Below are 144,179 nucleotides of genomic sequence, written 5' to 3'. Positions count from 1 at the left end.
TCACAAAGCCCTGATCTCAATGTTTTGGAGTGGCCATCACAATGTGCTGATCTCCATGTTTTGGAGTGGCCATCATAAAACCCCGATCTCAATGTTTTGGAGTGGCCATCATAAAACCCCGATCTCAATGTTTTGGAGTGGCCCTCAGAAAGCCCTGATCTCAATGTTTTGGAGCGGCCATCACAACGTGCTGATCTCAATGTTTTGGAGTGGCCCTCAGAAAGCCCTGATCTCAATGTTTTGGAGCGGCCATCACAACGTGCTGATCTCAATGTTTTGGAGTGGCCATCATAAAACCCTGATCTTAATGTTTTGGAGTGGCCATCACAATGCACTGATCCCAATGTTTTGGAGTGGCCATCAGAAAGCCCTGATCTCAATGTTTTGGAGTGGCCATCAGAAAGCTCTGATCTCAATGTTTTGGAGTGGCCATCAGAAAGCCCTGATCTCAATGTTTTGGAGTGGCCATCACAACGTGCTGATCTCAATGTTTTGGATTGGCCACCATAAAACCCTGATCTCAATTCTATTAAAAATGTATGGGCAAAGCTGAAAAGGCCGGTGCGAGCGGCGGCCTCCAAACATGGCTCAGCTACACCAGATCTGTCAGGAGGAATCAGCCCAAATTCCACCAACTATTGTGAGAAGCTTCTGGAAGGATCTAAAACGTATCCCCCAAGTCACACAGTGTAAGGGCGATGCCATCAAATATTAGTGACCAGGAGGGCACGTATCTTCAGCTGTATCTTCCACAGCGTGTGTAGGATTATTTTTGCCAACACTGTTTTTCAGATTGAAAAAAAAAAAGACACAGAAAGAAGCTGTGTGTGAACATCGCCTTGGAGGGGTTAGTGATGGCGGAGATCCGGGGGAGGGGGATCCGATCCTGGTTGTCCCATGCTGGGTCTTATCTCCTCTCATGATGGTATCTCTCGGGGGGTGGGCTCTTCCCGCAGGTGGAGGGGTGACATTTCTAAACCTTATTGTTCTAATTCACATTCTGGACCTTTTGAGTTCTGGGCGGTCAAACCAGTTTAACTGGGAGCTGCCCCGTATAGATCTGCGGGGGGGCGAGGAGCGCAAAAAAGTGTAGAGGCTGCAAGTCACAGGTGTGTATCCATAGTGCCCCCATAATAACAGCGATATCCTCAGTGCCCCCATAATAACAGCGATATCCACAGTGCCCCCATAATAACAGCGATATCCTCAGTGCCCCCATAATAACAGCCATATCCACAGTGTCCCATAATAACAGTGACATCCACAGTGCCCCCATAATAACAGCGATATCCTCAGTGCCCCCATAATAACAGCGACATCCACAGTGCCCCCATAATAACAGCGATATCCACAGTGCCCCTCCTTGACATCTGCTTCCCAGTGAATTGTGGTAGACATGTTAGAAGACGACCTGTTGCCCTGAGGAATAAGACGTCTCAGGACGAGGTCACAGTCACTGAGAACATGTAACCCTAACTGTAAGTAACAAGTGACAACACAGCCGAGACCCCCGAGTACTGCGCCTCCAGCCCTGACCCCACAAGTGACCTCCGCCGGCTTTCTGGGGTCCTTGTTGTTATTTCAGAAGCTTCTTGGGTGGTGTCATCCACCTCTACAACAGACGTCTCCAGAAATCTGCAGAAGAGACATCTATCTATCTATCTATCTATCTATCTATCTATCTATCTATCCCTCTATCTATCCATCTATCTATCTATCTATCTATCTATCTATCCCTCTATCTATCCCTCTATCTATCTATCCCTCTATCTATCTATCCCTCTATCTATCTATCCCTCTATCCCTCTATCCATCTATCCCTCTATCTATCCCTCTATCTATCCCTCTATCTATCCCTCTATCTATCTATCCCTCTATCTATCTATCCCTCTATCTATCCCTCTATCTATCTATCCCTCTATCTATCTATCCCTCTATCTATCTATCCATCTATCTATCCCTCTATCTATCCCTCTATCTATCTATCCCTCTATCTATCTATCCCTCTATCTATCTATCCATCTATCTATCCCTCTATCTATCCCTCTATCTATCTATCTATCCCTCTATCTATCTATCCCTCTATCTATCTATCCCTCTATCCATCTATCCCTCTATCTATCCCTCTATCTATCCCTCTATCTATCCCTCTATCTATCCCTCTATCTATCCCTCTATCTATCCCTCTATCTATCTATCCCTCTATCTATCTATCCCTCTATCTATCCCTCTATCTATCTATCCCTCTATCTATCTATCCCTCTATCTATCTATCCATCTATCTATCTATCCATCTATCTATCCATCTATCTATCCCTCTATCTATCCCTCTATCTATCCCTCTATCTATCCCTCTATCTATCCCTCTATCTATCTATCCCTCTATATATCTATCCCTCTATCTATCTATCCCTCTATCCATCTATCCCTCTATCCATCTATCCCTCTATCTATCCCTCTATCTATCCCTCTATCTATCCCTCTATCTATCTATCCCTCTATCTATCCCTCTATCTATCTATCCCTCTATCTATCTATCCCTCTATCTATCTATCCCTCTATCTATCTATCCCTCTATCTATCTATCCCTCTATCTATCCCTCTATCTATCTATCCCTCTATCTATCTATCCCTCTATCCATCTATCCCTCTATCCCTCTATCCATCTATCCCTCTATCTATCCCTCTATCTATCCCTCTATCTATCTATCCCTCTATCTATCTATCCCTCTATCTATCTATCCCTCTATCTATCTATCCATCTATCCATCTATCCATCTATCCATCTATCTATCTATCCATCTATCTATCCATCTATCTATCCATCTATCTATCCATCTATCTATCCATCTATCTATCTATCTATCTATCTATCCCTCTATCTATCCCTCTATCTATCCCTCTATCTATCCCTCTATCTATCCCTCTATCTATCTATCCCTCTATCTATCTATCCCTCTATCTATCTATCCCTCTATCTATCTATCCCTCTATCTATCTATCCCTCTATCTATCTATCCCTCTATCCATCTATCCCTCTATCTATCCCTCTATCTATCCCTCTATCTATCTATCCCTCTATCTATCCCTCTATCTATCTATCCCTCTATCTATCTATCCCTCTATCTATCCCTCTATCTATCCCTCTATCTATCCCTCTATCTATCTATCCCTCTATCTATCTATCCCTCTATCTATCTATCCCTCTATCTATCTATCCCTCTATCTATCTATCCCTCTATCTATCTATCCCTCTATCTATCTATCCCTCTATCTATCCCTCTATCTATCTATCCCTCTATCTATCCCTCTATCTATCCCTCTATCTATCTATCAAATCAAATCAAATAAGCTTTATTGGCAGGACCAAATACAAATTAGTTTTGCCAAAGCAAGTGTACATTAGGGACTGGGGCTGTGGGGATGGTGGGTGGGGACTGTAGGAAGGATGGATGGGGCATATCCAGGGTGGGGTTGGGGGGGCACTTCTAGGATGGGGGCTATGGAAGTCCATGGCTTATGATGGGGCATATCCAGGGTGGGGACTGTAGTAACGGTGGTTGGGGCATATCCATGGTGGGGTCCGGGGGGCCACATCTGGGATGGGGGGCTATGGAAGTCCATGGCTTATCATAGTTCTCTTTCTGGAAGTCTATGACATTCGCTCACATACTGCGCTGCTATCTCCACTGCGCTCTCTTCTTCCCCCAGCAGGATATATATTTTCTCTTCCTCCTTCATGGAGCTGAAATCTGGGAAGAGATGGGAGAGTCTCCTGAAGTGAGTGTCCCTCACTGCTGAGTACTTGGTGCAGTGTAGCAGGAGGTGGGTTTCATCCTCCAGGGCCTCCAGGTCACAGTGTTGGCACAGTCTGTCCTCCCTGGGCTTGTAGCTCTGCTTGTGTCGGCCGGATTCGATGGCTAGACTGTGGGCACTGAGTCTATATCGGCTCAGGGTCCTGCGGTCTCTGGGGTCCGGGAGTTTCTCCAGATATGGGGCCAGTCTGTAGTCTCTCTGTAGTCTCTGGTACGTGGTCAGTTTCAGTGAGGTGTTGATGTCGGTCCTCCAGTCACTGACATACCTCTCCTGGCCCTCGTCTACCATCTTCCTGATTCTGGTTCTTGTCAGGCTGCTGTGATTGGTGATTTTGTCCAGTTGGGTTTGGGAGAGCTGTGCCAGGGGTCCTGGTTCATCTGGCCCACGTATATATATCAGAGCTTTGTGGTGATGGGAGCTTGGATTGCTACTCTGTAGGTGAGCCTGAAATGATAGTGCCCTCTTCAGAGCTGCTAGGTGTAGAGGGAATCTGCCCAGCTCAGCTCGACAGGCGCTGTTGGAGGTGCTTCGATGGACCTGGAGAAGGTGCTTACAGAATTCCAGGTGGAATATTTCTGTTGGGCTGGAATCCCACCTTGACCAATCTGGGTAAGTGTGAGGGCCCCAGACTTCGCTGCCGTACAGGAGGATTGGGGCAATGATGGAATCGAAGATTTTTAGCCAGACCCTCACTGGTGGCTTCAGATGATACAATTTCCTTCGGATGGCATAAAAGGTTTTGCAGGCCTTGTTTTTCAGGGTCTCTATGGCTTGTTTAAAGCTCCCTGACTGGTGAATTTCCAGGCCCAAGTAGGTGTATTTGTCTGTTCCTGTTAGAGTGCAGCCGTTTACGACAAATGAAGGATGCTGGTCAAATCTTCTTTTTCTCTTCTGGAACACCATGATGTTGGTTTTCTTTAGATTGATCGGTAGTGCCCATGTGGAGCTGAATTTCTCCAAGATCTGTAGGTTGTCTCGGAGACCTTTCTCGGTTGGTGACACCAGCAGTAGGTTATCTGCATAGAGCAAGAATTTCACCTGGGCGTCATGGAGTGTGAGACCTGGAGCAGGTGAAGATTCTAGAGCAGTTGCCAGCTCATTGATGTAAATATTGAAGAGCGTTGGACTTAGGCTGCAGCCCTGTCTGACTCCTCGGCTCTGCTGGAAATAAGCCGTTCTTCTACCGTTCACACTCACGCTGCAGAGGTTCTCGGTGTAGGAGCTTTTGATGACATCGTAGGTCTTTCCTCCTATTCCGCTTTCCAGCATTTTTAAGAACAAGCCCGGGTGCTACACTGAGTCAAAGGCCTTTTTAAAGTCTACAAAGCAGGCGTATATCTTCCCATGCTTTGTATTGTGGACGTGGCTCTGAATGAGACTGTGCAGGGTGTAGATGTGGTCCGTGGTGCGGTGGTTTGGCACGAACCCTGCTTGGCTTTTGCTCAGGACATTGTGCTCGGTAAGGAAACTGATGATCCTTTTGTTTAGGATGCTGTTGAACAGTTTTCCCAAGTTACTGCTGACACATATGCCTCTGTAGTTGGCAGGGTCATACCTGTCCCCACTTTTGTGGATCGGTGTAATGAGTCCTTGGTTCCAGGTACGAGGGAAGTAACCACCACTCAGCACAATGTTGAACAGTTTAACCATTGCAGCTTGAATTTCTGGTGGGCTGTACTTCAACATCTCTGGGGGGATTCCATCCAGACCACTAGATTTTTTACACTTTACAGCAAGTTGCAGAGAAAATCACTTCCATAATGTAATTGGTGTGTCCAGTGGGTTTTGGAAGTTTTTGATTTTCTCTTCCATTGCCTTTAGTTTTGATATGTTTTCCTGCTCTTGGCTTAGTCCTTCTTTTGGGATGTCTTTGTAGAGGTCTCTGAAGTACTGGAGCCAGATGTTGCCATTTTGGATATGGGTATCAGTCTTTTTCTTGCTCTTTGTGTCCATGTGGCTCCATATTTCCCAGAAGGAAAAAACCAAGGAGAAAAATTGTATGAAAAATACCCTGAATATAAATAAATAAATTGCAAGTGCTTAATAACAGGGTACTTAGTGTATACATTTTTGCAAAAAGGTAAAAAGCTGTCTCACCTCGTCACTGTGTACCCATCTGAGACAGTCCCTAACCTACTGAAGTTAAAAACATTATCAATACCTGACTTGTGTCATAAGGCTGCAATTCACATGCTTAATGTTGCATGTTTACTGAACATTGTTTCAGCTCAGGTTTTTGTGTTTTTTGTATGTTTTCTTGCTTGGTTGCAACTTGGGGGCGCAGCCCTCCTAATACTGAGACTGAACAGCTGATTGCGTCTCACTTTGCTGTGTATTTTATTTGGGACACAGCTAACCACTTGCCACCATCCATATTGGAGTTCTGACATGACACAAGTCAGGTATTGATAATGTTTTTAACTTCAGTAGGTTAGGGACTGTCTCAGATGGGTACACCGTGACGAGGTGAGACAGCTTTTTACCTTTTTGCAAAAATGTATACACTAAGTACCCTGTTATTAAGCACTTGCAATTTATTTATTTATATTCAGGGTATTTTTCATACAATTTTTCTCCTTGGTTTTTTCTAGTCTTAAGGCTGCAATTCACATGCTTAATGTTGCATGTTTACTGAACATTGTTTCAGCTCAGGTTTTTGTGTTTATTTCCCAGAAGGAGTTGTCTTGGAGGGCGTCTTGGAGTTGGCTAAGTTTGGTAGAGATGTAGCTCTGCTTCTTCCTCCTGAGGATGGTTTTGTACTGCTTTTGTATGGTGTCATAGGCTTCCCTCAGGTCTGGGTTGTTGGGGTCTCTGTGTTTATTGTTTGAGGCTGTTCTCAGGGTCTTTCGAACGGCTTTACACTCTTTGTCAAACCAACCATTGATCTGCTTTTCTTTTGGCCTCTTGTAGTTGACTTGTTTGAGGTCGGACAATTTGGCCATGGTGTGGAATATTTTGTTGAGGTCTTTTGCAGCTTGATTCACTCCTTCTGGGTTTGACTTATACTTGTAGCTGTAGAAGTTGTGGAGCATCTCCTGTAATTCCGGTCTGTTGGGAGCCTCTTTATATTTTATTTCTGACGTCTTGGACCATTTATAGGATGGAGGTCGGTTGTAGAGGCTGCTCTGCTGTGGCTTTTGTGTGGATGGTTTCTCTGTAGATTTCATGTACAGGAGAAGTTGGCTGTGGTCTGACAGGTGCGTTTGTGGGGTGACTATGAAGGCGCTAATATTTTCCGGGTCCATATCTGTAATGGCGTAGTCTACTACGCTCCTTCCTACATGGGAGTTTAGTGTATATCTTCCCAGTGAGTCTCCCTTTGTACGTCCATTAAGAATATGAAGACCTAAACTTTTACATAAGTTCAGGAGCTTTTTGCCACTTTTGTTGACTGTACTGTCATAGCTGTTTCTCTCTGAGTGTGCTGAGTCGTGACTGTCGTTCTCTGCCCCAAATATGTATATCTATCTATCTATCTATCTATCTATCCCTCCATCTATCCCTCCATCTATCCCTCCATCTATCCCTCCATCTATCCCTCCATCTATCCCTCCATCTATCCCTCCATCTATCCCTCCATCTATCCCTCCATCTATCCCTCCATCTATCCCTCCATCTATCCCTCCATCTATCCCTCCATCTATCCCTCCATCTATCCCTCCATCTATCCCTCCATCTATCCCTCCATCTATCCCTCCATCTATCCCTCTATCTATCCCTCTATCTATCTATCTATCCCTCTATCTATCTATCCCTCTATCTATCTATCTATCCCTCTATCTATCTATCTATCCCTCTATCTATCTATCCCTCTATCTATCTATCTATCTATCCCTCTATCTATCTATCCCTCTATCTATCTATCCCTCTATCTATCTATCCCTCTATCTATCCCTCTATCTATCTATCTATCTCTCCCTCTATCTCTCCCTCTATCTCTCCCTCTATCTCTGGTGTCTGTGCACATTGGGCAGTGATTTATGGCGGTGGTGTCAGTGCTCTGTGCCAGGTGACATTAGGCTTATTTTCGGCTTTCGGATGAGGCGACACTCGTTCCTCCGGGGTGATGACAGCTGAGGGAAGTCATAGTGCAAATCCACTTCCTAAAATAAAGCCATAAGGGGGCACATGATACGCCCGGCAGGTGTGGACCCACTGAGTAAACAGCTGCCTCCCCCTATAGAGGAGGGTGCCGGATGGGATCCCATCTTCCAGGACCCTTTGTTTCTATGATTCCATCTTCCAGGACCCCTTGTTTCTGGGATCCTATCTCCCAGGACTTATCAACTAAGACCCATTGTTTATGGGATCCTATCACCTAAGAACCCTTGTTTATGGGATCCTATATCCCAGTGTGTCGCCCTGGGCAAGCCAGGGGACACAGGTCACACACTCCAGGTAGGCACATCAATGCTAACCACAAATCCTTGTTGCCTTCCTCCAGGAGTCTGATGATGCACACCAGGGGGTGGGCCAGGCGGTTGGCTCCGCCCACCGAGGAGCTCACAACTCTGGAGGCAGGAAGTAACCAGGCAGGGCTTGAGTGAAGTTGAAGTCTAGCTGAGGGCTAGTGAGGAGTCAGCTCAGGGAGGAGCAGGAGTGCGGAGCTAAGTGAGAAAGTGAACAGCTAAGTAGAGGAGTTAAGAAAGTGAAAGTAGTAAAGGAGGAAAGCAAGTGAAGTGACAGAAGAGAAAGACAGCCTGAAGGGTCCAGCTTTGTGGAGGGCCAGAACAGCAAGGTCAGCAACAGCGGTGACTGTCTAGAGGGGGACCGTTTGGAAGTTCCTGGAAGGACCCCGTTGGCTGTGTGCCCGGTGGTCTGGAGCAGTGTTCCGAAGGACAGTCAGCACCAGGGCAGGGGCCTCTCGGACCCCGGCAAGGCTAGGAGTCGCCAAATTTGCCGAATCCGTCAGTGACGGGGACGCAGATCCCCCAACAACCAAGTCCCGATTGAAGGCAACAGCCCAACCCGTATTGGAGAGACACCGCCACCGCTACGGCACCAGTTTCTCAGGGCCAGCGCCTGCGGGCAAAGTGTAGAGCTCCCCCGGCCCAGATTGCAGTCGGGGAGCGGGTAACCGGAGGGAATCCACCGCTACCACAAGTCAACCATAGGTGCAAGGAAGAGGGACATCACCGTCACCTACCGGGAGTGCAGGTGCAGCCGTCTGTGGGACCGTCCTACCAGCCGTTTGGTTTACCGTACAAACTGTGTCCGTGTCTCAGGCTGAGTGAGTACCACAGTGCCGCAAGGCACAGCGCTGCCCCGCGTCCCTGCGCCCTCCAGGCCCTACACTTTACATCTCATCACCGGGCCCCGGGATCACCAACCCCTACCCACGGAGGGGCAACACAACACCTGGCTGCTCCGCATCACCATCCCCGGGACCCCCATACTGAGCAGCGGTGGTGCAATCACCACAACCGTGGGTGGCGTCACGAACTATAACAATCCCCACACCCAACAAACCCCCTTTCACTCACGGGCGAGGAGTGTCGCTCGAGAAACCCCGGGATCCGGCCCACAGCTCGAGCCACCACTGAGCAGCTGCCGGACCCGAGCAGAAGGGGTGAGCGCGGTGTGCTGACACCCTCCTCCCCGCCTGCGACACCAGGACCCCTTGTTTCTGGGTTCCATCTCTCAAGACCCCTTGTTTCTTGTTCTATCTCTCAAGACGCCTTGTTTCTGGGATCATATCACCCAGGACCCCTTGGTTCTGGATTCCTATCACCCAGGATCCATTGTTTCTTGGTTCCCATCATGCAGGACCCCTTGTTTCTGGGATTCGTATCACCCAGGATCCCTTGTTTCTGGATTCCTGTCACCCATGATCCCTTGCTTCTGGGTTCCTTTCACTCAGGACCTCTTGTTTCTGGAATCATTGCGCTCAGGACCCCTTGTTTCTGGGATCATATCGCTCAGGACCCCTTGTTTGTGGGTTTCATCTCCCAAGGCTACTTGTTTCTGGGATCATATCACCCAGGACCCCTTGTTTTTGGGTTTCGTATCACCCAGGACCCCTTGCTTCTGGATTCCTATCACCCAGGATCCATTGTTTCTGGGATTCGTATCACCCAGGACCCCTTGTTTCTGGATTCCTATCACCCACGATCCCTTGCTGCTGGGTTCCTTTCACCCAGCATCCCTTGTTTCTGGGATCCTATCACCCAGGACCCCTTGGTTCTGGATTCCTATCACCCAGGATCCATTGTTTCCGGGTTCCCATCATGCAGGATCCCTTGTTTCTGGGATTCGTATCACCCAGGATCCATTGTTTCTGGGTTCCTATCACCCATGATCCCTTGCTTCTGGGTTCCTTTCACCCAGGACCCCTTGTTTCTGGGATCATATCACCCAGGACCCCTTGTTTCTGGGTTGCATCTCCCAAGACTCCTTGTTTCTGGGATCATATCACCCAGGACCCCTTGTTTCTGGGTTGCATCTCCCAAGACTCCTTGTTTCTGGGATCATATCACCCAGGACCCCTTGTTTCTGGGATTCGTATCACCCAGGACCCCTTGTTTCTGGGATTCGTATCACCCAGGACCCCTTGTTTCTGGGATTCGTATCACCCAGAACTCCTTGTTTCTGGGTTCCTATCACCCACGATCCCTTGCTGCTGGGTTCCTTTCACCCAGCATCCCTTGTTTCTGGGATCCTATCACTCAGGACCACTTGTTTCTGGGTTCCATCTCCCAAGACCCCTTGTATCTGGGATCATATTGCTCAGAACTCCTTGTTTCTGGGATTCGTATCACCCAGGACCCCTTGTTTCTGGATTCCTATCACCCACGATCCCTTGCTGCTGGGTTCCTTTCACCCAGCATCCCTTGTTTCTGGGATCCTATCACCCAGGATCACTTCTTTGTGGGTTCCATCTCCCAAGACCCCTTGTTTCTGGGATCATATCACCCAGGACCCCTTGGTTCTGGATTCCTCTCACCCAGGATCCATTGTTTCCGGGTTCTCATCATGCAGGATCCCTTGTTTCTGGGATTCTTATCACCCAGGATCCATTGTTTCTGGGTTCCTTTCACCCATGATCCCTTGCTTCTGGGTTCTTTTCACCCAGGACCCCTTGTTTCTGGGTTTCATATCACCCAGGACCTTTTGTTTCTGGGTTGCATCTCCCAAGACTCCTTGTTTCTGGGATCATATCACCCAGGACCCCTTGTTTCTGGGATTCGTATCACCCAGAACTCCTTGTTTCTGGATTCCTATCACCCACGATCCCTTGCTGCTGGGTTCCTTTTACCCAGCATCCCTTGTTTCTGGGATCCTATAACTCAGGACCACTTGTTTCTGGGTTCCATCTCCCAAGACCCCTTGTTTCTGGGATCATATTGCTCAGAACTCCTTGTTTTTTGGTTTGTTTCACCCAGGACCCCTTGTTTCTGGGTTCCTATCACCCAGGATCCCTTGTTTCTGGGTTTCATATCACCCAGGACCTGTTGTTTCTGGGATCCTATCGCCCAGGACTCCTTTTTTCTGGGATCCCATCTCCCAGGAACCCTTTTCTCCTGAGTGCCACCATATAACCAGGCACCTGTTGAACCTGGTATAGGTTTCTTCACCGCCATCTTCTCTCTGCTGCAGCGACAGCTGTGTGACAACCATATGGCCGCCATTACGGCTCCTGCTGAGGTTGTCACACAGCTTTCCCAGAAATAGGGGAATGACGTGATGGAGGATGAGGCACCATATTTGCTTCTCCATGCCATGTGCGCAGGGTGGGGGGTTTAGTGTGACCCCTCCGGAGGTTCCTCTGTAGATGGTGGCTTTGATCTTGTCTGTGGGGTGATTGTGATCTGTGTGTGTAGGAGGGGACGGGGTCTGTATCTCTCCATTGATCTTAACCCCATCCGTCCTTCCATCATGGAGACCATCCTCTAGAACTGAGACGCCTTTGTTGGTGTAAGGATGGTGGGGGGGGGGGGCGCCCGTGAAGTCCCAGCACATGCCATACATACAGTATACACACACATGGATCCTGGGGGTTTCCGCACATGAGGTCTACAATAACACATCTATCTATACAGAATCAATTACAGGATCTATCTGAACAGAAGGATTACCAGAACAGGAGATCCTGCAGAACAAAGCCCCTAATGCGACAACAGATCAATTAGAATAGAGGATCCACACAAAAAACTGGATTTTTCAGTATAGAGAATCCACCAGATTAAAGTATCTAAAGTAGGATCTACCAAAGATGGGGATTCACACAAAAGAGTGGATCTTTCAGATTAGAGAATCTTCCAAAAATAGAGGATTTGGTAGACGGGATAAGAGAGCGGGGGATCCACACAAAACATCAGATCTATCACAATACAGGATCCACCAGAACTAGTGGAATTAGTAGATGGAAGACTAGAGTGGGCGATCCATACAAAACATCAGATCTATCACAATACGGGATCCACCAGAAATAGAGGATTTAGTAGATGGGATACTAGATCGGGGGATCCACACAAAACATCAGATCTATCACCGTACAGGATCCAGCAGAAATAGAGGATGGGATAGTAGAGCCGGGGATCCACACAAAACAGATTTATCACAGTACATGATCCACCATAAATAGAGGATGGGATACTAGATTGGGGGATCCACAGAAAACATCAGCTCTATCACAGTACAGGATCCACCAGAAATAGAGGATGGGGTAGTAGAGCGGGGGATCCAGACAAAACATCAAATCTATCACAATACAGGATCCACTAGAAATAGAGGATTTAGTAGATTATCTACCAGAGGATGGCATGCCCCAAAAATAGCAGATCTATTAAAATAAAGGATCCACTAAAAATATAAGATCTAGTTTAAAATCTACCAGAGCAGGTGATCCAAATAATATAGTGGCTCTATCAGAATAGAGGATCTTCTAGAACTAGAAGATCCAGTATAAGATCAATCCGAGAGGGGGGATCTACACAATACATCAAATCTATCACAATAGAAAATCCATAGGAAAAGATAGGATAGCTTATAAGATCTACTAGGGCAGATGATCCACACAAAACAGCTGAACTATCACAGTAAAGTATTCACTAGAACTAGGGGATCTAGTATAATATCTACCAGAGCAGGGAATCCACACAAAATAGCAGATCTATCAGCATAGAGAATTTACCAGAAACAGAGGATCTAACAAATGATCTACCAGAAAAAGGGATCCAAACAAAATAGTGGATCTATCAGAATAGAGGATCCACCAGAAATAGAGGATCTAGTAGATGATGTAATGTAGTTAGGGATCCACAAAAAAAAACATCAAGACTGAGGATGTATTAGATCAGATCAAAGCAGCAAAACTAGTAGATGTCGAAGTAAAAATAAAATAATTGATCCATCAGAAACTAACACTGCGATAGTAGATCACAACACGGGAGCCACAGAAAACAACAAAATCAATCAGAATGGTATTTCTATCATGGCAGAAGATCTATGAGAATATTGGATCTCACACAACAGATGATCCATCAGAACAGTGTATCCCAGAGAGCAGATGATCTATCAGGACAAAGGATCCCTGAGAACAGATGATCTATAAGAACAGAGGATCCCAGAGAACAGATGATCTATCAGAACAGAAGATCTCAGAGAGCAGAGGATCTATCAGAACAGAGGATCCCAGAGAGCAGAGGATCTATCAGAATAGAGGATCCCAGAGAACAGAGGATCTATCAGAACAGAGGATCCCAGAGAACAGATGATCTATCAGAACAGAAGATCTCAGAGAGCAGAGGATCTACCAGAACAGAGGATCCCAGAGAGCAGAGGATCTATCAGAATAGAGGATCCCAGAGAACAGAGGATCTATCAGATCAGATGATCATTCAGAACAGAGGATCCCAGAGAACAGAGGATCCCAGAGAACAGATGATCTATCAGAACAGAGGATCCCAGAGAGCAGAGGATCTATCAGAATAGAGGATCCCAGAGAACAGAGGATCTATCAGAATAGAGGATCCCAGAGAACAGAGGATCTATCAGGACAGATGATCATTCAGAACAGAGGATCCCAGAGAACAGATGATCATTCAGAATAGAGGATCCCAGAGAACAGAGGATCTATCAGAAGTTAGGATCCCAGAGATCAGAGGATCTATCAGGACAGATGATTATTCAGAACAGAGGATCCTAGAGAACAAATGATCTATCAGATCAGATGATCTATCAACAGAGGATCCCAGAGAACAGAGGATGCACTTAAAAAGTGGATGTCAGGGAATAGGGAATCTATCTGAACAGTTGCTCAGACAGAACAGAGATGTATCAAAGTAGTAGATCCCACAGAACAGTGAATCAATGAGAACATTGGGTCAAACAAAAAAGGGGATCAATTAGAATAGTTCATCCCACAGAACAGAGATGTATTAAACAAAGGATCAATGAGAACACTGGGTCCCACAGAAGAGGGGATCAATCAGAACAATAGATCCAACAGAATCGACTTATCAGAACAGTGAATCTATCAGAACAAGGAATCTGGTGGATCTTGCAGAAAAAAGACATATAAGCTAAATGTGGGAATCCATCAGAACTGTGGATCCTTTTAGAAGAGACCTATTAAAATTAATGGATCCCCCATAACAGTGGATGTATCACTAAAGTGAGGGAATTGATCAGAACTGTGGATCCAGTAGAAAATTAGATCTATTAGGAACAGTGGATCCCACAGAAAAAGGGGTCTAGCAGAACAGTTCATCTCACAGAAAAAGGGATCTATCAGAAAAGTAGATCCCACAGATCAGAGATACCTCTTTCAGGAGACCACCTCCTTATCCAGACCTGATATTGTGTGTACGGGCCTTTCTCTCCGAGAAGCCCACCCCCTTTGAAGGCCACTTTTCCTGACAATGTTGGGTTGGAGGTCTCACGCCGTTCCTATGGACACCGCTGATGACCAATATGGCCGCCACTCCAGAACCCAGTCGTGTTCCTGAATGGTCCATCCACCGGTCAGGGCTCTGGGGGAGCTGGATGACGTCCCCCGAGGGTGTGGGGCGGCCGGGCTGGCTTGTCTCACGGTGGAGGCCTCTGAATTGGATCCATCTTTCTTTTCGCAGGGCCCCCGCCCCGTCTGTACACATAAATGCCTGGAACGAATCCCCAAATTCAATGTGATGTTTCAATCTGCCTCGTCAGCCGCTGCCGGCGCTAATATGGAGGGAGAAGCCTGGCGCGGCGTTGTGCGCAGACAAGGCCGCCAGTAATTAGCTCCGATAATGACTGTGTCTTACAGCGCGGCCTAGTGATATAAGCTGCTGGAACTAATGGCGGCATATGGGGCCTGCCACCGCGGGAGCGGGCACCGGGGATTACCAGACACAGGCGGCGGGGGGCCGCGCTGACACAACCCACCAGGGGGCAGCAGTCACACCAGAGAAGGAGCTGAGATCTGGGGCCGGACCCCAGACACCGGAGGTCAGGGGGCGTCCATCAGACTTCTCCACCAGGAGACCCCGATATTAACACGGGGAGGGGAGACATAGTAATACGGGGACACAGGATAGGATTAGATACACGGCTCAGCAGACAGTATCACACAGGAGAGGATTAGATACACGGCTCAGCAGACAGTATCACACAGGAGAGGATTAGATACACAGCTCAGCAGACAGTATCACACAGGAGAGGATTAGATACACGGCTCAGCAGACAGTATCACACAGGAGAGGATTAGATACACAGCTCAGCAGACAGTATCACACAGGAGAGGATTAGATACACGGCTCAGCAGACAGTATCACACAGGAGAGGACTAGATACATAGATCAGCAGACAGTATCACACAGGAGAGGATTAGATACACAGCTCAGCAGACAGTATCACACAGGAGAGGATTAGATACACGGCTCAGCAGACAGTATCACACAGGATAGTATTAGATACACAGCTCAGCAGACAGTATCACACAGGAGAGGATTAGATACCCAGCTCAGCAGACAGTATCACACAGGACAGGATTAGATACACAGCTCAGCAGACAATATCACACAGGAGAGGATTAGATACACGGCTCAGCAGACTGTATCACACAGGATAGGATTAGATACACAGCTCAGCAGACAGTATCATACAGGAGAGGATTAGATACACGGCTCAGCAGACAGTATCACACAGGACAGGATTAGATACATAGATCAGCAGACAGTATCACACAGGAGAGGATTAGATACATAGATCAGCAGACATCACACAGGAGAGGATTAGATACACAGCTCAGCAGACTGTATCACACAGGAGAGGATTAGATACACAGCTCAGCAGACCGTATCACACAGGAGAGGATTAGATACACAGCTCAGCAGACAGTATCACACAGGAGAGGATTAGATACACGGCTCAGCAGACTTTATCACACAGGATAGGATTAGATACACAGCTCAGCAGACAGTATCACCCAGGAGAGGATTAGATACACGGCTCAGCAGACAGTATCACCCAGGAGAGGATTAGATACACGGCTCAGCAGACAGTATCACACAGGAGAGGATTAGATACACAGCTCAGCAGACAGTATCACACAGGAGAGGATTAGATACACAGCTCAGCAGACAGTATCACACAGTAGAGGATTAGATACACGGCTCAGCAGACAGTATCACACAGGAGAGGATTAGCTACACGGCTCAGCAGACAGTATCACACAGGATAGGATTAGCTACACGGCTCAGCAGACAGTATCACACAGGGGAGGATTAGATACACAGCTCAGCAGACAGTATCACACAGGAGAGGATTAGATACACAGCTCAGCAGACACTAGTATCACACAGGATAGGATTAGATACACAGCTCAGCAGACAGTATCACACAGGATAGGATTAGATACACAGCTCAGCAGACAGTATCACACAGGAGAGGATTAGATACACAGCTCAGCAGACAGTATCACACAGGAGAGGATTAGATACACGGCTCAGCAGACAGTATCACACAGGAGAGGATTAGATACACAGCTTAGCAGACAGCATCACACAGGAGAGGATTAGATACACAGCTCAGCAGACAGTATCACACAGGATAGGATTAGATACACAGCTCAGCAGACAGTATCACCCTTGGTAGATTAGATACACGGCTGAGCAGACAGTATCACCCTTTGTTGGATTAGATACACAGCTCAGCAGACAGTATCACCCTTTGTTGGATTAGATACACGGCTGAGCAGACAGTATCCCCCTTGGTTGGATTAGATACACAGCTCAGCAGACAGTATCACACAGGAGAGGATTAGATACAAAGCTCAGCAGACAGTATCACACAGGATAGGATTAGATACACAGCTCAGCAGACAGTATCACACAGGATAGGATTAGATACACAGCTCAGCAGACAGTATCACACAGGATGGGATTAGATACACAGCTCAGCAGACAGTATCACACAGGATGGGATTAGATACACAGCTCAGCAGACAGTATCACACAGGACAGGATTAGATACAAAGCTCAGCAGACAGTATCACACAGGAGAGGATTAGATACACAGCTCAGCAGACAGTATCACACAGGATAGGATTAGATACACAGCTCAGCAGACAGTATCACACAGGATAGGATTAGATACACAGCTCAGCAGACAGTATCACCCTTGGTAGATTATATACACGGCTGAGCAGACAGTATCACCCTTTGTTGGATTAGATACACGGCTGAGCAGACAGTATCCCCCTTGGTTGGATTAGATACACAGCTCAGCAGACAGTATCACATGATAGTATTAGATACACAGACAGTATCACCCTTGGTAGATTAGATTTCACGGCTGAGCAGACAGTATCACCCTTTGTTGGATTAGATACACGGCTGAGCAGACAGTATCCCCCTTGGTTGGATTAGATACAGCGCTCGCTCTGGTAGACACATTGTTGTGTTCGGTGGTCAGACGCTGTTGGGGTCATTGGTGGATTTGTCTGCAGACGATGGGAGGATGATGGGAGTTGTACTGAGCGTCACTGGGAAGACAAGCAATAGCTGAGGCGTGAAATCCGTATCTGGTTGTCAGGGAGAGGAATCTCCATAGCAACCAGTGACATGTCCGCCGCTGCATTCCTCTTCCTGGCATCCTCCAGATGAGACACTAAACATGGAGGCCACATTATAGCAGGAGACGGTAGCACGAGTACAGGACGGATGACACCACCCGTTACCGCCGCTCATTCACGGGACACCGCGTCTGACGCCCGTGTCATAGTAATGATGCATCCTGGGAAATAATGGCCTTCACAGGGGCTCACTAATGGGGGCTTTGGCGGTGGAAGGGAAGCGACAACCGCCCTAGGCCTAGATCAGGACCAGAAATTGTCGGTGGTGTTCCCCTTTAACTTTGACAGTATTTTTTGTATAGGAGCCATTTGTGTCAGCTGTCAGTGTTGCTAGGTTACCGCTTTTAGTGTTGCTAGGTAACACTTGTCGAAATTGCGCACATTAAGTCAGCGATCATATTTACCCCATTTTTTCCCGCGTCATCCCTGAGCATCCATTTATGTCACAGAGAAAAATCCCAAAAACGCCATTTTACATCACATTGGCGCAAAAGGTCAATATCCACCATTTTCGCAGCGGCGGCCTACACGTATATTCACACATGAGCCCCATAGACTCCGTATCGCGCCCGTGACCCGGGCCGTCGGCCATTTCATTGTGATGGGGTCTCTCGGTGAAGTCTATGATACAATAAGATGGCCGCTGATCTGATTGGAGCCGGCGCCTCATTCATACATCCTCGTCAGCCGAGGCGCAGTGAATGGAGGCTCGTCGCTCGCCTTTCATGTGCTCGTCCCTGCATTTCTGGGGGATGACGTTATCCACAGGAAAGACAAGAGGGTCTCAGGGGCGGGGGATGGGGGGCCGGTTACCATCCCGCTGTCTCTCCAGTGATGGAATCTCAATTACATTCACATGGAGATTGTGCAAATATTGACCCCCGCCCCATCCCGCAGTGTGAACGTCTGAGCGTGAAGCTTCACATATAGGAAACGTCCCACATTATTCCGCGATTTCGCCTCCATCGGCCTTCCAGCCAGGAATCTCACAGTATGCAAATCGCAAATATGTCATAATAAAACACTTCCCATGGGTCCGTCTTGTATGGACCGAGACGGCGGCTGTCAGAAGGGCGTCCCGAGAGGGTCACTGTCGGATAGACGCTCGAAATGAGATGGTCGGTCTCGGATGGTCACTGGGAGATGGTCATGATATGATGGTCAGGTAGAGATGGTTACTTTGAGATGGCCGGTATGAAATGGTCAGTGGGAGATGACCACTGGGAGATGTTTGGTATGAGATGGTCAGTGGGCAATGGTCGTCATGAGAGGGTCAGTGTGAGATGACCATTTGGAGATGGTCAGTATGAATGGCCGGTCTCGGATGGTCAATGGGAGTTGGTCATTATAAGATGGTCAGGAGTAGATGGTCACTTTGAGATGGCTGATATGAAATGGTCAGTGGAAGATGACCACTGAGAATTGGTCGGTATGAGATGGTCAGTATGAGATGGTCGATATGAGATGGTCAGTGCAAGATGGTCCGTATGAGATGGTCAATGGGAGATCATCAGTATGAGATAATCGGTGGGAGATGGTCAGTGTGTGATGGTCCGTGTGAATTGGCTGATATGAAATGTTCAGTGGAAGATGACCACTGAGAGTTGGTCGGTATGAGATGGTCAGTGTGAGATGGTTAGTATGAGATGATCGGTATGAGATGGTCAGTGGGAGATGGTCGATATGAGATGGTCAGTGCAAGATGGTCAGTGTGTGATGGTCCGTGTGAGATGGTTGGTATGAGATGGTCAGTGGGAGATCATCGGCATGAGATGGTCAGTGGGAGATGGTTGGTATGAGATGGTCAGTGGGAGATGGTTGGTATGAGATGGTCAGTGGGAGATCATCGGCATGAGATGATCGGTATGAGATGGTCAGTGGGAGATGGTTGGTATGGTTAGTGGGAGATGGTCACTGTAAAAAAGTCAGTAAGATATAGTCAGTATGAGATTATCAGAATGAGATGGTTACTTAGAGCTGGTCAGTGGGAGATAGTCATTTGGAGATGATCGGTATAAGATGGTCCATTTGAGATGGTCAGTATGAGGCGGTAATTGTGAAATGATCTGTGGGAGATGACCATTGGATATGGTTGGTATAAGATGGTCAGTGGGAGAAGGTCACTGTGAAAAGGTCAGTGGGAGATGGTTAGTACAAGATGGTCATTTGAAGATGACCAGTATTAGATGGTCAGTGTGAGATGGTACCGTATGAGACGATCAGTATGAGATAGTGTGAGATGTTCAGTGTGAGATGGTCACTTTGAGATGGTTGGTATGAGATTATCAGTATGAGATGGTTATTGTGAGATGGTTGATATGAGATGATCAGTGTGAGATGGTCACTTGGAGATGGTTGGTAAGAGATAGTCAGTGTGAGCAGATGGGTCTGAGATGGTGACTTGGACATAGTCACTGTGACATCCTTGGTATGAGATGGTAATTGAAACACGGTCAGTGTGAAATTGTCACTGTTAGATCGTCAGTATGAGATGGTTGATACATGATTCCTGGTATGAAGTGGTCACTTAGAGATGGTCAGTGGGAGATGGTCACTTGAAGATTGTTGACATGAGATGGTCATTGTGAGATAGTCAGTATGAGATGGTGAATGAGAGATGTTCTGTAGGACATGATCAGTGGGATATGTTTGATATGAGATGGTATGTGTGAAGTCAGTTGGAGATCATCAGTAGTAGATGGTCATTATGAGATGATCACCTGAAGATGTAAGTATTAGATGCTCAGTGTGAGATTATGAATATGAGATGGTCACTTGGAGATAATTGGTATGAGATGTCTACTGTGAGATGATCAGTATGAGCTAGTCAGTGTGAGATGGTTAGTGTGAGAAGGTCACTATGAGATGGTCATTGTAAGATGTTCGGTTGAAGTGGTCACTACTAAATGATTAGTATGAGATTAGTCACTATAAGATGAATGATCTAAGATGGTCAGTCTGAGATGGCCATGAGATGGTTGGTCTGAGATGGTTGTTTTGAAATGGTATATAATGGTCATGGTGAAATGGATGACATGAGATGATCAATTTGAGATGGTGGCTGTCAGAGGGTCATACTAAGATAGTCCTTTTCATATATTCTCTCAAAATGGCTTCTCTAAGATGATAAGTATGAGATAGTCATTTGGAGATGATCATTATGAGATGGTCTGTCTAAAACGGCGCAAGATAATTGGGGTGAGATGGTCACAATGTGACAGTTGCCATTATGGGATATTCATTATGAGATCATCAGTGTGAGATGGACAGTTTTAGATGGTTACTGTACTGATAGTCAGTCAGGTATGAATTGGTTACTCTGAAAGGATTCTTCTACGATGGTCACGCTGAGATGGTTGGTATGGAATAGTGATTGTAGAATCAAGGGTCTGAGATGGTCACAATCAGGTAGGCGTTTCTAGTTGTTTCGAAAAGTTAATTTGGATGTGATTATCTTAAGATGGTCACTTTAAGATGGTCCGACTGAGATGTATACTCTGAGGTAGTAAATTTAACATGGTTCCTCTAAACCAGCCATTCTGAGACGCTGACAATGAGGCGATGGCACTGTCATGGTCAGTCTAAAGCTAGGTCAGTCTCTTTTGAGATGGTCACTATGGGGCAGTTAGTTTTAGACTGTTACGCTATGAAGATTACTCTGAGGCTGTCAAAATTAGATGGTCAAATGTGAGTTGACAGCTCCAAACTGGTTAGTCTGAGACGTTTCTTCTAAGATGGTTCCTCAGTGATGGTCAGTCAGAATTGGTCACTCCATTCCTGAGCTTTTGCCTCCAATACCCTGTATATAAATCTACTCTTGTTAACCAAGTGGGTGTAGTTCTCAAGAAGACGCCCAATAAAAATAAGGACCACACCCACTTGTATACCAAGACTGGATTTATATACAGGGAAGTGATGGCCATATCTCAGGAACAGGGGGGTGCAGGAACAAGAGAAAAACAACGCCGGATTCAGGGGAACAGTGGGATTTTCACCATGTTTATGGCAAGTGACAGGTTTTCTTTAAGTGATGGTTATCTCGCGAATCCTTTAAAAATGAAAATGGTTGCATTGTGATGCTTTGGTGAAGGAATGACTAAGACACTGCTACTTGAGACGGTTCCTCCAGTAAGACAATTGGCTCGAGACAAGTCAAAATGAGATGGTTCTCCTAGATTGTAAGAGACAGTCGGTGAGATATGATGGATCTATACCGAAACGCTTTGTCCTGATGGTTATTCTTGGGGGTCGCACATTAGATTTCGTATATCAGGACGTACACCACTGACTCATTTTCTGAATTCGAGAACATTGGACAAACCAGCTCAGGGGTCTCCGAGGTTGTAGATTATAAAATGTTGGATTAAAGAAATGTCTTTGTATAGTCTTCCAAATCTGGAGACATTCCTTCATCTGCAGGATTTGGCGCCGTTCCTCGCCCCCTCATATTGATCCGTCTTAACATTGAGATGCATTAACTACTTTGTCGCTGGTGGTGGAGGTAATTAAACCCGGCTGCACAGGGGTCAGCCCCGAGAGGTCAAAGATCAGCCTTCATTTAGGATCTCCACCCCTCCTCCCAGTGTGGGCCGGTTACTGTGGTGACACAAGGCAAAATGTCTGACTGGTCAGTGCAGCTGTGTCTGGCCTCTCCGCAGCGCTGCACTGACCCCGGGTCACAGCTGGGTGCGGGGGAGGGGAGGAACGAGAATAATGGCCATCCCCAAAATAAGGGGCCAAAATACTAAGACGCTAATCCACCGCTATGGTTCTGTAGAGTAACCATGACATCACGTGATGACATCATCACGTATAGGGTCACCATTTAGGTGGATTTACCAGAAACACCACATAAGAGCCACCATTACGGAAACCCTTTCACCCAGTCGGTCGTCTAGACATCACATTTTGGCCTTCGGCACAGGTGCTTAGTTCCTTTCCGCTCACTTTTCTTGCTTCCTGTCCACCATCTTGTGCCACGCTTTATGAGACCAAATACCGCCACACATTGCCACGTTTTTACGATGTGTTTTTTTTCCGGTGCGTGGTTCTCACGTGTTTTACCTGAGAAATACGGGGCAAATTGTTTGTAAAACGCATAATTGGTTCTTGCAGCACAACTACCACAAAGTGTGAAACCAGCGAGCTGTCCGCGCCCGAAGCTGAGGCGGTGGAAGCGGGAAAACTGAGCAAGCGGAATGGACACGTATATGTATCTATTTCGGATTGTGACGTTCTGGTTTCGCGGAGACCCTCTATATACAGCCCTCATTTATAAGACTCCCAGATAAGACCCTCGGTCAGGATAAGGCATCGCTGACACCTGAAGGGGTTAATGAGGTCTCCTCCTTGGCATTGATTCCATTCTTCACTATTTCCCACCATCAGCTTTTCCCAGCATCTCAGAAGTGTAAAATCAGTGGTGTAATCGCGTGTTCTGCTCGTCCAGCACAGCAGACAGTGCGACAGCTGAGCACAGCAGGCTGCGGCTGACATGGGGCTGCCAGGGGGCAGGGAGAGCGCGCACACGACCTCTGCTGGACACACACGCAACTACAGCCTTTACATAAATCAATACCATGAGTGAACACCGCCACCTGCTGGTCACTTCTGTATGCACCAAATCTGGACTATACATAATGTGGCATGTATGGCACTGTATATTCCTGCACTAAAAAGGCTCCTATACTCCCTAACAATCTGACATCCTTCCCGTCACATTTATCATGTATGTGGTCACGTGTCCGCACCGAAGAGACTCACATTACCCTGCCGCAAACTGTAAAAAAATACCGTATAGTCAGCAAATAATAGCGCCATACAACCCCATCATGTGTACATACAAAGCCTAAAATAACAGCGCCATACAACCCCAACATATGTACATACAAAGCCTAAAATAACAGCGCCATACAACCCCAACATATGTACATACAAAGCCTAAAATAACAGCGCCATACAACCCCAACATATGTACATACACACCCTGAAATAATAGCGCCATACAACCCCAACATTTGTACATACACACCCTGAAATAACAGCGCCATACAACCCCAACATATGTACATACACACCCTGAAATAATAGCGCCATACAACCCCAACATATGTACATACAGATTCTAAAATAATACCGCCATACAACCCCAACATATGTACATACACACCCTGAAATAATAGCGCCATACAACCCCAACATATGTACATACAGATTCTAAAATAATACCGCCATACAACCCCAACATATGTACATACAAAGCCTAAAATAACAGCGACATACAACCCCAACATATTTACATACAGACCCTGAAATAATAGCGCCATACAACCCCAACATATGGACATACAAAGCCTAAAATAACAGCGCCATACAACCCCAACATATGTACATACAGACCCTAAAATAATAGCGCCATACAACCCCAACATATGTACATACACACCCTGAAATAATAGCGCCATACAACCCCAACATATGTACATACACACCCTGAAATAATAGCGCCATACAACCCAACATATGTACATACACACCCTGAAATAATAGCGCCATACAACCCCAACATATGTACATACACACCCTGAAATAATAGCGCCATACAACCCCAACATATGTACATACAGACCCTAAAATAATAGCGCCATACAACCCCAACATATGTATATACAGACCCTGAAATAATAGCGCCATACAACGCCAACATATGTATATACAGACCCTGAAATAACAGCGCCATACAACCCCAACATATGTACATACACACCCTGAAATAATAGCGCCATACAACCCCAACATATGTACATACAGACCCTGAAATAATAGCGCCATATACCCCCAACATATTTACATACACACCCTAAAATAATACTGCCATACAACGCCAACATATGTATATACAGACCCTGAAATAATAGCGCCATACAACGCCAACATATGTACATACAGACCCTGAAATAACAGCGCCATACAACCCCAACATATTTACATACAGACCCTAAAATAAAACCGCCATACAACCCCAACATATTTACATACAGACCCTGAAATAATAGCGCCATACAACCAACATATTTACATACAGACCCTAAAATAATAGCGCCATACAACCCCAACATATTTACATACAGACCCTAAAATAATAGCGCCATACAACCCCAACATATGTACATACACACCCTGAAATAATAGCGCCATACAACCCCAACATATGTACATACACACCCTGAAATAATAGCGCCATACAACCCCAACATATGTACATACACACCCTGAAATAATAGCGCCATACAACCCCAACATATGTACATACAGACCCTAAAATAATACTGCCATACAACCCCAACATATGTATATACAGACCCTGAAATAATAGCGCCATACAACGCCAACATATGTATATACAGACCCTGAAATAACAGCGCCATACAACCCCAACATATGTACATACACACCCTGAAATAATAGCGCCATACAACCCCAACATATGTACATACAGACCCTGAAATAATAGCGCCATATACCCCCAACATATTTACATACACACCCTAAAATAATACTGCCATACAACGCCAACATATGTATATACAGACCCTGAAATAATAGCGCCATACAACGCCAACATATGTACATACAGACCCTGAAATAACAGCGCCATACAACCCCAACATATTTACATACAGACCCTAAAATAAAACCGCCATACAACCCCAACATATTTACATACAGACCCTGAAATAATAGCGCCATACAACCAACATATTTACATACAGACCCTAAAATAATAGCGCCATACAACCCCAACATATTTACATACAGACCCTAAAATAATAGCGCCATACAACCCCAACATATTTACATACAGACCCTGAAATAACAGCGCCATACAACCCCAACATATGTACATACAGACCCTGAAATAACAGCGCCATACAACCCCAACATATGTACATACACACCCTGAAATAATAGCGCCATACAACCCCAACATATGTACATACAGACCCTGAAATAATAGCGCCATATACCCCCAACATATTTACATACACACCCTAAAATAATACTGCCATACAACGCCAACATATGTATATACAGACCCTGAAATAATAGCGCCATACAACGCCAACATATGTACATACAGACCCTGAAATAACAGCGCCATACAACCCCAACATATTTACATACAGACCCTAAAATAAAACCGCCATACAACCCCAACATATTTACATACAGACCCTGAAATAATAGCGCCATACAACCAACATATTTACATACAGACCCTAAAATAATAGCGCCATACAACCCCAACATATTTACATACAGACCCTGAAATAACAGCGCCATACAACCCCAACATATTTACATACAGACTCTAAAATAATACCGCCATACAACACCAACATATTTACATACAGACCCTGAAATAATACCGCCATACAACCCCAACATATTTATATACAGACCCTAAAATAATAGCGCCATACAACCTCAAAATAATAGTGCAATACAACACAAAATAAAAGTACCACACAACCTGAAAACAACACTGCCATAAAACCTCAAAGTAATAATGGCATTTAACTAAAAAATAATACTGTAATACCAGCTGAAAATAATAGTGCCATGTAATCTAAAAATAATAGTGCCAAGCAACCTCATGCTAATAGTACAATATAACCCAAAATATAAGCACACTACAACCTGAAAACAGTAACATAAACCTTTAAAATAATACTGCCATAAAACATCAAAATAATAGTGCGATACAAGCCCAAAAATAACAGCGAAATTTAACTCTAAAATAATACTGTCATCAACTGTCACCAGCTCAAAATAATAGTGCTATACAATCTAAAAATAATAGTGCTATACTACATACAAATAATAGTGCTATACAATCTAAAAATAATAGTGCTATACTACATACAAATAATAGTGCTATACAATCTAAAAATAATAGTGCTATACTACATACAAATAATAGTGCTATACAATCTAAAAATAATAGTGCTATACTACATACAAATAATAGTGCTATACAATCTAAAAATAATAGTGCTATACTACATACAAATAATAGTGCTATACAATCTAAAAATAATAGTGCTATACTACATACAAATAATAGTGCTATACAATCTAAAAATAATAGTGCCATGCAACCTCACACTAATGGTGCAATACAACACAAAATATCAGCACCATACAGCCCAAAAACAACAGTAACATAAACCTGCAAAATAATACTGCCATAAAACATCAAAATAATACCGCAATACAAGCCCAAAAACAATAGTGCCATTTACCTGTAAAATAATCCTGTCATCAGCTGTCACCAGCTTCAAATAATAGTGCCATACTACCTGTAAATAATAGTGCCATACTACCTGAAAATAATAGTGCCATACTACCTGAAAATAATAGTGCCATACTACCTGAAAATAATAGTGCTGTATAATGTAAAAATAATAGTGCCATGCAACCTCAAACTAATGGTGCAATACAACACAAAATAAAAGTACCATACAAGCCAAAAACAACACTGCCATAACCTCATAAAGTAATATGGCCATAAAACATCAAAAATAGCGCAATATAACTAAAAAAAAAATAGTGCCATTTAACTCTAAAATAATATTGTCATAAACGTCAAAATAATAGCGCAATGCAAGCCCAAAAACAATAGCGTCATATACCTGTAAAATAATACTGTCATCAACTGTTACCAGCTCAAAATAATATTGCCATACTACCTAAAAATAATAGTGCTGTGCAACCTCATCCTAATAGTGCAATGCAACACAAAATTAAAGTATCATACAAGCCATAAACCCACAAAGTAATACTGCCATAAAACATAAAAAATAGTAGCGCAATACAACTCCAAAAACAATTGTGCCATTTAGCTCTAAAATAATATTGTCACTCCAGCTCAAAATAATAGCGCAATGCAACCTAAAAATAATAGTGCCGTCCAACCTCCAACCGCAAAATAAGCGTTACATATAAGCTCTAAATATTAGTGCCATACAATGCCACAAATAGTTGTGCTATACAATCAGGAAATTGTAGGGCCACATAACCCCAAAATAATAATGCCATAATAGTAGCGCCAAACAGATTGTAAAATAATAGTGCTAGTGCCATATAGACAAAGAGTATTACCAATCTTCATATAACACTACAAAAAAAATAATAGTGCATAGTAAACCAACATATAAGTGCCATATAGTTCCCAAATAATACAGCTATACGGTGCCTGCTCACAAGAGATAATGCAGTAGTTTTGTGCAGATAATACCGCCACTCACTGCCACTACCTCTCAAAATAATAGTGTCATACAGTCACATGTCCCGACTTCAGACTAAAGTTGGCCGCACCTACCAAGAGTCCGATGTGTATGGGCGGGGGGAGGGGTGGGGGCGAGGCGGGAGGGGGTCTCGGTCTCACTTTTTTACGAATTAATCGACGAGCCGCCATGTTGTTCTGGATGAAAACTTGGAATCCTTATATATTTTAATATATTTAAAGCATGGTGAAAAAACAGCACGAGATCGTTCCATAGACAGTGCTCTCCAAGGAATGAGAAGAGTCCGAAAAAAGAGACAGGAGGAGAGAAACATGCGGGTGGGGGGGCATAATGGACCGGGCGGGGGGGGGGGATAATGGAGCGGGCGGGGCATGGGACACGCATACATACAGACAGACCGTGTCATATGGGATATGAGAAGGGATGAGAGGGTGATATCTAGAGAAAAAGACCCTGTGGAATCAGAGATGGACGGAGACGGCACAAGACGAGAACAGAAAAGGAACGTCTGATTGTATGGTAACCCCTGAAGCTTCCTTTTTTACTATCACGTCGTCCAAGTGACATCTCACAGTTCTCGTGAACTCGGAACAAAGGTGTCAAAAAAGCACAAATGTAAGAAAAAAATGATAAAAAAAAACAAAAATGGCACTGCTTCTCCCTGGTCTTCTGGGGATGGGGCAGGTCATGGCGGGAAGAGATGAACAGTAATGTCCTCCACCTTGATGAAAGCAGTGAATCAAGCAACAGCATCAATGTACAGGCACTGGGGCAAGCCGGGAAGATGGATGAGGGATGGGACCCCTCCCGATCCAAGCAAAGGTTTATACAGCGTCCTTCCTGACGGACGTTCCTCTGGTCAGTTGACTACACCGCGTTGTACAGTCCACTCCACGCATCAACCGAGACACGGCATTAAGACCACCGAAGGCCGACCCAGATCTTCTTCTTGCGTGTGGTCATGTGTAGACCTTGAATCTTTGATGTCCTTTTATGGAACGTCTTGGCCAAATCTAAGGTTCCGCCAACCGTCCTCACTAAAAACCATCAGCTCCAGGACAATAGATAGAAAAACGTTGAGCGAGAAGGTAGTAAACAGGCAGATGATGGAAACGTCCATACTATATATCTATAGACCGGAGTGTAAAAATAAGAAAGGCGACGCAAGATCTTGGTACGAGATGGATCTCTCCAACTACTCCGTCAGGTGGAGTTCGGGCATGTCATCAACAGCCTGCGAAACCTTTCTAAAGAACTTTCCGAAAATAAATGCCACGATCCGGCGGAATCACTTCCTGACGCTGGTTTTCTTGGACCTTCCCAACCTTAAAATGCAGATTAAAAAGAACAGAACCCCAAAAAAATAACCATCTTCAAAAAATATTAGGAACCAAACTATGGAGGACCACCACTGGAACTGGAAGCGACACTCCACAATGTGCTGCACTCCACCTCACGCCATACAATCCCTGTAGAGAGAACGTGGATGGGGTTTTCGGATGGGAGCCGGCTCTACTGGTTGTGAGTATCAATCCACGACAGAGAAGACAAGAGATGAGGCGCGGGAAATAATACAACCCCCGACATCGGGACATGGAATGAGGTCTTCACAAACCGGAGTGTGAAATATCTCCCAGGATCTTGCTCTCTTTATTTTTCTGCTTTTTTTTCAGCAAATCAATGACTCGGGAAGTCAATGCTTCCGTAGCCAAAGTCTCCGATCGGATGATGGTCGGTGCTGGGAATGGTTTCGGAGGATACGGCTCCTGCTGGTTACTCGATCACCACGCAACGAGGCAGGTGCTGGGAGAAATATTTAAAGAGCTCAGGAGTGGCACCGGGACAGTTGGTAAGTTCCAATTCTTCTAGGTCTTGTAGCTGAACGAGACCCGAAAGGCCGGTGGTGGTGAGGAGAGGACAACCTGGGGGAGATAAGACAGATCATGAGGGTTTTTAAAAGTGGACTTCAGAGAAAGCTTCTCTTGGTATAAGAACCCTATCATCCAGTACACCGAGTATAACAACCCCCCAACATCCAGTACAGTAGCGAAGATATATAAACTCACCGGCCAGAGATAAGAGGCGTAAACTTTTCATTCCCAGGAGATGCTTCAAGCCGAAGTCTTGTACCTGGAACAGAAAGCGATATGGGAGTGATCAGATACATCATGTATTTGGGGTTCATACCACACCATTGATCCATTTTTACCTGGCAGCACCAACGGAGGTACAAACTCCGGAGCGACGACATTGTGGACAGGTAGCTGAGTCCAGTGTCTGTGATCCGTACACACCTGAGGAGAGCAATAGCACATTATATTATATCCGTCCTTCTAAATGGACATAGTCACGGTTTTGTCATCTCGAGAAGGATTCGTTCATGCTCCTTTTTTCTAAGATCAGTCCTGGGGGCGCTATTGCATAGATTCCAATGACAGTTTACCTATCAGAAGTGGTGGAAGGCGGTACTGCAAGTTAGAGTAAATAAGATTTTGGGAGATCAGACAGGAATTGGTGGGGTGGTTTGATGGATTCAGAAGAACTATTATGATGAGAATCCATTCACCGACAATGAAGTCTTTATCTTTGTGAATTTTTGGAAACCTTAAGTTCCTGCTATGGGGTCTCAAGGGACCTCTGAAATGAATGTGACACATGGCTGATGAACGGGGGTGTTTGCAAGGTGTGGCACAGAGGAAGATCACCTTCATTAAGGATCAGAGATAAGCAGGGCATCAATAAACAAGAACTTCGGGACCTTTATTATTAAACATTTATATCCAGCACCCTACAGCGCCCCTCAGTAACTTTGGGACCATTTCAGGGGTTCTTTATGCTAAAATAGCATGAGAATGGCTATCCTTTCCAATTTACCACCCACCTATCCAGAACGAGCTCCTCCAGCTTGTGCAGGTCACATGCAATGTACTCCAATGCTGTGTCCGTCAGTCTGGGGCACCACGACAGGTCCAGTCCTCGTAATCTTCTCAGGTTTTCGGCCACCAGCTCCACCCCATCATCGGTCACTTTGGAGCACCCAGAAAGGCTGAGGACAGTGAGGTTGGGCAGGCTGTGGACCACATTGACCACGCCATGGTTGGTGATCTCCCAGCAGGAGTGGAGGCGTAGCGTATGTGTGGCTCGGCCCTGTTTGGCAGTAAAGTACGCCAGCGCTGTGTCCGTTACATGGTAGGCTTGCAGGTTTAGCTCCCCCAGATTAGGGAGCAGCTGGGAGATGGCCGCTACCGCATCATCCGCCACGTTGATACAGTCACTGACACTCAGAGAAGTGATGCGTCCATGTAAACTGGACCACAAACCGGCCTCTGTGAAGTCATTACACCCAGACAGCTCCAGCCGGACCACCCCCTGCATCTGCTCCAGCATTACCTGAGGGAAAGGGAACATTTCACAGTCATCACCAAAAAAAGAGGAAAATCAAAGCCGTCATATTGTCAAGACACCGGCAACCATGGGGGAAACGGTATTACAATGTGTACGTGTAGACCAGGGCCGTGCAAAGTGCATCCCGTGGGCCACATCTGACTATTTCAGTCCCACCCGCTGACCAAGACAGCCGAAGGGGTGAAACAGTGGACCATGGCCACACCATGCCCTTCCCCGCCGTCCGTCCACCGCCGCTAGTTTCTTGGTATCCCAACTATCTACATCCTCAGGATCCAGATGGCGGTGAATACATCGGTGGAGAATGGTGCTCCTGGCTCCGTCTTCCACTAATCAGTGTGTGGGGGCTCATATTGTATATAGGGGGCTATATGGGGCTCATTCTGTATATAGGGGGCTATGTGCAGACGTTTCGTCTGCACCATGACAAGTATGCACCATGTAAGTATGATGCATTGAATTAGGCCAGAATTGGGCTGGAAGTGACCGGAAGGTAACTGGATACATAGTCACTGTAAACAATGTCTGTGTTCACCTTCACTTTCACCTCTATAATACTTCACTTTCTACTTTCCCCTCTGATCTCTACACCAAGTAATGGCCTGGTCATCTCCCCCTCCATCCTCCCCACCCATCTCTCCCTCCATCCTCCCCACCCATCTCTCCCTCCATCCTCCCCACCCATCTTACCTTCCCCTCAGATATTTTCCTCCACATTTCACCCAGTGTCTCCAGACGCACACGACCACCTCATGGCCTCTCCTGCTCCCACCTACTAACACTCTCTCTGCTTCTCCTCACTGCTGGAGATATCTCACCTAATCCTGGTCCTCCTCATCACATCCCTATTGTCACTTCAAACCCTCATCCACAACCTAACACAAATTTCCGCAACCTCGCAAACCTCATACCCATTCACCCAGGCCCCGCTCCCCCAGTCCCACTAACAGGAGCTCTATGGAACGCTCGCTCTGTCTGCAACAAACTATCCTACATTCATGACCTTTTCATCACTAATAAACTCTCCTTCCTCGGCATCACAGAAACCTGGCTCACCCCCTCTGACACAGCCTCTCCCGGCTCACCCCCTCTGACACTGCCTCTCCTGGCTCACCCCCTCTGACACGGCCTCTCCCGGCTCACCCCCTCTGACATGGCCTCTCCTGGCTCACCCCCTCTGACACTGCCTCTCCCGGCTCACCCCCTCTGACACTGCCTCTCCCGGCTCACCCCCTCTGACACTGCCTCTCCCGGCTCACCCCCTCTGACACGGCCTCTCCCGGCTCACCCCCTCTGACACGGCCTCTCCTGGCTCACCCCCTCTGACACTGCCTCTCCCGGCTCACCCCCTCTGACACTGCCTCTCCCGGCTCACCCCCTCTGACACAGCCTCTCCCGGCTCACCCCCTCTGACACTGCCTCTCCCGGCTCACCCCCTCTGACACTGCCTCTCCCGGCTCACCCCCTCTGACACGGCCTCTCCCGGCTCACCCCCTCTGACACAGCCTCTCCTGGCTCACCCCCTCTGACACTGCCTCTCCCGGCTCACCCCCTCTGACACGGCCTCTCCTGGCTCACCCCCTCTGACACGGCCTCTCCTGGCTCACCCCCTCTGACACAGCCTCTCCTGGCTCACCCCCTCTGACACAGCCTCTCCCGGCTCACCCCCTCTGACACTGCCTCTCCCGGCTCACCCCCTCTGACACTGCCTCTCCCGGCTCACCCCCTCTGACACAGCCTCTCCCGGCTCACCCCCTCTGACACAGCCTCTCCCGGCTCACCCCCTCTGACACAGCCTCTCCCGGCTCACCCCCTCTGACACTGCCTCTCCCGGCTCACCCCCTCTGACACAGTCTCTCCTGGCTCACAGTCTCTCCTGGCTCACCCCCTCTGACACAGCCTCTCCTGGCTCACCCCCTCTGACACAGCCTCTCCTGGCTCACCCCCTCTGACACAGCCTCTCCTGCTGCACTTTCTTATGGTGGTCTCCAACTCTCTCACACCCCCCGCCCCAGTAACAAGCATGGTGGAGGAGTTGGTTTGCTCCTGTCCGACCAATGCTCCTTTACACCAATTCCACTACCACCCACTGTTACTCTCCCATCTTTTGAGGTGCACTGCGTTGGTATCTACGCCCCCTCCAACCTTCAGCTGGCTGTCATTTACCGCCCTCCAGGGCCAGCCACCGCCTTTTTTGACCATTTCACCACCTGGCTACTACACTTCCTTTCCACCAACATCCCCACCATCATCATGGGAGATTTCAACATCCCCATTGACACTTCCCACTCATCTGTCTCCAAACTTCTAACACTCGCTTCCTCCTTCGGCCTCACCCAATGGTCTTCTGCAGCTACTCACAAAGATGGCCACACGCTGGACCTCATCTTCACTCACCTCTGTTCCCTATCTAACCTCTCTAAGGGTGGCTTTACATGCTGCGATATCCGGCCCGATATCGCTAGCATGAGACCCGCCCCCATCGTTTGTGCGCGACGGGCATATCGCTGTCCGTCGCGCACAAAAACGCGCACCTCCATCACATGTACTTACATGGCCTTTGACGTCGCTATGACTAGCGTACCGCCTCCTTTCTAAGGGGGCGGTCCGTTTGGCGTCACAGCAACGTCACTAAGTGGCCGCCCAATGATAGCGGAGGGGCGGAGATGAGCGGGACGTAACATCCCGCCCACCTCCTTCCTTCCGCATTGTGGCCAGAGGCAGTTAAGGAGATGATCCTCGTTACTGCGGCGTCACATGTAGCGATGTGTGCTGCCGCAGGGACGAGGATCAACTTCGCCTCAGCGACAGCAGCGATAATTGGGAGCGGACCCCCATGTCAACGAGGAGCGATTTGGAACTTTTTTGCAACGATCCAAAATCGCTCCTAGGAGTCACACGCAGCAACATCGCTACGGCGGCCGGATGTGCGTCACAAAATCCGTGACCCCAACGAGATCGCTGTAGCGAAATCGTAGCGTGTAAAGCCCGCTTAACTCACCTCTCCCCCTGTCTGACCACAACCTACTCACATTCTCTTCCCTCTCTTCTCCAAGTACGTAACCCTGCCATCACAAAGTTTCACACCCTCGCAGAAATCTCAATCACCTTGATTTACACGCACTTTCTCAGTCCCTTCTCCCTCTCAAAGACATTGCATTTTTACACAATGCAGATGCTGCTGCAACTTTATACAACACTACAATCTCTGCAACTCTCGAATCAGCTGCCCCCCTCACACACACCAAAACCCGCACAATCAACAGGCAACCCTGGCACACGAGGCAGACTAAAGAACTGAGACGGGCTTCCAGAATTGCTGAGCGCAGATGGAAGAAGTCTCATTCCACTGAGCACTTCATTGCATATAAAGAGTCCCTCACCACTTTCAAGTCCACACTCAGTGCTGCAAAACAAGCCTACTTCTCATCCCTCATATCCTCTCTCTCTCTCAACCCTAAACAGCTATTCAACACTTTCAATTCTCTCCTCCGTCCTCCGGCACCACCTCCGTCTCCTCTCCTCCGTCCTCCAGCACCACCTCCCTCTCCTCTCCTCCGTCCTCCAGCACCACCTCCCTCTCCTCTCAGCTGAAGACTTTGCCTTTCTTCAAGCAGAAGATTGACAACATCAGAGCAAGCTTTAGCCCACAATCACCACGGCCCCTCATCGTAGCTACTCAGCCCTCTTCCTCCAAATCCAGCTTCTCCATCATGACAGAAAGCAATCTCTCCACTCTACTCTCAAGATCACATCTAACCACCTGTGCACTGGACCCGCTCCCATCGCACCTCATCCCCAACATCACCGTAGTCCTCATTCCAGCCCTAACCCATCTCTTCAACCTATCACTAACAACTGGTGTATTCCCCTCATGCTTTAAACATGCCTCCTTTACACCCATCCTCAAAAAGCCCTCCCTTGACCCATCCTCTGTGTCAAACTATCGCCCCATATCCCTTCTCCCCTATGCCTCAAAACTACTGGAATAGCATGTCCATCTTGAACTGTCCTCATACCTCTCCTCCTGCTCCCTCTTTGACCAGCTACAATCTGGCTTCTGACCACATCACTCTACTGAAACTGACCTAACCAAAGTCACCAATGATCTACGAACCGCCAAAGCCAAGCGATACTACTCTATCCTCCTCCTGGACCTTTCCTTTGCCTTCGACACAGTAGACCATTCCCACTTACTACAGATTCTCTCATCTCTGGGCATCACAGACTTGGCCCTATCTTGGATCTCCTCATACCTAACCGACCGAACTTTCAGCGTCTCCCATTCTCACACCACTTCCTCATCTCGCCCCCTATCTGTCGGTGTCCCCCAAGGATCAGTTCTTGGACCCCTGCTGTTCTCCATCTACACCTTCGGCCTGGGACAGCTCATAGAGTCTCACGGCTTCCAGTATCATCTCTATGCCGATGACACACAGATCTACCTCTCTGGACCTGACATCACATCCTTATTAACCAGAATCCCACAATGTCTCTCTGCTATTTCATCCTTCTTCTCTGCGCGATTCCTAAAGCTTAACATGGACAAAACAGAGTTCATTGTCTTTCCTCCTCCTCACTCATCTCCTCCAACAAGCCTTTCCATCAAACTCGATGGTTGCTCACTCACCCCAGTCTCACAGGCTCGTTGCCTTGGAGTAACCCTCAACTCTGCTCTATCCTTCAAGCCACACATCCAAGCCCTCTTCACCTCATGCCGATTACAACTCAAAAATATCTCCCGGCTCCGTGCTTTCCTTATCCAAGAATCAGCAAAAACATTAGTGCATGCCCTCATCATCCCCCGCCTCGACTACTGCAACCTCCTGCTGTCTGGTCTCCCTTCCAACACTCTTGCACCCCTCCAATCTATCCTAAACTCTGCGGCCCGCTTAATCCACCTCTCCCCCCCGCTACTCCCCAGCCTCGCCAATCCCTCCACTGGCTTCCCATCGCCCAACGACTCCAGTTCAAAACATTAACCATGACATACAAAGCCATCCACAACCTGTCTCCTCCCTACATCTGTGACCTAGTCTCCCGGTACTTACCTGCACGCAACCTCAGATCCTCACAAGATCTCCTTCTCTGCTCCTCTCTTATCTCCTCTTCCCACAATCGCGTACAAGATTTCTCCCGTGCCTCCCCCACACTCTGGAACGCTCTACCTCAGCACATCAGACTCTCCCCTACCGTGGAAAGCTTCAAGAGGAACCTCAAGACCCACCTCTTCCAACAAGCCTACAACCTACAGTAACCCTCAGTCCAGTAGACCACTGCGCAACCAGCTCTGTCCTCACCTATTGTATCACCACCCATCCCCTGTAGACTGTGAGCCCTCGCGGGCAGGGTCCTCTCTCCTCCTGTAGACTGTGAGCCCTCGCGGGCAGGGTCCTCTCTCCTCCTGTAGACTGAGCCCTCGCGGGCAGGGTCCTCTCTCCTCCTGTAGACTGTGAGCCCTCGTGGGCAGGGTCCTCTCTCCTCCTGTAGACTGTGAGCCCTCGTGGGCAGGGTCCTCTCTCCTCCTATACCAGTCTGTTTTATACTGTTGATGATTGTTGTACGTATACCCTCTTTCACTTGTAAAGCGCCATGGAATAAATGGCGCTATAATAATAAATAATAATAATAATGTGGTTATAATGTATTTAGGAGGCTATGTGAGACCCCATACTGTATATAGGGGCTATTTGGGGCGCATAATGTATATTGGAGGCTATGTGAGGACTCATACTGTATATAGGAGTCTATGTGGGGCTCATACTGTATATAGGAGTCTATGTAGGGTTCATACTGTATATAGGTACTATGTGGGGTTCATACTGTATATAGGGAATTATGTGGGGTTCAATGTATATAGGAGGTGTATATACACACTGTATATAGAGGGGCTATATGGGGCTAATGTATACGGGGCTATACGAGGCTCATAATGTAAATAAGAGGCTATGTGAAGGTCCATACTGTACTTAGTAGGCTACGTGGGTCTAATAATGTATTTAGGGGCTATGTGGGGCTCATAATGTAAATAGGAGGCTATGTGAGGGCCCATAGTGTATTTAGGAGGCTATGTAGGGCTAATAATATTTATAGGAGGCTATGTGGGGGCTCACACTGTATTTAGGAGGCTATGTGAGGCTAATAATGTATATAGGGGCTATGTAGAGCTTAGAATGTATATAGGAAGCTATGTGGTAAGTATACTGTATATAGGGGGCTATGTGTCTGGTGATACTGTATATAGGAGGCTTTGTGGTGGCTTATACTGTATAGAGGGGCTATGTGAGACTTATACTGTATATAAGAGACTATGTTGGGGCTCACACTGTATATAGGGGGCTATGTGGGGATTTACACTGTGTATAGAGGGGCTATGCAGGGACTCATACTGTATATAGTGGCTACCTGAAGGCTTATCTTGTATATAGGGGGAAATGTGGGGGCTCAAACTGAATATAGAGGCAATGTGGGAGCTTACACTGTATATAGAGGGGCAATGTGGGGGCTCACACTGTATATAGAGGGGCAATGTGGGGGCTCACACTGTATATAGAGGGGCAATGTGGGGGCTCACACTGTATATAGAGGGGCAATGTTGGGGCTCACACTGTATATAGAGGGGCAATGTGGGGGCTCACACTGTATATAGAGGGGCAATGTGGGGGCTCACACTGTATATAGAGGGGCAATGTTGGGGCTCACACTGTATATAGAGGGGCAATGTGGGGGCTCACACTGTATATAGAGGGGCTAGGTGAAGGCTTATCCTGTATATAGAGGGGCAATGTGGGGGCTCACACTGTATATAGAGGGGCAATGTGGGGGCTCACACTGTATATAGAGGGGCTAGGTGAAGGCTTATCCTGTATATAGAGGGGCAATGTGGGGGCTCACACTGTATATAGAGGGGCGTTTAGTGAAATGCTGATAATAGCTTCTATTTAAAGGGGTTGTTCACTACTTAGATCCTGCTGAGATAGGATATGCGATAGATCAATGTCAGATGGATGGGGCCTGAGCACCCGGCATCCTAAACCTAGCATTGATTACTAACCCCATAAAAGCCCGGACAACCCCTTTAAGCAGATGGTAAATAGAAAAAACACTACAACAGCTACCAAGAAGCAGCCGAGCCGTAAGGAGCAGGTAACAATGCACAGATCTGGGTCCAGAGAGTGCTGGCTCTGGGGGTCCAGAGAGTGCTGGCTCTGGGGGTCCAGAGAGTGCTGGCTCTGGGGGTCCAGAGAGTGCTGGGTCTCGGGGTCCAGAGAGTGCTGGGTCTGGGGGTCCAGAGAGTGCTGGGTCTGGGGGTCCAGAGAGTGCTGGGTCTGGGGGTCCAGGGTTTACATCAGACCTAGTACAAAATCTGCATGGCGTTGGCAGGATCCTTGTGTGGATCCCTCAGGATTATATTGTGAGCTCCAGTGGATTCAAAGTCTGATGTGAATATGACGATCTCTGTACAGCGCTGCAGTATCTGCTGGTGTTATAGAAGCAACATGAAAGGACTATATTAGTTAGGTTCCGCTATAAAAACACAACACTACTGCAGTACCAGAGAGATCCACCAGGTGGCAGAAAGCCTTCTGTCACACAGTGACTGCAGTCACATATACTGGGAGACATATTGTGCAGGAGCGAGGGTGTAACTACAGTAGGTGCCGGGGCTACAATCGCTCCTGGAGCCTAGGAGGGCCAAAAAGTCCCCATGACCTAAATAAAACAACCAGTGCTATTAAAGACTTGTAATAATTGGAGGTCCCGAGGGAGCATTTGCATTGGCGTCCATGAGCGTCACTGTTACACCACTGTGCAGGAGCATAAAGAGAGGGTGCAACGGCAATGCAATACATGGCACCTGCCATATATTAGCGGACAGCTAACCTCGGCGTGCCTATTATAGGTGCATACAATGACATCATACCCCAGGCCGGGCAAGCCAAAGTCAGCTGCTCGCTCCTACGCCGGCTATAGCAGAGGACGTCACTCGGAGGAAGGTAAGAAGAATCTTTTTTTTTTTTTTTAAAAATGTGTTGGATGGAGGACATTACACCAGGAAAGGGCCCAGGATAGAAGACATAACACCAGGAAAGGGCCCAGGATAGAAGACATTACACCAGGAAAGGCCCCAGGATATAAGACATTACACCAGGAAAGCCCCCAGGATAGAAGACATTACACCTGGAAAGGGCCCAGGATGGAGGACATTACACCAGGAAAGAGTCCAGGATGGAGGACATTACACCAGAAAAGGGCCCAGGATGGAGGACATTACACCAGGAAAGGGCCCAGGATGGAGGACATTACACCAGGAAAGGGCCCAGGATGGAGGACATTACACCGGGAAATGGCCCATGATGGAGGACATTACACCAGGAAAGGGCCCAGGATGGAGGACATTACTCCAGGAAAGGACCCAGGATGGAGGACATTACACCAGGAAAGGGCCCAGGATGGAAGACACTACACCAGGAAAGGGCCCAGGATGGAGGACACTACACCAGGAAAAGGCCCAGGATGGAGGACATTACACCAGGAAAGGGCCCAGGATGGAGGACATTACACCAGGAAAGGGCCCAGGATGGAGGACATTACTCCAGGAAAGGGCCCAGGATGGAGGACATTACTCCAGGAAAGGGCCCAGGATGGAGGACATTACTCCAGGAAAGGGCCCAGGATAGAAGACATTACACCGGGAAATGGCCCAGGATAGACATTACACCAGGAAAGGGCCCAGGATGGAGGACATTACATCGGGAAAGGGCCCAGGATAGAGGACACTACACCAGGAAAGGGCCCAGGATGGAGGACATTACACCAGGAAAGGGCCCAGGATGGAGGACATTACTCCAGGAAAGGGCCCAGGATGGAGGACATTACTCCAGGAAAGGGCCCAGGATGGAGGACATTACTCCAGGAAAGGGCCCAGGATAGAAGACATTACACCGGGAAATGGCCCAAGATAGACATTACACCAGGAAAGGGCCCAGGATGGAGGACATTACATCGGGAAAGGGCCCAGGATAGAGGACACTACACCAGGAAAGGGCCCAGGATGGAAGACACTACACCAGGAAAGGGCCCAGGATGGGGGACACTACACCAGGAAAGGGCACAGGATGGGGGACATTACACCAGGAAAGGGCCCAGGATAGAAGACATTACGCCAGGAAAGGGCCCAGGATGGGGGACATTACACCAGGAAAGGGCCCAGGATGGAGGACATTACTCCAGGAAAGGGCCCAGGATGGAGGACATTACTCCAGGAAAGGGCCCAGGATAGAAGACATTACACCGGGAAAGGGCCTAGGATGGAGGACATTACACCGGGAAAGGGCCCAGGATGGAGGACATTACACCGGGAAAGGGCCCAGGATGGAGGACATTACACCAGGAAAGGGCCCAGGATGGAGGACATTACACCAGGAAAGGGCCCAGGATGGAGGACATTACTCCAGGAAAGGGCCCAGGATGGAGGACATTACTCCAGGAAAGGGCCCAGGATGGAGGACATTACTCCAGGAAAGGGCCCAGGATGGAGGACATTACTCCAGGAAAGGGCCCAGGATAGAAGACATTACACCAGGAAATGGCCCAGGATGGAGGACATTACACCGGGAAAAGGCCCAGGATATAAGACATTACACCAGGAAAGCCCCCAGGATAGAAGACATTACACCTGGAAAGGGCCCAGGATGGAGGACATTACACCAGGAAAGGGCCCAGGATGGAGGACATTACACCAGGAAAGGGCCCAGGATGGAGGACATTACACCAGGAAAGGGCCCAGGATGGAGGACATTACACCAGGAAAGGGCCCAGGATGGAGGACATTATACCAGGAAAGGGCCCAGGATGGAGGACATTACACCAGGAAAGGGCCCAGGATGGAAGACACTACACCAGGAAAGGGCCCAGGATGGGGGACATTACACCAGGAAAGGGCCCAGGATGGGGGACATTACACCAGGAAAGGGCCCAGGATAGAAGACATTACACCAGGAAAGGGCCCAGGATGGAGGACATTATACCAGGAAAGGGCCCAGGATAGAAGACATTACACCGGGAAAGGGCCCAGGATGGAGGACATTACACCGGGAAAGGGCCCAGGATGGAGGACATTACACCGGGAAAGGGCCCAGGATGGAGGACATTACACCGGGAAAGGGCCCAGGATGGAGGACATTACACCAGGAAAGGGCCCATGATGGAGGACATTACACCAGGAAAGGGCCCAGGATGGAGGACATTACTCCAGGAAAGGGCCCAGGATGGAGAACATTACTCCAGGAAAGGGCCCAGGATGGAGGACATTACATCAGGAAAGGGCCCAGGATGGAAGACACTACACCAGGAAAGGGCCCAGGATGGAGGACACTACACCAGAAAAGGGCCCAGGATGGAGGACACTACACCAGGAAAGGGCCCAGGATGGAGGACATTACTCCAGGAAAGGGCCCAGGATGGAGGACATTACTCCAGGAAAGGGCCCAGGATAGAGGACATTACTCCAGGAAAGGGCCCAGGATAGAGGACATTACACCAGGAAAGGGCCCAGGATGGAGGACATTACACCAGGAAAGGGCCCAGGATGGAGGACATTACTCCAGGAAAGGGCCCAGGATGGAGGACATTACTCCAGGAAAGGGCCCAGGATGAAGGACATTACACCAGGAAAGGGCCCAGGATGGAGGACATTACTCCAGGAAAAGGCCCAGGATAGAAGACATTACACCGGGAAATGGCCCAGGATGGAGGACATTACACCGGGAAAGGGCCCAGGATAGACATTACACCGGGAAAGGGCCCAGGATGGAGGACATTACATCGGGAAAGGGCCCAGGATAGAGGACATTACACCAGGAAAGGGCCCAGGATGGAAGACACTACACCAGGAAAGGGCCCAGGATGGGGGACATTACACCAGGAAAGGGCCCAGGATGGGGGACATTACACCAGGAAAGGGCCCAGGATAGAAGACATTACACCAGGAAAGGGCCCAGGATGGGGGACATTACACCAGGAAAGGGCCCAGGATGGAGGACATTACACCAGGAAAAGGCCCAGGATGGAGGACATTACTCCAGGAAAGGGCCCAGGATGGAGGACATTACTCCAGGAAAGGGCCCAGGATGGAGGACATTACTCCAGGAAAGGGCCCAGGATGGAGGACATTACTCCAGGAAAGGGCCCAGGATGGAGGACATTACACCAGGAAAGGGCCCAGGATGGAGGACATTATACCAGGAAAGGGCCCAGGATGGAGGACATTATACCAGGAAAAGGCCCAGGATGGAGGACATTACACCAGGAAAGGGCCCAGGATGGAAGACACTACACCAGGAAAGGGCCCAGGATGGGGGACATTACACCAGGAAAGGGCCCAGGATGGGGGACATTACACCAGGAAAGGGCCCAGGATAGAAGACATTACACCAGGAAAGGGCCCAGGATGGGGGACATTACACCAGGAAAGGGCCCAGGATGGAGGACATTACACCAGGAAAAGGCCCAGGATGGAGGACATTACACCAGGAAAGGCCCCAGGATGGAAGACATTACACCAGGAAAGGGCCCAGGATGGAGGACATTATTCCAGGAAAGGGCCCAGGATGGAGGACATTACTCCAGGAAAGGGCCCAGGATGGAGGACATTACTCCAGGAAAGGGCCCAGGATAGAAGACATTACACCGGGAAAGGGCCCAGGATGGAGGACATTACACCAGGAAAGGGCCCAGGATGGAGGACATTACACCAGGAAAGGGCCCAGGATGGAGGACATTACACCAGGAAAGGGCCCAGGATGAAGGACATTACTCCAGGAAAGGGCCCAGGATGGAGGACATTACTCCAGGAAAGGGCCCAGGATGGAGGACATTACACCAGGAAAGGGCCCAGGATGGAGGACATTACTCCAGGAAAGGGCCCAAGATGGAGGACATTACTCCAGGAAAGGGCCCAGGATGGAGGACATTACACCGGGAAATGGCCCAGGATGGAGGACATTACACCAGGAAAGGGCCCAGGATGGAGGAAATTACACCAGGAAAGGGCCCAGGATGGAAGACACTACACCAGGAAAGGGCCCAGGATGGGGGACATTACACCAGGAAAGGGCCCAGGATGGGGGACATTACACCAGGAAAGGGCCCAGGATAGAAGACATTACACCAGGAAAGGGCCCAGGATGGAGGACATTATACCAGGAAAGGGCCCAGGATGGAGGACATTACACCAGGAAAGGGCCCAGGATAGAAGACATTACACCGGGAAAGGGCCCAGGATGGAGGACATTACACCGGGAAAGGGCCCAGGATGGAGGACATTACACCGGGAAAGGGCCCAGGATGGAGGACATTACACCGGGAAAGGGCCCAGGATGGAGGACATTACACCAGGAAAGGGCCCATGATGGAGGACATTACACCAGGAAAGGGCCCAGGATGGAGGACATTACTCCAGGAAAGGGCCCAGGATGGAGGACATTACTCCAGGAAAGGGCCCAGGATGGAGGACATTACACCAGGAAAGGGCCCAGGATGGAAGACACTACACCAGGAAAGGGCCCAGGATGGAGGACACTACACCAGAAAAGGGCCCAGGATGGAGGACATTAGACCAGGAAAGGGCCCAGGATGGAGGACATTACTCCAGGAAAGGGCCCAGGATGGAGGACATTACTCCAGGAAAGGGCCCAGGATGGAGGACATTACTCCAGGAAAGGGCCCAGGATGGAGGACATTACTCCAGGAAAGGGCCCAGGATGAAGGACATTACACCAGGAAAGGGCCCAGGATGGAGGACATTACTCCAGGAAAAGGCCCAGGATAGAAGACATTACACCAGGAAATGGCCCAGGATGGAGGACATTACACCGGGAAAGGGCCCAGGATAGACATTACACTGGGAAAGGGCCCAGGATGGAGGACATTACATCGGGAAAGGGCCCAGGATGGGGGACATTACACCAGGAAAGGGCCCAGGATGGGGGACATTACACCAGGAAAGGGCCCAGGATAGAAGACATTACACCAGGAAAGGGCCCAGGATGGGGGACATTACACCAGGAAAGGGCCCAGGATGGAGGACATTACACCAGGAAAAGGCCCAGGATGGAGGACATTACTCCAGGAAAGGGCCCAGGATGGAGGACATTACTCCAGGAAAGGGCCCAGGATGGAGGACATTACTCCAGGAAAGGGCCCAGGATGGAGGACATTACTCCAGGAAAGGGCCCAGGATGGAGGACATTACACCAGGAAAGGGCCCAGGATGGAGGACATTATACCAGGAAAGGGCCCAGGATGGAGGACATTATACCAGGAAAAGGCCCAGGATGGAGGACATTACACCAGGAAAGGGCCCAGGATGGAAGACACTACACCAGGAAAGGGCCCAGGATGGGGGACATTACACCAGGAAAGGGCCCAGGATGGGGGACATTACACCAGGAAAAGGCCCAGGATGGAGGACATTACACCAGGAAAGGCCCCAGGATGGAAGACATTACACCAGGAAAGGGCCCAGGATGGAGGACATTATTCCAGGAAAGGGCCCAGGATGGAGGACATTACTCCAGGAAAGGGCCCAGGATGGAGGACATTACTCCAGGAAAGGGCCCAGGATAGAAGACATTCCACCGGGAAAGGGCCCAGGATGGAGGACATTACACCGGGAAAGGGCCCAGGATGGAGGACATTACACCGGGAAAGGGCCCAGGATGGAGGACATTACACCAGGAAAGGGCCCAGGATGGAGGACATTACACCAGGAAAGGGCCCAGGATGGAGGACATTACACCAGGAAAGGGCCCAGGATGGAGGACATTACACCAGGAAAGGGCCCAGGATGAAGGACATTACTCCAGGAAAGGGCCCAGGATGGAGGACATTACTCCAGGAAAGGGCCCAGGATAGAGGACATTACACCAGGAAAAGGCCCAGGATGGAGGACATTACACCAGGAAAGGGCCCAGGATGGAGGACATTACTCCAGGAAAGGGCCCAAGATGGAGGACATTATTCCAGGAAAGGGCCCAGGATGGAGGACATTACTCCAGGAAAGGGCCCAGGATGGAGGACATTACTCCAGGAAAGGGCCCAGGATAGAAGACATTCCACCGGGAAAGGGCCCAGGATGGAGGACATTACACCGGGAAAGGGCCCAGGATGGAGGACATTACACCGGGAAAGGGCCCAGGATGGAGGACATTACACCAGGAAAGGGCCCAGGATGGAGGACATTACACCAGGAAAGGGCCCAGGATGGAAGACACTACACCAGGAAAGGGCCCAGGATGGGGGACATTACACCAGGAAAGGGCCCAGGATGGGGGACATTACACCAGGAAAGGGCCCAGGATAGAAGACATTACACCAGGAAAGGGCCCAGGATGGGGGACATTACACCAGGAAAGGGCCCAGGATGGAGGACATTACACCAGGAAAAGGCCCAGGATGGAGGACATTACACCAGGAAAGGCCCCAGGATGGAAGACATTACACCAGGAAAGGGCCCAGGATGGAGGACATTATTCCAGGAAAGGGCCCAGGATGGAGGACATTACTCCAGGAAAGGGCCCAGGATGGAGGACATTACTCCAGGAAAGGGCCCAGGATAGAAGACATTACACCGGGAAAGGGCCCAGGATGGAGGACATTACACCAGGAAAGGGCCCAGGATGGAGGACATTACACCAGGAAAGGGCCCAGGATGGAGGACATTACACCAGGAAAGGGCCCAGGATGAAGGACATTACTCCAGGAAAGGGCCCAGGATGGAGGACATTACTCCAGGAAAGGGCCCAGGATGGAGGACATTACACCAGGAAAGGGCCCAGGATGGAGGACATTACTCCAGGAAAGGGCCCAAGATGGAGGACATTACTCCAGGAAAGGGCCCAGGATGGAGGACATTACACCGGGAAATGGCCCAGGATGGAGGACATTACACCAGGAAAGGGCCCAGGATGGAGGAAATTACACCAGGAAAGGGCCCAGGATGGAAGACACTACACCAGGAAAGGGCCCAGGATGGGGGACATTACACCAGGAAAGGGCCCAGGATGGGGGACATTACACCAGGAAAGGGCCCAGGATAGAAGACATTACACCAGGAAAGGGCCCAGGATGGAGGACATTATACCAGGAAAGGGCCCAGGATGGAGGACATTACACCAGGAAAGGGCCCAGGATAGAAGACATTACACCGGGAAAGGGCCCAGGATGGAGGACATTACACCGGGAAAGGGCCCAGGATGGAGGACATTACACCGGGAAAGGGCCCAGGATGGAGGACATTACACCGGGAAAGGGCCCAGGATGGAGGACATTACACCAGGAAAGGGCCCATGATGGAGGACATTACACCAGGAAAGGGCCCAGGATGGAGGACATTACTCCAGGAAAGGGCCCAGGATGGAGGACATTACTCCAGGAAAGGGCCCAGGATGGAGGACATTACACCAGGAAAGGGCCCAGGATGGAAGACACTACACCAGGAAAGGGCCCAGGATGGAGGACACTACACCAGAAAAGGGCCCAGGATGGAGGACATTAGACCAGGAAAGGGCCCAGGATGGAGGACATTACTCCAGGAAAGGGCCCAGGATGGAGGACATTACTCCAGGAAAGGGCCCAGGATGGAGGACATTACTCCAGGAAAGGGCCCAGGATGGAGGACATTACTCCAGGAAAGGGCCCAGGATGAAGGACATTACACCAGGAAAGGGCCCAGGATGGAGGACATTACTCCAGGAAAAGGCCCAGGATAGAAGACATTACACCAGGAAATGGCCCAGGATGGAGGACATTACACCGGGAAAGGGCCCAGGATAGACATTACACTGGGAAAGGGCCCAGGATGGAGGACATTACATCGGGAAAGGGCCCAGGATGGGGGACATTACACCAGGAAAGGGCCCAGGATGGGGGACATTACACCAGGAAAGGGCCCAGGATAGAAGACATTACACCAGGAAAGGGCCCAGGATGGGGGACATTACACCAGGAAAGGGCCCAGGATGGAGGACATTACACCAGGAAAAGGCCCAGGATGGAGGACATTACTCCAGGAAAGGGCCCAGGATGGAGGACATTACTCCAGGAAAGGGCCCAGGATGGAGGACATTACTCCAGGAAAGGGCCCAGGATGGAGGACATTACTCCAGGAAAGGGCCCAGGATGGAGGACATTACACCAGGAAAGGGCCCAGGATGGAGGACATTATACCAGGAAAGGGCCCAGGATGGAGGACATTATACCAGGAAAAGGCCCAGGATGGAGGACATTACACCAGGAAAGGGCCCAGGATGGAAGACACTACACCAGGAAAGGGCCCAGGATGGGGGACATTACACCAGGAAAGGGCCCAGGATGGGGGACATTACACCAGGAAAAGGCCCAGGATGGAGGACATTACACCAGGAAAGGCCCCAGGATGGAAGACATTACACCAGGAAAGGGCCCAGGATGGAGGACATTATTCCAGGAAAGGGCCCAGGATGGAGGACATTACTCCAGGAAAGGGCCCAGGATGGAGGACATTACTCCAGGAAAGGGCCCAGGATAGAAGACATTCCACCGGGAAAGGGCCCAGGATGGAGGACATTACACCGGGAAAGGGCCCAGGATGGAGGACATTACACCGGGAAAGGGCCCAGGATGGAGGACATTACACCAGGAAAGGGCCCAGGATGGAGGACATTACACCAGGAAAGGGCCCAGGATGGAGGACATTACACCAGGAAAGGGCCCAGGATGGAGGACATTACACCAGGAAAGGGCCCAGGATGAAGGACATTACTCCAGGAAAGGGCCCAGGATGGAGGACATTACTCCAGGAAAGGGCCCAGGATAGAGGACATTACACCAGGAAAAGGCCCAGGATGGAGGACATTACACCAGGAAAGGGCCCAGGATGGAGGACATTACTCCAGGAAAGGGCCCAAGATGGAGGACATTATTCCAGGAAAGGGCCCAGGATGGAGGACATTACTCCAGGAAAGGGCCCAGGATGGAGGACATTACTCCAGGAAAGGGCCCAGGATAGAAGACATTCCACCGGGAAAGGGCCCAGGATGGAGGACATTACACCGGGAAAGGGCCCAGGATGGAGGACATTACACCGGGAAAGGGCCCAGGATGGAGGACATTACACCAGGAAAGGGCCCAGGATGGAGGACATTACACCAGGAAAGGGCCCAGGATGGAGGACATTACACCAGGAAAGGGCCCAGGATGAAGGACATTACTCCAGGAAAGGGCCCAGGATGGAGGACATTACTCCAGGAAAGGGCCCAGGATAGAGGACATTACACCAGGAAAAGGCCCAGGATGGAGGACATTACACCAGGAAAGGGCCCAGGATGGAGGACATTACTCCAGGAAAGGGCCCAAGATGGAGGACATTACTCCAGGAAAGGGCCCAGGATGGAGGACATTACACCGGGAAATGGCCCAGGATGGAGGACATTACACCGGGAAAGGGCCCAGGATAGACATTACACCGGGAAAGGGCCCAGGATGGAGGACATTACATCGGGAAAGGGCCCAGGATAGAGGACATTACACCAGGAAAGGGCCCAGGATGGAAGACACTACACCAGGAAAGGGCCCAGGATGGGGGACATTACACCAGGAAAGGGCCCAGGATGGGGGACATTACACCAGGAAAGGGCCCAGGATAGAAGACATTACACCAGGAAAGGGTCCAGGATGGGGGACATTACACCAGGAAAGGGCCCAGGATGGGGGACATTACACCAGGAAAGGGCCCAGGATGGAGGACATTACACGAGGAAAAGGCCCAGGATGGAGGATATTACACCAGGAAAGGGCCCAGGATGGAGGACATTACTCCAGGAAAGGGCACAGGATGGAGGACATTACTCCAGGAAAGGGCCCAGGATGGAGGACATTACTCCAGGAAAGGGCCCAGGATAGAAGACATTACACCAGGAAAGGGCCCAGGATGGAGGACATTACACCAGGAAAGGGCCCAGGATAGAGGACATTACACCGGGAAAGGGCCCAGGATGGAGGACATTACACCGGGAAAGGGCCCAGGATGGAGGACATTACACCAGGAAAGGGCCCAGGATAGAAGACATTACACCAGGAAAGGGCCCTGTATGGGGGACATTACACCAGGAAAGGGCCCAGGATGGGGGATATTACACCAGGAAAGGGCCCAGGATAGAAGACATTACACCAGGAAAGGGCCCAGGATGGAGGACATTACACCAGGAAAGGGCCCAGGATAGAGGACATTACACCAGGAAAGGGCACAGGATACAGGACATTACACCTGGAAAGTGCACAGGATACAGGACATTACACCTGGAAAGGGCCCAAGATGGGGGACATTACACCAGGAAAGGGCCCAGGATAGAAGACATTACACCAGGAAAGGGCCCAGGATAGAAGACATTAAACCAGGAAAGGGCCCAGGATGGGGGACATTATACCAGGAAAGGGCCCAGATTGGGGGACATTATACCAAGAGAAGGCCCAGGATGGAAGACATTACACCAGGAAAGGGCCCAGGATGGAGGACATTACACCAGGAAAGGGCCCACGATGGGGACATGACACCATGAAAGGGCCCAAGATGGAGGACATTATACTAAGAAGGGACTCAGAATGGGGGTATTATTTCAGGATAGGAGAGACAGTGAGCCAATAAACGGTGTAGGATGTCAGACATTATACCAGGAAGGGGCTCAGGATGTCAGATATTACACTAGGAAGTCACTGAGGTTGAGAGATATGTCAAAAAGGGACCAGGATGTTGGACATTATACCAGAAAGTGGATCTGAATTGGGAAACATACCAGAAAGGAGCTCAAGAAGGGGAGCATTATACCAAGATAAAGGACACTGAACCTGGAAGGGGTGCAGGATTGGGGACATTATAACAGGAAGGAGCTCAGGATGAGAAACATTATAACATGACAGGGCCTATTATGAGGAATATTATACCAGGAAGGGGATCAGTATGTTAGACATTATACCAGGAAGGGGATCAGGAGGGGGAACATTTTACCAGGAAGGGACCGCCAAGGATGAGGGACATTATGATAGAATGGGGCTCAGGATAGAGGACATTATAAAAGAAAGGGACACGGGATGGAAAACATTACTGGAATGGGCCTAGGATTGGGGATTCTGTTATTGGAAGGGGCCCAGAATGGGTTACATTATACCAGGAAGGGGACAATAATGGGGGAAGGAATACCAAGAAGAGGCCAAGGATGGGGGACTTTATTACAGGAAAGGACCAGGATGTGGGACATCATTTTATAGGCCCATACATGTGACCAACATGCAGGTAGGGACCCAGGTAACCCTTACAGTTGCAGAGGGTGCAACCGCAACTGTGCCTGTGTCAGAGAGGGGCCGGCCAACTCCAGTGCTTATTACAGCTGGATCTGTGTCTGAGGACGCACATGCAGCTGAGATGTATTGTGGTGCAGAGACCCGCCGGTGTCCTCTAATGCAATACATGCCAATGGCTAGTCAGTGACTGGCAGCTAAGGTCAGCGTGACATTTACTGACAGCGCAGGGCAGTGACATCATGTGCCATGCAAAGAAGTCAAAGTCAGCTGCTGGCTCATTCATCAGCTATAGAAGAGGACATCACGCGTTGTAGGAGGGAAGGAAGGTAAGAAAAATCCTTTTTTCTTTTTAAAAAAGTTTAAAAAAAAGTGTAGGAGAAGAACAGGGAACATTATTACTAGAAATGACCCAAGATGGAGGACATTACACCAGAAAGGGGACCAGGATGCGGGACATTATACCAGGATAGGAGACATTAAGCCAGGAAGGAGCGCAGGATTCGTAACATTATACCAGGAAATGGTTTAGGATGGAGGACATTATACCAGGAAGGGGTTTGAAGATGGGGGACATTATACCAGGAAGGGGTTTGAAGATAGGGGACATTATTATAGGATGGGGCTCAGGATAGGGAACACTATTACTGGAATGGGCCCAAGATAGGGAACACGATTACTGGAATGGGCCCAAGATAGGGAACACGATTACTGGAATGGGCCCAAGATAGGGAACACTATTACTGGAATAGGCCCAGGATAGGGAACACGATTACTGGAATGGGCCCAGGATAGGGAACACTATTACTGGAATGGGCCCAGGATAGGGAACACTATTACTGGAATGGGCCCAGGATAAGGAACACTATTAGTGGAATAGGCCCAGGATAGGGAACACTATTACTGGAATGGGCCCAGGATAGGGAACACTATTACTGGAATGGGCCCAGGATAGGGAACACTATTACTGGAATGGGCCCAGGATAAGGAACACTGTTACTGGAATAGGCCCAGGATAGGGAACACGATTACTGGAATGGGCCCAGGATAGGGAACACTATTACTGGAATAGGCCCAGGATAGGGAACACGATTACTGGAATGGGCCCAGGATAGGGAACACTATTACTGGAATAGGCCCAGGATAGGGAACACTATTACTGGAATAGGCCCAGGATAGGGAACACTATTACTGGAATGGGCCCAAGATAGGGAACACTATTACTGGAATGGGCCCAGGATAGGGAACACTATTACTGGAATGGGCCCAAGATAGGGAACACTATTACTGGAATGGGCCCAGGATAGGGAACACTATTACTGGAATGGGCCCAGGATAGGGAACACTATTACTGGAATGGGCCCAGGATAGGGAACACGATTACTGGAATGGGCCCAAGATAGGGAACACTATTACTGGAATGGGCCCAGGATAGGGAACACGATTACTGGAATGGGCCCAAGATAGGGAACACTGTTACTGGAATGGGCCCAGGATAGGGAACACGATTACTGGAATGGGCCCAGGATAGGGAACACTATTACTGGAATGGGCCCAGGATAAGGAACACTATTACTGGAATGGGCCCAGGATAGGGAACACTATTACTGGAATGGGCCCAGGATAAGGAACACTATTACTGGAATGGGCCCAGGATAGGGAACACTATTACTGGAATGGGCCCAGGATAGGGAACACTATTACTGGAATGGGCCCAGGATAGGGAACACTATTACTGGAATGGGCCCAGGATAGGGAACACTATTACTGGAATGGGCCCAGGATAGGGAACACTATTACTGGAATGGGCCCAGGATAAGGAACACTATTACTGGAAGAGGACCATAATGCGAGATAGTATACCAAGATGAAGCCCAAAATGGCGGACTTTATTACAGAAAGGAACCAGGATGTGGGACATCATTATATTGGGGACAAATACATATGTGTTTATAGGATCTAGAACGTTACAAGAGCCCATATATCTGACCATGCACACATGCAGGTGGGGCCCAGGTACGAATTTTCCACTGGGGCCCAATGGACTCTAGTATTATCACGGTATCTATATATGGAAAAAACAGGTAAGTGAAAGAAACAGATAGATGAGATTTACACGGGTAAGAAGTATATATGTGACAAATAGTGTGTGGAGTCTTAGTATTTATATAGTATTATAGCATTTATATTCATGTACATAGGGGCAGTATTATAGTAGTTATATTCTTGTATATAGGGGCAGTATTATAGTAGTTATATTCTTGTACATAGAGGCAGTATTATAGTAGTTATATTCTTGTACATATTGGCAGTACTATAGTAGTTATATTCTTGTACATAGGAGCAGTATTATAGCAGTTATATTCTTGTACATAGGGGCAGTATTATAGTAGTTATATTCTTGTACATAGGGGCAGTATTATAGTAGTTATATTCTTGTATATAGGGGCAGTATTATAGTAGTTATATTCTTGTACATAGAGGCAGTATTATAGTAGTTATATTCTTGTACATATTGGCAGTACTATAGTAGTTATATTCTTGTACATAGGAGCAGTATTATAGCAGTTATATTCTTGTACATAGGGGCAGTATTATAGTAGTTATATTCCTGTACATAGGGGGCAGTATTATAGTAGTTATATTCTTGTACATAGGGGGCAGTATTATAGTAGTTATATTCTTGTACATAGGAGCAGTATTATAGTAGTTATATTCTTGTACATAGGGGGCAGTATTATAGTAGTTATATTCTTGTACATAGGAGCAGTATTATAGTAGTTATAGTCTTGTACATAGGGGGCAGTACTATAGTAGTTATATTCTTGTACATAGGAGCAGTATTATAGTAGTTATATTCTTGTACATAGGGGCAGTATTATAGTAGTTATATTCTTGTACATAGGAGCAGTATTATAGTAGTTATATTCTTGTACATAGGGGCAGTATTATAGCAGTTATATTCTTGTACATAGGGGCAGTATTATAGTAGTTATATTCTTGTACATAGGGGCAGTATTATAGTAGTTATATTCTTGTACATAGGGGCAGTATTATAGTAGTTATATTCTTGTACATAGAGGCAGTATTATAGTAGTTATATTCTTGTACATAGGAGCAGTATTATAGTAGTTATATTCTTGTACATAGGGGCAGTATTATAGTAGTTATATTCTTGTACATAGGGGCAGTATTATAGTAGTTATATTCTTGTACATAGGGGCAGTATTATAGTAGTTATATTCTTGTACATAGGGGCAGTATTATAGTAGTTATATTCTTGTATATAGGGGGCAGTAATATAGTAGTTATATTCTTGTACATAGGGGCAGTATTATAGTAGTTATATTCTTGTACATAGGGGCAGTATTATAGTAGTTATATTCTTGTACATAGGGGCAGTATTATAGTAGTTATATTCTTGTACATAGGGGCAGTATTATAGTAGTTATATTCTTGTACATAGGGGCAGTATTATAGTAGTTATATTCTTGTACATAGGGGCAGTATTATAGTAGTTATATTCTTGTATATAGGAGCAGTATTATAGTAGTTATATTCTTGTACATAGGGGCAGTATTATAGTAGTTATATTCTTGTACATTGGGGCAGTATTATAGTAGTTATATTCTTGTACATAGGGGCAGTATTATAGTAGTTATATTCTTGTACATAGGGGGCAGTATTATAGTAGTTATATTCTTGTATATAGGGGCAGTATTATAGTAGTTATATTCTTGTACATAGAGGCAGTATTATAGTAGTTATATTCTTGTACATAGGGAGCAGTATTATAGTAGTTATATTCTTGTACATAGGGGGCAGTATTATAGTAGTTATATTCTTGTACATAGGGGGCAGTATTATAGTAGTTATATTCTTGTACATAGGGGGCAGTATTATAGTAGTTATATTCTTGTACATAGGGAGCAGTATTATAGTAGTTATATTCTTGTACATAGGGGGCAGTATTATAGTAGTTATATTCTTGTACATAGGGAGCAGTATTATAGTAGTTATATTCTTGTACATAGGGGGCAGTATTATAGTAGTTATATTCTTGTACATAGGGGCAGTATTATAGTAGTTATATTCTTGTATATAGGGGGCAGTATTATAGTAGTTATATTCTTGTACATAGGGAGCAGTATTATAGTAGTTATATTCTTGTACATAGGGGGCAGTATTATAGTAGTTATATTCTTGTACATAGGGAGCAGTATTATAGTAGTTATATTCTTGTACATAGGGGGCAGTATTATAGTAGTTATATTCTTGTACATAGGGGGCAGTATTATAGTAGTTATATTCTTGTACATAGGGAGCAGTATTATAGTAGTTATATTCTTGTACATAGGGGGCAGTATTATAGTAGTTATATTCTTGTACATAGGGAGCAGTATTATAGTAGTTATATTCTTGTACATAGGGGGCAGTATTATAGTAGTTATATTCTTGTACATAGGGAGCAGTATTATAGTAGTTATATTCTTGTACATAGGGGGCAGTATTATAGTAGTTATATTCTTGTACATAGGGGCAGTATTATAGTAGTTATATTCTTGTATATAGGGGGCAGTATTATAGTAGTTATATTCTTGTACATAGGGGGCAGTATTATAGTAGTTATATTCTTGTACATAGGGGGCAGTATTATAGTAGTTATATTCTTGTACATAGGGAGCAGTATTATAGTAGTTATATTCTTGTACATAGGGGCAGTATTATAGTAGTTATATTCTTGTACATAGGGGCAGTATTATAGTAGTTATATTCTTGTACATAGAGGCAGTATTATAGTAGTTATATTCTTGTACATAGGGGGCAGTATTATAGTAGTTATATTCTTGTACATAGGGGCAGTATTATAGTAGTTATATTCTTGTACATAGGGGCAGTATTATAGTAGTTATATTCTTGTACATAGGGGCAGTATTATAGTAGTTATATTCTTGTACATAGGGAGCAGTATTATAGTAGTTATATTCTTGTACATAGGGGGCAGTATTATAGTAGTTATATTCTTGTACATAGGGAGCAGTATTATAGTAGTTATATTCTTGTACATAGGGGGCAGTATTATAGTAGTTATATTCTTGTACATAGGGAGCAGTATTATAGTAGTTATATTCTTGTACATAGGGGGCAGTATTATAGTAGTTATATTCTTGTACATAGGGGCAGTATTATAGTAGTTATATTCTTGTATATAGGGGGCAGTATTATAGTAGTTATATTCTTGTACATAGGGAGCAGTATTATAGTAGTTATATTCTTGTACATAGGGGGCAGTATTATAGTAGTTATATTCTTGTACATAGGGGCAGTATTATAGTAGTTATATTCTTGTATATAGGGGGCAGTATTATAGTAGTTATATTCTTGTACATAGGGGGCAGTATTATAGTAGTTATATTCTTGTACATAGGGGGCAGTATTATAGTAGTTATATTCTTGTACATAGGGAGCAGTATTATAGTAGTTATATTCTTGTACATAGGGGCAGTATTATAGTAGTTATATTCTTGTACATAGGGGCAGTATTATAGTAGTTATATTCTTGTACATAGGGGGCAGTATTATAGTAGTTATATTCTTGTACATAGGGAGCAGTATTATAGTAGTTATATTCTTGTACATAGGGGGCAGTATTATAGTAGTTATATTCTTGTACATTGGGGCAGTATTATAGTAGTTATATTCTTGTACATAGGGGCAGTATTATAGTAGTTATATTCTTGTACATAGGGGGCAGTATTATAGTAGTTATATTCTTGTATATAGGGGCAGTATTATAGTAGTTATATTCTTGTACATAGGGGCAGTATTATAGTAGTTATATTCTTGTACATAGGGAGCAGTATTATAGTAGTTATATTCTTGTACATAGGGGGCAGTATTATAGTAGTTATATTCTTGTACATAGGGAGCAGTATTATAGTAGTTATATTCTTGTACATAGGGGGCAGTATTATAGTAGTTATATTCTTGTACATAGGGAGCAGTATTATAGTAGTTATATTCTTGTACATAGGGGGCAGTATTATAGTAGTTATATTCTTGTACATAGGGGCAGTATTATAGTAGTTATATTCTTGTATATAGGGGGCAGTATTATAGTAGTTATATTCTTGTACATAGGGGCAGTATTATAGTAGTTATATTCTTGTACATAGGAGCAGTATTATAGTAGTTATATTCCTGTACATAGGGGGCAGTATTATAGTAGTTATATTCTTGTACATAGGGGCAGTATTATAGTAGTTATATTCTTGTATATAGGAGCAGTATTATAGTAGTTATATTCTTGTACATAGGGGGCAGTATTATAGTAGTTATATTCTTGTACATAGGGGCAGTATTATAGTAGTTATATTCTTGTACATAGGGGGCAGTATTATAGTAGTTATATTCTTGTACATAGGGGGCAGTATTATAGTAGTTATATTCTTGTATATAGGGGCGGTATTATAGCGGTTATATTCTTGTATATAGGGGCAGTATTATAGTAGTTATATTCTTGTACATAGGGGCAGTATTATAGTAGTTATATTCTTGTACATAGGGGGCAGTATTATAGTAGTTATATTCTTGTATATAGGGGCAGTATTATAGTAGTTATATTCTTGTACATAGGGGCAGTATTATAGTAGTTATATTCTTGTACATAGGGAGCAGTATTATAGTAGTTATATTCTTGTACATAGGGGGCAGTATTATAGTAGTTATATTCTTGTACATAGGGAGCAGTATTATAGTAGTTATATTCTTGTACATAGGGGGCAGTATTATAGTAGTTATATTCTTGTACATAGGGAGCAGTATTATAGTAGTTATATTCTTGTACATAGGGGGCAGTATTATAGTAGTTATATTCTTGTACATAGGGAGCAGTATTATAGTAGTTATATTCTTGTACATAGGGGGCAGTATTATAGTAGTTATATTCTTGTACATAGGGGCAGTATTATAGTAGTTATATTCTTGTATATAGGGGGCAGTATTATAGTAGTTATATTCTTGTACATAGGGGCAGTATTATAGTAGTTATATTCTTGTACATAGGGGGCAGTATTATAGTAGTTATATTCTTGTACATAGGGGGCAGTATTATAGTAGTTATATTCTTGTACATAGGGGCAGTATTATAGTAGTTATATTCTTGTATATAGAGGGCAGTATTATAGTAGTTATATTCCTGTACATAGGGGGCAGTATTATAGTAGTTATATTCTTGTACATAGGGGCAGTATTATAGTAGTTATATTCTTGTATATAGGAGCAGTATTATAGTAGTTATATTCTTGTACATAGGGGGCAGTATTATAGTAGTTATATTCTTGTACATAGGGGCAGTATTATAGTAGTTATATTCTTGTACATAGGGGGCAGTATTATAGTAGTTATATTCTTGTACATAGGGGGCAGTATTATAGTAGTTATATTCTTGTATATAGGGGCGGTATTATAGCGGTTATTTTCCTCTCACCTCCAGGCCGGCGTCGGTGATTGTTGACCGCTTCAGGCTCACGGACTTCACCCCCTTCTTGGACAGAGGATAGTTGTCAATGAACTCGCAGATATCCAGATCGGAGACTCCGACCAAACAGAAGGAATCAAACCCGCGCACAGCGAATCCCTGCAGACTGACGAACTCCTTGTCCCCGGTGGGGAGGATGTTGTACAGTTCCTTGGCGTGCAGGACGGGCATCAGACCCACCCAGAACCGCGGCTGGTACAGCACCCGCCTCCACGTCTTGCAAACCTGCGCAAGAACGCACTTCTCACAGGCCGAGAAGTAGCAGAAAAGTCGGTTCAGGATCTTCTCGTCGAGGGCCAGGTGACAGTCCATGCCCGGGCCCTGGACCCTGTCCAGTGAGGGCCCGCACAGGATTGGCGGGTGCTCCTCCCCGGGGCTGAGGCCCAGCGGGATGCTGAGGGTCGGGGGCGGCGGCAGGATGGGTAACACTGAGGGGGCAACATGCTCTTGGTACTTGGGAAAGGCCTGACTCAGGATGGATGGCACGGAGGGCGGCTGGCACAGGCGGTTCTTCACAGCCGGCGTCCCTTTGGTGATGCTGGCGGACCCCAGGCCGTTGGTGGGACCGGGGATCTTCACCAGCCCGTTCCGCGGCAAACACTGGGCCTTGGTGTCTCCGTTTGTTGTATTCGACATCTTTTCAACTCCCTAGAAAAAATAATAAATAATAATACAGGTTAATTTCTAGAAATCCCCCATAAAACGACCATACAAGTGACTGCCATGCAGGGCTTTACACAGCAGGGGGCGACGATGAGCAGAGGACGGAGGAAACATCATCCCAGACAATTAAAGGGACGTTCCAGAGGAATACATGGACTCTGTACAACCAAATCTACAAAATAACGGAACCACGTTACTCAGATATGACCCCTGCATCTGCGTTACCAATATCAGTCATACATGGAGTTGCCCTTTAAACCCCCCTCAATCACCTTTTGTTTAAATTTTGGTTTTTTTTGTGTTAATTAGATGTAATTTTTAATTTATTTAAATAAAAATATTATTTTAATCCCATATTCCAATCTGATATTAATAAAAAAAATAAAAAAATTGAAATATTGCAATACTCACATTGGCCACCGGGGATTTTTTTTTTTTTTTTAATAACTTTCTGATGTTTCAGGGAATGCACATGCTCATTAGATGCTTCATTACCCTGTGTCATACTGAAGCATCTAATGAGCAAGTGAAAAGGTCAAAGCTGTGTATTGAGGTGTTACTTTTTATTTCCTGCCTCTGATGATAATCAGACTGCTGAAAACGTTTTGTTTTTTTTTAAAACATCTTTTACACAAAAATCTGATTGGAACAGCATCTAATGAGCGAGTGCAGAGGTCATTGTGAAGGGTCAGCTCTGATATCGCCTATTATGATCTGTGGATCCTGTTTTTCAGCTGTGTATAGAGGTGTTACCTGACATTACATGCCTCTGATGATAATGAGTTTGCTGAAAACTGTGTATTTTTTTTTTCTTAAACACCTGTAACACAAAAATTTGATTGATATATTGCAATACCCACATTGGCCACTGAGGCTTTTTTAGGCTCCAACTTCCTGTTGTTTCAGGAAATGCACATGCACATTAGATGCTTCATTAGCCTATGTTTTGAACTGAAGCATCTAATGAGCGGGTGAAGAGATCATTGTGAAGGGTCAGCTCTGACATTGCCTATTGTGGTTGGTGGATCCTGAGTTTCAGCAGTGTATAGAGGTGTTACCTGACACTACCTGTCTCTGATGATAATGAGTTTGCTGAAAATCTCTCTTTTTTCCCTTAAACACATGTAACATAAAAATTTGATTGAAATATTGTAATACCCACATTGGCCACTGGGGCTTTTTTAGGCTCCAACTTTCTGCTGTTTCAGGAAATGCACATGCACATTACATGCTTTTTGCCGTATGTTTTGTACTGAAGCATCTAATGAGCGTGTGCAGAGGTCATTGTGAAAGGTCATCGCCTAGTGTGATTGGTAGATCTTGTTTTTCAGCTGTGTATAAAGTTGTTACTTGTCATTACCTATCTCTGATGATAATGAGCCTGCTGAAAACTCTTATTTTATTTATTAATTTTTTTTTAAAACACCTGTAATATTACAAAAACTTTATTGATTGAAACAGCATCTAATGAGTGAGTGCTGAGGTCATTATGAAGGGTCAGCTCTGACATCACCTATTGTGATTGGTGAATCCTGTTTTTCAGCTATGTATAGAGGTGTTACCTGAACTTAGCTGCCTTTGATGATAATGAAACTGCTGAAAACTCTTATTTTATTTATTTTTTTAAATACATGTAACACAAAAATCGGAATGAACCAGCATCTGAGTGAAATATTGCAATACTCACACTGACCACTGGGACTTTTTTAGGCTCCAACTTCCTACTGTTTCAGGAAAAACACCTGCTCATGAGATGCTTCATTACCCTATGTTTTGTACTGAAGCATCTAAAGAGCGGATGAAGAGATCATTGTGAACGGTCAGCTCTGACATCGCCTATTGTATATTGTATTGTTTATGGATCCTGTGTTTCATCAGTGTATAGAGGTGTTACCTGACATTACCTGCCTCTAATGATAATGAGACTGCTGAAAACTCTTTTTAATTTTTTTTAGAAACTCCTCTAACACAAAAATCTGATTATAATATTGTAATACTCACATTGGCCACTGGGGTGTTTTTAGACTCCAACTTCTTGTTGTTTCAGGAAATGCACATGCACATTAGATGCTTCATTACCCTATGTTTTGTACTGAAGCATCTAATCAGCGGATGCAGAGGTCATTGTGAAGGGTCATTGCATGTCGTGATTGGTAGATCCTGTTTTTCAGCAGTGTATAGTGTTACCTGTCCCTACCTGCCTTTGATGACAATGAGACTGCTGAAAACTTTTATTTTATTTTTTTTTAAATACATGTATTACAAAAACCTTACTGAAACATCATCCAATGAGCGAGTGCAGAGGTCATTGTGAAGGGTCAACTCTGACATCACCTATTATAGCTGTGTATAGAGGTGTTACTTTTCATTACCTGCCTCTGATGATAATGAGACTGCTGAGAACTCTTTTTTTTTTTCCTAATTACCTGTAACACAAAAATCTAATTGAAATGTTTTCTGACTAAAGATTCCCAGAGGATATTTCCGGCAGCAGGGACGCAGATAGACGCTGAAGCTCGATGTCCGCTCTCCATGGTGCTGAAACGTACAGAACTGCTGAGATCTCTAAAACTACTCCCCTATTGTGATGGATCCTGCTGACTTGACCCAAGTGAAACTTTTCCTATTCCAGCAATGCATCCAAAATTTCCTACAATCCCTTCCCGCAACCAAAACATAGCACACTGGATGAATGGGGCGGCCATTGTAAAAGCGGTAGTATAGAATATTAATGGTCAGCGAGAAGACAACAGAGCAGCGAGACGGCCGATCGATACGGCTACCTCCGGACAGGTTAAATAATATATACCTCTGTTATTTCGGGGCGGCTCAACAGACATGTAAACGCTTTTCATACAGGGTCATGAAACAGACCCCTTCCCAAGAGGACTTAAACTATGAACCGCTAGTAATAAAATGTCTATTATATACTAATGGAGGCTCAGTTAAAAAAAATTGTTAGTTAAAGGGATTGTACCGCTAATTTTGCAAAACATCCCTCTTTGTAGAGCTCCCTTAAACGATTAAAATGAGGGGTGTCTTATTTCCGGGAAGCCTCTAGTTCTAATACTATCATATTGTGAATATCCACCTTTTTCTGCAGGTTGGGAGGAAGGGGAGGAGCTACATCACAGCTGACACAGGATTAGAAGGAAGGGGAGGAGCTACATCATTACTGACACCGGTGGTGAAAAGTGGTACTGCACGTGACAGGCGTTACCCGCAATAACATTTGAAGGAAACATCCTCCAGTAACGATGGAGGTGTCGTTTTAATCGGCAGAATGGGGTCTACAAGAAGCGGAAAGATGGGAATATGTAACCAGCAAACATCTGACTATATAGAGAAGATTCCCGCCTCCATTATACAGGAGGGCTCAGGAGATCATGGCTGCGGGGTCCTCACTGCTAATCACAGGGTGACAGACGCAGCGCGGAGAGCGCCCACCTCCCACGTAATTACATGGCAATAGCAATTATCTTATGTTTCCACTGATCCGTGCACATGACCCTTCCCAATCACCGAGCGCAGGATGAGAGGAGCCGAACCCCGAGGAGACGAGAGGCCCGACTCCATGCAAATTACCGCACAATATCAGCCGGGATCATTATACGTGATTATCTACAGCCACACTGTGCTCAGCCGCTGTATCTAAGCCGATCGAGTGGAGCAGGTGTTACTAATCCTATCCTGTGTGATACTGTCTGCTGAGCTGTGTATCTAATCCTCTCCTGTGTGATACTGTCTGCTGAGCTGTGTATCTCATCCTATCCTGTGTGATACTGTCTGCTGAGCTGTGTATCTAATCCTCCCCTGTGTGATAGTCTGCTGAGCTGTGTATCTAATCCTATCCTGTGTGATACTGTCTGCTGAGCCGTGTATCTAATCCTATCCTGTGTGATACTGTCTGCTGAGCTGTGTATCTAATCCTCTCCTGTGTGATACTGTCTGCTGAGCTGTGTATCTAATCCTCTCCTGTGTGATACTGTCTGCTGAGCTGTGTATCTAATCCTCTCCTGTGTGCTACTGTCTGCTGAGCTGTGTATCTAATCCTATCTTGTGTGATATTGTCTGCTGAGCCGTGTATCTCATCCTATCCTGTGTGATACTGTCTGTTGAGCTATGTATCTAATCCTATCCTGTGTTTGGGGTCTTGCTGGACTATTTCTCCCTGACATTGATGTACATGTTCAGCCAACCGCTCTGGATATTAGTGTGGGGGCGATCTCCAGAAAGAAGATAGTGTGAGGAGAGCTGGAAGGGAAGATGGTGGAAGGAGAGCCGGAAGGGAAGATGGTGGAAGGAGAGCCGGAAGGGAAGATGGTGGAAGGAGAGACGGAAGGGAAGATGGTGGAAGGAGAGCCGGAAGGGAAGATGGTGGAAGGAGAGCCGGAAGGGAAGATAGTGGGAGGAAAGGTGTAAGGGAAGATGGTGGAAGGAGAGCCGGAAGGGAAGATGGTGGAAGGAGAGCCGGAAGGGAAGATGGTGGAAGGAGAGCCGGAAGGGAAGATGGTGGAAGGAGAGCCGGAAGGGAAGATGGTGGGAGGAAAGGTGTAAGGGAAGATGGTGGAAGGAGAGCCGGAAGGGAAGATGGTGGGAGGAGAGCCGGAAGGGAAGATGGTGGGAGGAGAGCCGGAAGGGAAGATGGTGGGAGGAGAGCCGGAAGGAAAGATGGTGGGAGGAGAGCCGGAAGGAAAGATGGTAGGAGGAGAACCGCAAGGGAAGATGGTGGGAGGAGAGCGGGAAGGGAAGATGGTGTGAGGAGAGCCGGAAAGGAAGATGGTGTGAGGAGAGCCGGAAAGGAAGATGGTGGGAGGAGAGCCGGAAAGGAAGATGGTGGGAGGAGAGCCGGAAAGGAAGATGGTGGGAGAACCGGAAGGGAAGATGGTGGGGGGAGAACCAGAAAGGAAGATGGTGGGAGGAGAACTGGAAGGGAAGATGGTGGGAGAGCTGGAAGGGAAGATGGTGGGAGGAGAGCGGGAAAGGAAGATGATGTGAGGAGATGCAGAAGGGAATATGGTGGGAGGAGAGCCGGAAAGGAAGATGGTGGGGGGAGAATCGGAATGAAAGATGGTTGGAGGATAACCGTAAGAGAAAATGGTGGGGGGAGAACCGGAATGAAAGATGGTGGGAGGAGAGCGGGAAAGGAAGATGATGTGAGGAGATGCAGAAGGGAATATGGTGGGAGGAGAGCCGGAAAGGAAGATGGTGGGGGGAGAATCGGAATGAAAGATGGTTGGAGGATAACCGTAAGAGAAAATGGTGGGGGGAGAACCGGAATGAAAGATGGTGGGAGGAGAGCGGGAAAGGAAGATGATGTGAGGAGATGCAGAAGGGAATATGGTGGGATGAGAGCCGGAAAGGAAGATGGTGGGGGGAGAACCGGAAAGGAATATGGTGGGAGGAGAGCCGGAAAGGAAGATGGTGGGAGGAGAGCCGGAAAGGAAGATGGTGGGAGGAGAACCGGAAGGGAAAATGGTGGGGGGAGAACCGGAAGGAAAGATGGTGGGAGGAGAACCGGAAGGAAAGATGGTGGGAGGAGAACCGGAAGGAAAGATGGTGGGAGGAGAACCGGAAGGAAAGATGGTGGGAGGAGAACCGGAAGGGAAGATGGTTGGAGGAGAACCGGAATGAAAGATGGTGGGAGGAGAACCGTAAGGAAAGATGGTGGGAGGAGAACCGTAAGGAAAGATGGTGGGAGGAGAACCGGAAGGAAAGATGGTGTGAGGAGAACCGGAAGGAAAGATGGTGGGAGGAGAACCGGAAGGAAAGATGGTGGGAGGAGAACCGGAAGGAAAGATGGTGGGAGGAGAACCGGAAGGGAAGATGGTGGGAGGAGAACCGGAAGGGAAGATGGTGGGAGGAGAACCGGAAGGAAAGATGGTGGGAGGAGAACCGGAAGGAAAGATGGTGGGAGGAGAACCGGAAGGAAAGATGGTGGGAGGAGAACCGGAAGGAAAGATGGTGGGAGGAGAACCGGAAGGGAAGATGGTGGGAGGAGAACCGGAAGGGAAGATGGTGGGAGGAGAACCGGAAGGGAAGATGGTTGGAGGAGAACCGGAATGAAAGATGGTGGGAGGAGAGCGGGAAGGAAAGATGGTGGGAGGAGAACCGGAAGGGAAGATGATGGGAGGAGAACCGGAAGGGAAGATGGTGGGAGGAGAACCGGAGGGAAAGATGGTGGGAGGAGAACCGGAAGGGAAGATGGTGGGAGGAGAACCGGAGGGAAAGATGGTGGGAGGAGAACCGGAATGAAAGATGGTGGGAGGAGAGCGGGAAGGAAAGATGGTGGGAGGAGAACCGGAAGGGAAGATGGTGGGAGGAGAACCGGAGGGAAAGATGGTGGGAGGAGAACCGGAAGGAAAGATGGTGGGAGGAGAACCGGAAGGAAAGATGTGGGAGGAGAACCGGAAGGAAAGATGGTGGGAGGAGAACCGGAAGGAAAGATGGTGGGAGGAGAACCGGAAGGGAAGATGGTGGGAGGAGAACCGGAAGGGAAGATGGTTGGAGGAGAACCGGAATGAAAGATGGTGGGAGGAGAGCGGGAAGGAAAGATGGTGGGAGGAGAACCGGAAGGGAAGATGGTGGGAGGAGAACCGGAATGAAAGATGGTGGGAGGAGAGCGGGAAGGAAAGATGGTGGGAGGAGAACCGGAAGGGAAGATGGTAGGAGGAGAACCGGAGGGAAAGATGGTGGGAGGAGAACCGGAAGGAAAGATGGTTGGAGGAGAACCGGAAGGAAAGATGGTTGGAGGAGAACCGGAATGAAAGATGGTGGGAGGAGAGCGGGAAGGAAAGATGGTTGGAGAGTCGTAAGGGAAGATGAATCAAGCAGAGGAAACGTACAGTGGGAATTGGAGCTGATAATAGGACGGCGGTGAGATGATGCCCTCCTGGATGACTGGCGGGAGCTGGTGCCCATCAATCCCAATGAAAGGCTCATGGTCACATCAGTCACATGCCCCATCATCATTCCCCCCATCCTCTTATAGACCACCAGACATACACATGTCCCACACCGGCTCGGCTTTCCTGCACTTGATCTGTCATATGGTCATGTATGAAGGTCACAAACACGTGGAAAAGTGGGCGCTCAATCCCCAAACATCTCCACACACCAAGGATCAATCAATATCTGTATATAGAATCCCCATGACAACACTTCCTGCCCTGTGCTCATACACATAATGCACGGATCTAATTCATTGCTCACAGACTATTGTGAATAGCGGGTGTTAGCATATGACATTCTTCTCATGGGTAAGACAGGAAGTGTTGTCATAGTGCCATAGTGTGGGTATATTGGTCTCGCCGTGTTCACTCTCCACTTGCTCCTGACTTTTTTTTCTTTTACAGCTTTTCTCACCGTTCCCTAATGCGACAGCTGCAGCGAGAGGCGACGATTCCTACTCTGCATTTTTACATAACGAGCGCAGGGCGGAGCTGTTATTTTATCCACATTAATATAGATTTATCTTGTGAAGTAAATTACGACGTGCCGAAAATGTGCGATTACTGCAGAAAGTCCGTTACCTGTCTAAGAGACACCTGTCCACACACTCAGCCACGGTTACGATTTAGGGACCGAGGAGGATCAAAAAATGCAAAAACCCAAAAAGTAACCAGAGTGGCTGGAACCACTGGGACGAGCCTACGATGACCTGGACGCCTCGACACAGCCGGAGAACTAAGTAATCTCACAGATAGAAATATGAGAAAGCTAATCTGCCTCAGAGCAATCCCCAAAGATATAGAAAGCCCCCCACATGCAAAGACTACGGTGATCTAGGAAAACACAATACAAAGCTAGAAAAACAGGTTCAGCAAAGGTGAGGCCCAAACTATCTGTATAGGAAAGGATACGAAGGAGTACTGTCTGCAGCTGTAAAAACCCTAATAAATACCAGCACGTCTGATATGGAAAAACCATGAGACCAAACGGCCTCTCCTCCACTATATCAGCACTCTGATGTTACTGGGATCCAAAAACACTAATATAGATGAGGGACTGAATTAATACCAAGCATGACAAACACAATACCTTGCAGAATTCATAGAGCTGGGTAGACAGACACTTCCAGCACGGAATGATCCAATTTCACCAGGAACTCCACACAGACAAAATAGGAATCAAGCATAGTATCAAAGCAGAAAAAACAACAAGAAAGTGGAAACAATAAGCAGAGGCACAAGACCACTTATCTGAGAGGAGTTCTGGAAGTGAGCAGGGCTGGTTACAGAATGTTCTTAACACACAGGATATCCATTGAGCACTGGCAAGTAACAGGAGAAAACTACTCAGCTAAATAGCCCAATCTGAAAGACCTGATTGCCAGTCCTCCACAGGTGTGTTGCTTTCATTCCACAAATCAACTGCACCGACAGCACTGACCACAAGAGGGAGCCCCAAACTGGAAAATGTATTCACAACAACCACACTCCAACCTCTCCACCATGGCAAAGACCAAAGAGCTGTCTAAGGACACCAGGGACAAAATTGTAGACCTATACAAGGCTGGGATGGGCTACAGGACAATAGGCAAGCAGCTTGGTGAGATGCCAACAACTGTTGGCACAATTATTAGAAAGTGGAAGAAACATAAGAGGACTGTTAGTCTTACTTGGTCTGCAGTTACATTCAAGATCTCACCTCGTGGAGTAAGGATAAATCCGAGAAAGGTCAGGAATCAACCCAGAACTACACAGAAAGACCTGGTCAATGACCTGAAGAGAGCTAGGACCACAGTCTCAAAGATTACCGTTAGTAACACACTACGCCGTCATGGATTAAAATCTTGCCGGGCACGTAAGCTCCTCCTGTTCACACCAGGACATGTCCAGACCCGTTTGAAATTCGCCAATGACCATCTGGATGATCCAAAGGAGGCAAGGGAGATGAACATGTGGTCAGATGAGACCAAAATAGAACTTTTCGGTATCAACTCCACTCACCAAGTTTGGCGAAGAAGAAGGGTGAGTGAACACCATCCCATCCAACAATGATGTGTGGCGGTGGAAACATCATACATTGGGAGAGCTACAGAACAACAGGCAAGCAGCTTGGTGAGAAGGCAACAACTGTTTGTTGGTACAATTGGGAGAGCTACAGAACAACAGGCAAGCAGCTTGGTGAGAAGGCAACAACTGTTGGTACAATTTTTAGAAAATGGAAGAAACATGAGATGTCTATTAATCTTGCTCGGTCTGCAGCTCCATACAAGATCTCAGCCTCGTGGGGTAAGGAAGATTCAAGAATCAGCCTAGAACTACACTGGAGGATATGGTCAGTGACTTAAAGACAGCTGGGATCACAGTCTGAAAGATTACCTTCAGTAACACACTATGCCGTCATGGATTAAAATCATGCAGGACACACAAGGTTCACCAATGACCATCTGGATGATCCAGAGGAGACATCGGAGAAGGTCCTGTGGTCAGGTGAGACCAAAATAGAACTTTTTGGTATCAACTCCACTCACCATGTTTTGAGGAATAAGAAGGATGCGTACAACCCCAAGTACACCATCCCTACCATGAAGCATGGGGGAGGGAACATCCTACTTTGGGGTGCTTTTCTGCAAATGGGACATGATGACTGCCCCATATAGAAGAGAGGATGGATGGGGTCATGTATTGTAAGATTTTGGCCAATAACCTCCTTTTTATAGAGAGCAGAGGGAAACTTCTGTGCCATTACTGCCCTGTATAGAGTATACATTATGCTGTAGGATAAAGGAACTGACTACATAAAAGGACTCGACAGCGCCACCTGAGGCCATACCTGGTACTGCAAGTATTTCTATCTGTAATGATCCTGCACAAGTAAAGGAAATGTCCCCAAAATCTTCAGGATGAAGAAAACTCTAAACATCTTCTCCATGGTCCTGTGGTTAATTCTCATGTTTTAAAGAGGAAATTTATCAGCGATTTCGGGGTTAAAGGTCGTCTGTTAATTGCTCCCATTTTCCGAGTGCTTTTCCTTTAAGGTTAATTTTTAATGTCGTATTGACTTGTCTTTTTTCCATGTCTCGGATTCTCTCATTTTTTTTTTAGGAGTCAGAAATGATCCGAATGTAAAGGATTAAAATCTATAATTATCGCAGGATTTCAAAATATTTCCATGTATTTTTGAGCTGGAAATAATAATTGGTGAGAATTTAATTACTGCTTCCTGGCAAGAAATAAACATTCTCCAGGGCTTGGACTTTCTGATTATATACAGCAGCCACAATCTCACTGTATACACATTATACACTAAAGCCTGCATACAAAGAGCTCCCCCTAGTGGTGGCTGCAGACAGGATCTTATCATGTATCTCTGTATACAGGGAGCTCCCCCTAGTGGTGGCTACAGACAGGATCTTATCATGTATCTCTGTATACAGGGAGCTCCCCCTAGTGGTGGCTGCAGACAGGATCTTATCATGTATCTCTGTATACAGGGAGCTCCCCCTAGTGGTGGCTGCAGACAGGATCTTATCATGTATCTCTGAATACAGGGAGCTCCCCCTAGTGGTGGCTGCAGACAGGATCTTATCATGTATCTCTGTATACAGGGAGCTCCCCCTAGTGGTGGCTGCAGACAGAATCTTATCATGTATCTCTGTATACAGGGAGCTGCCCCTAGTGGTGGCTGCAGACAGGATCTTATCATGTATCTCTGTATACAGGGAGCTCCCCCTAGTGGTGACTGCAGACAGGATCTTATCATGTATCTCTGTATACAGGGAGCTCCCCCTAGTGGTGGCTGCAGACAGGATCTTATCATGTATCTCTGAATACAGGGAGCTCCCCCTAGTGGTGGCTGCAGACAGGATCTTATCATGTATCTCGGTATACAGGGAGCTCCCCCTAGTGGTGGCTGCAGACAGGATCTTATCATGTATCTCTGTATACAGGGAGCTCCCCCTTGTGGTGACTGCAGACAGGATCTTATGTATCTCTGTATACAGGGAGCTCCCCCTAGTGGTGACTGCAGACAGGATCTTATGTAGCTCTGTATACAGGGAGCTCCCCCTAGTGGTGGCTGTAGACAGGATCTTATCATGTATCTCTATACAGGGAGCTCCCCCTAGTGATGGCTGCAGACAGGATCTTATCATGTATCTCTATACAGGGAGCTCCCCCTAGTGATGGCTGCAGACAGGGTCTTATCATGTATCTCTGTATACAGGGAGCTCCCCCTTGTGGTGACTGCAGACAGGATCTTATCATGTATCTCTGTATACAGGGAGCTCCCCCTTGTGGTGACTGCAGACAGGATCTTATCATGTACAGTTAGGTCCAGAAATATTTGGACAGTGACACAAGTTTTGTTATTTTAGCTGTTTACAAAAACATGTTCAGAAATACAATTCTATATATAATATGGGCTGAAAGTGCACACTCCCAGCTGCAATATGAGAGTTTTCACATCCAAATCGGAGAAAGGGTTTAGGAATCATAGCTCTGTAATGCATAGCCTCCTCTTTTTCAAGGGACCAAAAGTAATTGGACAAGGGACTCTAAGGGCTGCAATTAACTCTGAAGGCGTCTCCCTCGTTAACCTGTAATCAATGAAGTAGTTAAAAGGTCTGGGGTTGATTACAGGTGTGTGGTTTTGCATTTGGAAGCTGTTGCTGTGACCAGACAACATGCGGTCTAAGGAACTCTCAATTGAGGTGAAGCAGAACATCCTGAGGCTGAAAAAAAAGAAAAAATCCATCAGAGAGATAGCAGACATGCTTGGAGTAGCAAAATCAACAGTCGGGTACATTCTGAGAAAAAAGGAATTGACTGGTGAGCTTGGGAACTCAAAAAGGCCTGGGCGTCCACGGATGACAACAGTGGTGGATGATCGCCGCATACTTTCTTTGGTGAAGAAGAACCCGTTCACAACATCAACTGAAGTCCAGAACACTCTCAGTGAAGTAGGTGTATCTGTCTCTAAGTCAACAGTAAAGAGAAGACTCCATGAAAGTAAATACAAAGGGTCACATCTAGATGCAAACCATTCATCAATTCCAAAAATAGACAGGCCAGAGTTACATTTGCTGAAAAACACCTCATGAAGCCAGCTCAGTTCTGGAAAAGTATTCTATGGACAGATGAGACCAAGATCAACCTGTACCAGAATGATGGGAAGAAAAAAGTGTGGAGAAGAAAGGGAACGGCACATGATCCAAGGCACACCACATCCTCTGTAAAACATGGTGGAGGCAACGTGATGGCATGGGCATGCATGGCTTTCAATGGCACTGGGTCACTTGTGTTTATTGATGACATAACAGCAGACAAGAGTAGCCGGATGAATTCTGAAGTGTACCGGGATATACTTTCAGCCCAGATTCAGCCAAATGCTGCAAAGTTGATCGGACGGCGCTTCATAGTACAGATGGACAATGACCCCAAGCATACAGCCAAAGCTACCCAGGAGTTCATGAGTGCTAAAAAGTGGAACATTCTGCAATGGCCAAGTCAATCACCAGATCTTAACCCAATTGAGCATGCATTTCACTTGCTCAAATCCAGACTTAAGACGGAAAGACCCACAAACAAGCAAGACCTGAAGGCTGCGGCTGTAAAGGCCTGGCAAAGCATTAAGAAGGAGGAAACCCAGCGTTTGGTGATGTCCATGGGTTCCAGACTTAAGGCAGTGATTGCCTCCAAAGGATTCGCAACAAAATATTGAAAATAAAAATATTTTGTTTGGGTTTGGTTTATTTGTCCAATTACTTTTGACCTCCTAAAATGTGGAGTGTTTGTAAAGAAATGTGACAATTCCTACAATTTCTATCAGATATTTTTGTTCAAACCTTCAAATTAAACGTTACAATCTGCACTTGAATTCTGTTGTAGAGGTTTCATTTCAAATCCAATGTGGTGGCATGCAGAGCCCAACTCGCCAAAATTGTGTCACTGGCCAAAGATTTCTGGACCTAACTGTATCTCTGTATACAGGGAGCTCCCCCTAGTGGTGGTTGCAGACAGGATCTTATCATGTATCTCTGTATACAGGGAGCTCCACCTAGTGGTGACTGCAGACAGGATCTTATCATGTATCTCTGTATACAGGGAGCTCCCCCTAGTGGTGGCTGCAGACAAGATCTTATCATGTATCTCTGTATACAGGGAGCTCCCCCTAGTGGTGGCTGCAGACAGGATCTTATCATGTATCTCTGTATACAGGGAGCTCCCCCTAGTGGTGGCTGCAGACAGAATCGTATCATGTATCTCTGTATACAGGAGCTCCCCCTAGTGGTGGCTGCAGACAGGATCTTATCATGTATCTCTGTATACAGGGAGCTCCCCCTAGTGGTGGCTGCAGACAAGATCTTATCATGTATCTCTGTATACAGGGAGCTCCCCCTAGTGGTGGCTGCAGACAGGATCTTATCATGTATCTCTGTATACAGGGAGCTCCCCCTAGTGGTGGCTGCAGACAAGATCTTATCATGTATCTCTGTATACAGGGAGCTCCCCCTAGTGGTGACTGCAGACAGGATCTTATCATGTATCTCTGTATACAGGGAGCTCCCCCTAGTGGTGGCTGCAGACAGGATCTTATCATGTATCTCTGTATACAGGGAGCTCCCCCTAGTGGTGGCTGCAGACAGGATCTTATCATGTATCTCTGTATACAGGGAGCTCCCCCTAGTGGACGCTGCAGACAGGATCTTATCATGTATCTCTGTATACAGGGAGCTCCCCCTAGTGGTGGCTGCAGACAGGATCTTATCATGTATCTCTGTATACAGGGAGCTCCCCCTAGTGGAGGCTGCAGACAGGATCTTATCATGTATCTCTGTATACAGAGAGCTCCCCCTAGTGGTGGCTGCAGACAGGATCTTATCATGTATCTCTGTATACAGGGAGCTCCCCCTAGTGGTGGCTGCAGACAGGATCTTATCATGTATCTCTGTATACAGGGAGCTCCACCTAGTGGTGACTGCAGACAGGATCTTATCATGTATCTCTGTATACAGGGAGCTCCCCCTAGTGGTGGCTGCAGACAAGATCTTATCATGTATCTCTGTATACAGGGAGCTCCCCCTAGTGGTGACTGCAGACAGGATCTTATCATGTATCTCTGTATACAGGGAGCTCCCCCTAGTGGTGGCTGCAGACAGGATCTTATCATGTATCTCTGTATACAGGGAGCTCCCCCTAGTGGTGGCTGCAGACAGGAACTTATCATGTATCTCTGTATACAGGGAGCTCCCCCTAGTGGTGGCTGCAGACAAGATCTTATCATGTATCTCTGTATACAGGGAGCTCCCCCTAGTGGTGGCTGCAGACAGGATCTTATCATGTATCTCTGTATACAGGGAGCTCCCCCTAGTGGACGCTGCAGACAGGATCTTATCATGTATCTCTGTATACAGGGAGCTCCCCCTAGTGGTGGCTGCAGACAGGATCTTATCATGTATCTCTGTATACAGGGAGCTCCCCCTAGTGGAGGCTGCAGACAGGATCTTATCATGTATCTCTGTATACAGAGAGCTCCCCCTAGTGGTGGCTGCAGACAGGATCTTATCATGTATCTCTGTATACAGGGAGCTCCCCCTAGTGGTGGCTGCAGACAGGATCTTATCATGTATCTCTGTATACAGGGAGCTCCCCCTAGTGGTGGCTGCAGACAGGATCTTATCATGTATCTCTGTATACAGGGAGCTCCCCCTAGTGGTGGCTGTAGACAGGATCTTATCATGTATCTCTGTATACAGGGAGCTCCCCCTAGTGGTGGCTGCAGACAGGATCTTATCATGTATCTCTGTATACAGGGAGCTCCCCCTAGTGGTGGCTGCAGACAGTATCTTATGTATCTCTGTATACAGGGAGCTCCCCCTAGTGGTGGCTGCAGACAGGATCTTATCATGTATCTCTGTATACAGGGAGCTCCCCCTAGTGGTGGCTGCAGACAGGATCTTATCATGTATCTCTGTATACAGGGAGCTCCCCCTAGTGGTGGCTGCAGACAGGACCTTATCATGTATCTCTGTATACAGGGAGCTCCCCCTAGTGGTGGCTGCAGACAGGATCTTATCATGTATCTCTGTATACAGGGAGCTCCACCTAGTGGTGACTGCAGACAGGATCTTATCATGTATCTCTGTATACAGGGAGCTCCCCCTAGTGGTGGCTGCAGACAAGATCTTATCATGTATCTCTGTATACAGGGAGCTCCCCCTAGTGGTGACTGCAGACAGGATCTTATCATGTATCTCTGTATACAGGGAGCTCCCCCTAGTGGTGGCTGCAGACAGGATCTTATCATGTATCTCTGTATACAGGGAGCTCCCCCTAGTGGTGGCTGCAGACAGGATCTTATCATGTATCTCTGTATACAGGGAGCTCCCCCTAGTGGTGGCTGCAGACAAGATCTTATCATGTATCTCTGTATACAGGGAGCTCCCCCTAGTGGTGGCTGCAGACAGGATCTTATCATGTATCTCTGTATACAGGGAGCTCCCCCTAGTGGACGCTGCAGACAGGATCTTATCATGTATCTCTGTATACAGGGAGCTCCCCCTAGTGGTGGCTGCAGACAGGATCTTATCATGTATCTCTGTATACAGGGAGCTCCCCCTAGTGGTGGCTGCAGACAGGATCTTATCATGTATCTCTGTATACAGGGAGCTCCCCCTAGTGGTGGCTGCAGACAGGATCTTATCATGTATCTCTGTATACAGGGAGCTCCCCCTAGTGGAGGCTGCAGACAGGATCTTATCATGTATCTCTGTATACAGAGAGCTCCCCCTAGTGGTGGCTGCAGACAGGATCTTATCATGTATCTCTGTATACAGGGAGCTCCCCCTAGTGGTGGCTGCAGACAGGATCTTATCATGTATCTCTGTATACAGGGAGCTCCCCCTAGTGGTGGCTGCAGACAGGATCTTATCATGTATCTCTGTATACAGAGAGCTCCCCCTAGTGGTGGCTGCAGACAGGATCTTATCATGTATCTCTGTATACAGGGAGCTTCCTCTAGTGGTGGCTGCAGACAGGATCTTATCATGTATCTCTGTATACAGGGAGCTCCCCCTAGTGGTGGCTGCAGACAGGATCTTATCATGTATCTCTGTATACAGGGAGCTCCCCCTAGTGGTGGCTGCAGACAGGATCTTATCATGTATCTCTGTATACAGGGAGCTCCCCCTAGTGGTGGCTGTAGACAGGATCTTATCATGTATCTCTGTATACAGGGAGCTCCCCCTAGTGGTGGCTGCAGACAGGATCTTATCATGTATCTCTGTATACAGGGAGCTCCCCCTAGTGGTGGCTGCAGACAGGATCTTATCATGTATCTCTGTATACAGGGAGCTCCCCCTAGTGGTGGCTGCAGACAGGATCTTATCATGTATCTCTGTATACAGGGAGCTCCCCCTAGTGGTGGCTGTAGACAGGATCTTATCATGTATCTCTGTATACAGGGAGCTCCCCCTAGTGGTGGCTGCAGACAGGATCTTATCATGTATCTCTGTATACAGGGAGCTCCCCCTAGTGGTGGCTGCAGACAGTATCTTATGTATCTCTGTATACAGGGAGCTCCCCCTAGTGGTGGCTGCAGACAGGATCTTATCATGTATCTCTGTATACAGGGAGCTCCCCCTAGTGGTGGCTGCAGACAGGATCTTATCATGTATCTCTGTATACAGGGAGCTCCCCCTAGTGGTGGCTGCAGACAGGATCTTATCATGTATCTCTGTATACAGGGAGCTCCTCCTAGTGGTGGCTGCAGACAGGATCTTATCATGTATCTCTGTATACAGGGAGCTCCCCCTAGTGGTGGCTGCAGACAGGATCTTATCATGTATCTCTGTATACAGGGAGCTCCCCCTAGTGGTGGCTGCAGACAGGATCTTATCATGTATCTCTGTATACAGGGAGCTCCCCCTAGTGGTGGCTGCAGACAGGATCTTATCATGTATCTCTGTATACAGGGAGCTCCCCCTAGTGGTGGCTGCAGACAGGATCTTATCATGTATCTCTGTATACAGGGAGCTCCCCCTACTGGTGGCTGCAGACAGGATCTTATCATGTATCTCTGTATACAGGGAGCTCCCCCTAGTGGTGACTGCAGACAGGATCTTATCATGTATCTCTGTATACAGGGAGCTCCCCCTAGTGGTGGCTGCAGACAGGATCTTATCATGTATCTCTGTATACAGGGAGCTCCCCCTAGTGGTGGCTGCAGACAGGATCTTATCATGTATCTCTGTATACAGGGAGCTCCCCCTAGTGGTGGCTGCAGACAGGATCTTATCCTGTATCTCTGTATACAGGGAGCTCCCCCTAGTGGTGGCTGCAGACAGGATCTAATCATGTATCTCTGTATACAGGGGGCTCCCTTCATCATTGTAAGGGTCTCTGCTCCATCAGGTCCAGGTGACTCAGGTGTGGGGTTTGCTGCATTATGTATTTGAGGAGATGAAATCTGCTGTAATCTCCTCGGGATCAGGTGATGGAGGTCTGTATTTGATTTTATAAAGAGCAACTAAATTGACCAATTTTTATCTTATCTTCACTTGACCGAAAAATCTCCCGAGCCGTGCCGGACAGCATCTGGGGTCTATAATTTAAGAGGCCAAAGCGCAGGTTGTTGCCTAGCAACCGCTCCCATAAGTACCGCACTGTCATAAATTTTTTGTCAAGAGGATAAAACCACTTACAGCGCCGGAGAGAGAGCGCTTCCTGGTAACAGCGCCGCACAAATAATTATTTTGCCTTAATTGTCACTTCCTTCCGCCCGTCCCTCCGACTGAGGAAAATCGCCCATAAGTGTCTGCTATTAAAATGTCCTTGCAGAAAAGCAACACAATCGCTGCAAAATTATCATCACCTACACAAACAGCGCGACATAAAGAGGGACACAAAGAAGACCGCGACTAAGACATCAACACCTGGAAGAGCCGGGAACACCGAGACATCCATAATATGTGCAACACAGCAATGAGCAGTATTATAGCAGTTATATTCTTGTACATAGGGGCAGTATTATAGTAGTTATATTCTTGTACATAGGGGCAGTATTATAGTAGTTATATTCTTGTACATAGGGGCAGTATTATAGTAGTTATATTCTTGTACATATGGGCAGTATTATAGTAGATATATTCTTGTACATAGGAGGCAGTATTATAGTAGTTATATTCTTGTACATAGGGGCAGTATTATAGTAGTTATATTCTTGTACATAGGGGGCAGTATTATAGTAGTTATATTCTTGTACATAGGGGCAGTATTATAGTAGTTATATTCTTGTACATAGGGGGCAGTATTATAGTAGTTATATTCTTGTACATAGGAGCAGTATTATAGTAGTAATATTCTTGTACATAGGAGCAGTATTATAGTAGTTATATTCTTGTACATAGGGGGCAGTATTATAGTAGTTATATTCTTGTACATAGGAGCAGTATTATAGTAGTTATATTCTTGTACATAGGGGGCAGTATTATAGTAGTTATAGTCTTGTACATAGGGGGCAGTATTATAGTAGTTATATTCTTGTACATAGATGGCAGTATTATAGTAGTTATATTCTTGTACATAGGAGCAGTATTATAGTAGTTATATTCTTGTATATAGGGGGCAGTATTATAGTAGTTATATTCTTGCACATAGGAGCAGTATTATAGTAGTTATATTCTTGTATATAGGGGCAGTATTATAGTAGTCATATTCTTGTACATAGGAGCAGTATTATAGTAGTTATATTTTTGTACATAGGAGCAGTATTATAGTAGTTATATTCTTGTACATAGGGGCAGTATTATAGTAGTTATATTCTTGTATATAGGGGCAGTATTATAGTAGTTATATTTTTGTACATAGGGGCAGTATTATAGTAGTTATATTCTTGTACATAGGGGGCAGTATTATAGTAGTTATATTCTTGTACATAGGAGCAGTATTATAGTAGTAATATTCTTGTACATAGGAGCAGTATTATAGTAGTTATATTCTTGTACATAGGGGGCAGTATTATAGTAGTTATATTCTTGTACATAGGGGGCAGTATTATAGTAGTTATATTCTTGTATATAGGAGCAGTATTATAGTAGTTATATTCTTGTACATAGGGGGCAGTATTATAGTAGTTATATTCTTGTATATAGGAGCAGTATTATAGTAGTTATATTCTTGTACATAGGGGGCAGTATTATAGTAGTTATATTCTTGTACATAGGGGGCAGTATTATAGTAGTTATATTCTTGTACATAGGAGCAGTATTATAGTAGTTATATTCTTGTATATAGGGGCAGTATTATAGTAGTTATATTCTTGTATATAGGGGCAGTATTATAGTAGTTATATTCTTGTATATAGGGGCAGTATTATAGTAGTTATATTCTTGTACATAGGGGGCAGTATTATAGTAGTTATATTCTTGTACATAGGGGGCAGTATTATAGTAGTTATATTCTTGTACATAGGGGGCAGTATTATAGTAGTTATATTCTTGTACATAGGAGCAGTATTATAGTAGTTATATTCTTGTATATAGGAGCAGTATTATAGTAGTTATATATTTGTACATAGGAGCAGTATTATAGTAGTTATATTCTTGTATATAGGGGCAGTATTATAGTAGTTATATTTTTGTACATAGGGGCAGTATTATAGTAGTTATATTCTTGTACATAGGGGGCAGTATTATAGTAGTTATATTTTTGTACATAGGAGCAGTATTATAGTAGTTATATTCTTGTATATAGGAGCAGTATTATACTAGTTATATTCTTGTACATAGGGGGCAGTATTATAGTAGTTATATTCTTGTATATAGGGGCAGTATTATAGTAGTTATATTCTTGTACATAGGGAGCAGTATTATAGTAGTTATATTCTTGTACACAGGGGGCAGTATTATAGTAGTTATATTCTTGTATATAGGAGCAGTATTATAGTAGTTATATTCTTGTATATAGGAGCAGTATTATAGTAGTTATATTCTTGTACATAGGGGGCAGTATTATAGTAGTTATATTCTTGTACATAGGGGGCAGTATTATAGTAGTTATATTCTTGTACATAGGAGCAGTATTATAGTAGTAATATTCTTGTACATAGGAGCAGTATTATAGTAGTTATATTCTTGTACATAGGGGGCAGTATTATAGTAGTTATATTCTTGTACATAGGAGCAGTATTATAGTAGTTATATTCTTGTACATAGGGAGCAGTATTATAGTAGTTATATTCTTGTACATAGGGGCAGTATTATAGTAGTTATATTCTTGTACATAGGGGGCAGTATTATAGTAGTTATATTCTTGTACATAGGAGCAGTATTATAGTAGTTATATTCTTGTATATAGGGGCAGTATTATAGTAGTTATATTCTTGTATATAGGAGCAGTATTATAGTAGTTATATTTTTGTACATAGGAGCAGTATTATAGTAGTTATATTCTTGTATATAGGGGCAGTATTATAGTAGTTATATTTTTGTACATAGGGGCAGTATTATAGTAGTTATATTCTTGTACATAGGGGGCAGTATTATAGTAGTTATATTTTTGTACATAGGAGCAGTATTATAGTAGTTATATTCTTGTATATAGGAGCAGTATTATAGTAGTTATATTCTTGTACATAGGAGCAGTATTATAGTAGTAATATTCTTGTACATAGGAGCAGTATTATAGTAGTTATATTCTTGTACATAGGGGGCAGTATTATAGTAGTTATATTCTTGTACATAGGAGCAGTATTATAGTAGTTATATTCTTGTACATAGGGAGCAGTATTATAGTAGTTATATTCTTGTACATAGGGGGCAGTATTATAGTAGTTATATTCTTGTACATAGGGGGCAGTATTATAGTAGTTATATTCTTGTACATAGGAGCAGTATTATAGTAGTTATATTCTTGTATATAGGGGCAGTATTATAGTAGTTATATTCTTGTATATAGGAGCAGTATTATAGTAGTTATATTTTTGTACATAGGAGCAGTATTATAGTAGTTATATTCTTGTATATAGGGGCAGTATTATAGTAGTTATATTTTTGTACATAGGGGCAGTATTATAGTAGTTATATTCTTGTACATAGGGGGCAGTATTATAGTAGTTATATTTTTGTACATAGGAGCAGTATTATAGTAGTTATATTCTTGTACATAGGGGGCAGTATTATAGTAGTTATATTCTTGTATATAGGGGCAGTATTATAGTAGTTATATTCTTGTATATAGGGGCAGTATTATAGTAGTTATATTCTTGTATATAGGGGGCAGTATTATAGTAGTTATATTCTTGTATATAGGGGCAGTATTATAGTAGTTATATTCTTGTACACAGGGGGCAGTATTATAGTAGTTATATTCTTGTATATAGGAGCAGTATTATAGTAGTTATATTCTTGTATATAGGAGCAGTATTATAGTAGTTATATTCTTGTACATAGGGGGCAGTATTATAGTAGTTATATTCTTGTACATAGGGAGCAGTATTATAGTAGTTATATTCTTGTACATAGGGGCAGTATTATAGTAGTTATATTTTTGTACATAGGGGCAGTATTATAGTAGTTATATTCTTGTATATAGGGGCAGTATTATAGTAGTTATATTCTTGTACATAGGGGGCAGTATTATAGTAGTTATATTCTTGTATATAGGGGCAGTATTATAGTAGTTATATTCTTGTACACAGGGGGCAGTATTATAGTAGTTATATTCTTGTACATAGGGGGCAGTATTATAGTAGTTATATTATTGTACATAGGGGGCAGTATTATAGTAGTTATATTCTTGTATATAGGAGCAGTATTATAGTAGTTATATTCTTGTACATAGGGGGCAGTATTATAGTAGTTATATTCTTGTACATAGGGAGCAGTATTATAGTAGTTATATTCTTGTATATAGGAGCAGTATTATAGTAGTTATATTCTTGTACATAGGGGGCAGTATTATAGTAGTTATATTCTTGTACATAGGGGGCAGTATTATAGTAGTTATATTCTTGTACATAGGGGCAGTATTATAGTAGTTATATTCTTGTACATAGGGGGCAGTATTATAGTAGTTATATTCTTGTACATAGGGGCAGTATTATAGTAGTTATATTCTTGTACATAGGGGGCAGTATTATAGTAGTTATATTCTTGTACATAGGGAGCAGTATTATAGTAGTTATATTCTTGTACATAGGGGCAGTATTATAGTAGTTATATTCTTGTACATAGGGGCATTATTATAGTAGTTATATTCTTGTATATAGGGGCAGTATTATAGTAGTTATATTCTTGTATATAGGAGCAGTATTATAGTAGTTATATTCTTGTACATAGGGGGCAGTATTATAGTAGTTATATTCTTGTATATAGGAGCAGTATTATAGTAGTTATATTCTTGTACATAGGGTCAGTATTATAGTAGTTATATTCTTGTACATAGGGTCAGTATTATAGTAGTTATATTCTTGTATATAGGGGCAGTATTATAGTAGTTATATTCTTGTACATAGGGGCAGTATTATAGTATATATTCTTGTACATAGGAGCAGTATTATAGTAGTTATATTCTTGTACATAGGGGGCAGTATTATAGTAGTTATATTCTTGTACATAGGGGGCAGTATTATAGTAGTTATATTCTTATGTATGTATATATATAGAGTCTCGGGCAGATATTTAGTTTCATGTTAGACGGTGAATTTACAATTTTCCACATTCGAGCGACAGCAATAAGATCAGTTAAAAAGCCATTGAGGAAAATGAATTGACATTAATGCTGTAAGTCGATGAGATCGATCAGAAATTGGTTTGATTCGGAGAAATCAGCCGGTGAGGGTTTACGATCCGCCGTCCTCGGGAGAGCTCGCTGAGTGATGCGGCCTCGTCATTAGCCATTTTATATGAGGAGGACCTGACAGCGGCCGTGTTTTATGGTAATGACACACTTCCTGCCCGGGGCTGAATGGAGACAAAACCATGAATGAGAGGCCAGATGAGGTCATATTGCGCCGAAAAATCTCCCATAATGCCATCATCAACTGCCGCCTTTCTGATTCCAGCTCCGGAGCAATCGTCAGGGGACTCAGGCAGTGGAAACACAAGCAGCACTCTCCAAGAGACTTGGTTATTTCTTTACTCCATTTATGGTCCCCGCCTCCGTGTATGGACCAAACCCTTATCAGGTCCATAGGGCCTGGTTCCTAAATCCGAGAGTAGAAGGCCACAAACTAATCCAGATGGGGATCACAGCATTAAGGTTCTCTTTGGCTATAATACGGTGGTGACATCATCACGTGTAGTGATGTCATTCAGGTTCCTCAGTGAAGCCCTCCTACTATGCCCTCAATACCTGTATTAATTGCTCCTCTTTGAACACATTACCTGTATAAAAGACACCTGTCCACACACTCAATCACAATCCAACTTCTCCACCATAGCCAAGACCAAAAAGCTGTCTAAGGACACCAGGGACAAAATTGTAAATCAGCACAAGGCTGGGATGGGTTACAGGACAATAGGCAAGCAGCTTGGTGAGAAGACAACAACTGTTGGCCCAATTATTAGAAAATGGAAGAGACACAAGATGACTGTCAATCTTGCTGTTTGCATGGCTCCGTTCAAGGTCTCGCCTTGTGGGGTAAGTATGATTCTGAGAGAGGTCAAGAATCAGCCTAGACCTACATCCGAGGACCTGGTCAATGACCTGGACAGAGCTAAGACCACAGTCTCAAAGATTACCTTCACTAACACACTACACCAGTGTTTCTCAACTCCAGTCCTCAAGACCGAACAACAGATCATGTTTTCAGGTGTTCCTCAATATTAGACAGGGGATAATTCCATCACCTGTGCAACATTAAGGAAATCCTGAAAACCTGATTGAGGAAAACCTGAAAACATGATCTGTTGGTGGGTCTTGAGGACTGGAGTTGAGAAACACTGCACTACGCTGTTATAAATTAAAATCCTGCAGGGCATATAAGTTCCAGGCCTATCTAAAGTTCTCCAATGACCATCTGGATGATCCAGAGGAGGCATGGGAGAAAGTCATGTGGTCAGATGAGACCAAAATAGAACTTTGTGGTATCAATTCCACTTGCCGTCTTTGGAGGAAAAAGAAGGATGAGTACAACCCCAAGAACACCATCCCAACCGTGAAGCATGGGGTGGAAAAATCAAACTTTGAGGGGGACTTTTCTGCAAAGGGGACAGGACAACTGCACCATATTGAAGGGAGGATGGATGGGGTAATGTATCGGGAGATTTTGGCCAACAACCTCCTTCCCTCATAAAGAGCATTGTAGATGGGTCGTAGTTGGGTCTTTCAGCATGACAATGACCCGAAACACACAGCCAGGGCAACTAAGGAGCCGCTCTGTAAGAAGCATTTCAAGCTCCTGGAGTGGCCTAGCCAGTCTTCAGACCTAAACTCAATAGAAAATCTTTGGAGAAGCTGAAACTCAATGTTGCCCAGTGACAACCCTGAAACCTGAAAGATCTGGAGAAGATCTGTATGGAGGAGTGACCTGAAAGATCTGGAGAAGATCTGTATGGAGGAGTGACCTGAAAGATCTGGAGAAGATCTGTATGGAGGAGTGACCTGAAAGATCTGGAGAAGATCTGTATGGAGGAGTGACCTGAAAGATCTGGAGATGTGTATGGAGGAGTGACCTGAAAGGTCAGGAGAAGATCTGTATGGAGGAGTGACCTGAAACATCTGGAGAAGATCTGTATGGAGGAGTGGCCTGAAAGATCTGGAAAAGATCTGGAGAAGATCTGTATGGAGGAGTGACCTGAGAGATCTGGAGAAGATCTGTATGGAGGAGTGACCTGAAAGATCTGGAGAAGATCTGTATGGAGGAGTAACCTGAAAGATTTGGAGAAGATCTGTATGGAGGAGTAACCTGAAAGATCTGGAGAAGATCTGTATGGAGGAGTAACCTGAAAGATTTGGAGAAGATCTGTATGGAGGTAGTGACCTGAAAGATCTGGAGAAGATCTGTATGGAGAAGTAACCTGAAAGATCTGGAGAAGATCTGTATGGAGGAGTAACCTGAAAGATTTGGAGAAGATCTGTATGGAGGTAGTGACCTGAAAGATGTGGAGAAGATCTGTATGGAGGAGTAACCTGAAAGATTTGGAGAAGATCTGTATGGAGGTAGTGACCTGAAAGATCTGGAGAAGATCTGTATGGAGAAGTAACCTGAAAGATCTGGAGAAGATCTGTATGGAGGAGTAACCTGAAAGATTTGGAGAAGATCTGTATGGAGGAGTAACCTGAAAGATTTGGAGAAGATCTGTATGGAGGTAGTGACCTGAAAGATTTGGAGAAGATCTGTATGGAGGAGTGACCTGAAAGATCTGGAGATGTGTATGGAGGAGTGACCTGAAAGGTCAGGAGAAGATCTGTATGGAGGAGTGACCTGAAACATCTGGAGAAGATCTGTATGGAGGAGTGGCCTGAAAGATCTGGAAAAGATCTGGAGAAGATCTGTATGGAGGAGTGACCTGAGAGATCTGGAGAAGATCTGTATGGAGGAGTGACCTGAAAGATCTGGAGAAGATCTGTATGGAGGAGTAACCTGAAAGATTTGGAGAAGATCTGTATGGAGGAGTAACCTGAAAGATCTGGAGAAGATCTGTATGGAGGAGTAACCTGAAAGATTTGGAGAAGATCTGTATGGAGGTAGTGACCTGAAAGATCTGGAGAAGATCTGTATGGAGAAGTAACCTGAAAGATCTGGAGAAGATCTGTATGGAGGAGTAACCTGAAAGATTTGGAGAAGATCTGTATGGAGGTAGTGACCTGAAAGATGTGGAGAAGATCTGTATGGAGGAGTAACCTGAAAGATCTGGAGAAGATCTGTATGGAGGAGTAACCTGAAAGATTTGGAGAAGATCTGTATGGAGGTAGTGACCTGAAAGATCTGGAGAAGATCTGTATGGAGAAGTAACCTGAAAGATCTGGAGAAGATCTGTATGGAGGAGTAACCTGAAAGATTTGGAGAAGATCTGTATGGAGGTAGTGACCTGAAAGATGTGGAGAAGTTCTGTATGGAGGAGTAACCTGAAAGATCTGGAGAAGATCTGTATGAAGGAGTGACCTGAAAGATCTGGAGAAGATCTGTATGGAGGAGTAACCTGAAAGATCTGGAGAAGATCTGTATGGAGGAGTAACCTGAAAGATTTGGAGAAGATCTGTATGGAGGTAGTGACCTGAAAGATTTGGAGAAGGTCTGTATGGAGGAGTAACCTGAAAGATTTGCAGAAGATCTGTATGGAGGAGTAACCTGAAAGATTTGGAGAAGATCTGTAAAATGCAAATTAATTATTTAAAAATCATACACTGGTGTTTTCTTCTGGGGGATTCTGTCTGTCACAGTTGAAGTCACCTACGATACAAATTACAGACCTCTCCATTCTTTGTAGGTGGGAAACTTGTTAAATCGGCAGAGGATGAAATACTTATTTTCCCCACTGTATATATATTATTTAGTGATCAGATGATGACGTCATTATACACATAGTGATGTCACAGTCAGGACAGCAGGATGGTCTATGTTTGGTTGGTGAAGATCTGTATGGAGGAGTGAGTTCACACAGTCTATGTAAACAGTGTGTGCCCCCATCCTCTCACCCGGGAGATTTTCGGACCTCCTATCCCACATCCTTAGACATTAATATGGAGTCGGCCCCTCTGCAGATATAACGGTTCCCGCTCTTCTGGGAAGTATTTTTCCAAAATATTAGAGGCACCTGTAGGAAGTTTTGTCCCTTCTTCTCAATTTGTGAGGTCAGACCCTGATATTTGGGATAGGCCGGGCTCATAATCTCCATTTCTGAATGGAACTGAACTCCTTCCGGGCTTTGCATTCGGTCACCAAACTCCCCCTCCATGTCTGTACGGGCACAGTCATGGGAAACAGACACGGGTCTTCCCAAAACTGTTCCTACAAATCCGGGAGCTACAGTTCCCCACAATATATTAAGATTTCTCTTCACTGGCCCCTGATAGCCCAAAGCATCCTCCTCCACCATCTGTACGGGTGGTACAATGCAGTCAAGGGGTAACGTCCTCCATTTACCACACCTAGACTCCTCCATCAGACGCAGATAGAGAAGTGTGATCTGTTACTGCATAGAACACGTCTCCTCCAGAGTCCAGTGGTGGTAGCTTTACACCGCTCCATCCGGCGCTCGGCATTGTGCTTGGTGATGTATGGCTCGGCATTGTGCTTGGTGATGTATGGCTCGGCATTGTGCTTGTTGATGTATGGCTCAGCATTGTGCTTGGTGATGTACGGCTCAGCATTGTGCTTGGTGATGTACGGCTCGGCATTGTGCTTGGTGATGTACGGCTCGGCATTGTGCTTGGTGATGTACGGCTCGGCATTGTGCTTGGTGATGTACGGCTCAGCATTGTGCTTGTTGATGTACGGCTCGGCATTGTGCTTGTTGATGTACGGCTCGGCATTGTGCTTGGTGATGTACGGCTCGGCATTGTGCTTGGTGATGTACGGCTCGGCATTGTGCTTGGTGATGTACGGCTCGGCATTGTGCTTGGTGATGTACGGCTCGGCATTGTGCTTGGTGATGTACGGCTCGGCATTGTGCTTGGTGATGTATGGCTCGGCATTTTGCTTGGTGATGTACGGCTCGGCATTGTGCTTGGTGATGTGCGGCTCGGCATTGTGCTTGGTGATGTACAGCTCGGCATTGTGCTTGTTGATGTACGGCTCGGCATTGTGCTTGGTGATGTATGGCTCGGCATTGTCCTGGGTGATGTATGGCTCGGCATTGTGCTTGGTGATGTACGGCTCGGCCTTGTGCTTGGTGATGTACGGCTCGGCATTGTGCTTGGTGATGTACGGCTCGACATTGTGCTTGGTGATGTACGGCTCGGCATTGTGCTTGGTGATGTACGGCTCGGCATTGTGCTTGGTGATGTACGGCTCGGCATTGTGCTTGGTGATGTACGGCTCGGCCTTGTGCTTGGTGATGTACGGCTCGGCATTGTGCTTGGTGATGTACGGCTACTTGGGCATGAAGCCCCCGGCAGGTGCAGGGTTTGTACTGATCTTACCACTAGAGGTCTACACTCAGCAGTTATGGGGTCAGCAGAGCAGTGGGGACTTTTCTGCCCTCTGCTCCTCGGCCCCCCACTCTGTAACATTACGGGGTCACCCCTTCATGGCTGAGTTGCTGCGGCTCCTTCCATTTCTCAATAATATCACTCACAGATGATGGGGAGAATTCAGGAGGAGAAATGTCATGGACGGACTTGTTACCCCGGTGGCTCCTATTATAGGACTGCACTGGTATCAGTGAGCTCTGCACCACCGGCTGCTCTGTTATGTTAACAGCAGACGACATGGCGTCCGGGGGTGTGTGGGGGAGAATCCGTATTCAGAAGATTATATCTCAGTCCCTGTAGGCAGTTGGTCAGAAGTGATGTCACTGATAGGCAGCAGGTCGCGCAGTGATTGGATCCTGGAGTTATTAGGACAGCAGTACATTCCTGGTGACACTCACTATAAATGTGCACGGATGATTGACAGGTCACTATGTCCTCCACATCACACTGGTAGAACGGGTTTAACAGGAAGAAAATGTATTTTTACAATGGACACATACTTGTGTATTAGGAGATCAATGTCCTGGTATCTGTGTATTAGGAGTAGATCGGTGTCCGGTATCTGTGTATTAGGAGGAGATCGGTGTCCGGTATCTGTGTATTAGGAGGAGATCGGTGTCCGGTATCTGTGTATTAGGAGGAGATCGGTGTCCCGGTATCTGTGTATTAGGGGGAGATCGGTGTCCCGGTACCTGTGTATTAGGAGGAGATCGGTGTCCGGTATCTGTGTATTAGGAGGAGATCGGTGCCCGGTATCTGTGTATTAGGAGGAGATTGGTGCCCGGTATCTGTGTATTAGGAGATCGGTGTCCGGTATCTGTGCATTAGGAGGAGATCGGTGCCCGGTATCTGTGTATTAGGAGGAGATCGGTGTCCCGGTATCTGTGTATTAGGAGGAGATCGGTGCCCGGTATCTGTGTATTAGGAGGAGATCGGTGTCCGGTATCTGTGCATTAGGAGGAGATTGGTGTCCCGGTATCTGTGTATTAGGAGGAGATCGGTGTCCCAATATCTGTGTATTAGGAGGAGATCGGTGTCCGGTATCTGTGTATTAGGAGGAGATCGTGTCCCGGTATCTGTGTATTAGGAGATCAATGTCCCGGTATCTGTGTATTAGGAGGAGATCGGTGTCCCAGTATCTGTGTATTAGGAGGAAATCGGTGTCCCGGTATCTGTGTATTAGGAGGAGATCGGTGTCCCGGTATCTGTGTATTAGGAGGAGATCGGTGTCCGGTATCTGTGTATTAGGAGGAGATCAATGTCCCGGTATCTGTGTATTAGGAGGAGATCGGTGCCCAGTATCTGTGTATTAGGAGGAAATCGGTGTCCCGGTATCTGTGTATTAGGAGGAGATCGGTGTCCCGGTATCTGTGTATTAGGAGGAGATCGGTGTCCGGTATCTGTGTATTAGGAGGAGATCGGTGTCCCGGTATCTGTGTATTAGGGGGAGATCGGTGTCCTGTGTCTGTGTATTAGGGGGAGATCGGTGTCCTGTATCTGTGTATTAGGAGGAGATCGGTGTCCTGTATCTGTGTATTAGGAGGAGATCGGTGTCCGGTATCTGTGTATTAGGAGGAGATCGGTGTCCCGGTATCTGTGTATTAGGAGGAGATCGGTGTCCCGGTATCTGTGTATTAGGAGGAGATCGGTGTCCCGGTACCTGTGTATTAGGAGGAGATCGGTGTCCCGGTATCTGTGTATTAGGGGGAGATCGGTGTCCTGTATCTGTGTATTAGGAGGAGATCGGTGTCCCGGTATCTGTGTATTAGGAGTAGATCGGTGTCCGGTATCTGTGTATTAGGAGGAGATCGGTGCCCGGTATCTGTGTATTAGGAGGAGATCGGTGTCCTGGTATCTGTGTATTAGGAGGAGATCGGTGTCCCGGTATCTGTGTATTAGGAGGAGATCGGTGTCCCGGTATCTGTGTATTAGGAGGAGATCGGTGTCCCGGTATCTGTGTATTAGGAGGAGATCGGTGTCCCGGTATCTGTGTATTAGGGGGAGATCGGTGTCCTGTACCTGTGTATTAGGAGGAGATCGGTGTCCCGGTATCTGTGTATTAGGAGGAGATCGGTGTCCGGTATCTGTGTATTAGGAGGAGATCGGTGTCCCGGTATCTGTGTATTAGGAGGAGATCGGTGTCCCGGTATCTGTGTATTAGGAGGAGATCGGTGTCCCGGTATCTGTGTATTAGGAGGAGATCGGTGCCCGGTATCTGTGTATTAGGAGGAGATCGGTGTCCCGGTATCTGTGTATTAGGAGGAGATCGGTGTCCTGTACCTGTGTATTAGGAGGAGATCGGTGTCCCGGTATCTGTGTATTAGGAGGAGATCGGTGTCCGGTATCTGTGTATTAGGAGGAGATCGGTGTCCCGGTATCTGTGTATTAGGAGGAGATCGGTGTCCCGGTATCTGTGTATTAGGAGGAGATCGGTGTCCCGGTATCTGTGTATTAGGAGGAGATCGGTGCCCGGTATCTGTGTATTAGGAGGAGATCGGTGTCCCGGTATCTGTGTATTAGGAGGAGATCGGTGTCCCGGTATCTGTGTATTAGGAGGAGATCGGTGTCCCGGTATCTGTGTATTAGGAGGAGATCGGTGTCCCGGTATCTGTGTATTAGGAGGAGATTGGTGTCCGGTATCTGTGTATTAGGGGGAGATCGGTGCCCGGTATCTGTGTATTAGGAGGAGATTGGTGTCCGGTATCTGTGTATTAGGAGGAGATTGGTGTCCCAGTATCTGTGTATTAGGAGGAGATCGGTGTCCTGTATCTGTGTATTAGGAGGAGATCGGTGTCCGGTATCTGTGTATTAGGAGGAGATCGGTGTCCCGGTATCTGTGTATTAGGAGGAGATCGGTGTCCCGGTATCTGTGTATTAGGAGGAGATCGGTGTCCCAGTATCTGTGTATTAGGAGATCGGTGTCCCGGTATCTGTGTATTAGGAGGAGATCGGTGTCCCGGTATCTGTGTATTAGGAGGAGATCGGTGTCCAGTATCTGTGTATTAGGAGGAGATCGGTGTCCCGGTATCTGTGTATTAGGAGGAGATCGGTGTCCTGTATCTGTGTATTAGGAGGAGATCGGTGTCCTGGTATCTGTGTATTAGGAGGAGATCGGTGTCCCGGTATCTGTGTATTAGGAGGAGATCGGTGTCCCGGTATCTGTGTATTAGGAGGAGATCGGTGTCCCAGTATCTGTGTATTAGGAGATCGGTGTACCTTATCTGTGTATTAGGAGGAGATCGGTGTCCCGGTATCTGTGTATTAGGAGGAGATCGGTGTCCCGGTACCTGTGTATTAGGAGGAGATCGGTGCCCGGTATCTGTGTATTAGGAGGAGATCGGTGTCCCGGTATCTGTGTATTAGGAGGAGATTGGTGCCCGGTATCTGTGTATTAGGAGGAGATCGGTGTCCGGTATCTGTGTATTAGGAGGAGATCGGTGTCCGGTATCTGTGTATTAGGAGGAGATTGGTGCCCGGTATCTGTGTATTAGGAGGAGATCGGTGTCCAGTATCTGTGTATTAGGAGCAAATAATGACGTGGGGTTGCGGAATATTAGACTATGACTGAGATGGTTTATATAAAAGAGTCTCTGTATTAGACATATGTAAATGGTCCATATATAGAGTGACAATCTGGATTATTCACTCCTCATGACCAGCATCTTTAGTGCTTACTAGAGCTCCTCTGGCTGGTATGACCTGCTTCTCCTCTGGCTGTTATGACGTGCTTCTCCTCTGGCTGGTATGACCTGCTTCTCCTCTGGCTGGTATGACGTGTTTCTCCACTGGCTGGTATGACCTGCTTCTCCTCTCGCTGTTATGACCTGCTGCTCCTCTGGCTGTTATGACCTGCTGCACCTCTGGCTGTTATGACCTGCTGCACCTCTGGCTGTTATGACCTGCTGCACCTCTGGCTGTTATGACCTGCTTCTCCTCTGGCTGTTATGACCTGCTTCTCCTCTGGCTGTTATGACCTGCTGCTCCTCTGGCTGTTATGACCTGCTTCTCCTCTGGCTGTTATGACGTGCTTCTCCTCTGGCTGTTATGACCTGCTGCTCCTCTGGCTGTTATGACCTGCTGCACCTCTGGCTGTTATGGCCTGCTTCTCCTCTGGCTGTTATGACCTGCTGCCCCTCTGGCTGTTATGACCTGCTGCTCCTCTGGCTGTTATGACCTGCTTCTCCTCTGGCTGTTATGACCTGCTGCTCCTCTGGCTGTTATGACCTGCTGCTCCTCTGGCTGTTATGACCTGCTTCTCCTCTGGCTGTTATGACCTGCTGCACCTCTGGCTGTTATGACCTGCTGCTCCTCTGGCTGTTATGACCTGCTGCACCTCTGGCTGTTATGACCTGCTGCACCTCTGGCTATTATGACCTGCTGCTCCTCTGGTTATTATGACCTGCTGCTCCTGTGGCTTTTATGACCTGCTGCACCTCTGACTGTTATGACCAGCTTCACCTCTGATTGTTATGACCAGCTTCACCTCTGACTGTTATGACCTGCTGCACCTGTGGCTGTTATGACCTGCTGCTCTTCTGGCTGTTATGACCTGCTGCTCCTCTGGCTGTTATGACCTGCTGCACCTCTGGCTGTTATGACCTGCTTCTCCTCTGGCTGTTATGACCTGCTTCTCCTCTGGCTGTTATGACCTGCTTCTCCTCTGGCTGTTATGACCTGCTTCTCCTCTGGCTGTTATGACCTGCTTCTCCTCTGGCTGTTATGACCTGCTGCTCCTCTGGCTGTTATGACCTGCTGCTCCTCTGGCTGTTATGACCTGCTGCACCTCTGGCTGTTATGGCCTGCTTCTCCTCTGGCTGTTATGACCTGCTGCCCCTCTGGCTGTTATGACCTGCTTCTCCTCTGGCTGTTATGACCTGCTGCTCCTCTGGCTGTTATGACCTGCTGCTCCTCTGGCTGTTATGACCTGCTGCTCCTCTGGCTGTTATGACCTGCTGCACCTCTGGCTGTTATGACCTGCTGCACCTCTGGCTATTATGACCTGCTGCACCTCTGGCTATTATGACCTGCTGCTCCTGTGGCTTTTATGACCTGCTGCACCTCTGACTGTTATGACCAGCTTCACCTCTGACTGTTATGACCAGCTTCACCTCTGGCTGTTATGACCTGCTGCTTCTCTGGCTGTTATGACCTGCTGCACCTGTGGCTGTTATGACCTGCTGCTTCTCTGGCTGTTATGACCTGCTGCACCTCTGGCTATTATGACCTGCTGCTCCTCTGGTTATTATGACCTGCTGCTCCTGTGGCTTTTATGACCTGCTGCACCTCTGACTGTTATGACCAGCTTCACCTCTGACTGTTATGACCAGCTTCACCTCTGGCTGTTATGACCTGCTGCTTCTCTGGCTGTTATGACCTGCTGCACCTGTGGCTGTTATGACCTGCTGCTTCTCTGGCTGTTATGACCTGCTGCTCCTCTGGCTGTTATGACCTGCTGCTCCTCTGGCTGTTATGACCTGCTGCACACAGGATGTATCACCAGACATCAGCTTCTGGCAGCGTTACTGAGAATTCTTAGGCCATTCTTGGGTTTGCTGCAGCCGCCTTCTTCACACCCCACCAATCAGGGTTCAAGTCAGATGACTGATGGCTCCTGAATCTTTCATGACTTTTTCTGAAACTGGGCCTTAGAGGAAGCAACACAGCCCCAAAGTATCACTGTAGACATCGCCCAGCTACCGATGCTTCAATGTTGACATCACCGAGGCACCACCATGCTTCACTGTGGACATCACTGAGCCCCTCCCATACTTCACTGTGGACATCACCGAACTCCCACCATGCTTCACTGTGGAAATCACCGAGCCACCACTGTGCTACACTGTGGACATCACCCAGTAATCACCATACTTCACTGTGGCCATCACTAAGCTCATGCCATACTTTACTGTGGACATCACCGAACTCCCACCATGCTTTACTGTGGAAATCACCGAGCCACCACTGTGCTACACTGTGGACATCACTCAGTAGTCACCATACTTCACTGTGGATATCACTGAGCTCTTGCCATACTTTACTGTGGACATCACTGAGCCCCCAGCATGCTTCACTGTGGAAATCACTGAGCCACCACTGTACTACACTGTAGACATCACCCAGCCACCACTATACTTCACTGTGGACATTACTGAGCCCCTGCCATATTTCACTGTGGACATCACCGAACTCCCACCATGCTTCACTGTGGAAATCACCGAGCCACCACTGTGCTTCACTGTGGACATCACCAAGCCCCTGCCATGCTTCACTGTGGATATCACCGAGTCGCTGCCATGCTCACATTATGGTGTATACCTTAATTTTCCTCCTCCAGACACACCACTGATTTATAGGCCCTTTACAGGCGCTGCTCCTGTGGCCTCCCTGGGCCGCTCATTATTGCTCATACATATGCACTGCTTTCCCCGCCCACCAACCAGTCTGGCCTCTGTGATTGCAGAGGTAACATAGAAATCAATCATGCTCACCCATAGTAGCTATTCCAACTGGTAGATGTTGTCCAGGGGCCCCGACGTGCGTTTCGCGTTGGGCTTCCTTGGGAGGGGGGGGGGGCATCAAAGGAAACGTGCATCGGGGCCCCTGGACAGCATCTACCAGTCGGAATAGCTACTATGGGTGAGCATGATTGATTTCTATGTTACCACATGTAAACTTATGTAATTTAATTTGTGTAAAATTATATTTTATATTCAAAAATTTGGAATATGACTCCGCTGTTTCTGAGATTCTATAACATAGCAGTAGTAGGTATTAGGAGTAGGCGGGTGGCCTGTATATAGGAACAGGACACAAGGTCCCTGTATTAGGAATAGCTGAGTGTCCTGTATATAAACGGCAAGTTGGACGTCTCTATATTACGAGGTCAGTGACCTGTATATTAGGATCAAATAATAAGACAGTATATAAGATGGCAGTAGAAGATATTAGGAGTGGATGATTGACCTGTATATAAGACCATTGTAAAAGGTCTCTGTAATAGGAATAAGGGGGTTTTCTCTGTATAAGATGGGAGTAGGATGTGTTAAGTAGGTAGGTGGCCTTTATATAAGAACAGTGTAAGAGTTCTCTATTTGGAACAGCTCGGTGTCCTGCATATAAAGGACGGCTCTGTATTAGGAGTAGGTGGATGGCCTGTGTATAACATGGCAGTATGACGTAATTATGACCTGTGTATAAGGACAGGATGAGAGGCCTCTGTATTATAAACAGATGAGTAGCCAGTGGGAAGATAGTATAAATAGGTAAGCTCCCTGTGTATAAGAATAGGGTAAAGGTCTTTGGATCAGGAGTAGGTGGGTGACCTGTATATAAGATGGTAGTAAGAGGTCTCTGTATTAGGAGTATAATATGGCCTGTGGATAAGTAAGATAGGCTACATTTGTATTAGAAGTATTGGAGACATGTTTCTGTATTAAAACAAGTTTGTGTCCTGTGTATAAGGTCGGCGTTACATTCGGTGGTGAGGCCATTCCTCCAAAGTGTCTCAGGAGCTGTTTTTCAACATGAAAATCGCTCGGAATACTGTGAGCAGCCTGTGCGGCCTAAACGTGCTCCTGTGGCTGCAGCGTCTCCGGACTTGTCTCCCATGGCTGCAGCGTCTCTGGACTTGTCTCCCATGGCGGCAGCGTCTCCGGACTTGTCTTCCATGGCTGCAGCGTCTCTGGACTTGTCTCCCATGGCAGCAGCGTCTCTGGACTTGTCTCCCATGGCAGCAGCGTCTCCGGACTTGTCTTCCATGGCTGCAGCGTCTCTGGACTTGTCTCCCATGGCAGCAGCGTCTCCGGACTAGTCTCCCATGGCAGCAGCGTCTCCGGACTTGTCTCCCATGGCGGCAGCCTCTCCGGACTAGTCTCCCATGGCGGCAGCGTCTCCGGACTAGTCTCCCATGGCGGCAGCGTCTCTGGACTTGTCTCCCATGGTTGCAGCATCTCCGGACTGGTCTTCCATGGTTGCAGCGTCTCTGGACTGGTCTTCCATGGTTGCAGCGTCTCTGGACTGGTCTTCCATGGCTGCAGCGTCTCTGGACTGGTCTTCCATGGCTGCAGCGTCTCTGGACTGGTCTTCCATGGCTGCAGCGTCTCTGGACTGGTCTTCCATGGCTGCAGCGTCTCTGGACTGGTCTTCCATGGCTGCTGCGTCTTTGCACTGGTCTCTCTTGGCTGCTGCATCCATCACTCACTCTCTGGTAATTTCAGTCATTTGACCAGTTTTGCTTCTCGGTATAATCTCCATGTTGAGGAGTGTATAAAACCATTGTACGCAGTCTCTGTATTAGGAATAGTAGCGCCTCCTCTATATCAGATGGCAGTAGGAGTTATTAGGAGTAGGTGGCCTTTATATAGGAACAGAGTAAGAGGTCTCTGTATTACGAACACGTCGGTGTCCTGCATATAAGAGGGCTGAAGGGGGTCTCTGCATTAGGAGTAGGTAATTAGATAAGTATGGCCTGTATATAAGAAAACGGTAAAAGGCCTTTGTATTAGGAACAGATGAGTATCTAGTGCAGAAGATACTAGAAATAGGTAAGTGTCCTGTGTATAAGAATAGGGTAAGAGGGCTATGTTGTATGGAGTAAGTGGACCACCTGTATATAAGAATAGGGTAAGAGGTCTCTGCATTAGAAGTATGTGAATCACCTGTGTATAAAATGTCAAATACAGTTTCTGTATTAGGATCCGGTGAGTGTCCTGTGTATAAGGATAAGGTATGATGTCTCTGTATTGGAAACGGTAAAGTAGCCAGTGTATAAGATGGCAGCAGGAGGAGAAGGTGGATGTCCTGTGCTTAAGAACAGGGCAACAGGTCTGTGTATTAGAAATAGGTAAGATGCCTTTGTATTAGGAACAGGTAAGTAGCTGGTGTATTAGATGGTATTAGGAATAGGTAGGCAGCCTGAATGTAATACCAGGGTAAGAAGCCCCTGTATTAGGAGGTGGATGACCCGTGTAATAGAAAGGTAACATGTTTATGTATTGAGTAGGTAGTGATTAGGCACGGATGGCCTGTGAATAAGGATAGGGTAAGAAGCCTCTGTACAAGGAACAGATGAGTGACCTGTGTATAAGGACAGTGTCTGATGTCTCTCTATGAGGAACAGGTGAGTTATTTGGTGTATATAATAGCAGCAGGAGGTTTTAGGAGATTATAGGAGGCCTGCGTATAAGAGCTGGGTAAGATGCCTGTGTATTAGGAATAGGTGGGAGACCTGTGTATAATAACTGGGTAGGATCTCTCTGTATTAGAAGTAGATGGGAGGCCTGTATATAAGAACAAGGTAAGATGTCTCTGTATTAGAACTAGATGGAAGGCCTGTGTATAACAAGGTAAGATGTCTCTGTATTAGTAAATGGGAGACCTGTGTATAAGAATAGGAAAAGAAGTCTCTGTACTAGGATTCTGCGAGTGTCCTGTGTATAAGAACAGGGTGAGATGTTTTTGTATTAGAAGTAGATGGGAAACCTGTGTATAACAAGGTAAGACATCTCTGTATTAGGATTCGCTGAGTATCCTGTGTATAAGAAAATATAAACAAGTTTGTGTATTAAGAATAGATGGGAGGACTATGAATAAGAACAGGGTAAGACATCTCTGTATTAGGATTTGGTGAGTGTCCTGTATATAAGGAGAGGGTAAGGCGCCTCTGTATTAGGATTCGGTGAGTGTCCTGTGTATAAGGACAGGGTGAGACGCCTCTGTATTAGGATTCGGTGAGTGTCCTGTGTATAAGGACAGGGTGAGACCCCTCTGTATTAGGATTCGGTGAGTGTCCTGTGTATAAGGACAGGGTGAGACCCCTCTGTATTAGGATTCGGTGAGTGTCCTGTGTATAAGGACAGGGTGAGGCGCCTCTGTATTAGGATTTGGTGAGTGTCCTGTGTATAAGGACAGGGTGAGGCGCCTCTGTATTAGGATTCGGTGAGTGTCCTGTGTATAAGGACAGGGTGAGGCGTCTCTGTATTAGGATTTGGTGAGTGTCCTGTGTATAAGGACAGGGTGAGACGTCTCTGTATTAGGATTCGGTGAGTGTCCTGTGTATAAAGGACAGGGTGAGACGCCTCTGCATTAGAAGAAAATGGCAGGCCTGTGTATAAGACGTCTCTGTATTAGGATTCGGTGAGTATCCTGTGTATAAGGACAGTGTGAGACATCTCTGTATTAGGATTCGGTGAGTGTCCTGTGTATAAGGACAGGGTAAGGCGCATCTGTATTAGGATTCGATGATTGTCCTGTGTATAAGGACAGGGTGAGACGCCTCTGTATTAGGATTTGGTGAGTGTCCTGTGTATAAGGCCAGGGTGAGACGTCTCTGTATTAGGAATAGATGGGAGCCATGTGTATAAGGACAGGGTAAGGCGCCTCTGTACTAGAATTCGGTGAGTGTCCTGTGTATAAGGGCAGGGTGAGACGTCTCTGTATTAGGATTCGGTGAGTGTCCTGTGTATAAGGGCAGGGTGAGACGTCTCTGTATTAGGATTCGGTGAGTGTCCTGTGTATAAGGACAGGGTAAGGCGCCTCTGTATTAGGATTCGGTGAGTGTCCTGTGTATAAGGACAGGGTGAGACGCCTCTGTATTAGGATTCGGTGAGTGTCCTGTGTATAAGGACAGGGTGAGACACCTCTGTATTAGGATTCGGTGAGTGTCCTGTGTATAAGGACAAGGTGAGACGCCTCTGTATTAGGATTCGGTGAGTGTCCTGTGTATAAGGACAGGGTGAGACGCCTCTGTATTAGGATTCGGTGAGTGTCCTGTGTATAAGGACAGGGTGAGACGCCTCTGTATTAGGATTCGGTGAGTGTCCTGTGTATAAGGACAGGGTGAGGCGCCTCTGTATTAGGATTTGGTGAGTGTCCTGTGTATAAGTACAGGGTGAGACGTCTCTGTATTAGGATTCGGTGAGTGTCCTGTGTATAAGGACAGGGTGAGGCGCCTCTGTATTAGGATTCGGTGAGTGTCCTGTGTATAAGGACAGGGTAAGGCGCCTCTGTATTAGGATTCGGTGAGTGTCCTGTGTATAAGGACAGGGTGAGACGTCTCTGTATTAGGATTTGGTGAGTGTCCTGTGTATAAGGACAGGGTAAGGCGCCTCTGTATTAGGAGATGCCGGGAATACAAGGCCAGCACCCCTCCCTCTCCGGCTGCCATGTATCTCCTCGGCGGCCCCTGCATCATCCCCCATTACATGACAGCCTAGAACATGTCTTACCGTCGGCGCTGCCTCCTCGGCTCATGGCATCGCTGCCTCCGGGATGCTTCTGGTCCAGACAGGTGACAATCCGCCAGTGACAGCTCCGAGGACCCCAGCCCTGGGGAGGAGGCGGAGGAGGAGAGGGGGCCGGGGGTCTCCTCGGGATCCAATTCTTCTGCAAAATCCTGATGTCCAGACTAAACCATCAGCAGCCGCCAAAATAGGTCACTCCATCCCGGAACGCCTCGCATCCGGCTCCAATCCACGGGGAGCCCTCCGCGGCTCAGTCTGGGGGAGCCATGCACCCTGAGGAGGGTTTGGGGAGGTGGGGGAGGGGGGAGAGACAGCTGCAGGTGCAAAACCAGAATCCGGCAGAGGAGAAAGGCTTTAAAAAAGGCAAATCTTCCCTTTGTCAGCGGGAGATGGGGATAAAGCCTCCATGAAAAGCCCGGAGCGGCGCTGGCCTCCCCACCCTCCGTCACACACGGCGCCGATGCTGCACACACAGGGTGTCACACGCTGTTAAAGAGACATCAGCATTATTATCAATAATTCATGACTCCGGGCTCGCCTCCTCCCCGGCTGTCTCCATCCTCCTCCTCCTCCTCCTCACCGTCCCCTCCTCCTGAGCCATACACCACTGGGGCTGTGCGGAGCCGGGCACACCGGGAGCTCTGCTATCCCTGCTCCAGAGGTGGCCGCTGCTCCGCCTCGTCACCACCATACACTGCACAGTCTGCACATCCATACACTGCACAGGCACAGCATCCAAGATGGCGGCGGGGTGGGATCCCACACATCACAGGGGACATCATCTCATATCTATGGCCCCGACTGATGGCAGCATTATATATGCTATATTCCTGTACATAGGGGCAGTATTATAGTAGTTGTATTCTTGTACATAGGGGCAGTATTATAGTAGTTATATTCTTGTATATAGGGGGCAGTATTATAGTAGTTATATTCTTGTACATAGGGGCAGTATTATAGTAGTTATATTCTTGTACATAGGGGGTAGTATTATAGTAGTTATATTCTTGTACATAGGGGTAGTATTATAGTAGTTATATTCTTGTACATAGGGGCAGTATTATAGTAGTTATATTCTTGTACATAGGAGCAGTATTATAGTAGTTATATTCTTGTACATAGGGGCAGTATTATAGTAGTTATATTCTTGTACATAGGGGCAGTATTATAGTAGATATATTCTTGTACATAGGAGCAGTATTATAGTAGTTATATTATTGTACATAGGGAGCAGTATTATAGTAGTTATATTCTTGTACATAGGGGCAGTATTATAGTAGTTATATTCTTGTACATAGGGGCAGTATTATAGTAGTTATATTCTTGTACATAGGGGCAGTATTATAGTAGTTATATTCTTGTACATAGGGGCAGTATTATAGTAGTTATATTCTTGTACATAGGGGGCAGTATTATAGCAGTTATATTCTTGTACATAGGAGACAGTATTATAGTAGTTATATTCTTGTACATAGGGGCAGTATTATAGTAGTTATATTCTTGTACATAGGGGCAGTATTATAGTAGTTATATTCTTGTACATAGGGGGCAGTATTATAGTAGTTATATTCTTGTACATAGGAGGCAGTATTATAGTAGTTATATTCTTGTACATAGGAGGCAGTATTATAGTAGTTATATTCTTGTACATAGGGGGCAGTATTATAGTAGTTATATTCTTGTACATAGGGGGCAGTATTATAGTTGTTCTATTCTTGTACATAGGGGGCAGTATTATAGTAGTTATATTCTTGTACATAGGGGCAGTATTATAGTAGTTATATTCTTGTACATAGGAGGCAGTATTATAGTAGTTATATTCTTGTACATAGGGGGCAGTATTATAGCAGTTATATTCTTGTACATAGGAGACAGTATTATAGTAGTTATATTCTTGTACATAGGGGCAGTATTATAGTAGTTATATTCTTGTACATAGGGGCAGTATTATAGTAGTTATATTCTTGTACATAGGGGGCAGTATTATAGTAGTTATATTCTTGTACATAGGGGGCAGTATTATAGTAGTTATATTCTTGTACATAGGGGGCAGTATTATAGTAGTTATATTCTTGTACATAGGGGCAGTATTATAGTAGTTATATTCTTGTACATAGGGGCAGTATTATAGTAGTTATATTCTTGTACATAGGGGCAGTATTATAGTAGTTATATTCTTGTACATAGGGGCAGTATTATAGTAGTTATATTCTTGTACATAGGAGTAGTATTATAGTAGTTATATTCTTGTACATAGGGGCAGTATTATAGTAGTTATATTCTTGTACATAGGGACAGTATTATAGTAGTTATATTCTTGTACATAGGGGCAGTATTATAGTAATATTCTTGTACATAGGGGCAGTATTATAGTAGTTATATTCTTGTACATAGGGGGCAGTATTATAGTAGTTATATTCTTGTACATAGGGGCAGTATTATAGTAGTTATATTCTTGTACATAGGGAGCAGTATTATAGTAGTTATATTCTTGTACATAGGGGGCAGTATTATAGTAGTTATATTCTTGTACATAGGTGCAGTATTATAGTAGTTATATTCTTGTACATAGGGGGCAGTATTATAGTAGTTATATTCTTGTACATAGGGGCAGTATTATAGTAGTTATATTCTTGTACATAGGGGGCAGTATTATAGTAGTTATATTCTTGTACATAGGGGCAGTATTATAGTAATATTCTTGTACATAGGGGCAGTATTATAGTAGTTATATTCTTGTACATAGGGGCAGTATTATAGTAATATTCTTGTACATAGGGGCAGTATTATAGTAGTTATATTCCTGTACATAGCGGCAGTATTATAGTAGTTATATTCTTGTACATAGGGGCAGTATTATAGTAGTTATATTCTTGTACATAGGGGCAGTATTATAGTAGTTATATTCTTGTACATAGGGGCAGTATTATAGTAGTTATATTCTTGTACATAGGGGCAGTATTATAGTAGTTATATTCTTGTACATAGGGGCCGTATTATAGTAGTTATATTCTTGTACATAGGGGCAGTATTATAGTAGTTATATTCTTGTACATAGGGGGCAGTATTATAGTAGTTATATTCTTGTACATAGGGGGCAGTATTATAGTTGTTCTATTCTTGTACATAGGGGGCAGTATTATAGTAGTTATATTCTTGTACATAGGGGCAGTATTATAGTAGTTATATTCTTGTACATAGGAGGCAGTATTATAGTAGTTATATTCTTGTACATAGGGGGCAGTATTATAGCAGTTATATTCTTGTACATAGGAGACAGTATTATAGTAGTTATATTCTTGTACATAGGGGCAGTATTATAGTAGTTATATTCTTGTACATAGGGGCAGTATTATAGTAGTTATATTCTTGTACATAGGGGGCAGTATTATAGTAGTTATATTCTTGTACATAGGGGGCAGTATTATAGTAGTTATATTCTTGTACATAGGGGGCAGTATTATAGTAGTTATATTCTTGTACATAGGGGCAGTATTATAGTAGTTATATTCTTGTACATAGGGGCAGTATTATAGTAGTTATATTCTTGTACATAGGGGCAGTATTATAGTAGTTATATTCTTGTACATAGGAGTAGTATTATAGTAGTTATATTCTTGTACATAGGGGCAGTATTATAGTAGTTATATTCTTGTACATAGGGACAGTATTATAGTAGTTATATTCTTGTACATAGGGGCAGTATTATAGTAATATTCTTGTACATAGGGGCAGTATTATAGTAGTTATATTCTTGTACATAGGGGGCAGTATTATAGTAGTTATATTCTTGTACATAGGGGCAGTATTATAGTAGTTATATTCTTGTACATAGGGAGCAGTATTATAGTAGTTATATTCTTGTACATAGGGGGCAGTATTATAGTAGTTATATTCTTGTACATAGGGGCAGTATTATAGTAATATTCTTGTACATAGGGGGCAGTATTATAGTAGTTATATTCTTGTACATAGGTGCAGTATTATAGTAGTTATATTCTTGTACATAGGGGGCAGTATTATAGTAGTTATATTCTTGTACATAGGGGGCAGTATTATAGTAGTTATATTCTTGTACATAGGGGCAGTATTATAGTAATATTCTTGTACATAGGGGCAGTATTATAGTAGTTATATTCTTGTACATAGGGGCCGTATTATAGTAGTTATATTCTTGTACATAGGGGCAGTATTATAGTAGTTATATTCTTGTACATAGGGGGCAGTATTATAGTAGTTATATTCTTGTACATAGGGGGCAGTATTATAGTTGTTCTATTCTTGTACATAGGGGGCAGTATTATAGTAGTTATATTCTTGTACATAGGGGCAGTATTATAGTAGTTATATTCTTGTACATAGGAGGCAGTATTATAGTAGTTATATTCTTGTACATAGGGGGCAGTATTATAGCAGTTATATTCTTGTACATAGGAGACAGTATTATAGTAGTTATATTCTTGTACATAGGGGCAGTATTATAGTAGTTATATTCTTGTACATAGGGGCAGTATTATAGTAGTTATATTCTTGTACATAGGGGGCAGTATTATAGTAGTTATATTCTTGTACATAGGGGGCAGTATTATAGTAGTTATATTCTTGTACATAGGGGGCAGTATTATAGTAGTTATATTCTTGTACATAGGGGCAGTATTATAGTAGTTATATTCTTGTACATAGGGGCAGTATTATAGTAGTTATATTCTTGTACATAGGGGCAGTATTATAGTAGTTATATTCTTGTACATAGGGGGCAGTATTATAGCAGTTATATTCTTGTACATAGGAGACAGTATTATAGTAGTTATATTCTTGTACATAGGGGCAGTATTATAGTAGTTATATTCTTGTACATAGGGGCAGTATTATAGTAGTTATATTCTTGTACATAGGGGCAGTATTATAGTAGTTATATTCTTGTACATAGGAGTAGTATTATAGTAGTTATATTCTTGTACATAGGGGCAGTATTATAGTAGTTATATTCTTGTACATAGGGACAGTATTATAGTAGTTATATTCTTGTACATAGGGGCAGTATTATAGTAATATTCTTGTACATAGGGGCAGTATTATAGCAGTTATATTCTTGTACATAGGAGACAGTATTATAGTAGTTATATTCTTGTACATAGGGGCAGTATTATAGTAGTTATATTCTTGTACATAGGGGCAGTATTATAGTAGTTATATTCTTGTACATAGGGGGCAGTATTATAGTAGTTATATTCTTGTACATAGGGGGCAGTATTATAGTAGTTATATTCTTGTACATAGGGGGCAGTATTATAGTAGTTATATTCTTGTACATAGGGGCAGTATTATAGTAGTTATATTCTTGTACATAGGGGCAGTATTATAGTAGTTATATTCTTGTACATAGGGGCAGTATTATAGTAGTTATATTCTTGTACATAGGGGGCAGTATTATAGCAGTTATATTCTTGTACATAGGAGACAGTATTATAGTAGTTATATTCTTGTACATAGGGGCAGTATTATAGTAGTTATATTCTTGTACATAGGGGCAGTATTATAGTAGTTATATTCTTGTACATAGGGGGCAGTATTATAGTAGTTATATTCTTGTACATAGGGGGCAGTATTATAGTAGTTATATTCTTGTACATAGGGGGCAGTATTATAGTAGTTATATTCTTGTCCATAGGGGCAGTATTATAGTAGTTATATTCTTGTACATAGGGGCAGTATTATAGTAGTTATATTCTTGTACATAGGGGCAGTATTATAGTAGTTATATTCTTGTACATAGGGGCAGTATTATAGTAGTTATATTCTTGTACATAGGAGTAGTATTATAGTAGTTATATTCTTGTACATAGGGGCAGTATTATAGTAGTTATATTCTTGTACATAGGGACAGTATTATAGTAGTTATATTCTTGTACATAGGGGCAGTATTATAGTAATATTCTTGTACATAGGGGGCAGTATTATAGTAGTTATATTCTTGTACATAGGTGCAGTATTATAGTAGTTATATTCTTGTACATAGGGGGCAGTATTATAGTAGTTATATTCTTGTACATAGGGGCAGTATTATAGTAGTTATATTCTTGTACATAGGGGGCAGTATTATAGTAGTTATATTCTTGTACATAGGGGCAGTATTATAGTAATATTCTTGTACATAGGGGCAGTATTATAGTAGTTATATTCTTGTACATAGGGGCCGTATTATAGTAGTTATATTCTTGTACATAGGTGCAGTATTATAGTAGTTATATTCTTGTACATAGGGGGCAGTATTATAGTAGTTATATTCTTGTACATAGGGGCAGTATTATAGTAGTTATATTCTTGTACATAGGGGGCAGTATTATAGTAGTTATATTCTTGTACATAGGGGCAGTATTATAGTAATATTCTTGTACATAGGGGCAGTATTATAGTAGTTATATTCTTGTACATAGGGGCCGTATTATAGTAGTTATATTCTTGTACATAGGGGCAGTATTATAGTAGTTATATTCTTGTACATAGGGGGCAGTATTATAGTAGTTATATTCTTGTACATAGGGGGCAGTATTATAGTTGTTCTATTCTTGTACATAGGGGGCAGTATTATAGTAGTTATATTCTTGTACATAGGGGCAGTATTATAGTAGTTATATTCTTGTACATAGGAGGCAGTATTATAGTAGTTATATTCTTGTACATAGGGGGCAGTATTATAGCAGTTATATTCTTGTACATAGGAGACAGTATTATAGTAGTTATATTCTTGTACATAGGGGCAGTATTATAGTAGTTATATTCTTGTACATAGGGGCAGTATTATAGTAGTTATATTCTTGTACATAGGGGGCAGTATTATAGTAGTTATATTCTTGTACATAGGGGGCAGTATTATAGTAGTTATATTCTTGTACATAGGGGGCAGTATTATAGTAGTTATATTCTTGTACATAGGGGCAGTATTATAGTAGTTATATTCTTGTACATAGGGGCAGTATTATAGTAGTTATATTCTTGTACATAGGGGCAGTATTATAGTAGTTATATTCTTGTACATAGGGGCAGTATTATAGTAGTTATATTCTTGTACATAGGAGTAGTATTATAGTAGTTATATTCTTGTACATAGGGGCAGTATTATAGTAGTTATATTCTTGTACATAGGGGCAGTATTATAGTAGTTATATTCTTGTACATAGGGGCAGTATTATAGTAGTTATATTCTTGTACATAGGGGCAGTATTATAGTAGTTATATTCTTGTACATAGGAGTAGTATTATAGTAGTTATATTCTTGTACATAGGGGCAGTATTATAGTAGTTATATTCTTGTACATAGGGACAGTATTATAGTAGTTATATTCTTGTACATAGGGGCAGTATTATAGTAATATTCTTGTACATAGGGGGCAGTATTATAGTAGTTATATTCTTGTACATAGGTGCAGTATTATAGTAGTTATATTCTTGTACATAGGGGGCAGTATTATAGTAGTTATATTCTTGTACATAGGGGCAGTATTATAGTAATATTCTTGTACATAGGGGCAGTATTATAGTAGTTATATTCTTGTACATAGGGGCCGTATTATAGTAGTTATATTCTTGTACATAGGTGCAGTATTATAGTAGTTATATTCTTGTACATAGGGGGCAGTATTATAGTAGTTATATTCTTGTACATAGGGGCAGTATTATAGTAGTTATATTCTTGTACATAGGGGGCAGTATTATAGTAGTTATATTCTTGTACATAGGGGCAGTATTATAGTAATATTCTTGTACATAGGGGCAGTATTATAGTAGTTATATTCTTGTACATAGGGGCCGTATTATAGTAGTTATATTCTTGTACATAGGGGCAGTATTATAGTAGTTATATTCTTGTACATAGGGGGCAGTATTATAGTAGTTATATTCTTGTACATAGGGGGCAGTATTATAGTTGTTCTATTCTTGTACATAGGGGGCAGTATTATAGTAGTTATATTCTTGTACATAGGGGCAGTATTATAGTAGTTATATTCTTGTACATAGGAGGCAGTATTATAGTAGTTATATTCTTGTACATAGGGGGCAGTATTATAGCAGTTATATTCTTGTACATAGGAGACAGTATTATAGTAGTTATATTCTTGTACATAGGGGCAGTATTATAGTAGTTATATTCTTGTACATAGGGGCAGTATTATAGTAGTTATATTCTTGTACATAGGGGGCAGTATTATAGTAGTTATATTCTTGTACATAGGGGGCAGTATTATAGTAGTTATATTCTTGTACATAGGGGGCAGTATTATAGTAGTTATATTCTTGTACATAGGGGCAGTATTATAGTAGTTATATTCTTGTACATAGGGGCAGTATTATAGTAGTTATATTCTTGTACATAGGGGCAGTATTATAGTAGTTATATTCTTGTACATAGGGGCAGTATTATAGTAGTTATATTCTTGTACATAGGAGTAGTATTATAGTAGTTATATTCTTGTACATAGGGGCAGTATTATAGTAGTTATATTCTTGTACATAGGGACAGTATTATAGTAGTTATATTCTTGTACATAGGGGCAGTATTATAGTAATATTCTTGTACATAGGGGCAGTATTATAGTAGTTATATTCTTGTACATAGGGGGCAGTATTATAGTAGTTATATTCTTGTACATAGGGGCAGTATTATAGTAGTTATATTCTTGTACATAGGGAGCAGTATTATAGTAGTTATATTCTTGTACATAGGGGGCAGTATTATAGTAGTTATATTCTTGTACATAGGGGCAGTATTATAGTAATATTCTTGTACATAGGGGGCAGTATTATAGTAGTTATATTCTTGTACATAGGTGCAGTATTATAGTAGTTATATTCTTGTACATAGGGGGCAGTATTATAGTAGTTATATTCTTGTACATAGGGGCAGTATTATAGTAGTTATATTCTTGTACATAGGGGGCAGTATTATAGTAGTTATATTCTTGTACATAGGGGCAGTATTATAGTAATATTCTTGTACATAGGGGCAGTATTATAGTAGTTATATTCTTGTACATAGGGGCAGTATTATAGTAATATTCTTGTACATAGGGGCAGTATTATAGTAGTTATATTCCTGTACATAGCGGCAGTATTATAGTAGTTATATTCTTGTACATAGGGGCAGTATTATAGTAGTTATATTCTTGTACATAGGGGCAGTATTATAGTAGTTATATTCTTGTACATAGGGGCAGTATTATAGTAGTTATATTCTTGTACATAGGGGCAGTATTATAGTAGTTATATTCTTGTACATAGGGGCAGTATTATAGTAGTTATATTCTTGTACATAGGGGCCGTATTATAGTAGTTATATTCTTGTACATAGGGGCAGTATTATAGTAGTTATATTCTTGTACATAGGGGCAGTATTATAGTAGTTATATTCTTGTACATAGGGGCAGTATTATAGTAGTTATATTCTTGTACATAGGGGCAGTATTATAGTAGTTATATTCTTGTACATAGGGGCAGTATTATAGTAGTTATATTCTTGTACATAGGGGCAGTATTATAGTAGTTATATTCCTGTACATAGGGAGCAGTATTATAGTAGTTATATTCTTGTACATAGGGGCAGTATTATAGTAGTTATATTCTTGTATATAGGGGCAGTATTATAGTAGTTATATTCCTGTACATAGGGGCAGTATTATAGTAGTTATATTCTTGTACATAGGGGCAGTATTATAGTAGTTATATTCCTGTACATAGGGAGCAGTATTATAGTAGTTATATTCTTGTACATAGAGGCACTATTATAGTAGTTATATTATTATACATAGGGCAGTATTATAGTAGTTATATTCTTGTACATAGGGGGCAGTATTATAGTAGTTATATTCTTGTACATAGGGGCAGTATTATAGTAGTTATATTCTTGTATATAGGAGCAGTATTATAGCAGTTATATTCTTGTACATAGGGGGCAGTATTATAGTAGTTATATTCTTGTACATAGGGGGCAGTATTATAGTAGTTATATTCTTGTACATAGGGGCAGTATTATAGTAGTTATATTCTTGTATATAGGGGCAGTATTATAGTAGTTATATTCCTGTACATAGGGGCAGTATTATAGTAGTTATATTCTTGTACATAGGGGCAGTATTATAGTAGTTATATTCCTGTACATAGGGAGCAGTATAATACTTATATTCTCCTCCTACGTTGTTGAACCCCAATATATTTTAGCCGAATTGCTTGGCTTTTGTACCTGTCGTCAAACTGTAAAGAAATGCAGATGATTGTAGATTTTGATGATTACGGTAATAAACTCTGCAGAATACGGCACAACTATAGTGACATTCCCAGGAGACATCTACATCATTACTATTCTGATTCACTTTCCTCAGATACAGCTTTGTGGTCTGCGGGGTCAACGTAACGTTGTGTAATCAGGTGACTTCTCTTTACTGAGTAATGCCTGTATTCCAGTTATTGCCCTTCCCCCATCATTCAGGTCAATATCATGGAGGTTATCAATTAACCGGGTCGTAATAAGTATGGAATAGAAAAAAAAAATGTATAAATCAACAGAGGATTCTGCGGTGAAGTGATAATCCGGTGACCTGCTCCATAACGTGAAGACTTGGAAGATCAACCTCACCACAAGTGATGCTGGAGCCATCGGAGACACAGAGGAGTTGTGGATGGACCATCTTTGTACCATGAGAACTCGGTGGAGGGACAAAACTATGTGTGCACCATACCTCTGATTAATACGTTTGGTCATTTCGACCCCAATGAAGGTTGCGATTCCAAATACCACCATACCATTAGCAGTAACCCTCAGAGATGTGACCACCACCTTACTATAGGCCACAGGATCTGAAACACCAGCACTCCTGTGTGTAGACGGCCTTCAATACCACCAAGTTTTCCATTGTTTCCGGAAACAAAGTCAACAAGAACTTCATCCAACTCCTTGAGGATCGGTTTCCTACAGTCATCGCTGGACTGGATGAGAAGTGTAGGCTGGAAAGTCATATCGCCAGATGACAGCTATCTATGGTCTTTGAGGTGCCTACGTCCGTGCAGTTTTTATTATTCAGTCTACTATACCCTGTCCATTCTGCTCTGTTAGTACCAAAGTGGATTATATGATATCTTCAGAGATCCCCAACTGGGTGTCCTCAAGAGGGAAAGATCATAGTATTGCTCTACTGATGATCACCTTCTGAAACGTTTTTGAGGAAATAGTCAGCACAAGAACTTTTGATCCAAGTCCTTGAGGATCAGTTTCCCATGGTCATCACCGGACTGGATGCGAACTGTAGGCTGGAAAGTCATATCGCCAGATGACAGCCATCTAAGGTCTATGAGGTGTCTATATCCCGGCAGTTTTTATTATTAAGTCTACTATAACCTGTCCATTCTGCTCCGAAAGTACCAAGGTGTCTTATATAATATCTTCAGAGGTCCCAACTGGGTGTCATCAAGAGGGAAAGATCATAGAATGGCTCTACTGATGATTACCTTCTGAAACGTTTTTGAGGAAATTGTCAGCACAAGAACTTTTCATCCAAGTCCTTGAGGCTCGGTTTTCCATGGTCATCACCGGACTGGATGCGAACTGTAGGCTAGAAAGTCATATCGCCAGCTGATATCTATCTAAGGTCTACGTGGGGGCCTAAATCTTTGAAGTTTTTTTTTTTAACAGTCTACTATACCCTGCCCATTCTGCTCTGATTGTACCAAAGTGGATTATATGATATCTTCAGAGATCCCCAACTGGGTGTCCTCAAGAGGGAAAGATCATAGTATTGCTCTACTGATGATTACCTTCTGGAAAGTTTTTGATGAAATTGTCAACCAAGAACTCTTCATCCAAGTCCTTGAGGTTTGGTCTCATATGGTCATCGCCGGACTGGATGCCAGGTGTAGGCTGAGAGCTCATATCGCCAGATGACAGCAATCTAAGGTCTATATGGGACCCTAAGTTCTGGCAGTTTTTTATTAAATCAGTCTACTATACCCTGTCCATTCTGATCCGATAGTGCCAAAGTGGGTTATATGATATCTTCAGAAGTCCCCAACTGAGTGTCATCAAGAGGGAAAGATCATAGTATTGCTCTACTGACTATCTTCTGAAAGGTTTTTGAAGAAATTGTCAGCACAAGAACTCTTCATCCAAGTCCTTGAGGTTTGGTCTCATATGGTCATCGCCGGACTGGATGCCAGGTGTAGGCTGAGAACTCATATCGCCAGATGACAGCTATCTAAGGTCTATATGGGACCCTAAGTTCTGGCAGTTTTTTATTAAATCAGTCTACTATACCCTGTCCATTCTGATCCGATAGTGCCAAAGTGGGTTATATGATATCTTCAGAAGTCCCCAACTGAGTGTCATCAAGAGGGAAAGATCATAGTATTGCTCTACTGACTATCTTCTGAAAGGTTTTTGAAGAAATTGTCAGCACAAGAACTCTTCATCAGAGTCCATGAGGGTCGGTTTCCTACAGTCACCGCCGGACTGGATGCCAGGTGTAGGCTGTAAAGTCATATCACCAGATGACAGCTATCTAAGGTCTATATGGAACCTTAAGTTCTGGCAGTTTTTTATTAATCAGTCTACTATACCCTGTCCATTCTGATCCGATAGTGCCGAGGTGTGTTATATGATATCTTCAGAGGTCCCCAACTGGGTGTCTTTGAGAGGTAATGATGATAGTAAGGCTCTACTGATTACCTTTTGAAAAGGTTTTGAGGAAGTTGTAAGCACAAGAACTCTTCATCCTACTCCTTAAGGATCGGTTTTCCTTGGTCATGGTCTGGATGTGAGTTGTAGGCTGGGAAGTCATATCGCCAGTTAACAGCCATCTAAGGTCTATGTGGGGACCTACATCCTAAGAGCTTTTATTTATCAGTCTACTATACCCTGTCTATTCTACTCAGATACTACCAAGGTGACTTATATGATATCTTTAGAGGTGTCGTTGAGAAGGAAAAAGATCATAGTATGGCTCTACTGACTACCATCTGAAACATTTTTGAGGAACAAGTCACAATCTCTTCACCAGTTTCGCCCACCTGACACAAGGAACTCTACTGCCGAATAGTATGCCATTAAGTACTTAGCTTTGGCCTCTGAATTTGCTTGGAATGATGAAGTGTTTCTGGCGGCCTTCTATTAAGCGTAGTCATCTAGTCACATTGTTGACAATTTGGCTGGTTGCGTGACCTTATCACCCACATTACCAGTGTACATATCTATTTCTTTTTCTAAAAGAGGCCTTAACAAAAAAAAAAAGAGAACCCGTCTTGGCATCCTCGCCTTGCATCCAACCTGCAATATTCCTCTCACTGTTGATCCCAGATGAATCCATGAACTTGGGTTTCGAAAAAAATAATCCATTTGTTGACCCAAACTTTGGCCTCTGTGGTGGGTCAAGAAGGTTTCTCTGTTCCAACTGTCCAGTGCTCCATGTGAAACTCCAAGGCCCCAGGTGATGTCCCTGAATTTAACTCATTCCTTTCACGATGATCAATAATTACCAATCAATCTTCCTTTTATAGACTTTTCATGAATCGTGTCTAACTTTTGTGGATTCTGGAGCTTCAGAGAAGTTTATTACTCCACAAAATTTTAGATGTATTTTTTTCACCAACAGGAACCTGAGTCTCAGCCTTTGTTGTTCCGTCATAATTAAGGATGAGCGGACCCGTGGAAGTTCGGGTTTTCTGGGTTTAGCCGAACTTTAGATAAAAGGTCAGTTGATGACCTGGACTTGACGTGAACCCCAATGGAAGTCAATGATTTTGGCAGTTCAGTTCTTCGCCCACATACAGCCAACCATAAACTGAGCACTTCCGGGGGAAGGAGGGTGTGTTTTTTTTCTCTTGGACACGCTACATCCGAGACATTCAGAGACTGCATATGGCTCACATTGGGCCGAGCACCGAGTGTACCTGAGCACCCCAATGCTTGATCAAGTGGTCAGCATGAATACAGCACCCAAACTCTGATACTGGTTTACTTTGAAAGTCTGTGTTCACTACAAGACCAGAAATTTAAAATTCGGGTTCGCTCATCTCTAGTCATAATCCCTGCAGCTCAACTTTGCGAGAAGGTCCCAACTTTACAGGGTCATGTTTATGTGACCACTCTTTTGATCCTTCTTCATTCCAAACGCCTTGTGCTCATGGGGCAGCCCTAGCTCAGATACAATTCTCAATGATAAACCAGTCATCTGGTTGGATTGTCTTCTTGGGCCCCTTCTTTTCCAGCATTGTCCAATGAACCTGGATCGATTTCACTTACTCTTAGTTACCCTATTTTCCGGATTCTAAGACACTCCTAAAACTGGGGGAAAAATGGGTGTGCGTTTTATAATCCGGATATGCCTCACCGGGGCGGTGGCGCCAGGTTGGCGATACTGAGGGCTCGGAGAAGGGGGAGTGTCACTGCAGTGGAGTGGCTCAGAAGGGTCACAGGACAGAGGTTCGGCAATAACTGCGGGTCCGGAAATATCGCGACGGCAGGTGCAGTTGATCTACCGGCGCGCTGCGGGCCCAATTGAACTTCTGGCGCTTGATGTGATGGACTTCAAGGAAATGTCAGCGGTTTCCAATCTGCGAGCGCGCCGCCTCTGTGGCCATTTTCTTGAAGTCCATCACGTCAACTGCCGACAATTCAATGGAGCCTGCAGCGCCTTGGCAGATCAATGCCGCCTGCCGTGGCGATACTCCCGAGCCAGCATTATCACTGACCCTCCTGAGCTGCGACACACTCCTCACCCAAGCCCACAGTATCACCGACCCTCCATCCACTGACCCTCCTGAGCCGCGACACAACTGCCTCCAAGCTCGCAGCATCGCTGACCCTCCTGAGCCGCGACACCTCCTCCGAGCCCAAAGCATCGCTGACCCTCCTGCTACTGAGCCTTGACACCCGTCCTCCGAGCCCGCACAATTGCCGACCCTGCCTCCTGTGACCCTCCTGAGCCACTCCACCACCACCGCTCCCCTCTGGTGAGCTATTATAAAACGCACTAGAGTTATAAGATGCACCCCCATTTTAACATTAACATTATTTTTTCCTATTTTCCTCCTCTAAGTTTGGGGTGAGTCCTATAAAACGAAAAATACGGTAGGTATCGTTCTCTAGGAACCAAGATTCCACCAGCATATCAAAACGTTGAAGGTGTGTTCTCTGAAAAAGAGAGAATAGACTCTTTTGTTGATCCCGATTGTCCCAGCAGAAGAACATCAGAAGGCTAGAGAGAACTCTGTCCCAAAATGAGACTGAGCTGATGTCCGCCTACATCAAGGAATATCCTGAGAGCTTTCAGCTCATAGTTGTCTTCACCTTCAGGAGTTAGATTCTATTTTTCTAAAAAGGAAATGATTCATCTTTTAGCCCTTGCAGAGATGACATGGAGACCCATCAACTGAAAGTCCATTCAGTGTCGGAACGGACTTGAAAGAATTCTTGGCCAGAGTCAAGTGCACCATCGGTTTCTTCTGCTGAATCTATTGGTGGCCAAGTTGAAGACAAGATGTTAAGGACTCTATTTGAACGTGTACCTACTGTATTTCCTAAATTTATGAAATCCAGACAGATCCAGGCATTGAGCAGGAGGTTGGACACGATGACCCTGGAGGTCCCTTCCAACGCTAACATTCTATGGAGTATCTTCAAGTAATCTTCCACTCTTGCATCGTTCCAATATCGGAAAACACTTCTTTTTTCAACCATACATTGGGTCAATCCATTGTTTCATCACTTCACGTCTCTTCAGCTTCAGGTCCTGGACGTTGCCTTTACATAGTCCTGGGAAATATCTCTCTACACCTTTGAATTCATTGTTCTCTCAATGATCACAAAGTGTCTAGACCTTGAAGAAGCAAATCAGCTCGAAACAATGATGCTCCCCCCCACTGACGCTTCCTCCACCAGGATGCTCTTTCCGCCATCACAGCACCATGTAATAATGCTAAAACGTTCCACTTTTGTTTCTACATAGAATATTTTCCAAGATATATCGTGGAATAGCCAAGTGCTCTTGAGCATGTTGAAGAATACAACAGCTGCAGGCTTATGTTTGGGGGACTATGTGTCACGATGACTATGGGATAGCAGTGAACCAGGGCTCCTAAGCTGTCCCTCAATCTAGGAGGTCCCTATGCAATCCCTAATCTCAGGGATACTCTTGATGGTGAAGAGGCCTGAGTCTCCTTCCTGGCCCTGCCTCTGACCAGTCCGGATATGAAACCCACAGATAAAGACAGATAAGGGAAAACCAAAACTGTCACACAGTACACACACGCAGGATAAGACAATAATTCAGAAGAAAAACAAGAGCAGGAAAGAAGCTACAAAACAACAGGGGTAAACTCCACAACCGCACCAAGCACAACTTTCCCCAGAGAGTGTGGGATACCAAACCTCACAGACCAACATCGAGCAAACTATAGCTGGAATGGGTGGAAGGATTCAACCAGCATAAATAGGAGGGGAGCAGATGTGAAAGGTTTCCCCACATCATTTGATCAAAGGAGCAGGGAGAAAAGCAGAGATTAACTCTTGCTAGCCTGCCTATGAATCAGCACACAGCAGGTCGATGCCCGAGTCTCCCTGTGTTGATCCCAAACATCAGAGAAACCATCGCAATCTGAATAGAGGCGGTCAGCGCCATGACAGTCGGTGACGTTTTTGCAAAACTCTGTGTGAAAATACGTTAAGCAAGCAGCGCTGTGTTAGTATCATATTGTACTGTGTGACTGCTCAGCTGTTTCGATCAAAAACAGTATTTACTAAGTACCCTATATTTATATAGCTGTCCATGGCTGGTTGTCCATAGTCGGGACCCGGTGACTCTCTGTCCTTACTTACATTGAGGTCTGTTCTGACACATGGTAAGGTGACATTAGTGTAGGTATTCCACGGGGTTCTTCTCCAGTATCACACAATCATCAGAGCGAGAGATGGATGAGCAATCCAAAGAGCATTTATTCCAAGCAAATCTGAGAGTCCATAAAATAATCCATCATACAGAGGGTAAAATAGTCCAGAAACACGGATATAGTCCAGTAAGCGATAAATGTCCAGGTCTCTCTGGGGAGCCGCAGCTTCTCCCACAGAGGATGAATCTTCCTGCTTCTCTCTTGAAGTTCTCAGACAGACTCAATCTTCCAGGCTAGCAGAGAGTTTGGGTGGATCCCAGCCCCCCTCCCCCAGACCCAGGGACAAAAGCCCGGCAGGGGGTGATTAACTTAACTTAAAAGGACAATGTACACAGAATGGACAGAGCACCACGCCTAAAATATGAACCTACACAAAATTATACACAACCCCCCATATTCCACCATCACAAAGTACCATCCCGACTTGGGTTAACCAATCTTTTTAAAGTACAAACAGTAACCAGGCTTTGCTTGAATTTCAGCAGCCGATTGTCACGGGTGAAAGACAGCCATGTGGGTTCTGGCCATAGAAGGTCACAGTGTTTGGCTGCGCAAAATGCTCCCTGTCTTTCCCTTTGTTCCTGCCGTCAGTATTCATTTATACAGGTAGCTTTTCTGCTGGATTTTCACCTCTCCCATTTCTAGAGCCAGCAGGAGCTCGCCTTCCACCCAGCTGCTGATCATCAGCATTCTCTTGGTGCTTATATACCCCTTCCTTCCTTGGACTGGTGCTGGTGATATCATTCAGTTTATGCAAGCTCTGGTTGCAAGCAGGTGGCTTGTACTCACCTGTGGTATCGTTGCTGAACTTCTACCTGAGTCATCTGTGGATAAGTAGTTAATGGTTATTCCCCTGTGTGTCCTTTTTGCGTCTTCTCTAGTGTTTAGTGGGGTTGACGAAGAGCTCATCCCATCTGTTCCCTATTTAGGGTCCAACACTAGGGATACGTTGGGTCAGGTATCCTGGTCAGCGCATAGGTGCATAGCCTATCTAGGGTGGTGAGGGACCCCCGAGTCCAGTACTCCAGTACTAGGGATACCTAGGGTCAGGTATCCAGCTTAGCGCTTAGGTGCAGAACCTATCTAGGGTGGTGAGGGACCCCAGGGACCAGCGGTAGGGATACCTAGGGTCAGGTATCCGGCTCGGTGCATAGATGCAGAACCTATCCAGGGTGGCGAGGGACCCCAACAACCAGCAGTAGGTTTGGTCTGAGGCAACCATCTTCCCTTCCCTAGACACAGGTTTAATTTACGCCATTTGCTTTGTACTTCCCCATACCTAGCGTGACACCAAGGGCCCAGCACTAGGGATACCTAGGGTTCAGCTATCCGGCTTGGTGCTTAGGTGCAGAACCTATCTCGGGTGGTGAGGGACCTAAGGGATCAGCACTAGGGACACATAGGGTTCAGGTATCCGGCTCGGTGCTTAGGTGTGGAACAGATCTAGGGTGGTGGGAGACCCCAGGGCCCAGCACTAGGGATACCTAGGGTCAGGTATCCAGCTCGACACACAGGTGCAGAACCTATGTAGGGTGGTGAGGGACTCCAGGGACTAGCACTAGGGATACCTAGGGTTCAGATATCTGGCTAGGCACATAGGTGCGGAACCTATCTAGGGTGGTGAGGGACCCCAGGGACCAGCAGTAGGTTTGGTTAGAGGTCACTATCTTCTCTTCCCTAGACACAGGTTTCCCTTACGCCGTTTGCTTGGTACTTCCCTGTACCTAGCGTGACACCAAGGGCCCAACACTAGGGATACCTTAGGTTCAGGTATCCGGCTCGGTGCTTAGGTGCAGAACCTATCTAGGGTGGTGAGGGACCCCAGGGCCCAGCCAGCAGTAGGGATACCTAAGGTTCAGGTATCCGGCTCGGTGCTTAGGTGCAGAACCTATCTAGGGTGGTGAGGGACTTCAGGGATCAGCACTAGGGATACCTAGGGTTCAGGTATCCAGCTTGGCGCATGGGTGTGGAACCTATCTACGGTGGTGAGAGATCTCAGGTCCTAAGCATTAGGGATGCCTAGGGTCAGATATCCCACTCGGCGCATAGGTGCGGAACCTATCTAGGGTGGTGGGGGACTCTAGGGACTAGCACTAGGGATGCTTGGTACTTCCCCGTACCTAGCGTGACACCGAGGGTCCATCACTAGGGATACCTTAGGTTCAGGTATCCGGCTCGGTGCTTAGGTGCAGAACCTATCTAGGGTGGTGAGGGACCTCCGGGATCAGCACTAGGGATACCTAGGGTTCAGGTATCCGGCTTGGCACATGGGTGTGGAACCTATCTATGGTGGTGAGAGATCTCAGGTCCCAAGCATTAGGGATGCCAAGGGTCAGATATCCGGCTCGGCGCATGGGTGCGGAACCTATCTAGAGTGGTGAGGGAAGTCAGGGCACAGCACTAGGGATACCAAGGTTCAGTATTCGACTCGGCACATAGGTGCAGAACCTATCTAGGGTGGTGAGGGACCCCAGGGACCAGCACTAGGGATACCAAGGTTCAGTATTCGACTCGGCACATAGGTGCAGAACCTATCTAGGGTGGTGAGGGACCTCAGGGATCAGCACTAGGGATACCAAGGTTCAGTATTCGACTCGGCACATAGGTGCAGAATCTATCTAGGGTGGTGAGGGACCCCAGGGACCAGCACTAGGGATACCAAGGTTCAGTATCTGACTCGGCACATAGGTGCAGAACCTATCTAGGGTGGTGAGGGACCCCAGGGACCAGCAGTAGGTTTGGTCAGACGTCACCATCCGTAGACAGAGGGTTTCTCTTCCCTTCCGCCGTTCGCTTGGTACTTCCGGTGTTTACCAATGATTTTGGAAAAACATCACAATCTGAATGCCTTGTCGCTGTGGATCACCCTGAACCTATGGCTTCAATCTGACATGTCAGCAATGTGAGCAGCGAGGGGCGGCATTATCCAGCGCTCTATAGCGTCTGATGAGTAACGCTCTAATAAAACAGCCATAGTGGATTAACCTTGCCGTATGAGACGACGGTTCCCTCTCGTTATCCAAGAATATCGGTAATTAAAGCCTGGACTCATGTATATTTTACTGCGGCCGTCGCCCCCTCCCAGTGACTACACAAGGATTACAAGTTTCATTAGCATAAACTAAAACACATTATGCCAAATAATAAAAAGCTGAAGGTCGTTAAAAATAGGAGGAATGTCAATAATTTATATTGTGGGGGGCGAATAAAGGGGGGATTTGTACGACGTGAGGAAGCCATATTGTGACCCGCAGCGACACCGAACCATCGTCATCATCAAACAGGAGCAAAGTCATTCTGTATCAATAATGAAAAGAAACATCAAAAGGCGAAACAGCGACATAAAGAGCGACATCAAGAGCCGCAGGGCGCAATACAGCCAGAATATAACGTGACTGGATGAGAAAATACACCGCCAACCGGTGTATACATCTGCATTACCATACATACATTAATAGCAACTAATGTATTAAGACCCATACTCTGCCCGAGGGGACGGTATTATAGTAGATATATTCTTGTACATAGGGGGCAGTATTATAGTAGTTATATTCTTGTACATAGGGGCAGTATTATAGTAGTTATATTCTTGTACATAGGGGGCAGTATTATAGTAGTTATATTCTTGTATATATGGGCAGTATTATAGTAGTTATATTCTTGTACATAGGGGCAGTATTATAGTAGTTATATTCTTGTACATAGGGGCAGTATTATAGTAGTTATATTCTTGTACATAGCGGCAGTATTATAGTAGTTATATTCTTGTACATAGGGGGCAGTATTATAGTAGTTATATTCTTGTACATAGGGGCAGTATTATAGTAGTTATATTCTTGTACATAGGGGCAGTATTATAGTAGTTATATTCTTGTACATAGCGGCAGTATTATAGTAGTTATATTCTTGTACATGGGGGCAGTATTATAGTAGTTATATTCTTGTACATAGGGGGCAGTATTATAGTAGTTATATTCTTGTACATAGCGGCAGTATTATAGTAGTTATATTCTTGTACATAGGGGACAGTATTATAGTAGTTATATTCTTGTACATAGGAGCAGTATTATAGTAGTTATATTCTTGTACATAGGGGACAGTATTATAGTAATTATATTCTTGTACATAGGGGCAGTATTATAGTAGTTATATTCTTGTATATAGGGGCATTATTATAGTAGTTATATTCTTGTACATAGGGGGCAGTATTATAGTAGTTATATTCTTGTACATAGGGGGCAGTATTATAGTAGTTATATTCTTGTACATAGGGGGCAGTATTATAGTAGTTTTATTCTTGTACATAGGGGGCAGTATTATAGTAGTTATATTCTTGTACATAGGGGGCAGTATTATAGTAGTTATATTCTTGTACATAGGGGCAGTATTATAGTAGTTATATTCTTGTACATAGGGGCAGTATTATTATAGTTATATTCTTGTACATAGGGGCAGTATTATAGTAGTTATATTCTTGTACATAGAGGACAGTATTATAGTAGTTATATTCTTGTACATAGGGGCAGTATTATAGTAGTTATATTCTTGTACATAGGGGGCAGTATTATAGTAGTTTTATTCTTGTACATAGGGGGCAGTATTATAGTAGTTATATTCTTGTACATAGGGGGCAGTATTATAGTAGTTATATTCTTGTACATAGGGGCCTTATTATAGTAGTTATATTCCTGTACATAGGGGGCAGTATTATAGTAGTTATATTCTTGTACATAGGGGGCAGTATTATAGTAGTTTTATTCTTGTACATAGGAGCAGTATTATAGTAGTTATATTCTTGTACATAGGGGGCAGTATTATAGTAGTTATATTCTTGTACATAGGGGGCAGTATTATAGTAGTTATATTCTTGTACATAGGGGGCAGTATTATAGTAGTTTTATTCTTGTACATAGGGGGCAGTATTATAGTAGTTATATTCTTGTACATAGGGGGCAGTATTATAGTAGTTTTATTCTTGTACATAGGGGGCAGTATTATAGTAGTTATATTCTTGTATATAGGGGCAGTATTATAGTAGTTACATTCTTGTACATAGGGGCAGTATTATAGTAGTTATATTCTTGTACATAGGGGGCAGTATTATAGTAGTTTTATTCTTGTACATAGGGGGCAGTATTATAGTAGTTATATTCTTGTATATAGGGGCAGTATTATAGTAGTTACATTCTTGTACACAGGGGCAGTATTATAGTAGTTATATTCTTGTACATAGGGGGCAGTATTATAGCAGTTATATTCTTGTATATAGTGGCAGTATTATAGTAGTTATATCCTTGTACATAGGGGCAGTATTATAGTAGTTTTATTCTTGTACATAGGGGGCAGTATTATAGTAGTTTTATTCTTGTACATAGGGGGCAGTATTATAGTAGTTATATTCTTGTATATAGGAGCAGTATTATAGTAGTTATATTCTTGTACATAGGGGGCAGTATTATAGTAGTTATATTCTTGTACATAGGGGGCAGTATTATAGCAGTTATAGTCTTGTATATAGGGGCAGTATTATAGTAGTTATATTCTTGTATATAGGGGCAGTATTATAGTAGTTATATTCTTGTATATAGGGGGCAGTATTATAGTAGTTATATTCTTGTACATAGGAGCAGTATTATAGTAGTTATATTCTTGTACATAGGGGCAGTATTATAGTAGTTATATTCTTGTATATAGGGGGCAGTATTATAGTAGTTATATTCTTGTACATAGGAGCAGTATTATAGTAGTTATATTCTTGTACATAGGGGCAGTATTATAGCAGTTATATTCTTGTACATAGGGGCAGTATTATAGTAGTTATATTCTTGTACATAGGGGCAGCATTATAGTAGTTATATTCTTGTACATAGGGGCAGTATTATAGTAGTTATATTCTTGTACATAGGGTCAGTATTATAGTAGTTATATTCTTGTACATAGGGGCAGTATTATAGTAGTTATATTCTTGTACATAGGGGCAGTATTATAGCAGTTATATTCTTGTTCATAGGGGCAGTATTATAGCAGTTATATTCTCAGCCGTATCTGCTCGGGGACACCTTGCATTCGCTCCTTGCTCTGGACATGTCGGTCTTCTCCTCCGCTCGATTATTTAGGAGTGTGATCAGGTTTCTCTGGTGTAAGGTGAGGGGAGGAGGGAGTTGGGACCAAAATAGAATCACGCTCACACGACACGCTTTCCCGCTCCGCGCTCCCTTCTCCCCCCCATTGTTATTGTCATTAAGTATGTGCGGATAGCTGTTGTATCGATACTGAGCCAAGATGCCGCAGAGGATTCTGGGAGATGGTATATGGCAATTGCTAAATTAAAGGGGTTTCCCGCCATAATGATGTGTGACGCCATTAATGTGTGATCATTGGGGGCACCATCACTGAGATCACAGAGTTGTCCCCGCTCAGGCAATGCATGGATGGGGGGCACCACAATATTGGGAGTGAAGTCCGTTACATCCCAAAATTCGGGGGGCCAAGAAGAGGTCCTGACGTGATGTTCTGCACATCAGGACTGAGCATCGTTTCCACCGCAAGGAAGACTTCCTCAGGTGTTCCTCACACTGCATGCGACAGGTATACTGCTGCACAGGGCGCGTGTGTCATGGGTGACAGTCATGTGGTCTCTGGCCATAGAAGGTCACAGCGTTTGGCTGCGCAGAATGCTCCCTGACTTTGCATTGTTCCTGCTGTCAGCATTCATTGGTGTAGGTAGCTTTCCTGCTGGATTCATCTTTCCTCCTTTTGGACCCACCTTCCCCCCAGCTGTTGATAATCAGCATTATCTCGGTGCTTAGATACCCTTCCTTCCTTGGACTGGTGCTGGTGATATTATTCAGTTCATTCAAGCCCTGGTTGCAAGCAGGTGGCTTGTACTCCTCTGTAGTATCGTTGCTGAAAACTCTACTGAACTTCTATTGATGTCATCTGTGGATAAATAGTTCAAGCATTTTCCTACTGTGTGTCCTCCTTGTGTCTTCTCTAGTGTTTAGTGGGGTTGATGAAGAGCTCATCCCATCCGTTTAGGGCCTAGCACTAGGGATACCTAAGGTCAGGTATCCTGCTCGGCTCATGGGTGCAGAACCTATCTATAATGGTGAGAGATCCCAGGGCCCAGCACTAGGGATACCTAGGTTTTAGGTATGTAGCTCATCACAAAGGTGCGGGACCCATCTATGGTGGTGAGAGACCTCAGGGAGCAGCACTAAGGATAGCTAGGGTTCAGGTATAAAGCTTGGCGCAGAAGTGCAGAACCTATCTAGGGTGGCGAGGGAGCCCGAGGGCCAGCACTAGGGATACCAAGGGTTCAGGTGTCTAGCTCTGCACACAGGTGTGGAACCTATCTAGGGTTGTGATGGATCCCAGGGACCAGCATTATGGATACCTAAGGTTAAGAACCTGTCTAGGGTGGTGAGGGGTCCCAGGGACCAGCACTAGGGATACCAAAGGCTCAGAACCTATCTAGGGTGGTGAGTGACCCCAAAGACTAGCACTAGGGATACCTAGGGTCAGGTATCCGGCTCAGCGCATAGGTTCTGAACCTATCTAGGGTGGTGAGGGACCCATGGACCAGCAGTAGTGATACCATGGGTTCAGGTATCTGGCTCGGTGCACAGGTGCGGAACCTATGTAGGGTGGTGAGAGACCCCAGGGGCCAGCACTAGAGATACCTAGGGTCAGATATCCAGCTTGGCGCACAGGTTCAGAACCTATCTAAGGTGGAGAAGAATCCCAGGGCCCAGCACTAGGGATACGTAGGGTTCAGGTATCGGTCTCGGCGCATGGGTGAAGAACCTATCTAGGCTGGTGAGGGACCAGCAATAGTGATACCTACTGTTCAGGTATCCGTCTCGGCGCACAGGTGTGGAACCTATCTAGGGAGGTGAGGGACCCATGGACCAGTAGTAGGGATGCCTAGGGTTCAGGTATCCAGCTAGCCTGCTTCTGAAGAACCTATCTAGGGTGGTGAGGGATCCCAGGGACCAGCACTAGGGATAACCAAGGTTCAGAACCTATTTAGGGTGGTGAGTGACCCCAAAGACCAGCACTAGGAATACCTAGGGTTCAGGTATCCGTCTCGGCGCATGGGTGAAGAACCTATCTAGGGTGGTGAGGGACCAGCAATAGGGATACCTACTGTTCAGGTATCCGTCTCGGCGCACAGGTGTGGAACCTATCTAGGGAGGTGAGGGACCCATAGACCAGTAGTAGGGATGCCTAGGGTTCAGGTATCTAGCTAGCCTGCTTCTGAAGAACCTATCTAGGGTGGTGAGGGACCCCAGGGACCAGCATTAGGGATACCATGGGTTCAGGTATCCTGCTCGGCGCATAGGTGGTATCTAGGGTGGTGAGAGACCCCAGGGACCAGCACTAGGGATACCTAAGGTTAAGGTATCCTGCTCGGCGCATAGGTGGTATCTAGGGTGGTGAGAGACCCCAGGGACCAGCACTAGGGATACCTAAGGTTAAGGTATCCAGCTCGACGCATAGGTGCGGAACCTATAGGTGCAGCAGAAACCTGTTACAATGTATCAGCGCGGGCAGACGGAGGAGTCCGGGGGTCGCTCGGTAAACTGATATTTGCCATAAGTGGAATTTTTCTCACATATTTAAGAAAACGTTTGGTGAAGCCGTTTTAACCCTTTAAGGTCTGTTTGTGCGTCCCCTACGGGAAGTGGTGGACACGTGCGGTGGTGGACGCTTCCTTCACTCTCCGTCTCGCCAGGTCGGGATCGTGTAGATGGAGGGATAGAGATAAGATGAATAAAGGACGGAGATATGAGATGCTGTATCTATCCCTCGGATGTGGTGGATGGACGGGCGTAGATGTGAGCTGTGCACGAGGCCATCGACATCATCTTCATCCCATCCTTGACGACATGTTTGGTCCAACTGCACTGCGGATGAGACAGGCCCCTGCTGTCGCCCCGGCAACTGCCGTCGCCTAGCAATGGCTGTCTCCCCCAGTAACAGTGGTCGCCTGGCAACGGGATATTTTTCACAGCTCCCTGGATGGGGAGAGCGCGGGTGAGGGGGAGGAGGGGTGGGAGCGTCTATTTATAGCCGTACGCGGGCCGGGCGGGGGTCTCGCGGGAAAAAGCTTCTAAGGACAAATAAAAGGGTCTATAAAATATACGGTCGTTAGTGGTAATCAGGGCACGGCGTTAACCCTACGCCTGCCAGCACAGCCCGCTGATGGCACCTCGGCTGCCGGGTCAGTGCGGGCACTCATCAGAGACCCCGGCTCCGCTTCTCATGGAGATCATTGGCTGCTGCTCGTAGACGGAAGAGGATGGAGGCGAGGAGAAGAGAAGGGGGAAGCCCAAAATATCACATCTCTGCATCTACGAAAGCTGGAGACCAGACAATATGGAGACATTACAGCCGGGGCCGCACGGGAGCGGGCACACAGCTTTACCGAAGTCATCACCAAAGGATCAGGAACGACGGCCCTAGACATCACCAGTATAGAGAGCCAGGGCCATAGTCACCCACCCAGGGACACCATCATCCACCACACCTGGAGATGTCGTTCTCGCCCATCACATCTGGAGTTGTGCTCTTTGCCTACCAGACTTGGAGACTTTGTAGTCCTCGCCCATCGCACCCGTCCTGGTCATTATTCTCCGCACCTGAAGACGTCTTGGCCTTCATTGTAACGTTGTGGTCCCTGCCCACCGCACCAGGTGATGTTGTGGTCCTTGTCCACTGCACCCGAAGACATGACGTTGTGGTCCTCAACCACGGCACCTGGAGACATTGTGGTCCTCACTCACCACACCTGGAGACGTCGTGGTCCTCACCCACCACACCCGGAGATGTCGTGGTCCTCACCCACCACACCCAGAGACGTCGTGTTCCTCACCCACCACACCCGGAGACGTCGTGGTCCTCACCCACCACACCTGGAGACGTCGTGGTCCTCACCCACCACACCTGGAGACATTGTGGTCCTCACTCACCACACCTGGAGACATTGTGGTCCTCACTCACCACACCTGGAGACATTGTGGTCCTCACTCACCACACCCGGAGATGTTGTGGTCCTCACCCACCACACCAGGAGACATTGTCGTCCTCACCCACCACACCCGGAGACATTGTGGTCCTCACTCACCACACCCGGAGACATTGTGGTCCTCACTCACCACACCCGGAGACATTGTGGTCCTCACTCACCACACCCGGAGACATTGTGGTCCTCACTCACCACACCCGGAGACATTGTCGTCCTCACCCACCGGACTAGGAGACCTGTTGGTCCTCACCCACCACACCAGGAGACATTGTCGTCCTCACCCACCGGACTAGGAGACCTGTTGGTCCTCACCCACCGGACTAGGAGACGTCATAGTCTCCCCACTACACCCTGGAAGCACCACCACTCACCACTAGAGATGAGCGGACCCATGGAAGTTCGGTTCAGCAGGTGCATCCAGACGTTTAGAAAAGTTCAGTTTAGGACTTGACCTGAACCCCAATGGAAGTCACTAATTGGGCAGATTGGGTCTCCCCCTACATATAAGCCAACCATAAACAGATCACTTCAGGGGGCAGGGGTTTTCCATATAAATACATACAAACTGCTTGTAGATGTTGTCCTTTGCGGGATTCAAACCCAAATCCAAAAACAACAGTGTTCACCACTGAGCAACTGTATAGTGATAACCACTGAGCCACAGTATAGTGATAACCACTGAGCCATCATATACTGCTAACCATTGAGATACTGTATAGTGCTAACCACATTCTAGAATAAGTGTACAAGAGCCCACGCCGCTCTGTAGAATGTAAAAAGACCTTCACTATACTCAGCGAGGTGGCGTTCGAGTCTGAAGCCTCCTCCATCTTGTGCAGTCGCCTTCCTCCTTCCCTGCCCCATGTGTATGATGCGTCCTACGTCATCCACGCAGAGGCCTCCATTGTGCTCCTGCGCATGCACACTTTGATCTGCCCTGCTGAGGACAGAGCAGGGTATGGTAGTGCGCAGGCGCGAGGAAAGGTCAAAGACCGCCTGCGCACTACAAAACTTTGCTCTGTCCTCAGCCGGGCAGATCAAAGTGCACATGTACAGGAGCGCAATGGAGGCCTCTGCGTGGATGACATAGGACGCATCATACACACGAGGCAGGGAAGGAGGACGGCGACTGCACAAGATGGAGGATGCGCCGGACCCGAGACCAGCGGCACTCACCAGACCCAACCGCCCCCTAGTGGAGTATAATAAAGCCATTTTATACGTTCTACAGAGCGGACTGGGCTCTTATACACAGTATTCTACAATGCCTATATAAGAGCCCACTGGTGCTGGTCACAGCTTATAGGGGGAAAACCTGGTGACAGGATCCCTGCAAGAATATAACTACTATAATACTGCCCCCTATGTACAGGAATATAACTACTATAATACTGCCCCTATGTACAGGAATATAACTACTATAATACTGCCCCTATGTACAAGAATATAACTACTATAATACTGCCCCCTATGTACAGGAATATAACTACTATAATACTGCCCCTATGTACAGGAATATAACTACTATAATACTGCCCCTATGTACAAGAATATAACTACTATAATACTGCCCCTATGTACAAGAATATAACTACTATAATACTACCCCCTATATACAAGAATATAACTACTATAATACTGCTCCTATGTACAAGAATATAACTACTATAATACTGCTCCCTATGTACAGGAATATAACTGCTATAATACTGCCCCCTATGTACAGGAATATAACTACTATAATACTGCCCCCTATGTACAAAAATATAACTACTATAATACTGCCCCTATGTACAAGAATATAACTACTATAATACTGCCCCTATGTACAAGAATATAACTGCTATAATACCGCCCCCTATGTACAAGAATATAACTACTATAATACTGCCCCTATGTACAAGAATATAACTACTATAACACTGCCCCTATGTACAAGAATATAACTACTATAATACTGCCCCTATGTACAAGAATATAACTACTATAACACTGCCCCTATGTACAAAAATATAACTACTATAATACTGCCCCTATGTACAAGAATATAACTACTATAATACTGCCCCTATGTACAAAAATATAACTACTATAATACTGCCCCTATGTACAAGAATATAACTACTATAATACTGCCCCTATGTACAAAAATATAACTACTATAATACTGCCCCTATGTACAAGAATATAACTACTATAATACTGCCCCTATGTACAAGAATATAACTGCTATAATACCGCCCCTATGTACAAGAATATAACTACATAAAAACAAAAAAACAAAAAAGTGAGCCGGAGTATGAGATGGTATACATGGTACTTGTGAGACCATGTTCACACTGGCCATGAGACAAAGAGAAACCAAGGGAAAAAAAATGTGAAAACATACCCTGCTGTAACTAAATAAAAGCATAGTGCATATAAACATAGGGTACTTAGTAAACACTGTTTTTGATCAAAAAAAGCATAAAGCTATCCCACCAAACGTCAAGGTGTACCCAGTTGGGATAGTACCTACACTCTCTAATATTAAAACCTTACCATGGGTCTAAAATAGGCCTCAATGTGGCTAAGGGCTGAGAGCGACCGGGTCCCAACAGGACACACACAGTCAGGGGGATTCACAGAATGAAATGTCCAGCTCGCTGAGAAGGGGGCCACTCCCTGTTTGTACTGAATACAAAAAAACTACATAAAAACAAAAAAGTACAAGAATATAACTACTATAATACTGCCCCTATGTACAAGAATATAACTACTATAATACTGCCCCTATGTACAAGAATATAACTGCTATAATACTGCCCCCTATGTACAAGAATATAACTACTATAATACTGCCCCTATGTACAAGAATATAACTACTATAATACTGCCCCTATGTACAAGAATATAACTACTATAATACTGCCCCTATGTACAAGAATATAACTACAATAATACTGCCCCTATGTACAAGAATATAACTACTATAATACTGCCCCTATGAATAAGAATATAAGTACTATTATACTGCCCCCTATGTACAAGAATATAACTACTATAATACTGCCCCTATGTACAAGAATATAACTACTATAATACTGCTCCTATGTACAGGAATATAACTACTATAATACTGCCCCCTATGTACAAGAATATAACTACTATAATACTGCCCCTATGTACAAGAATATAACTGCTATAATACCGCCCCCTATGTACAAGAATATAACTACTATAATACTGCCCCTATGTACAAGAATATAACTACTATAACACTGCCCCTATGTACAAGAATATAACTACTATAATACTGCCCCTATGTACAAGAATATAACTACTATAACACTGCCCCTATGTACAAAAATATAACTACTATAATACTGCCCCTATGTACAAGAATATAACTACTATAATACTGCCCCTATGTACAAAAATATAACTACTATAATACTGCCCCTATGTACAAGAATATAACTACTATAATACTGCCCCTATGTACAAAAATATAACTACTATAATACTGCCCCTATGTACAAGAATATAACTACTATAATACTGCCCCTATGTACAAGAATATAACTGCTATAATACCGCCCCTATGTACAAGAATATAACTACATAAAAACAAAAAAACAAAAAAGTGAGCCGGAGTATGAGATGGTATACATGGTACTTGTGAGACCATGTTCACACTGGCCATGAGACAAAGAGAAACCAAGGGAAAAAAAATGTGAAAACATACCCTGCTGTAACTAAATAAAAGCATAGTGCATATAAACATAGGGTACTTAGTAAACACTGTTTTTGATCAAAAAAAGCATAAAGCTATCCCACCAAACGTCAAGGTGTACCCAGTTGGGATAGTACCTACACTCTCTAATATTAAAACCTTACCATGGGTCTAAAATAGGCCTCAATGTGGCTAAGGGCTGAGAGCGACCGGGTCCCAACAGGACACACACAGTCAGGGGGATTCACAGAATGAAATGTCCAGCTCGCTGAGAAGGGGGCCACTCCCTGTTTGTACTGAATACAAAAAAACTACATAAAAACAAAAAAGTACAAGAATATAACTACTATAATACTGCCCCTATGTACAAGAATATAACTACTATAATACTGCCCCTATGTACAAGAATATAACTGCTATAATACTGCCCCCTATGTACAAGAATATAACTACTATAATACTGCCCCTATGTACAAGAATATAACTACTATAATACTGCCCCTATGTACAAGAATATAACTACTATAATACTGCCCCTATGTACAAGAATATAACTACAATAATACTGCCCCTATGTACAAGAATATAACTACTATAATACTGCCCCTATGAATAAGAATATAAGTACTATTATACTGCCCCCTATGTACAAGAATATAACTACTATAATACTGCCCCTATGTACAAGAATATAACTACTATAATACTGCTCCTATGTACAGGAATATAACTACTATAATACTGCCCCCTATGTACAAGAATATAACTACTATAATACTGCTCCTATGTACAGGAATATAACTACTATAATACTGCCCCCTATGTACAAGAATATAACCACTATAATACTGCCCCCTATGTACAAGAATATAACTACTATAATACTGCCCCCTATGTACAAGAATATAACTACTATAATACTGCCTCTATGTACAAGAATATAACTACTATAATACTGCCCCTATGTACAAGAATATAACTACTATAATACTGCCCCCTATGTACAAGAATATAACTACTATAATACTGCCCCTATGTACAGGAATATAACTACTATAATACTGCCCCTATGTACAAGAATATAACTACTATAATACTGCCCCTATGTACAAGAATATAACTACTATAATACTGCTCCTATGTACAGGAATATAACTACTATAATACTGCCCCTATGTACAAGAATATAACTACTATAATACTGCTCCTATGTACTATGTACAAGAATATAACTACTATAATACTGCTCCTATGTACAGGAATATAACTACTATAATACTGCCCCCTATGTACTAGTAATCCGCCATCTCCTCGCCTGTCGCTCCGCGTCCTGATGGCGGTCGGTGACAGTCGGAGCAGATAATTGTGGACATTTTATCACTGATGAATTATTCAGCGCGGTAATCCTGGCATTTCTGGGCCGTGCCCCATGGGGCGCCATTGTGTCTGGCTGTAGTGCCCCGGTGGCTACTGAAAGCCTTTATTATGGTGGAATTAATAGGGATAAAGCCGCCACCAGGCGCTCATTATTCCGCTACCAGTCTGCGGTGACACCGGCTGCCCGTGGGGCCTGTCTGGTGGAGGAGATGTCAGCTCTTGGGCTCAGGCCCAGCAGCTGTGGGCAGAATGAAATACATGGCAGACACAAGTGAGCCTATAAACCCTCTCACAGGAAGTAGGTCTTCAAGGGTTAAACCACATCACGCCAGACCTTGCTGATAATGCTGGGAGTTGTAGTTCCCCACCTGCCGGCTGTTCTGTCACAATATTGGCTTCCATAGAGACAAACTGAAGCCGCAGCAACCCCCTCCGTCTCCCCCGCCCCAGCTGTGCCCGCGGCTGGGTGACCCCTGCATAAAGAGCGGGAGCGCAGTGACGTCACAATGACGCACGCCCGTGCAAAATACCAACGCCTGAAGCCACGCAGTGAGGGCGGAAGTGTCTGTCTTGGTTGTTATGACGACTTCCGGTTATTCGTCCAATTACCTGCCCGCATGGGAAACAGCGCGGCCGCCATATTTAGTGCGGGCAGCTGCCAATTGTCTTATCGTTAATAGAAGAATGTTTTAATGATAAGATGTTAATTACTCTGATGGTGACAATATTAAAGAAAACCTTTAAAGATTAAACCATATTTATCACCTCAGGAGGCAGATATTCTTCCTTGTTTGCTCTTTAGAGAAAAATATTGGAAGTGCGGTGAAATAACGGAAAAAGTCAGTTTTGTCATTGTGTTTTGTTCATTATGCAGTAAATATATAGTAATGAGATTCTCCAGGTCTTTACGATTACGGCGACACCAAACTTGATTTTTTTTACTTTTTAACTGAAGACACCCGCCTAGTGTGTTTTTTTATGTTTTAGTGCTGGACTATCGCTTTAAATGTAAGCCCCGCCCCCTTTATTATACTTACTCTCCAGCGGATTCAGCATTTTTCAGTGGCGCTCCAGTCCCACGGTGCCATCATGGGACTGTAACTTCTGACTGGTCAGAAGTCAGAAGTTAAGTCACAAGGGCTCAATACAAGTCTATGAGGACAGAACGAGGAGAGTACGAGGTCAGGACGAGGGCAGAACAAGGGTAGGAGGAGGACAAGATGAGGGCAGGACAAGGTCAGGACGAGGCCAGGACGAGGGTAGAAGGAGGCCAGGACGAGGGTAGAAGGAGGCCAGGACGAGGGTAGAACAAGGGTAGGAGGAGGACAAGATGAGGGCAGGACGAGGCCAGGACGAGGCCAGGACGAGGGTAGAAGGAGGCCAGGACGAGGGTAGAAGGAGGCCAGGACGAGGGTAGAAGGAGGCCAGGACGAGGGTAGAAGGAGGCCAGGACGAGGGTAGAAGGAGGCCAGGACGAGGGTAGAAGGAGGCCAGGACGAGGGTAGAAGGAGGCCAGGACGAGGGTAGAAGGAGGCCAGGACGAGGATAGAAGGACAATGCTATGACAAGGCAGGACAAGGGTAGGACGAGGGCAGTATAAGGACGAGGGCAGGATGAGAGCAGTATAAGGACGAGGGCAGGATGAGGATGAGGGCAGGACGAGGGCAGGACAATTGCCTCCGCAAATTGGATCACGTGCACTTGTACAAGTCTATGGTGACTGCGGGCGCATGCACATAAAAAAGCAGATGTGGAGGGAACAGAGGACAGGTGAGAAGAATCTGTGTGTGTGTGTGTGTGTGTGTGATTGTGTGTGTGTGTGTGTGTGTGTGTGTGTGATGGCACAATAGGGGATATTACTACAGGATTGGGACCAAAATGAGGACATTACTACAAGATGGGGACCAGGATGGAGACATTAATACAAGATGGGGACCAGGAGGAGAGTCATTACTACAAGTTGGGGACTAGGATGGGGACATTACTACAAGATGGGAGTAAGATGGAGACATTACTACAAGATGAGGACCAGGATGAGGCATTTCTACAAAATGTGGACCAGGATGGGGACATAACCACAAGATAGGTGTAGCATCCACGGGAAAAGAGGTTTAAACATACTCATTCCCAGGCCGGTGATGTCGGGTCTGGGGATGTCATGGGTGGCCCTGCCCAGCTTCGTGGCCTCGAAGTGTACAATAAAAAGGGAGGATGATGGAATGGAAGTTTGTCTTGTGACACCACCTGTGGCATGTTGCCAGGGATTAGTCGCCGCTGCGGGTGATGTCCTCCGGGGTTGATGGTGTTGCAGCAAGGATGGTTCTGCTCCCCACAGGTGGAGCGGGTCCGGAGAGGATGATGAGGGACTGGGGCCGTTGGCACCAAAGCGTGGGGCGACTGCGCCAACAATAAGAGGCTGAGTCAGCTGCTGCAGTTCCAGGTTTTTTTACTCACAGTTCAAGTGCTGCCCTCAGGGTAGCGGTGTTAGCCGTTATGTGCCCCATCCGATCCCGGATAATTCGGAGGTCACTGCTGCTGTTCCCACAGTGTGTCCTTTCTGGTCGGGGTCCCTCCAATCCCGTGGATGGAATGTGGAACGGGCTGCGGGTGTTTCCTGCACTCGCCGCAGACCCTGGAATCCCCGTTAGCTGTAGAGAGCCCGGGCTGAACCTCCTGCTCCAAGCCACAGGTCTTGTAGTGCTCCAGAAGTGCGAAGGTAGAGAGAATATGCCTGGACCGAGGTCCCGACTGTGCTCCTCACCCCAAGCTGTGCCCGGGGCTAACTGACCATATGTGAAGATGCTCCTTCCTTTTCCCCAAGTGGTGCCCACTACCCCAGGTGATGGTCCTAATGATTGTGAAAGTCCCATGCTTCGTGATAGCCAGCCACCCTATCTACCCCAGGCCAAACCCCTGGTGGGAAAGCACCTAACTGTGTGTGGTTGTGAATGTGAGAAACACCAACAGTTAACCTCTTCCTTACCCGGGATGAGTACCGCACCTTAAGTGAGGTGCAGTACCCTGTGGCGACTGAGGCTTCAGGGGCGCCACATAGGGACCGGGATGGGGACATAACCACAAGATAGGGACCAGGATTGAGACATTACTGCAAGATGGCGACCAGGATGGGAGTCATTACTACAAGATGGGGGCATTACTATAAAAAGGGGACCAGGATGGTGACATTACTACAAGATGGGGGCATTACTACAAGAAGGGGACCAGGATGGTGACATTACTACAAGATGGGGGCATTACTACAAGAAGGGGACCAGGATGGTGACATTACTACAAGATGGGGGCATTACTACAAGAAGGGGACCAGGATGGTGACATTACTACAAGATGGGGGCATTACTACAAGAAGGGGACCAGGATGGTGACATTACTACAAGATGGGGGCATTACTACAAGAAGGGGACCAGGATGGTGACATTACTACATTGGAGAAGGGGTCAAAAGGACTCATAAAATGGTCTGTAAACAAGTATGTGCCTCAGGTGCCAACTTTTATGCCCCAATTTGGGGAAGGTTGGGTGCCTATCAGCATCACCCTCCCCATTCATTCATGTTTGTAATATCGGGGTGCTTCATCATCCAAAGGAGCCCCGGCTTCCAAGTTCACATTAAGGGGGTGTGCAAGTGCCCAGAAGGGGGTTAGGAAGAGGCACAGAAGTGGCGTGAACTGAAAAAGGGGGCATAGTTATATGGGAAAATTGATTGAATACGCCAATAGTTTCTCGGCTTTCCTCATACAGCGGCACATAAACAGGTGGCCATGCACTATCGTGTGGGGGAATCTCGGAGGGGACAATCTCCTCTGGACTTGTGGGGGCCGCAGTTGCTTCCTCGGTGTCTGGCAGCAGCGGCACATAAACAGGTGGCCATGCACTATCGTGTGGGGGAATCTCGGAGGGGACAATCTCCTCTGGACTTGTGGGGGCCGCAGTTGCTTCCTCGGTGTCTGGCAGCAGCGGCACATAAACAGGTGGCCATGCACTATCGTGTGGGGGAATCTCGGAGGGGACAATCTCCTCTGGACTTGTGGGGGCCGCAGTTGCTTCCTCGGTGTCTGGCAGCAGCGGCACATAAACAGGTGGCCATGCACTATCGTGTGGGGGAATCTCGGAGGGGACAATCTCCTCTGGACTTGTGGGGGCCGCAGTTGCTTCCTCGGTGTCTGGCAGCAGCGGCACATAAACAGGTGGCCATGCACTATCGTGTGGGGGAATCTCGGAGGGGACAATCTCCTCTGGACTTGTGGGGGCCGCAGTTGCTTCCTCGGTGTCTGGCAGCAGCGGCACATAAACAGGTGGCCATGCACTATCGTGTGGGGGAATCTCGGAGGGGACAATCTCCTCTGGACTTGTGGGGGCCGCAGTTGCTTCCTCGGTGTCTGGCAGCAGCGGCACATAAACAGGTGGCCATGCACTATCGTGTGGGGGAATCTCGGAGGGGACAATCTCCTCTGGACTTGTGGGGGCCGCAGTTGCTTCCTCGGTGTCTGGCAGCAGCGGCACAGGTGACGGGCATCTGATGAGCATCCTTTTTATTTCCCCCTGTATTTTGAGCGTCACGACTCGGCTGAGTCACCGGCAATCTCGTCTCAGTGCGTGACTAACAGCGCGACGTGCAGATATAGGACGAGGTGTGCGTAATGTGCGTGCGGAGCGCTCCCTCACCGCACAACGCGGGGCTCCGGTTATTATATCTGTGGAGTGAATAGCGCTATATAACTGACTACAATAAATCAAAAATAGCTAGATTTTGGATGCAGCCAAACACAGAAGCAGCACAGCCCTTCCTCCAGGCGGAGAGGTCTCATACACTGTAATGGACCCCCCCTCAGTGTCGCTGGCTCCAGTCCTATGGGGACGGTGGGGCTGGTGGTATACGCATCTCCTGTATATACACTTGAGGAATTCATAAGACATCAGCGCCACCTTGTGGATTTTTAGGGTCAATGCTAGAACCGCCTGAGCGTCTCATTTCTTGGTGTGAGGCCCCTCTCAGACAGCCGTCATGGGGGCGCATTTTATGCCACTCCGTCTGATGGCGAGTGCACAACCCGGATCATAGGGCCCTGCGGTGTTAATGGTTCAGGCCGGGATTTGCAGATGTAATACGGAGGCTAGAAGGAGAAGCAATGAGATAATAACGCATCATGGAATACCTGGCGCTAGAATAATAAATATTCACTTATATAGCACTATTAATTCCACAGCGCTTTACATACATTGGTAACACTGTCCCCATTGGGGATCACAATCTAAATTCCCTATCTGTATGTCTTTGGAGCGTGGGAGGAAACCAAAGAACCCGGAGGAAACCCACGCAAACACGGGGAGAACATACAAACTCCTTGTAGATAGTGTCCTTGGTGGGATTTAGAGCTAACATATTCGGCAGTGCTTTACATACATCATCACTGTCCCCATTGGGACTCTCAATCTATATTTAATATCAGTATGGTCTTTGGAGTAAGGAAACCAGAGGAAACCCACGCAAACACGGGGAGAACATACAAACTCCTTCCAGATGGTGTCCTTGGTGGTATTTGAACCCAGGACTCCAGCGCTGCAACACTGCAGTGCTAACCACTGAGCCACCGCAATACTACAGTGCTAACCACTGAGCCACTGCAAAGACTGCAGTGCTAACCACTGAGCCACCGCAAAGACTGCAGTGCTAACCACTGAGCCACCGCAAAGACTGCAGTGCTAACCACTGAGCCACCGCAAAGACTGCAGTGCTAACCACTGAGCCACCGCAAAGACTGCAGTGCTAATCACTGAGCCACCGCAAAGACTGCAGTGCTAATCACTGAGCCACCGCAAGAGTGCAGTGCTAACCACTGAGCCACCACAAGACTGCAGTGCTAACCACTGAGACACCACAAGACTGCAGTGCTAACCACTGAGACACCACAAGACTGCAGTGCTAACCACTGAGACACCACAAGATTGCAGTGCTAACCACAGCCACCACAAGACTGCAGTGATAACCACTGAGCCACCACAAGAGTGCAATGCTAACCACTGAGCCACCACAAGAGTGCAGTGCTAACCACTGAGCCACCGCAAGAGTGCAGTGCTAACCACTGAGCCACCACAAGACTGCAGTGCTAACCACTGAGCCACCACAAGAGTGCAGTGCTAACCACTGAGCCACCACAAGACTGCAGTGCTAACCACTGAGCCACCACAAGACTGCAGTGCTAACCACTGAGACACCACAAGACTGCAGTGCTAACCACTGAGACACCACAAGACTGCAGTGCTAACCACTGAGACACCACAAGACTGCAGTGCTAACCACTGAGACACCACAAGATTGCAGTGCTAACCACTGAGCCACCGTACCGCCCTGGGTATGACCAAACGCTTTCTCTCGATGGCGGGGATCAGAGATCGCTTTGACCACATTCATATAAACCAATAGATTTTGTAGTCAATAGTGATCTAAGTGATTGTGTGTTGCCCAGGGATATGGGGTACTCGGTCCCGGGCGGTGTATAACTGGGGAATGTCACTGTGGTGGCCGTTGCCCGGTTCCGTGCCCTGGGCCCTTTTTGTAAATGGGATATATTTACAGGGGATTAGAATAGGTTTTTTTTAATCGTATGAACGTATACCTTACCATTATATAAAAATAAACACCAGCCAATAGAATAGTGTTCACATGTGACGCCACTTGTGGTTGCGGCTATGTAGATGGAGCCGCTGCTGCACAATGTCCACTACTGGGGCTGGTGTTAATGGCAGCCTGGATCTTAGGCCCCCCGCAAGCAGGGTTGGGCCCCAGAGGATGGGTGATGTGACGAGTGTTGGAAGAATGGAGGCCACACAAGGGGTTCAGTGCAACTGGTTCTTTACTCACTTTCTGGTGGTAACTGGTCACCCGAGGCCGGCTGGTTTCGCCTCCAGGTCCCCTTCGTCCCAGTGCCAGTTAGTAATCTGGTGCCTTCTTCCCCTGCACCATCTGTTTGGTGGGTCCCCGTCCGGTGGTTTTCCACTGCTGTCCGTATGACGGTAGCGTGAACCCTGTGGGGTTGGAGTCTCTGGTCCTGTCCCCGGTTCTCCCTTTGCTATGGAGTCTCGGATTTTTAAGGTCAGTGAGGTCCTTGATGGTCCCCTTGCTGTGCAGGTGTTATCAGGCCTGCCTGGAGCTTCTGCCTGTCCTAGGGTCCTGTACCCCGTTGGTGTATAGTTCCGGGAGTACTCCACGGGCAACTACCCTCCTGTGCACCAGGTTACTGCTCACTCCAAGTCAGTGCGTCTGCTCACATTCACTTTCACGGTCTCCTCACTCAGACTCCCTACTCCAACTGTCTCCTGTCTGCCCCTCCCCCCTGGTCAACTAGTGGACTGGACTGGCTCCACCTCTAGGCGGCCATCTATTGGTCTGACCCTAGCCTTGTACCATTCTATGGGGGATTGTTGCGGAAAAACTGGGATTTTGCGAAATGTTTGTGTGCTACCGGCACTGGTATTCCGGGGCCCTAGGGGGTAGGCCCTGCACCCTGGTGAGGATGCAGAACCTTGTAGCTCCCTGATGGCTTCAGGGGTGCTACAGTTGTACAGAAGAAAACAAATAAATGTCATCATCATCATCCTACTGACGCCATTATGGAATGCCAATTGGTTGCCATGGCAGCTCCAGCATAATAATGGCCTCCAGGTCTGTCATCTTAGTCTCTGGGCTTTTCTTTAGGCCTCTGCCACACTCACGTGAATTTCACGCACGTGCCGAGAGACACGTATTTTCCCTGCGTGTTGTGTGCAGGTAAGTACGTGTCTCTGGTACGTGCGTGACACGTGTGTTCTACGTGTGCTATCCGCGATAGCACACGTAGAATCAGTAATTATTATACTCACCTGGTCCTTCCTGCTGTCCGCGCTGCTGTCCGTGGTGCTGATCCTCGGTCTCCAGCCCTCCCGTCTCCCCGCTGCTGCTGCTGCCAGGCAGTGAAGTGAATATTCAATGAGAATAATGAGCGGCGGTCGGCAGCAAGAGGCAGCAGCGGCAGAGACAGGAGGGCTGGAGAAGGTGAGTTAATGTTTTTTTTTTTTTTCCACTGACATGTGTGTTTTCTCCGGCGCGTGTCACACGGGACCGCATCCACACTACACCCGTGTGGTACGGGTGCGGGCCGTGTAACACCCGTGCTGCTGGAGAAAACACTGACATGTCAGCGCTTTGAAAATCGCACACACGTACAAACGCACACGGACACACGTTCCGTGTGGTTTTACGTGTGTGTGCCTGCTACAATAGGGTAGCATTGGTTAAAGTGTCTCCGTGCCGCCGGTACGTGTAAAAAATGACAAACACGTGCCGGCAGCACGGATGTGTGGCACAGGCCTTAGGCATAATACACTGCAATACTGAAGGGTGGTCATGCCCATCATGGCGGTCAGGGGCCTACTGAAGGCCTTCTTGTCTGCTGAGTTCATACGCCTGTGTCTGGGCTTCATAGGGGACCGGTCATCTTACTATTATGGTATTGTAGTGTAAAAGCGATCACAGGCTCAATCCCTCCAAAGAGACCATAAAAAAAAAAGCAAAAATAATAATAAATGTTTAAAAGTAACAGAGAAGTTACAATCTCCTCCCTTTTCCCAGAACGTACATAAAAACTAAAAAAATAAAAAATAAAATAAAAATCTAAAAATGGCCGTGTTTGGTGTCAGAGCCTGGATCCGAAATAATAAAATAAAATATTTTCACCCATACGGTGAATGCCGAAACTGAAAAAAAAAAATAACAATGGAAGAACGGTTGTTATTTGGGTCATTTTTCATATTCCAAAAAATAAATAAAATAAATAATAATAATAATAATAATAATAAAAAAAAGATCAGAAAGTGAAAAAAATAAAATAAAATAATAATAATAATAATAATAATAATTAAAAAAAAAAAAAAAAGGATCAGAAAGTGAAAAAAATAATAATAAAAAACTATGTCTCCCAGAAAAAAAGCCCCGGGCACAACACGAGCAACCAAAAATGACAAAATAATCGCTCTTGGACGGCGAGGAGGAAAAATCGAAGAACTTGAAGAGGGATCGCTGGGGTACAGATACGTCTGGAGATGGGGGACAGGGTCAGCGCAAAATATCACGTCAACAGCAATAAAAACGCTAAAAACTGGTGGAATGGCGTTGAATAATCCTCATTATGGAGGCTCTCCAGCAGACACTGCTATGGGGGCTCTGCAGTCACATGTGCAGCCTCCCCTGTACCGGAACCCACCCCACCCCTGGGGAGTTAGGACCACACATTCTCCCATCAGTCCAGGCGGAACGTTCTGCGCGCGGAACCTTTATTCTGGGATTACTGAGCATATGGGGGATGAAAATAAGTGTCGGACCATTTCCAATTTCGGCTGTTTCCGGTGTCACGAGCGAGAGCCGGTGAGTCCTGTGTGCCTCGGAGGGTGTGAGGGGTCGGCTGCCGGACACGGCGGGTGCACCGGCATTCTGCTTCCCTCCCGATACTTTCTCCTTGTCTACAGAAGCAGGTGCTGTCCGTTATTCTTAGCGGGAAGTAGTCGGACGTTCTGCGACTTTTAGTCCCCCAGGCTAGTTACAGGGAATGATCACATGGGGGTTGTAGTTCTCCTGTATCTGATCACATGGGGGTTGTAGTTCTCCATATTTTGTAGCTGGGTGGGTTTTAGTCACTGACTATTGGGGGCTTCTAGTCCGGGGACCCCTCCCGTTATCTCTGCCCCATTCCACCCTCTGGAAACTTTCTATGGTTGTTTGTTCTGATCCCAGAATCCTTTGCTCTTGTATCTGCAGATTTTCCTGGCTGTGTAGCGTCCATACTGGAGCCGGTCCTCGGCGGAGCCCCCTCGGCCCCCCTTTGTGCCCCGCGTTCCCGGAGGGTCTTGCTCTTTCTCTGTGTTGGTCTGTAGAACCGCTCTTGTGGAGACCCTCAGCGGTGTGTGGAAGGGGGCCAGCGGCCGTGGACCTGCTGCCATAGAGAAGATGGCAAGGGTGACCACGGCCCTCGGCGGGAACACCCTGACAGGCCGCACCATGTTCTGTCACCTCGACGCCCCCGCCAACGCCATCAGCGTCTGCCGCGACGCCACACAAGTGGTGGTGGCCGGACGCAACATCTTCAAGATCTACTCCTTGGAGGACGACCACTTTGCGGAAAAGCTGAACCTGAGAGTGGGGCGGAAGCCGTCGCTGAATTTCAGCTGCGCCGATGTGGTGTGGCACCAGATGGATGAGAACCTGCTGGCCACCGCCGCCACTAATGGAGTAGTGGTGACCTGGAACCTGGGGAAACCCTCCCGGAACAAGCAGGACCAGCTCTTCACGGAGCACAAGAGGACGGTCAACAAGGTCTGCTTCCACCCCACCGAGGTCTACATGCTGCTCAGCGGCTCCCAGGACGGGTTCATGAAGTGCTTCGACCTCCGCAAGAAGGACTCGGTCAGCACCTTCTCCGGTGAGTGAGGCCGCGACTCGCACTACACGTACGTAGCCAGCAGCACTCGTCAATGGTTAACCCCTTCATGACATATGACGTGCGGTCACTTCATATGTCAGGTCCCTGAGATAAAGATGTAAGCCCACATAATTCCTGGCAGATGATGGCTGATTTAATCAGCCATTATGTGCCTCTAACAGCCACGGGTGGTGCGGAGCTCAGCTCGCAGCTGGTAACCTGTTAAATGCTGATTTCAATGCAGTTACTGCGCACTAGCAGGGGGGTGCGCCATTCCATGCTTCCATGACGTAATCACGGGGTGCTGATGGGTTGCCATAACAGCTGAAGACCCCCGTGCCGCCTGTCATTACGGTACCCCTAGCTGGAATACAACAAAGAAGAAAGTGGTCCCCCTGCGCTGCCCGTGTAACCAAACAATGAGTTGGATAAAATTTTACAGGTACACGTTTCGAGGCGATCTGGCCTCTTCTGCAGGGTTAAACCATTGATTATGGTTTTGTTTTGGCGAAAAGGCCAGATCGCCTTGAAACGCGTAGATAAATCTGTTACACTTTATCCGTCTCCTCGTTTGGTTTTATGGGCAGCGCAGGGGGACCACCTTCTACTTTGTTGTATTTCGGCTCGGTGTCTCTTCACCCGTGGATCTGCAGCAGCTTTTATGCCTACATAGTGGCTGTATTTCACAGATCCTCACCAGGGGAGGATTAAATTCATCCCCGCCACCCCTATGTCATCAGGTAACACCCTAATGCTCCTTTATGTTTTCAGGTTTAGTTTATTTCTATTATAGTACTCCTGTGAAAGCCAGCATTTAGCTGGTGTTTATAGGAAAGCGTGATTTTTGCTATACATAGCAGTGCTGATGCACTGCTATGTACAGCACAAGCGATCAGGCAGTCACAGATTTAGGTTTCATAAGGGGACTATTTAAAGGGAACCTGTCACCAGTTTTTTGCCCTATAAGCTGCTGCCACCACCAGTGGGCTCTTATATACACATTCTAACATACTGTATATAAGAGCGCAGGCCGCTGTGAGAACATAAAAATCACTTTATAATACTCACCTAAACGGTCGCTGCGGTGCACAACAGTCGGATGGGTGTCTCCGTCCTCCGGTTCCGGTGCCTCCTCTTTCGCCCATCTTTGTCCTTCTTCTGAAGGCGCGATGCATGATGCGTCTACGTCATCCACACGCGCCGGCACTGAGGTCCTGCGCAGGCGCACTACAATACTTTGATCTGCCCAGACCGGGGCAAATCAAAGTGCGCCTGCGCAGGACCTCAGTGCCGGCGAGTGTGTATGACGTAGACACGTCATGCACCGTGGCTTCAGAAGAGGAGGAGGAGGCGCCGGTCCCGGAGGACGTAGACACCCATCCGACTGTTGTGCACCGCAGCGACCTTCTAGGTGAATATTATTAAGTGATTTTTATGTTTTACACAGCGGCCTAGGCTCTTATATACAGCATGTTAGAATGCTGTATATAAGAGCCCACTGTTGGGGGCCACAGCAGCTTATAGGGCAAAAAAGTGGTGACAGGTTCCCTTTAAATACAGTAAAAAGTAAAAAAACTGTTTTAAGAAAATATGGGAAAAAAAAAAAAGTTTGAATCGCCCCCCTTTTGCCCCATTAAAAAAAAAAAAAAGATAATAATAATAATAATAATAATAAAAAAAAACAAAACCCACACATTTTTTATTGTTGCGTTGGTAAATGTCCGATCTATCAAAATAGAAAAATAAATGAATCTGACCGGTAAAGAGTGTAATGAGATAAAAAAAAAAACCAAACAAAACCCGCCAGAATTATGTTTTTCGGCCGCCACAACATTGAAATAAAATACTCTAAGAAGCGATCAGGACATCGTATCCTCCCCGAAGCGGTGTCCGTAAAAACGCTGTCACACCGCCCCAGACCGTGAAAAATGAGAGCGCTGCGGGTCTCAGAAAATGGAGACGCAAGAAAAATATTTATATTTTACTTTTAGAAATTTCCGAATTTATTGTCTTTTAAGTAAAAAAAACCCCCAAACAAACGATATTTTCGGTGTCCGCGTAATCGTAGTGACCTGGGAATGATACTGCCAGGTCTGCAGACGGGCGCTGTGAGGATGGACCGCTCCCTCCTGCCGGCCGTGGCATCTGGGGAGTTGTAGTTCTTCTCTGTCTTCCCCGGGGTTACCAGGCCGCGGAGTGCGTGGGTATATCTTTATATTTTGTCTCCTTCACGCCGCGTGTCCTCGTCCTCCTCTTCCCAGGTCAGTCGGAGAGCGTGAGAGACGTCCAGTTCAGCATCCGGGACTACTTCACCTTCGCCGCCACGTTCGAGAACGGAAACGTCCAGCTCTGGGACATCCGGAGGCCGGACCGCTTTGAGCGCATGTTCACCGCCCACAACGGCCCCGTCTTCTGCTGCGACTGGCACCCTGAGGATCGGTATGTACCCCTCCGAAAAAAAAACCAGACCGGGAGACATAGGAGGCCGGTGGCACATCATGAGGTTGTGCGTGGCATCACTAAACTCAGGGCCACATTTCTCACAATATATTACCTTTGTCTGTAAACCGTACATAGGCTGAGTATTTGGTGAGTGCAGCTCCCTCCCCCCTCTCACAGCATTCAGAAACTGCAGCTGCATCCCCCTCCTCCTCACATTACACCATTTTTTTTTTCTACGCCTCTGGGTGAAGGTACAAGTTTCTCGAAGGCAAAAATAATGTCACTTAACCCTAATATTTTATACCGGGTTTACTCTCTTCCATCCCCATTGGCCGTCTTGTCACTCACTCTTTGATCTCTTCCCCGTAGAGGATGGCTGGCCACCGGCGGCCGGGACAAGATGGTGAAAGTGTGGGACATGAACACCAACCGGGCCAAAGAAATCTACTGCGTGCAGACCATCGCCTCCGTGGCCCGGGTGAAGTGGCGCCCGGAAAGGAAGTATCACATAGGCACGTGTTCCATGATGGTGGACCATAACATCTATGTGTGGGACGTGCGCCGGCCGTTCATACCTTTCGCCACCTTCGAAGAGCACAAGGACGTGACGACGGGCATCGTCTGGCGCCACTTACACGACCCGTACTTCATGCTCTCGGGATCTAAGGACAGCACCTTGTACCAGCACATCTTCAGAGACGCCCGGAGGCCCATAGACCGCGCCAACCCCGAAGGCCTCTGCTACGGACTCTTCGGTGACTTGGCGTT

At 45.8% G+C, this 144,179-nt stretch overlaps 2 protein-coding genes across 3 annotated transcripts in view; one reads left to right on the top strand and one right to left on the bottom strand.

Moving 5' to 3' along the window:
• Positions 1–28,370: 28,370 nt before the first annotated feature.
• On the bottom strand, positions 28,371–99,158 carry FBXL16 (F-box and leucine rich repeat protein 16). Of its 2 annotated transcripts, none has more exons than XM_075318449.1 (6): positions 98,436–99,158; positions 58,412–59,110; positions 31,064–31,572; positions 30,392–30,476; positions 30,249–30,312; positions 28,371–30,104 (listed from the first exon to the last, which is right to left on the bottom strand). In XM_075318449.1, the coding sequence occupies exons 2-6, from the start codon at positions 59,096–59,098 to the stop codon at positions 29,956–29,958; spliced, it is 1,494 nt and encodes a 497-aa protein (XP_075174564.1). In that variant the 5' UTR covers positions 59,099–59,110; positions 98,436–99,158; the 3' UTR covers positions 28,371–29,955. The 2 variants fall into 2 exon arrangements, with proteins under 2 accessions (XP_075174564.1, XP_075174565.1); XM_075318450.1 differs by lacking the exon at positions 98,436–99,158 and adding an exon at positions 85,489–85,556.
• Positions 99,159–140,335: 41,177 nt separating this feature from the next.
• Positions 140,336–144,179, top strand: part of WDR24 (WD repeat domain 24) — a 10,906-nt gene continuing 7,062 nt past the window's right edge. The window contains exons 1-3 of the mRNA XM_075318448.1: positions 140,336–140,969; positions 143,231–143,408; positions 143,781–144,179. The exon at positions 143,781–144,179 is cut by the window's right edge and continues 274 nt beyond it. Coding sequence (XP_075174563.1) covers positions 140,498–140,969; positions 143,231–143,408; positions 143,781–144,179 — 1,049 coding nt within the window. The 5' untranslated portion in view covers positions 140,336–140,497. The remainder of the gene's footprint in view (positions 140,970–143,230; positions 143,409–143,780) is intronic.

The sequence above is a fragment of the Anomaloglossus baeobatrachus genome, chromosome 7, assembly GCF_048569485.1.
Source record: "Anomaloglossus baeobatrachus isolate aAnoBae1 chromosome 7, aAnoBae1.hap1, whole genome shotgun sequence".
Classification (NCBI taxonomy): domain Eukaryota; kingdom Metazoa; phylum Chordata; class Amphibia; order Anura; family Aromobatidae; genus Anomaloglossus; species Anomaloglossus baeobatrachus.
Note: the sequence above shows the minus strand (reverse complement) of the source record. Positions and strands in the feature narration are given on the sequence as shown.

What these genes read in the sequence shown, in the direction of transcription:
- FBXL16 (XM_075318449.1), bottom strand. Translation starts at nt 59,098, where the DNA reads ATGTCGAATACAACAAACGGAGACACCAAGGCCCAGTGTTTGCCGCGG. An exon ending in ACCTCCGTTGGTGCTGCCAG is followed by an intron (nt 30,313 to 30,391) that starts GTAAAAATGGAT and finishes TTTCTGTTCCAG; the next exon opens with GTACAAGACTTCGGCTTGAA. An exon ending in ACGCCTCTTATCTCTGGCCG is followed by an intron (nt 30,105 to 30,248) that starts GTGAGTTTATAT and finishes TATCTCCCCCAG; the next exon opens with GTTGTCCTCTCCTCACCACC.